At 41.8% G+C, this 144179-nt stretch overlaps 2 protein-coding genes across 3 annotated transcripts; one reads left to right on the forward strand and one right to left on the reverse strand.

The window, feature by feature from the left end:
• The first annotated feature begins 11455 nt into the window (after positions 1-11455).
• VAPA (VAMP associated protein A) lies at positions 11456-43606 on the forward strand. Its single transcript, XM_087756788.1, has 6 exons — positions 11456-12012; positions 30508-30660; positions 34680-34783; positions 36814-36894; positions 39797-39973; positions 40944-43606. Exons 1-6 carry the CDS (start codon positions 11937-11939, stop codon positions 41100-41102), a joined length of 750 nt encoding a protein of 249 aa, XP_087612914.1. The 5' UTR covers positions 11456-11936; the 3' UTR covers positions 41103-43606.
• Positions 43607-52769: 9163 nt separating this feature from the next.
• Positions 52770-86037, reverse strand: APCDD1 (APC down-regulated 1). 2 transcript variants are annotated; one of them, XM_087756800.1, is made up of 5 exons: positions 85913-86037; positions 75678-75861; positions 73810-74341; positions 59287-59608; positions 52770-57215 (listed from the first exon to the last, which is right to left on the reverse strand). In XM_087756800.1, exons 2-5 carry the CDS (start codon positions 75755-75757, stop codon positions 56764-56766), a joined length of 1386 nt encoding a protein of 461 aa, XP_087612926.1. In that variant the 5' UTR covers positions 75758-75861; positions 85913-86037; the 3' UTR covers positions 52770-56763. The 2 variants fall into 2 exon arrangements, with proteins under 2 accessions (XP_087612926.1, XP_009469019.2); XM_009470744.2 differs by lacking the exon at positions 85913-86037 and adding an exon at positions 85075-85220.
• Positions 86038-144179: the final 58142 nt, after the last annotated feature.

Here is a 144179-nt window from a genome sequence, read left to right on the forward strand (position 1 = left end):
ACTTAAGTACTTTCTGCTGGGAGTATAAAGGCTTTACAATAACAACATCCATCACTGAAAGATAAAATGGAGGGATTTTTATTTTATTTTTCCCAGGAGGAAACTGATGCCTTAGAAAATCCACAAGACTTGAGTCATCGAGTCATCACTGTCAGCAGGCATGTCTTTCAGACACCTCGCCTCATCTCACTGCAAATCACACACTGGTGAAAGATGCATACCATGGCAGAAAATTGCACCCTTCTTTGTGTGATAGACACAGCTTAAAAAATTACAGGGCCCGAAGCAACTACCAGATTAGAAGGAAAGCCTCCATCTGAGAAGCCTGTTTCGCATCACATTGGTGACAGCAAGGTGAGGATGTCTGGGAGCTACGGGTTTCAAAGCTCTGGGAAAGTGGTTACTTAGCAATTTGGCAAGATGACTCAGCTCATGTCTCTGGTAGTGCAGGAGAGCCTGAAGTTATTGAGGCTGCCTTATGACAGGTCTGCTTTTGAAGAAAGCTAGCTTTGTTGGTGAAACGGTGACAAAATTCCCATGAGAGGTCCCCATTTCCTGAGACGTTTGAGGAAAGATGTTGTGCTCCCTGCAATTTTCAACCAGCATTGGAAATTTTCCTTCCACTTAGCGGGAGCTTGAAGGCATAACTAAATCCTGGATGTTAGATAATTCCAATGTGTATTTTAAACCAGCCAGTCACAGGCAAGAAATTAGAGTTCAGGAACTTGTCATTTTCTTTTGGTATCTTCAGCTCATGCTGGAAATGTAAGCAAGCTGTGCTTCAAGCTAGGTGGCCTATCTGATTTCATACACAACCATGTCATAGAAAGTGTGTGATAAGGTGATACAAAGATTCTTTGTCAAATTTCACAGTCATCTGCAATTATAGAATCATAGAATAGAATCATAGAATGGTTTAGGTTGGAAAAGACCTTTAAGATCATCGAGTCCAACCGTTAACCTACCACTGCCAAGGCCACCACTAAACCATGTCCTCAAGCACCACGTCTACCCGTCTTTTAAATACCTCCAGGGATGGAGACTCAACCACTTCCCTGGGCAGCCTCTTCCAATGCCTGACTACCCTTTCAGTGAAGAAGTTTTTCCTAATATCCAACCTAAACCTCCGCTGGTGCAGCTTGAGCCCATTTCCTCTCGTCCTATCACTTGTTACTAGGGAGAAGAGACCGACCCCCACCTCGCTACAACCTCCTTTCAGGTGGCTGTAGAGAGCGATAAGGTCTCTCCTCAGCCTCCTCTTCTCCAAATTAAACAACCGCAGCTCCCTCAGCCGCTCCTCATAAGACTTGTGCTCTAGAGCCTTCACCAACTTCGTTGCCCTCCTCTGGACACGCTCCAGCACCTCGATGTCCTTCTTGGAGTGAGGGGCCCAAAACTGAACACAGGACTCGCGGTGTGGCCTCACCAGTGTCGAGTACAGGGGCACTATCACCTCCCTGGTCCTGCTGGCCACACTATTCCTGATACAAGCCAGGATGCCATTGGCCTTCTTGGCCACCTGAGCAGACTGCTGCCTCATGTTCAGGCAGCTGTCAGCCAACACCCCCAGGTCCTTTTCCACCGGGCAGCTCTCCAGCCACTCTTCCCCTAGCCTGTAGCGTTGCATGGGGTTGTTGTGACCCAAGTGCAGGACCCAGCACTGAGCCTTGTTGAATCTCATACAGTTAATTTTTAACAGTTAATTTTAAGCAGAACCATTAATATAATGTCACAGTTGTCATTTACCTACGTCTTTCATACTCAGAGCTGGTCTACAGAGAGTGAGATTTTTGACTGATTATGACCAAGTATAAATTGGCTCCCTTCTCCCACCAGGGTAAATGCCTCCAATTTAGGTATCCATCCTCTCTTCAACTGCCATCCTTCTGTGAGGCCATTGAATAAGAGCAATTTTGGGTCAGGGCTTCGAGGCTTGAGGCCTGAGGTTGCCTCGGTGTACGCTGAATTACCACACTGTCAGGCCTCCATGGCAACTCCATCACTTTCATCAGAACGGATCTCTGTATTGCCTCATACAAGAGTAGGCTTCATGAGTGTTTTTGAGCATTTCTAAGTTTTCCTGTGAGGCAACTGCAAATATTTCATTTCCTTACGATGTCGCCTGGTATCTGCTGATGACACAATGAAGGAAAGTGTTGAGTTTTATTAGCTACTCAACTCACACAAAGGCAACAAAGACAGTGAAAACTGAAAATGTGCAAAAGCCTGCTTAAGCCCATCTTGGGTAAACTCTACTGTTTTAGTTTCTAGAAAAGTAGTCAGATAATTGATAGATGTTGTTATGGTCATCCCATCAAGCGAATTACTTCTGCTTGTGTTTAAGAATTAATCCATCTATGTCATCCAGGCTGAAACAACCAGAAGTCGCGTCAGTCATAATGTGGCCAGAAGCCCTCCCATCCTGTCCAATCTTTTATAATGAGTTGTTACTGAAATTTGTTAGAATTGAGTCAGTGGCCCAAATGAGTCATTCAGAAACCTCTATCCAGTTCGCCGTCTAAGAGACAAACAGAAGATTTAAAACCTCATTTCACTTTTCAATAAATATAAAGGAAAAAAATTGTGAAGAAATATCATGCGTGATGTCACTGGAATACACAAACTTTCCCAAATGCATGACAGTTTTTCAGGAAAAGCCTAATTCTCAGATTTAAAATGTGACTTCTTAGTAAAAATGTAATGATGCAGTTCCTTGCTTTGCTGTCCATCAAAGCTATCCAGATCAAGCCTCCTAAGATTTGCTGCAGATTACATGCCAGACTTGGAACCTCAACTTAGAATGTGAAAATTGCCTGAAGAGTGATCTTTTTGGCTTAGCCATCCCTAAGATTGAACATCCAATATTTTGACTTGGTTAAATGTTTTGTTACTGATGCATAAGCCAAAATCCAGCTCAGCTGTTTCTGTCACAATCATATTGTCTCTGAATAGCTAACAAGAGCAAAATGCAGCCATTTCTTTCTTGCCTTTGATGTGAGTGAAACTGAATTCACCTGTGGACTAGTTACTGGATAAGAAAGCACAGTTTTTACTAAGCTACTTTGAAAAGCTGAATTTTTTCTGTTATAATAATGAAGTGATACGGAATTCTTTCCTTTTCACTGTATGTGTGAGAGAAAAATGTTCATCAGTGAAAGCAAAACACATTTAGATCTTCAGGGTTGAATGCTCTCAAGAGTATGAAAAAAATTGGTGGAGATACTCTTGGAGCCATTCGTATTCATTCTGAACAAATACTGGTGTACAGGGGAAATTTCAGATGACTGGTAAAAAGTGAACTTGGCACACTGTAAAGAATAAATGCGATGGGTTTGGATAATTACAAGCATTACAGAGACCCTGGACAAAATACTGATAAAGACAGATATGGGAAACAAATAGAAATTAATTCATAGGTAGTAGCTTATGTAATGTCAATCGATATATTTCTAATGGAAAACAGGTGCATTCAAGCAACAAGATGAGACTAAAATGCAGTTGCTTAAGGTAGATGTGTTGACCTAATACACATGGATTACTTTAAGTCATTTGATGTAGCCCTGCATGACAATCTGCTAAAAAAAAAAACAGTACTATACAAAATCAATTTACCTGTATCTAATGCTCTGCGAACCAATTAGCAGCTACATCAGCATGCTTCTACTCTCTTCTAATGGGTTGTTTAATGGCTTCAAAGGAGCCAACGCAGTTTAATGTCTTTATGAGTGATCTGGAAGAAAACATAAACTCTTTGCTGATAACTTTGCAAATGACACCAAAATTGCTGGAAAGGGAAGAACGAAGAGGACAAAACGACATAAGGGTATTTAACATAGTGTTTCAGATCTTAAGCCTTAAGACAGTAAAAATAGGATGAGTCTCAATGTGGAAGAGATACTACCCCCTATCTGTCTATGGTGGGACTCTCTGAAGCCTCTGGTGCTGGCCCAGAGAGGGAGGGTGGTGAATGAATACAAACTACTCTCTGATCCACTATAGATTCCCATTTTCCTCATTTGTATTATTTGCCTTACTCGGGGAAGGAAAAAATGCAAGGAAGGGCCAGGCACAGGAAAAAATCACATTCCAGGTTTGCAGCGGCTAACTCTGGTTTTCTATTAAATTGCTATTAATTTCTATGTAATTGGTTTTTCTCATACTAGGGACAAAGGAAGAGAAAAACCACCTGTCTCATTTGAAGGTGAGAGGAGGGGAAGCTTGCTGGCCAGCGGGAAGAGAGGAGCAGGAGCAACGTGGATTAGGAGAGATGGAAGGGAAAAAAAGCCAGCAAAATAGGACAGAAGTAGTTTTTGGGTGGTGGATTGGGAGCAGAAGGATCTCAATGCACTACAGTGTGTTTCTCTCTGAAAGGCAGAATTGAAACCAGGAAACTTGTGGAATTAAAATGGTGATTGCACAGTTAAAGTCTGTATTAAAAGGCACGCTCACAAAATATTTACAAACATTAATTTTATGAATTTAACAGTGAAACATCTATTTATGTATTTCTCTGCAACAGGTATGTAGGCACAGGACCAAAGTAGGGGGTGAGTGGGTGCACTCTCCTAACCTTCCCTGTTAGCGCTTGGTGCTGGGGAGGAAAATGGTGAATATTCATGGTTGTAGGTGGAGAGCCACGCACAGGGTTGCAGTGCCCATAGCGTAGGTGGGACCTGCTGAAAGGCAGAAGGGACTAGGTTGCCCACAGGGAAGGGGAGCATCAGGGAATTGTGCACAGCGTGATAGATCACTGGCCGATGGGTGCACATGGGTTGGGAGTGGAAAGGTCGCACATGGGGTAATCCAGGTCAGAGTATCTTTTGCTACATGGGGCTTTCTACAGGCCTTTTTACCCCTTGCAACTTCAGAAATGCTGTCGGGTATTCCAGCTTTGCCTCTGCAAAGTGTTCACACCTGTTTTAAGGCGACACACCGAAGTATCAGAACAAAGTCTGAAAGACATGTCCCTGTTTTTGTGCAGTGTATCAATTGCATATTGCAATCTAACAGGTCCTCATGGGTATCATTTGTACAATCAAGCTATAAATAATTCAGCATTTGGCAGTCACAGATTCCATCAATAATATTATGCAGACTTTTTTCCTTTTTTCTTCCCCGAATGCAAAGTAAATAAATATTTCATAAATGATCTCTCAGGTAGAGTGTGCAAGCTTGTGTGCAGACACAGAACACGCCTGCAACAAACCGGAGTGGGGAGATGATTCGAGAAACCTTGTGTCTTTACTCCTGGAGATAATGAATTAATCAAGAACAAAGATCTTCCATGTGTGTATTAGCCACGTATTAGTAACCTTAGCTTCTTGCATCTGTCAGGGGGGCATTTTGAGCACTTGCCTGTTTCCTGCCACTACACAAGGGTAACAGAGAAAGAATTTCCAGGAGATGTGCACAACCCACAAAAGCAGAGTGGCTGTAGATGCCCACAGGAGCTGTGATTTTGCAAATCTGCAAACTCTTAACTTTATGCATATTAGTATTCCTCCAGATCGCATAAACATGTGCAATTGCAGAGGCAGAGCTTTAGCTGGCATAAGTGCTTGTGATTTAATTGATGATTCAGAGTGGAGGAACATCTTTATGTTATTTGGTAACAGACTACAGGGGAATGGATCTTTCCTCGTCAGTCACTATGCGACCAATTGAATCCACTGACAGCCTGAATTTCTCCATGTCTCCCCTTCTTTTGCTCTGTCCATTTTCTGGCTCTCAGCTAATTGGATCTTTCAGCAGAGACACACATTTCATTCTCACATTCATGATACCTATTTACTTTTCAAGTGTTGTTAACATAGTTTTTGCTGTCTCTTTCTGTCTGGCCCTCCTTAACTGATGTAAAAAATAGCTGTCTAAAATGTTCTTCCTTGAGAAAAGTTGCTAATTTTTCCCCAGAGATCTTCTCCTTGCGTCTGTCTTCAGTCAATTCTACTCAATTTTGTAAGAAAAATCTAGCACTGCTTCTTCAGCGTGTGTTTACTTTCTCTTGCAACCCTTGCAAACTAATGTACCCTGGGAAAAGGAGTTGGATTCTTCTCATTTGCAAACACCATTAACAGAATTGTGGACCAAATTCCATACACAGCTCCAAATTACACACTCAATTAGGGCCTGATCCAATGCTTATTAAAGTCACTGGAAAAATTCCCCCTGATTTTAACAGACTGTAGCTCAGACCTTAGGGACTGGACGTTTCCACTGCGGATGATCAGTTTAGTCTTTGAGCATGCTGGAATTTACACAATGATAGACTCACAGGGCTGGAAGGGACTTCAGAGGTCACATCTCAAGGCAGGATCAGCTAAATTTATATCTCCCAACAGATGTCTAACCTGTTCTTAAAGGTCAGTGACTGGGACTCTATGGATTGCGTTTCCAGGCAATCTTTTTTGTTAATTATCCTTACTTTTAAAAAGTTCTTCATATCTGCTCTAAATCAGTTCTTGCTCTGATCTATGCCCATTACTTCCTGTCCTATTCAAATGAATCAGGAGCAGACTATTTTCTTTCTCTTTGCAACAGTTTTTTAAGGTATTTGAAGACTATTACCGAACCCGCGAGTCAATCTTGTCTTCCTTAGGCTAAGCAACCTCAGTTTTTCCATCTGTTCTCATGTTCCAATCTGTCTGTTTTCTGGACCTTAGTCATGACGGGTCCTCTCTTCCAGACTCCCTTCAGTTATCCCACATCTTTCCTGAAGGATAGTGCCCAAAACTGGACGCAGCACTTCAGCGCACCTCTTATCAGTGCTTAGTAGAGGGAAAGCGCTTCATGTGTCATGCACAGTCTCAGCACAATGCTTGTCTTTCACACATCGGTATGACATTAGTTGCTCCTATTTATCTTGTGACCCATTAGAACTGAACCTAGGCATAATGTGAAAATATAATTTGAGGGCTTCCTGGGACCGCTCAGGAGGTGCTGGGGGCAGAATTAGCGTTGCAGAGCTGCTGTGTGTGTTAACAGAGCAAACAAAAGGGGAAATTTGAATCCCAGTTGCCAGATGAGTTCTCCAAACTGAGTCTGTGAAAGACCGTGATGTTGTTTGCAAGAATATCTGATTGGAAAAGAGATGCAATGACCACATGCATCATCGTGCTGTTTCTGCAGAATTACTTCTCAGGTCAAGACTGCTATTTAAGACAGTTTTTCTCTTCTGGGGGTGAATTTCAACTACGTACTCATGTTTGTATACTTAGCTATGCATACTTGATTTTTGGCTACTTTTTAGCAAAGCGTTTGTGCATTTTTAGAAACGCAACACCAGCAAACAACCAACACATACACATTCCATATTTTGTACATTGAATTGTCTCCTTACATCTCTCATGAATGTATATAAACTGTAAGAACCAATTCTTGAAAACAGTATTCAAAAATCCATTTCCTTAATAACTTTGTCCTTTATCAAAGGACCAATGGCTTTTAGCACATTTGAAATTGGCTCAGGAATCTTTCAGTTCTTTAAACGCTACTTTAAACCACAGAGACAAGACAAAATTTTTGTCTTGTTCCTACATAAGCTAACGGCACAGGGCATTTTTGTGTTCAGCACAACAGAATCAGGTACAAAATATGAAAAGTACATAAAATTTTACACTGTAGCTATTAATCACAATGCTACTATGTGTTATTAGCTTCTTTCCACTTGAATATTCAATGGCATCGTATGTTTTTATAATAATGTCACTAGGTAAAGAAATACACTGTAGTTGAACAAACTTGAAGATACTCAACCAAGATCTACCTTTCCAGTCTGTGGCAACATTTGAATAATGCCATAAATCTTCAACAGTAACTGTGGACTGCAATTTTACCTTGATATACAAAATAAGTGGGCCTAAAATTATATATAGAACTCACAAGTAGTCAAGTAAATGATGACTAGAGCCTGCTGTATGAATAGTTTTGTATTTCAGAAGATAAACTGCAGTAACAAAAGGCCAGGAATTTCCTTAAAGAGAAATTAAAACATATTCTTACCTTTATACCTTTGGGTTTTGCAATATTCACTGACTTAGCAGTGCGGGATGTACGAGATACTTCACTGAGTGACATCGAGAATTTTCCCATTAACACTACAAGTAATGTGGCACTGGGTTGCTTTTTCTGACAGTCTTAATAAGACCAAGAAATTGTAAAGAAGGTTGTGATATTGTTTTATAGCAAGACATTTTCAAGTTCAGAACTGGTGAGACTGAATAAACTACCTGCATAATAAACAGTGGAAAATAGTATTACGAAACTGAATTTACTCTGCCACTTCTCAGGTATAGAGAGAGCTTACTTAATATTTAATAGCAAACAGTTTTGAAAAATGTCAAGCCACCTCCAAACTGAGATAACAATGATACTGAATTCCCAGTGTGAAAAACATCGAGATCTACAAAGACACAGTTCAAACGTTGACCTCAGATTAAGCAAATGTTATCCTTTTGCAAGCAGTGATGAATATACTGAAGACACTTGTGGAATGACATCATGATCTCACCAAAAGCAGCGAGAGGCCTTCTATTGACTGCAAGAGATTGAAGATTATTTCATTCCTGAACTGTGCTACGAGGTGTTAAAATGAAATGAATCAGATGTTGGAGAAGGTTGCCAGATATTGCTGAAGAACAGCACAGGTGTTGTTTAATATAAAAAATGACATCAGTCTGGATGAAATAAAAGCTTTAGATCAGAAATGATACTAAACGCAACAAAACAGATGAATGCATTATTAAGGTTCTCAAAGTGTTCAAACAATAACAAAGACTGCATTAGAAAAACATGTTCATGCATAATTACCATTAATCCACCCACTCGGTGTTTATGTACTAACTTTGCCATTACTATAACACAAAACGAGCAGATTGAAGCTGGGCAGGCAAGCACTGAGCCGGGCTGCCCCAGGGAGGCTGTGAAATCTCTGTCCTCGGAGGTTTAAATGACCCTACAGGACAAAGCCCTGAGTGACCTGGCCTGAATTCAGTTTTGACCCTGCTTTGAGTTGGAAATTGAACGACGGCCCTCCTGGGGTCCCCTCCAGCCTCAGTGATGCTGTGATGCTCCCTCTGTGAGCCACAGGTACTTGAGGCTGTGCCCTGTCTTCATTCACTGCCTCTCGATGTGCTGGTGATAAGGATTAACCCAGTTCTCCCCCAACCCATGCACATCCCCTGATGTCAGGTACATCTATCTCACAACCATGTCTAACAAGGTGTTTGCACTGAAAACCATGCATAGGAAAACCTGTAAGGCCTGTTGTCATATTAAGGAAGGATCTTAACTTCTGATTTCCCTCGGATTTTCTTATACAAGAGATGTATAAAAGAATTACAAACCAGAGGTATTTCTGTCTTCTAAATCTGCATAGACAGAGCTTCTTTTGAATTTGTACTCTTTACTGGTATTTTTTAAGCCCATTAAAAGGAGAAACGACAGAACCTTTTGTGGCATTTAGTGTTTTGCAGCAGTTCCCCACGTCTTGATTCTTTGCAAGCCAAGACCCAGAAGTTCTTCGGGTACATAATCACCAGGTAATTCTGGAGCTGAATTATCGTTTCTGACAAGTGGACACTGTGGCTTAATACTTGAGGATTCATGACCAGAAACAGAGAAAGAGTGGAGGTAATAGACTAAGTGTCCGTGGCAACAGAAGAAGAAAAAAAATGTCTGTCCGTCTAGGACAGAAAAAAAACCTCTATCTTCCAGTTTATCTTCCACATCCCAGGGGTAAGAATGCATAAACAGAGTGGAACATTGGTTTTGCTAACAAAGCCCAGCAGACCACCAGACAATAACTTTAAATATTGCACTGTAAATAAAGGATGTAATTTAAGATGCTGTTTTATGCACATCATAAACTAAGTCTGTAGCAGGAAAACTGCAGCCAGAATAGCTGCAGACCTCTAGCAACATTTTCACGTATATGTCACGTAACTCCACATACTGAAGCCAATTCCAATCAGGTAAAACAGCTCTGAAGTACTTTTCTACAGCTTTTCTTGCTTATTTGTTCTTCAGTCATTGATGGTATTAAAAGTCACATGGGTATTTGCTGTTGGCAAGAGAGGCATGGAGAAAAGTACTGAAGTAGGCAGGCGTGACGGTGGCAGGCCTGGAGGAGAGGCAGGCAGTTCGAAACGGAGGGCGAAGGCTCTGCTGGAGCCAAGGCAGAGCCTGAACCTAAATTACTCGGACGGTCTCCCCTGCTGAATGGCCTCAAAACTCTTTCTTCGTGGTTGGGGCTGAAGTAGAGGTATTCACCAAAGAACTTATGTGATCCACAAGTCTTACTATGATGAGCTGATTTTGAAGGTAAAGCATTTAAATCATTTCAATGTATTTATCATCAGGACACATCTCTCAAATGGGTTATGATGTTTCTGTTCATGTTCTTAGCATACCTACAACAGATTGCAAGAGAGGAAAAATAAATGCGTTAATCCTTCTGACTTCATTTCCATCACCTGTACTCCAGCCTCGCATGAATACAACCTTATGTATCTTACAGCCATATTCTTCACAAGTAGATTTAGGACATAGGAATCATCAAGGTTCAGATGGATTTGGCCGCCTATCTGTTTTTTCTTGTTTGGTTGTCACTGGTGTATTCAAAATATCCCAGGATGCACCGTCTGCTTGAAAATATGGTATTAATGAAAAGGCCTGCCATGAAAACACTGTGTCTGACAAAAAGTGCAAGTGAGAAGGGTGGCAAATACCCCTGGTTCCTGCCTACTAATAAATAACGGCTCTTATTTCTTATTCAGGTTTTGCAAGAGCTCAATCTCTCTCAACATCAACTCCCTGTTAAGATGCCTAAGCCTTCACCTAATGACAATCTTCCTACTCGAGGAGAGTTTCTGGCCATTTTCCAGGCCTGTTTGAAAGCCAGGCCCATCCACCTCGTCGCCCAGGTGCCGCCCAGCAGGGCGGCAGAGCTGCCTTTAGGCCGGGCTGCAGCCCCTCATGATGCGGGTACCTGACAGCAGCCGGGAGCTGGCTCCAACGCCTCAAGCCTCACCCGCGAGCAGCCCGGCCCCAAGCCAGAGCCGCCAGCGGCCACAGGGAGTTTGAAACTATTTGCCCAATTTGCCCCAATCCCTTTCCCAATTGCCCCGCAGGGACCCACCACCCAGGCTCGCCCTCCCTCCTCCGGCTTCGAGGGAAGGGACGGCCTCACCGCCCACTCGTGGGCCGTGAGGGCCGCGCTCCCCCACAGCCCCATGAAGCTGGAGGGGAGCGAGCCCGCCGCGGCATCCCGCAAAGACTACGACTCCCGGCAGGCCCCGCGCCCGCCCGGCCACCGCCTGCCGCACGGCGCGCCGGGAGCGGTAGTTTCCCCCCGTGGCGGCGCTGCGGCCGCCCAAAGCGCCGAGCCGGCGGCGCCCTTCCCCTTCCGGCGGTTCGCGGCGCACGCGTGCTGCTCCCGCCGCCTCTGCCGTGACGTTGTCTGTCTGTCTGTCTGTGTGTTTGGCGGCGGGGGCACCGCTTCTCCCCGCTCCGCTCCTGCGGCGGGGGCTGGTTGTGAGGGCCGGGCCGCGCCGCGCCGCGGGGGGTCTGGCTCCAACCGCCATCGCGGGAGGGAGCCGCTAGGCGCGAGCTGCGCGCGGGCGCATGCGCGCGAGGGGGCCCCGCCGCCTCCGCCGCCCTCGTGCCCGCGGAGGGGTGGCGTTGCCGGCCGGCCGTTGAGCCAGTCGCGCGGGAGAGGGCGAGCGGGGCTCGGGGCGGCAGCGCGCGCAGCGGCAGGCAGCAGCGCCCGCCCTCGGCCCGCGCCCCGCCGGCAGCGCCCGCAGCAGCGCGAGGCCACCGCCCGCCCGCCACCACCAGGGAGCGGCGCCGCCGCCGCCCGGCCTCCCGCTCCCGCCCCGCCTCCGCCTCCTCCCTCCTCCCTCCTCCCCCCACTCCGCCTCCCGCCGGAGCGAGCGAGCGAGATGGCGGCCGCCGGGGCTCTGGCAAAGCACGAGCAGATCCTGGTGCTCGATCCGCCCACCGACCTCAAATTCAAAGGTGAGGGGGAGCCGGGCGCGGGCGGGAGGAGGGCAGCGGGGCGGCCCGGCCCGGCCCGGCGGGGTGTCCCGTTTCGCCTCGGCGCTGGGTCGCCTCCAGGCGCCTCGGTTCCCCCACCCCGGGCCGCGGTGCCGGGCCCTGCCCGCCCGGGTCCGCCGGGGGGCGGGGTGGGGGGGGGGCGCCGCCGAGCCGGTGAACGGGCTCGGCCGCCGCCATCTTGGGATCCCGCGGGGATTGGAGAGCGTGTCCGCGGCTCCGGCGGCGCCGCGGCCCGGCCCCCGGCGGCTGCCCGCCCGCCTCCCGCTCTGCCGGCCGCGGCGCTCGGGGGCCGGCCGCCCCCCTCCCGCCCCCGCCGGTGCGCCAGTCCGCCCCCTGCCCCCGCGCGTCCCCCCGCTGCCGTGTCACCGCTCCGCTCCGCTCGGGAGGCCCGGCCCTGGGGTAGCGGGGCGCGGGAGTCGCTCTCCTGTCATTCCTGTGGCCGCGGGGGTCTGCGTGGCCGCCGGTCCCCCTCCGTGAGGTCTCCCTCTGGCTGTAGCGGGTAGCAGAGGCCGCGAAGCGGGCGAGCGAAGCCTTCCCGCCATGCGAGGGGAGCAGGGGGGAGGACTCGCTTCACCAGGCCACCTCGCGTCTGGCCTGTCCCCCCTCCCGCACCCTGGAGGGCCGCCTGTCTCCCAGCCCGGCCCTGGCCCCCGCGGCGGCCGGTGCGGTTTCGCACCATCGCTCCAGGGGTGGGCGGGTAGGCGATGTGCAGGCGCTGGCACCCTCTCCCCGGTGCAGCCTGGCCCGCTGGCCTGGCAAATGACTCCCCGCCCTTTCCCCCGAGTTGTCATGTTTCAGGCAGGTTCTCGGTACGTAAACAGGCGGCTCACTCCTTTCTTGGGAATGAGGGAAGGGAATGTGTGCGTTTTGGAAGTTTCTGTGTATTTGGGTATTGCGTGCCGACCGCATGACTGTGACCGGCAATGACACGCTTCTGTCAAAATAGGGCCCCATTAGTGTTGTTATCATGTGTGTGTGTGTGTGTGGGGGGGGGGTGTTTCCCTCCTAATAAATTATATAGTTGTGAAAAGGAAGGCTCTTCCAGAGATGAGTGAGCCTTGAAAGGTAAGGGCATAAGGAAAAGCATCATAGAATAAATAGTTTTCAGTAGTATCCTGTGATTATATTTTATACCCATAAGGGGCATTGAGAAAAATCTCAGGACGTTTCAGATTTAGAATCAGCAGTATTAGATTTTTTTTTTTTTTAAACCTGTTAATGTTATCTGAACGTACGTTTTAAATTTTGTGACTAGTGTCAGCACATGTGCTTGCCTAATCCTATATGCGTTTCTGTTTTATTTTCCGTTTTTAGTAGACTCCTTTTTCATTGTTTTAGAGGGACAGAGTGGAATTTATGATGTTGTAAAAATCTTTAAATGGTCAACTAGAACAAATCAATGTTTATATTAGAGAAGAACACTGTATTCCCCAAAAATACCTTTGGCTGGCCTGGCTTTTAGAAATAAAGCTTAAGTCTGGTTTATCAAAGAGATGTTTAACAAACTATGCTTGTTTTGTTGATTCATCAAATCAATTAAAACCCAAAATCTGTCTGATCACACATATTCATTTCTTGATAGCTTCAATTTTTAAAATTTTAAATTGCACGTTCATAGACAGAGTGAAAACCATAGGAACTATCTTTTTCACTTCTGTTTTTTGTTGTTAAAATGCTGCGCTTGGATTTCAATACACTGTATTCTTATTGCAGGAACAGGTTGAAGGAAAACGCATGATTTTTTCTTTTTTCAAGTTAAAAAGCTACTGTGTCTAATTCAAAGCTTTCAGTGTTAAGCTGTCTTCAAGCTGGAAGCTGTATTTATGTGATATGAAACAAAGTGTTCATACAGGGAATATAGAATAAATGCTAGATTAGAAATTCTGCCTGTATGAAGCCATTGTCAGTCAGTGATCTTTATTGTGCTGTGTGTTTACGTACTTAGAGCATGAAATGTGTATTCTTTAGGCATAAACTTTGGTTTCAGGCTAATGCATACATTAGGAAAATTTCTGTAGAGCAGACTAAGCAAAAACAAAATCTGAAGCATAATGAGACTGCAGTCTTAATACTCCATAGAAAGCACTCTCTATAACTGTATTATTACAGTAATACACTATAGAAAGAGCTATCTATTGAGAGAGCATCGAGTGCACTCTCAATAAATATTTTCTAACTGCTTATTATTCTGAGGTGTTTCAAAAGGTTTGTGGGCCACAAACTAATTCAGTTCTAAAGTACTGCATTGAAGAATACAATATTGGCAGAGGGGAATTCTGAGTGTTATCTTTTTAAAAGTAATTGGTTAGTAAGAGAATGTATGACTCAGAATAAGTGTAACTTAGTGTAGGAAAAATCATACAACTTTGTTTAAAAAAAAGTATATATTTTTTTCAGTGCAGCTGGTTATTCAAAGTTATTTTATTGGGACAATTACCTGTTATTATTATTGACTTAATACTGTTGATGTGTGTGTAACAGAGATCCAGTTTAAGTCTAAACATCTGAATTGGACAAATAATTCTATTGGCTTTCTTGTCTCAGGAACTTATAATGGATTTGCTGACCTTCAGGGTAATAGTGAAATGTGTTAGTATACCCCTATGGAAACAATGATTTAAATTAAAAAGCACATAGGACTTATCTTAAGATAAGTTGTTGACAAGGCTGTAAATTCATCATTGCCTGATGAAACTGTCTTTTTTTTTTCTTTTTTTTTAATCTACTTCACTTGATCAGCAAAAGTAAGGTCTGTAATACATTTATCCTGAATTTTATTCCTCACAATTCAGGGGGAGGTCTAAGGAACATGTCCCATGGTGGCTAGCACATCACATATTTCCCTTGTTGACTGAAAGATTAGAATCCTGTTTTTGTAGTACTTTGCATTCCTTGAAATTTCAGTCATTAATAGCGTTTTGGGTCATGACTAATTCCCTCTGCTTCTGCGATAGCTAGGTTTCTTTTGGATTCTGGAACCATCAGGAATACCTAAGGAAAACCACAGAACAAATAAGTACTTTTTAGAGTGTTGTGCAAACGTGACGGGGGAAATACTGTACTTAAAAGTGGTGAAACTAAGAGGCAGTTGATATACTACGTAATATTGCTTTCAGAGACTTAATATGATGCATTGAGAATTTGCCTCGTGGTTCCTGTATCCAGGTCTTCAGCCATATTACTCCTGTAGGTTAGCTTTCTTCTGTGTTTTAGTCTAATGTATTTTGTTTAGCTTCTTAAATCTGAAGTCGTTTGGATTTGTTTAGGACTGGATAGGAAGAATTGACACATGAGACACTTAAAAGCATCTGATTTGGAAGGTGGAACATCTTCTGCTTCTTATTGGGTCTTTCATGTGACTCATGCATATAATCATTGTCTGTATCTCTAGTTTAGTGAAGATTATGGTAATCTGGAATTGGTTCCTTGTGGCTAAATACATTTTTTTTAAATAATTTTTTTTTAACCAGTTGTGTAGTTAAATAGCAGCACTTGAAGTTTTCAGTTCAAAGATTTCTAGCATTTTTATGGAAACTTGGTCTCCCTTAAGTCAAAGAAGCCAGTTTTGCAATTAAAAGTAACGTGTATTTAAGTTGGTCTTGAGTGATGGTCCTTTTTTAAAAACCTTTGCCAGATCTTTAAATCAGTCATAAGACATGCTTCTGCAACGCCTAATTGAAAATCAACACTAGTTGATTTGATGAGCCTTGGAAGATTAGTAGACAGTGTTCAGAATTTGAATTTCATGTGATCCCGAGGTGTCTGACTAGCAATAGTCAGACATTATAAAGATGTCTGAATATTCTAAATTTATATCCTTTATTGAAGTTCTTGCTTACAAGTGTATGAAATCTATTTATGTTACCTTTGTAAACATCTCAAAATAATGAGGCACACTTTTCCCATTTTTTTTTTGTTATTACCTCAAGGCTAGAAATAAGTCAGCAAGTAAGCAGACTAAATCAACTTTTGAGCATGTCTGTGTGCAATAAATTTTCCCTTTGATGGTTTGAGTTACTGGGAGAAATCAGTATAACAGATTATGTTTAATTTCTGATTATTAATCTGATTCATAATCTAGGATTGTTAGTGTATAAAATCAGCTATCAGCTGGTATACGTTCAAATGACTCTTTACAGGTGAGGTAGAGAGCACTTCACTTAAGTATTACAGCTCATTCTGAAATGCAGATTTCAGTGACCTTTTAAATAATACAAAAATATTGCTGTAGATTATTTTGTAATCGTTACACTGCTATTGGTAACATTGAAAGCCACAGGCTATGTGTTGCTGCAAATCGAGAAGGTGGAATTTAAAGGTAAAAATAGCTCAATGTTAAATCCATCCCATGCCCTCAAGGTCTGTTGCCAGAATTGGCCCAGGATATCTTTTAGTGTAGGCAGGGTTTGAAGTCCTCAAATGTGATCTTGCTGCCTTATTTGTGTGTGTCTTGATTATGTCAAATTTTACACCTGTTTTCACTCTATTCAGAGTACCAGCAAATTTGTGATGTCCCAGCTTTCTAAGACAGGTTAAAAAAAAGGCAACTGGGATGTCAATTTTCCTGTCAATTCAAGAACATTTTTGAAACTTAACAATGGGAGTGCAGAGGGGAAAAACTGGTTGTAAGTGATTACTATCACAGTTGTGGCTTTTTGATACTTTGAAATGATTCCATTTAAGTTTTATATTTTTGCTGGCTGAGTATTGTGTAATGACAAGAACTGAACATCCGATAGAATGACTCAGTGTTCAACAAGTAGTATTTGACTTCTTTGTTTTTTTAAATCCAAGAAGGATTCCTGGAATTGTTTATTCTTCCTACATATCTCTACTTCTATCCATTGTTTCCTGGCTCAAATGTAATATTTGTTAGTATTTTAAAATTTTTTTAATGATAGGTTTTAATGAAAATTGAGACACAAAAGGATTGGTGGGAATGTATTGAGGAAGAGAAAGGAAGATAATTTTTTTTTACTGGGTGTTGCTTATGAGGTGATGATATGTTAATACAGAAGTCTCTACCACGGTGTTAGACTGCATTTAAAACTGACTAATAAAAAGGAGTTGTATTGATCTGTGAAGTCAGGCGTATTATAGGTGTTAGATTATGTTTTGGCAGGTCTAGTTGGCCATTTGTTTTAAGATTCAATAATGGAAGATTTCCTGTGATGATAGAGATATACAGCAGTGAAGACTTGAAACTTTTGTCCTTTACCTGCAATTTGTAGGACTCTCTTTTACTTTTTATTGCATCTTCACTAAACAGAAACACTGTCCAAACCTCACTGTCTTGTACTTCTAGTGTAGTCATTGGTATAAAAGCTTGATCTTTACATGTGACATGCCTACTCATTCTGCTTGTTGATAGCCTAAACAAGTGTTGTAAATCACTGCAATAAATCATTATTAATACTGTAAAAAATACAGTATTATGCATGAACACTGTACCATTGTTCAAGGCCAAGTTAAAAAGTAGAAACTTACCATGAACAAGAGGGGCTGTTTTATGCATCAGTTAATAGGTCTGAATATTTAGTGCACCGACTGCCCATTGTGGTATTATAAATTGTTCCTGTTTCGGCTTGACTGTGGTTTGTGAATATGTTTTACTGTCTGACCAACTTTGTCTTTGGGAGATTTTTGTTAACCAGGTCTTTGTGACTGTCAGTCATTAAGGGGTTATTACATGCTCAGCTTACAAGCCATAAATTCAAGTTGGAAAAGGCTGCTGGAGAGAACTTGCTGTGTGTAAAGCGGGGGGAAAAAAATCACTGACTAATTAGATAAGTATTACATTTTCCAGTGTGAAAGTTGTCAAATTACAAGGCTTTTATTGTCAGATGAGCCAGATAAGTGTGTATAAGCTAATTTCTTTAAAAAAAAAAAATCAGTAAAATGACTCTACTGATAATTTCTGGTGTGCTATTATGGAAAATAAAAATGCAGAAACACAAGTTAGAATTTTAGTAACTTTGTTTTCCTTAAGGTAGTAAGACTTTATCTGGTGCATAGTGATCTTAGCCTTTTTAGCTTCTCTTGCCTTTTAGTGGCTTTTTTTGGTATTGTATACAGTTATTTCATTGCATTGTAAAGTATTTGGCAATGTAGATGTCACATTTCATTTTATAGCTTGAAAGTATTTAGAAATACATGGTTATGTAAATTAAAATAAATATTTTCAGTTTATTTCTATATGAACAAGGTCTTGAGAGTTAAGACAGTTTTCTAGATATTATCCTGGTATAGGACTTAAGGTGTTTGGTTTTTAATAACATGAATAAGGAAGAAAAGAAAAAGAAAAATAATAGTTTGCCTGAATTTTAAAAAGACAGTCACATCAGAATTTTTCCCTCCTGTGTTTCTCAAAATGTGGTCTCATCTGGAGTAATTCTTAATTTGACACTCCAATGCTTGAATAGGTCTGACCTCGATAGTATGCAAAGCCTTAGAGGAAAGAATAATTAAAGACATGGAGATAAATGGAACGTGGAATAACCTGCAGCATGAGTGTCCTGGGTAGAATATGCCAGTCTGGTCTGAGACCTCCTTCTTTCTCTATCTGTGTCTCTTTTTTTCATCTCTTCTGTGTGCATCCCCCAGACAAAATCTAATCTTCCCACTGGATTTCCTGGATGCCATTACATTATTTCATAGAATCATAGAACGGTTTGGCTTGCAAGGGACCTTTAAAGATCACCTGGTCCAACTCCCCTCCTATGGGCAGGGACGTCTTTTGCTAGATCAGGTTGTGCAAGGCCCCATCCAACCCGACCTTGAACACTTCTGGGGATGTGGCATCCACCACTTCTCTGGGCAGCCTGTCCTAGTGTCTCACCACCCTCACCATAAAAAAATTTCTTCCTTATGTCCAATCTAAACCTACCCTCTTTCAGTTTAACTGCATTGCCCCTTGTCCTGTCACTACAGGCCCTGGTAAAGAGTCTTTCTCCATCTTTCTTATAAGCCCCTTTTATATATTGAATGGCCACAATAAGGTCTCCCTGGAGCCTTCTCTTCTCCAGGCTGAACAACACCAACTATCTTAGCCTTTCTTCACAGGAGAGGTGCTCCAGCCCTCTGACTATTTTTGTGGCCCTTCTCTGGACCCCACTCTAACAGTTCCATGTCTGTCTTGTACTGGGGGTCCCAGAGCTGCATGCAGTACTCCAGGTGGGGTGTCTCATGAGAGCAGAGTAGAGAGGCAGAATCACCTCCCTCGACTGATGGCCACTCTTCTATTTATGCAGCCCAGGATACGATTGGCTTTCTGGGCTGCAAGCGCACGTTGCCGGGTCATGTTCAGTTTTTCATCTACCGATATCCCCAAGTCCTTCTCCACAGGGCTGCTCTCAATCCATTTGTCCCCCAGTCTGTATTGATATTGGGGATTGCCCTGACCCAGGTGCAGGACCTTACACTTGGCCTTGTTGAACTTCATGAGGTTTGCATGGGCCCACCCTTCAAACCTGTCAAGGTCCCTCTGAATGACATCCCTTCCCTCAAGCAAATCAACATCACCACTCAGCTTGGTGTCATCTGGAAACTTGCTGAGGGTGCACTCAATCCCACTGTGTCATTGATGAAGACATTGAATAGTATTGGTCCTAGTATGGATCCTTGAGGGACACCACTCATTACTGGTTTCCACTTGGACATTGAGGCACTGACTGTAACTCTTTGGACATGATCAGCCAGCCAATTCCTTATTCATCTAACAGGCCATCCATCAAACCCATATCTCTCTAATTTAGAGGTAAGAATGTTGGGCGGGACAATATCAAAGGCCTTACAGAAGTCCAGATAGGTGACATCCGTAGCTCTTCCTTTGTCCACTGATGCAGTCACTCCATCGTAGAAGGCCACTACGTTAGTCAGGCACGATTTGCCCTCGGTGAAACCATGTTGGCTGTCTCTAATTAACGCCCCGTCCTCCATATGTTTCGCCATATCTTCCATGAGGGTCTGGTCCATGATCTGAATATTGATTATTTGACGCAGAGGTATCTGCAAAACTAATTATGAAGTTGCAGGAGCTTAGTGGGGAAATGTAAGGTGGAGAAGGGACAAGCTATAAAATAAACTGCAGCACAGCCATTGGGCTATTGGAGGCTTAACAAGGACATTTCTAAAGGATGGACCAGTGTCATGTTTGAACCTGGTTTAGTATCTTCATTAATGACCTTGGTATGGGTGGGACTGTGCTGGTAGAGCTCATTGGTAATGCAAAGTTAGGAGATCTGATGAACGCAAAAAAAAATTGTGCATTTGATGTGTGCTAATAATAGAGCTGCTGTTTTCTCATTTTAGTTGGAAGTGATGAAGAAGGAGTAAAACTAGAGACTAGTACTTAATCACAGGTTTATTGCGAGTGTGACTTGTCATGAAATGAGGCAAATATGAGACTGTAGTTTTGTAGTGAGGGAAGTATTACTGTCGAGGTTTATGGCATTGATGAAGCTTTATCTGAGTGCATCCCTGGCAATAGCTAGTCAAAGAAAATGAACCCACGTGGGAATGGTGCAAAGAAAAATGTATTAACACAAGTGAAGTAGAATAGCTTGGCTTGTTTATCTTAGCAAAATGAAGACTGAAAGGGGATCTGATTGCTATCTATAAATATATCAGAAGAGGTAAGCACTGGGGAAAAGAAAAGCTATGTAGGCTAAAGGGTAGGATTGGTACAAAAATGAGTTGGCATCAAGTGGCTATGAATGTATTTAGATCATTAGAAATGAGTTGAATTTCAAATCTGAATCATGTCAGTCTGAACCAACCTTCTAAAAATTATGTGGGCAAAAATACTTTTAAATTAATCAGATATCATCTTAGAAAATGGTTTGTTTCATATGGACTTTAGAAGGCTTCTCCTAGGTCATGAGGTTACAATGTTCTTGAAAGCTTGGTAGGACAATGGCAGTACCTAATTATGTACTTAAGCTAGAAGCTGGTACATCATGTTACATTCCAAGACATTAGAATAGCTTGACTGAGATACGTGTTTAATGTTGTTTTCTTTGTGAGAGGGGATGTTCATAAATTTAAAAATCATATGCGTAGAAGTAACTGCTCCATATGTGAAGTAAACTTAGTAATTATAATTCATAGGAGTATGATGTGGATTTAACATGTTAACAGTATGATGTTAATATGGCCACTAAGTCTAGTAGCCCCAATGAAAGCAAAAACTGTTTGGTTTTTGATTTGGATGTCTCCTAGACATCTAGTAGACATGTTCCATCTTACAGCTCAAGTTAGAACTCTAGCTGCTTCTATAGAAGTGAGCTGACTGGTCCTGGGAAGCGTGGCTGCATTAGCTCAGCTCAGTACTGTGATGTGAAGGGAATGAGGGAATGGAGTGAGTGACAAGACTGTGACAATGCAACTTTTATTTAAAGCAGGTATTTGTTTTCCTGAGTGACTGTAAGATATGCTGTACTTGACTTTCGGAGATTGGGGAGATGGAGACCTGTAGCCTGTGCTTCCAGAGAGTGAAAGGTCACCCTGAAACTGAAGCAAGCTGTTCATGCCTGGGAGGTAGTCCAGTGTTAGCTAGACCTGTCTGTAGGAAATTTTAATGTCTCCTATATAAGCCTGTTTAGACTGGGCTCTGTGTTATGTGCTGAGGTTGGACACATCTAACAGTCAAACACCTGAAACTGTTTGTGTTTTTTAAAAAGAACTTTCTGGGCTTTTGTCCACACTGGCAGAAGTGTGAAATCGATTTATTTTTAGAGTTACTTTGTAACACTGTGGCAATATTACTTGCAAGGAAAGTGGTGAGACCCACAAGAGCTTTGGTGTTGTATTTAATGTTTGAGTCTGGCCTCTGATACCCAGTTCTTGGAGCACTCTGGGAAAAGTACTAGGTAACAGCTTTTGGTCAGGTCTTCTGTGGAAAGACTGATTTTCTATGTGCCACTGCAGCTGTCATCTGAGATGATTACAAGTATTCTGATTACTGCTGTAGAGTTTGAAGAGTATTTTGTATGTTGCAATTCAGATCAGAAAGGTGTATCCAATTGGAAATTTCGTATTTGAGGATGCATATGTATTTTAAGCTGCTGAATATTTGAATATTTTAAACAGCATATCTGGGCTTTTCAGCATCACTAAAACCTTTTGTAAGCTATAGCAAGGTAAAATACAAAGCAAGGTTAAGTGGGAAAAGAAAGGGAAAAGTCACTTGTTTATTTAGTTCTGTTGTTCAAATCTGCTAGTATTCTTTGAAATCTAATAGCCTCTAATTATCAAATTCATTAGTTATCCTGCCTTATGCACGTAAAGAGAATAGCTGCTCCAGCAGGAAGGGTTTATAAGACAGCCCTTACTGAACTAAATTGTTAATATTGCATCTATACTGAAAGATTGCTTGTACATATTACTTAGTTGTTTCAGGACTTTGGGGATAATTTGATGGTTTAAATGTTCATGTTTAGTAGTAGTAAAATATTTCTACTGTTCTTGTTATTTGAATGTTGAGAGTGCTTTGGGATGAAAAATACTTTATCATTAGATTCTTAAGACTTTATCCCAGTAGAATTATGAGCTACCAGTTTTAGTATGCTCATAATGTGTATTTGGCAAGAATAACAATGTAACCAAATAAAGCTAAGTTGCAAGTAAGGAATTCACAATCATGTGGAGGTTAAGTTTAAGTAACAAACATGCCTTTGATCTTAGTTACATGACAGTTCTTTAGTAATGGCACTCTTTCAATAGGAAAAATATCAAGAATAGATACATATGACTGAATTGGACTTGGACTTCTAGATTTTAAATCTTAACCTAAATACAAGCATTGATATCTTTGGACGAAGTTATTCCATGTTATACCATCTTATTAATAGTGTTTTTTGTTGCTGTTGAGGTGAAAGAAGCCATTGTCCATATTTAATATTAAATGCAGGACGATCTCCTTTTAGTCTGTATTTTATCTAATATATAAAGTAGATAATGTTCTCTTTACCAGAATTGATGGTAATGATATGTGGCTGTACTTTACCCTTGAGATAGATGCTTATTGCATTTTTACTCTGTTTTTTGGTGACTAACAACTGTCAGTAACAAGCTGGAGTGAATGTGAAATTTTGATCCAGAAAGAAAATGTAAGAAAATAAAAATTGTTTGTTTTGTCTGCTTTGAAATGCCACTGTGTTGTATTCCTGTTTTTGCTCTGTCAGAATGGTAGGCAAAAGGCTTCAATTCCTATTTCTCTTACACCAGCCCCCAGTAAAGCATGCATGCCAGCACTGGCACAAGCACCTCTAGTAAGCTGTGTAGCCATATATAGGGTCTGCTTGCACCTTTGACAGAGGAAGATGAGCTCTTTTAGGATTAAAAAATGGACATTGTCTCAGCATTTTTTAGAAGGAATTCATGCCCCTGTACTCAGCACTGGTGAGGCCGCACCTCAAGTACTGTGTTCGGTTTGGGGCCCCTCACTCCAAGAAGGACATCGAGGTGCTGGAGCGCGTCCAAAGGAGGGCAACGAAGTTGGTGAAGGCTCTAGAGCACAAGTCTTACGAGGAGCAGCTGAGGGAGCTGGGGTTGTTTAGCCTAGAGAAGAGGAGGCTGAGGGGAGACCTTATTGCTCTCTACAACTACCTGAAAGGAGGTTGTAGCAAGGTGGGGGTCAGTCTCTTCTCCCAAGTAACAAGCGATAGGACAAGAGGAAATGGCCTCAAGTTGTGCCAGGGCAGGTTTAGGTTGGATGTTAGGAAAAATTTATTCACTGAAAGGGTAGTCAAGCACTGGAACAGGCTGCCCAGGGAAGTGGTTGAGTCCTTATCCCTGGAGGCATTTAAAAGACCTGTTGATGTGGTGCTTAGGGACATGGTTTAGTGGTGGCCTTGGCAGTGGTAGGTTAACGGTTGGACTTGATGATCTTAAAGGTCTTTTCCAACCTTGACGATTCTGTGATTCTATAATGTTGAAGTATTAATCCATGAAACCTAAGCTGTTATGCTTTGTAGGCCGTGAATAATTTTAACATAGGTGATTTGTTAGAGTTGGAATTTTTCTTCCAGTTGAAAAAGGTATTTGAATGGTCGTGGTTTTGGTATTTCAAGAGGAAGGAATTCTGTTCACTGGCAATGCATGCTATGGAATCTCTTCAGGTTGTTTTCACAGAGGTCTGAATATTAATTTCTTAAAACCAATTTATGGAAATAAAAAACATTCCTCTCGTGTCAACTGTGTCACCTATGCTTTTTTCAGAAAGTACTACAAAATTCCATTTGGAGCAGTTAAGTGCTTTGTGTATATTTTAGGATTAGTTTTCATATCTGACAGTCAAGGTAGTTATGACTTGCCTACATAACACTGGTCTTTCATTTTTAGACATCTTTCCTTCAGTATATTCAGAATATCACGTCAGGGATTACTTAAGTAAACTGGACATACCTAAGTCCATGGGCCCTGATGGAATGCACCTACGAGTGCTGAGGGAGCTGGCAAATGGAGAAACGGGCTGGCAGGAACCTCTTGGAAGTTCAGCAAGGAGAAGTGCAAAGTCCTGCACCTGGGGAGGAACAACCTCCCATGCACCAGTACAGACTGGGATCCGACTGGATGGAGAGCGGCTTTGCAGAAAAGGCCGTGGGGGTCCTGGTGGACACCAAGTTGACCATGAACCAGCAGTGTGCCCTTGCAGCAAAGAAGGCCAATGGCATCCTGGGCTGCATTAGGAGGAGTGTTGCCGGCAGGTTGAGGGAGGTGATCTTTCCCCTCTGCTCAGCACTGGTGAGGCCACAGCTGGAGTGCTGGGTCCCATTCTGGGCTCCTCACTACGAGAGAGACATGGACATACTGGAGAGAGTCCAGTGAAGGGCCAGGAAGATGATGAAGGGACTAGAGCATCTCTTCTGTGAGGAAAGGCTGAGAGAACTGGGACTGCTCAGCCTGGAGAAGAGAAGGCTCAGGCGGGATCTTATCAATGTGTACAAATACCTGAAGTGGGGCTGGAAAGAGGACAGAGCCAGGCTCTTTTCAGTGGTGCCAAGTGACAGGGCCTGAGGGAATGGGCACAACCTGAAACACAGGAGGTTCCCTCTGGACATCAGGAAACACTTTTTTTTTTTTTTTTTCACTGTGAGGGTGACCAAGCACTGGCACAGGTTGCCCAGGGAGGCTGTGGAGTCTCCATCCTTGGAGATACTCAAAAGCCATCTGGACACAGTCCTGGGCAGCTGGCTCTGGGTGTCACTGCTTGAGCAGGGAAGTTGGCCCAGATGACCTCCAGAGGTGCCTTCCAACCTCAACCATTCTGTGATTGCTATGTCAGTGATTGTGATTGCAATCCCAATGATGGGAAAGAAAACCAATTAAATTTTGGCCTAATTAAAAAATTCTTTATTACATCATATGAATGTAGATTACATGGGGCTGTGTTAATTTAACTTATTCTTTCTTTATTCCATTGTTACTTCTAATTCTGGCAGAATGAGTTGATGGAGATCTTACTTTGTTCCTGTCAGGTCTGTCATAAAAGTCAGTTAACTTGTTCTCAAAATTTGTCTTGCTGGCTTTATAATATTACTGCTAGTTTTTACCCTGCTGACCTTAACTCCTTTCTCATTTATCAGGGCTCGAATTGTCAAATGCAGTAAATGATTTTTCTTTGCCTGCCCAATGTGACTTTATTGTGTGCTGAAGGACAACTACGGTGCCTGAGTTTGTTTTGGTAAAGGTGCCTTGAAGTGTTCTGTATGTTTCAAGTGCGCTTGGAATTTCAAAGGTGGTGAAGCAGTTGTGAAAAAACAGCATCCCACTTAAAGCATATAATCCCAATAGTTGTTGAAGTTAACACTGTAACTTACACGTTTTAAGGAGTTTGGATTCGCTTTGCCAGTCTGTGTACTTTTTTGTGTACTTACATTGTTTTTAGATGTGGCTGAATATATCACTTTACTGTGCCAGTTTACAGCGTAAATAAACTTTAGTTTTATGCATGAAATAGAGTGCTTTCTGACAGAGTCAGCTTAGGTATTAGCTTTTGTAACAGCTACAGTTCAATGTCTTAAATCGAAGAGGACAATATACTTAACACTTAAGCTGTTTCATATAAAATGCTGTTGAATTTGTTTAATAATGCATGCTCATTTTTGTACAGCTCTACAAGTTATCTACCTTCTAATTATCAAAGATTTTATGTAATTTAATAAAATGATAATTTCTTATCCAATTTTAGGTAGAGGTGATATTCTATGGCAGGCTCTGTGTGTACATTATGACAGCCTTACTAATTTTGAATGGAGCTTCTTGATAACCAAACCAGTCCACTTCTCAGAAGTTCTTTGTCCGCTCTGTACTACCAACAGCTAGAGATACTGACAGTGATCTCTCGCCTTTCCCAGGGGTACCACAGGCTGAGGAGGTTTGTCTAAGCTCTTCCTTCCCACTCTAGAAAGGCATATTCATGTCGTCATTTTTTCCCTTATGTTTGACCATCCCAGATGGTAGAAGGATGACTTTTGGAGCTGAGGAACTGAAGGAGACCTGAATTTGAAGAGAAAATGACACCATTGATCAAAAAGATCTCTGTACAGGTCCTACTTGTACAGTAATACATAGTATTTCAGTTTTACTGCAGCGTAGCTGGCAAGCTTGTGGCAAGCCGGGAAACTTGGCACTGTGTTTCAGCAATGGAAACTGGCTCTGCAGAATCTGTGTCATTTCTTCCTGCCCACTAGCGGCTGTAGTCTGAGATGTGTAGTTGCCCGAGGCAACCCCAGCATTAATGTTGCGGTGGCTGCACTGTAAGATTGCTGGAATAGAAATTCAGTACATAATGATTTTGGAGATCTCTAGCATTTCTGAGTGTGATTAGGCAGGTGTCTGTCATTCCTTTCTAAGGCCCTCATAAGTCAAAAAGACAGGAAAAATCTCGGCATGGATTGTCACTAATCCATTCAAAACAGTTGGGATAACCTGGCACTCTCACAACTTTTATTCTAGGAAGATGCTGTAATTGGTGTCTTGAATTTACACTGCTAAGTGCGTTGCTGAACTCCCTGTCCCCTTTAAAGTAGCTGTGACTCCTAGAGGTTGTTAGATTGAAATTACAGATTTATGAAGCAATGGTCACTTGTCATTATACATCATAGTTACGTCAGTACAGCTTGAGGATTTTATTAGTTAAATTGCCACAGCTTCTGAAAACCCTACTTGCAGATCCAGAAGCCCATTGTCTTAAGTTGTACAAATATAAGATAAAAGATAGTCTTAAGCAGTTTACAATGAAAGTATTGGGCAAACAACAGTAGATGAGTACTCATGAGGTATTTTGTGTGGTGGGTACAGTTAGACATGAGCCTGTCTGAGGTTTAAGTGCTCAAATAAAAACCAGCTTTGGCCTGGGTGTCATGCAAGCAGCGAGACGCTCTTTTTGAGCGTATAATGCTATCCTAGTGTAGCTGTATGTTTTCTGAGATGAAGCTGGCATGCATTTGTCCATCTAGGTACAAGTGCAGAATGTCTGTATCCATCTTTGCCTGTTCTTTTCCTTGTTTAGATGCGGCCTGTGCAGTATGGCCTAAAATGTTTCTCCTTCCTCGTTCCCTCTCTCCCCCCAACTTTTGTTTTTCTCAAGGAACCGTCATGACTTAGACTTTTGCACTTAAGCTGTGCCAGCTTGTATTTTATTTCCCTGCTTCCCTAAGGGTAGAGGTATTCATGTTTGTGTGAATGGGAACTCCAGAATCCTCTTCTGCTCTTGCATGGTTTCTTTTTTGAAGGATATGTCATTCTAATCTAGATTGTGTGGCTCCTCTGAATGATAATAGATATTTTTTTCTGATTTACTATCCTTGTGTCTGCTCCTGCTTGTCCATGCTCAGATCAGTGCTGTCTGTTGGCATGCCACTAAACTGCCAAAATAGCTGGGTTCTGCAGGAACAGTGAAATTTAGTTGTCTTTTCCTCTTGTGCGCCAGTTTGTTACCAGCTATTTATTAAATCTGATGGTTGTGAGGCTTGAGAGGCTTTATACAGCTTTTTTTTTTTTCTTTAAAGCTTTTAGAAAGCAGGTGAAAGGTAAAGCTGTCAGAAGGGTGCTCTAGACCTTGAAAAAGATTTCAGTCCACTCTGAAAGAAATGTCTGATCCTAAAAAAATGTCCCTGAGCTAAAAGCTCTTTTTTGGGAAGTATCCAGGAAATGCAAAGGAGGTCACTGCATTCATGTACCTGGGGAACAAAAGCAGATTTTTTTTTTTTTTTTAAATTATCTGTAGTGTTAGAACTGACAGTAAGTATCACAATAATTTGAAGAGTATTTTGAATCCTATCTCATTATTATGCACTTTGAGAAGGCAGGCATGAGGGGACCTTTCATGTCTCAAAAGAAACAGAACATCTTTTTTTTTAAAGTTTAAAAAACAGTTTATCATCAGTTTATAAATACACTGCTGCTTTGTCCTGAAATAAGCTGTTTTTCAATAGTATAGCTCCTGTTCTTGATGACTGTGCCTTTCAAAATGAGCCTCTGAACTGAGCCTTTTTTTTTTCTTTGAGCAGAATTTCCTTAGTAATAGTAGTTGAGAAGATTGAGAAGCAGAGCTCCTCAGGTTGTCTAGAGTTAAAATTAAAAAAAAGCAGCCCACACCTTTGAAAGCTGGATTCAAAGTGCTGTATGCTGCTGGGCACTGCAAAGGCAATGCCTAGGTGGCTATTCATAAAACTCTCAGAATAACTTCCTCAAAAATGTTTGTGTAGCTCAAAAAAATGTATGTTTGGTCTTTTCTGAGTGTGTCACCAGTTTTAGATTTAGAGGAGTATTCAGCTGCCGGATTTTAGTTCAGCTTGTGGTATGCGTGATGGAAGTTATTTTTGGATCACGCTCTGTAAGTAAATGCAACTGGATCCTGCAGGAGCCATCAAGAGGCAAGTGGCAGGAAACTTCCAAGTAGTTCTGTAAATCATCTTCTTGGGGGCTGTGTCAAATTTACTTGGATTGAGAGGTCGACTGTTTTGTCCACCAAATAAAGCCAGATTAGAAATGAAATTTCAGACAAATAATACCAGTTCCTATTTTCTCAAGAGAGTCTCGTTGAATGTAAACCTAGCGCATGTGTATCTTCATCTACATGTCTGTATTCTGGTTCTCAGAATTCCCATTTTAGTCCTTTATTGATTTGTATCTCGGTGTCTGGTATCAAGACTCTGTTTAGCACTCTTTCAAAATCAAGGTTTTGGAATGAGAGAGTTACAGAAACAAAGCCATCTGTCAGATAGTGAGCCCTCTAGTGTAGTAACATGTTTGATAGTGGCCAGTACCATTTCCTTCAGAGTAGTCCAGACACCACTGTGGAATAAGGTGTTCAGAAAAGAATTGACTTCCTTTGTCTCATGCAATTAATGGTTTTGTTGTACCTTACCACTTGTTCATATCAAGTACATTTTTCATCCAATTTAATCTGAAGTTCGCTTTCTTTGTGTTTTTTTAATGGAAAAGTAGTTGTCATGTTTTCAATACTGATGAAAATTATTTTGTAGTAATTTGATGTGTAATTCTTAATGATAATGAAGGTTCTTAGAAGTTACTGTACACATGATACATTATTGAATAAACTTCATGTTCATATGAAATTCCATTTTCTAAGTTACATTCTTTTAGTGCCTTTGCAGTTTTGCTTTCAGATGACAGAAGCCTAAGAGATTAACACAGCTCAGAACAGTGTGAACCTTGCTTTTCGTGCTGTTACTGTACAGCATCACGTGGAGGTGATCTCTGTTGGGAGATGTGCTTTTGCAGCTTGATGTTGAAATTATCCCTCTTGTCCGATCCAGTCTTAGAGGCAATTCCTATCCTGATGGTTTAATATAAACACAGTTTAGAGAATACACTACATTGAATACGTAAATATGGCAACTACAGCTTCTTTTCTGTGTGTCAGTTAGAGTATATGCATAAACAGAGTATCATCTCTTGCCTATTTTGAGTTTAAAAGATGAGGTTGATGTCTGTTTCTGTCACATCTATAGGAGCTCAGAAGCACAACAGAAGTTGAAATCTCAAGAACAGTTAGTATGTTTCAGTATCACAGTGTTTTCTTTCTTTAAATACTTGAAAGGGTTCCAAAGTATGTGTTGCTTCTATTCCTAAAGAAAAATCCAGCAAAATTTACTTTTGCACATGAACATTACCGTCTAGGTATTTAAAATGTTAAGAATGATTTGGTAAAATTAACATATGTATATATTAACCTTTTGTGCCAGCAGTTTCAGTCTGTCATGCTATTTAAGAGTTATTTGTTCATTGCTGAATATATATTATTATAACTAAGGTGACAGAGCATGGTTTGCATATAACAGTATATGTGCTTCACAGTTGTATGATTTAACCTGCTTTTAGAAGTTTGTTGCCATCAAGTTATATTTTGAGAGTAATTTGTACTGTATAAACAGGTTTCTTTTCCAAAGATAAATGCATATTTAAAAAGAACAACCCTTTTTTCAGGTCCCTTTACAGATGTAGTAACTACAAATCTTAAACTACGAAATCCATCAGATAGAAAAGTATGCTTCAAAGTGAAGACCACAGCGCCTCGTCGATACTGTGTGAGGCCGAACAGTGGAATTATTGACCCAGGATCGTCTGTAATTGTTTCAGGTAAAAACAAATATATGCAGTTGTAGGGTAGGTATTTTTAGGCCTTTCATGAAGTTGTCTAATGCTTGATCTTAGAGGCTGTTTGAAGTATGTAAACTTTTTAAAAATATTTTTTTAAAATAAAACTGTTCCCCTTCATTAGTGCAATGTCAACTTGATGTAGAGCTGCAGTGATACATGAAAAATCCTCCATACAGAAATACTTGCCATTTGTCACATTTATCTGCAGTTCTCTGAAAGGAGGAAAAGAAAATTGGAAATGGGCAGTGACATTAACAGTACCTTTCCTTCAGACTACTGTATTCATGCTTATGTCTTGAAGTAGGGCATTGCTTGGCTGCTCTGATGTGTTTAAAGTTTAACATTTGACAGTTCATTGCATTTAAAAAAAACATTCATTCACAATTGTAGACTTAGTTGTTTTGACCATAGTATTGCTCCCTGAACTCTATTGTTTCGTAATTCTTCCATTTATGACAGTAGTATATGTTAAGTGGTGATCATTAAATTGCTTTTAAAAAATGGTATTTTCTGTTATTTTAGGTAAATGGAGCAGTTTGTAGCCGTTAAATTTGAAAAAAAAAAAAAAAAAAACTAGTACGTTTCACTGTAGAGACACTCTCTCCTTATTCTGTTTTTGGTTTTTGAGTGAGGGGATTAAAAAAAGAATCCTCACTTTTCAGCAGAGTGTGAGCCCTGAAGCCAGACAATATTTTATTTTTTTCCATGAAACTCCATGTAGGTTTGGCTTACATACTTCGTTCTGACAATCCGCAGAATTTTGATAGCTGGATGACATAATGGTCTAATCCTATACTGGACTGTACAATATCAAAAAGACCAGGTGTTAGTAGTCGTGGGAGTAGACATTCTCAAGAAAATGGGAAAAGACTAGGTATCAGTCTTCTGATTTGGTAAAAGATTTTTGTAGGTCATCCTCCTAATCATTTTGAGGTAGGAATCTCCAGAATAAAGGGGATTCTCAAACCTGTAGCTGCGAGAGGTGAGAAACTATTTCTCCGGACCTACTGTATTTCCCAACTTGGAGAGAGGGGAATCCCCATTTTATACGCTATGGTCTTACAGGTTGTAGAGATCACAGGCAATACAGGTGTGAGCTCCTAGATCTCCTAAGTCTAGAAAGCTGATTTTTGTAGAACCCTTGGAGAGCTGTAGCAAAGCAAAGGGAGCAATCTCAGAGCTTTTTAGATTCATATCGTTATACCCTTTGGGAAGTTTAAAAGAAGCTGGAGAACTAGCTTCAGGTGGTATGTTCAAATGTGGCAAGGAATAACTCAGGAAAACTTTATATTTATGATTGATTAAAACCTTAGAGTAACTCCTTGTAGGAGAGACACCAGTTTTCCAATCTAATATGATCGTAGAATGTGACTCTAAAACTTCAGTATTGCTTACCATGGACAGTCCAGCATCTTGTGGATGAAAGATGATTTTACTGAGAATTGGTTCAAGATTCAAGTAGTTGAAAACATACTTTATTTCCGTCTTCAACTTCAACTTACAGCCATTTTGTCTTAACTATGTGTTTGATCTGGTATTGGGGATCTTTCCCATTGGGTAGTCATACATTGCAATCAAGATATTGCTGGACTTCCTCTTCAGGGAACTGAATAGATTGAAGTATTTCATTTGCCTATTGTAAAGTGTATTTTCATAGTTACAAGTCATTCTTTTAACACTTTGAATATTTCGGTTTCTTAAATGAGGCAATACTGGAGCTGTAAACAATATTTCAGCTTCAGGTTCACCAGTAAAGGGAAACAGTATCATGCTGCTCGACTCTTTGGTTTGCATAGCAGGGAATCTTTGATATCCCTTTTTCTGTAGTACTGGATTCTCATGGAGTTATTCAGCTAGAGTGACCTGAAGATGCTTTCATGTGCAGCTGTTTAGTTACAGTGACTCCACACTGCTTTTCAGAACTAAGTTCTCTTCCCCAAAGTGTAGCTTCATCTTTTTGTTTTTAAGCATATAATTTCTTTTGGGTGACTTGGTAAGCCAAGTGCGCTGATAATTTTTCTAGTGACCCACTTTATCTCATCAATCTCTCAACTGAATGTTTTCAGTGCTGACTCATCTTTAATATACTTAAAAATAGATTTCTCTCTCATTGTTGTGCAGAGAGAAATCACTGTAGAATACTATGGGCTGAGACTCTCTGTTAAAGCTAAATGTTGAGATAGTGTTAGCTGTCTTCAGCCTGTATAATATGTCGTGCTGATTCAGAGTCAAGCCAGTTTTTAAATTCATTGTTGGAGGTGTGATTTAACAGTTTAAGGAAGTCCATGAGCATTTTGTTTATCATTCAGTTGTGAATCACTAGGTAACCTTCTTCCGCCATGTTTATACATTTTTTCCAAAAAATACTAATTTGGTAAGACCTATTTTTCTTTACTTTGATGCCCTAAATTAACTATTTATTGTCGTATCATGTATTGCTTGTTGTTGATTTTTCTTTTCAGAATATAGCGCGTTACTTTCTTCCTTCACAACTTGTTTCTGGTACTTGTTGCTGTTCTTCCTTCTGGTTTTCGGACCCCTTTAAGGTTTATTTTGTGGAGAGAAAGCCCTCCTGTGTAGAAAACCTATGCCTATTAACAAGAGGCTTGCTTTCATAACTATTTGTTGCAGTTCCCCTAGAAGTGATCTCTGGACTACTCAGGGATTCCAAGAAGATGTTGAAAACTGTGGCTTTGTATGTTCGTGAGATTTTCCGTGATTACTTAAAACCATGAAGAGCTTGAAGAGCATTTTGAATTTGTGGATTGTCTTTTTCTGCTCCTTTACAATTCAGTCAGATTTTCAGCTGTTACTGAGTGGTCAAAGAACATAAAGTTATTTAACTAGTTATCCAAGGATTCTGCCAGGATGTGAAGAAGTCCTCTGATGATGGAAAGCTGGCTTTGCCATCTTTCACATTACTTCATCTGTTCCCTTGGCTTTAGGAAACTGAAGTACCGCATGCTATTCAGTAGTCTCTTGATAGAACAATTCTTAGAGATAAGTTGCTATAGCATCCATACCTGGAAGAAGCATTTAGTTTCATCAGTTATGTTTTGGACCACAGTGAGACCAATGATTAAGGAAACCTGACTTTTAAACCTTTCCAGATAGGATTGTTTGAAAGCATGTCAAATACTGCAATTCCTTTATGTGCTTTATTTGTGAAATATATCTGATTCAGATTATTCACTTATCCTTTGATTATGCTGTATGCAACATTTCAGGAAAAAAAAATGAGATAACCATCCTGTAGCAAACACCTGAAACTTGTAACTAGTATTTAAGGCCTAAAGTTAGAGGGCAGTGTAATTAAATTTAGAAGTAACTTTTTTTGTAGGTACTAATGAGTTTGGAAAGGCCAAGTTAGTAATTTTGATGCTGTACTTACTATTTCATAAACTAATGAATGCAGTTCAGTCCTACAATGAAGAATTTACTCTGTGTGAAGGGAAGCATGTTGAACTATACATCCAATGAAGATTCAGAATTGTGGAAAATACAATTGAATTGTTGAAAACTGTAGCAGTATTGAAGTCTACAGACTGAATTGGTTTAGAATATATGGGAAGGTTGTTCAGAGCATACAATGTATGCTCCAAGTAACTATCACAATGTGTGCTACAGTTCTTTAATTTTGCATTCACTTAATCATAAAATGTGTTTATTCCAAAGAAAAGTCCTGTGGTGTTTGCTTGGGGTTTTTCTTGTCTGTCTTACACGATATGTTTTTTCATACTTCTATGTGAAATGTCTTTTAGCTATAGTAAGTTACAGAAATAATCATGTCAGCTACACCAGACAATGAAAAAACTTTTAACATCTTTTCTCTCAGTACCTATTTCTGCAGTGTCTCTCTGCTCTATTTTCAACACTGCCTTTGCATTTTAACTTTCAGTGTCTGTTCAGTGAGAAGCAAATCTAAAGTGGATAGCATGCTTGTTACAGTGATTAGCTGAAGAATCACAGCTTTATGCTTTATTTTTTCTTTTGAACAGTAATGCTGCAGCCTTTTGACTATGACCCAAATGAGAAGAGTAAACACAAGTTTATGGTACAAACAACCTATGCGCCACCAAATATTTCAGATATGGAGGCAGTGGTAAGTAAAAACAGGGTAACATGACTTGTATATTTTTTTTTTAAATACATGCTTCAGTGTAAAGGAATCATGTTTTTGCAATTTATTTTTAGAGAAGAATTGGGTTTTCTATGAACAAGTATGATTTCCATACATGATTCAGGGTTTTTAATATTAAACACAAGCTCAGTTCTTAGAACTCGCCAAGTGAACTGATTGAATGGAAATAGTAGTGAATCTAAGGTAAAGTCAGTTCAGTGTCAAAATATGGGCACGCTGTACCTTATGTGCAGCTAATCTGAAGGTCATAATCGGGTTGTATTTGAAGGAATCAAGAGTATATTTAAACAAGAAGCCTGAAGCTGTATGAAATGAGTGCGTTTGGTCTGAAAAGTGTTTAAGTGAAATGTTGAATGGGATTATAATGAATTAAAACATTTGGAAGACTAAGATATGTCTCTCTATAAGATACCAGGTGGCTAAACACAGCACAAATGATTGATTTATTTTCTGTTTTAATAGAACATGCTGTAGATTCAGTTCTTACGCAGGATTGGTCTGATGAAAGATCCAGAAAGAAGATATTTAGGTTTGTGCTTGTTAGTTCAGAAGTAAGGACACCTGTTTCTGACGTTACAAGCTGGCAGCAATGGGAAGGAAGCCTTCAGTTGTCAGAACATGCCCTTTAGGGTGTACGTGGACTCCCATAAACGTGTATATTAAGGTGGAGGGGAATGATGCACAGGCTTCTGTCTTTAGAGACTGTTTTAAGGAATGCCTGTGTTTACACAGGTAAGCTCAATGCTCACTCAAGGCAGAGGAGGAGAGGGGAAACAAAGGATAAAGATGAGGTTTTATAAATCACTGAAATCCACTAGACCCCTGCAGGTTTAGGCTCTGTCCTCTTATATGAAGGCAAAGGCTACTGTGGCATCACTCTTCACTGGAAACAGTGGAAAACCTTTTAGATTTTGCTAAGCTTTTGAGACATGTGGCTAGAAAGTTAACGTCTTTCTTCCTTGTTGGTCTGGTTTACCTTTTCTTAATATGCTCTGATAGCTCTTGGTTATGTGTGGTAAGTGAAGCATAACTATTTGGAGAGGATGTAAAAATCCACTTTAGAAATACCTTTCAAATAACTGCTTTCTCAGTGTGTTCAAGTATAGAATACTGAGAAACAGATCTTGCAGAAAATTGGTAATTGTAGTTATATGTTACTGTACAACTAATGCCACTGAAAAAAAGAACAAAAAAAAAAGGGAAGGATGTTATGAAAAGCCTGGATATTCTAGTCTGTAAGACCTGCAATTCTAAGATAAATTCAGGGGACCTATTGCTGGAAAAATGGCTGCAGACTTCAGATCAGTCTCTGAGCCTAAAGATTTAAGGCAACTGCATGAAGTGTATGCTTTGAAAGTTAATTGTCAGTTGAGCAGAGAGATTCCAGCATATTTCACGATCACTTAAATATATTGATAACCATTAGAATTTAAAATGTTTTTTCTAAACAGCTTTGAAAAATTCTCTAGGCCCAAATTGTAATGTATTATGCAGTAAAAGGAGGAAGTGGTTAAAAATCTAAAATATGAAGACCTAAAGAAATTTACTCTGGAACTAAATGTAGAGTCACTAAAAGGTGTCTTTCAATCTTTTGTTTAAAATTGGTGCTTCCAAAGTGGGACATAAGGAGTACATGTACCAAGGAGTGATAGGGCTAGAACTTCGTTCTTTAACTGACTCAGATGGTACTTGTTCCTCAGTGTGCTAAAGGAACCGCTGTATTGTCCCTTCCCTATCCCCTACAAACCTCTGGGTCCATCCTTGCATTCAATTTACTCATTTCCATTTCCAGACTTAATTAACCATTTCTAGCTTTCATTACTTCACAGTAGTCAAAGTGAACAAAAAAACATTGTTCAGAAGCAAGTCTGAAAATTGCAGCTAGATTAAGGACAGTACATAGGAGGCAGGTACTAAGAACAAGCTTATGCACTGTTCAGATGTTTGCATGAATCTGGCATGTTAAGTAACTATATTAATTGTTGTCTTAGTGGAAAGAAGCAAAACCTGATGAGTTAATGGACTCCAAATTGAGATGTGTGTTTGAAATGCCCAACGAAAATGATAAATTGGTAAGTAAGAAGAGAGTAAGAAACTGTCATACGCTGACTGGTAGGATCTCAAAAAAATTCAAAACAAATTTCTGTAAACCTATTCGATTTATTGATTAAATGGATTATAGGAATTTGCACTAAATTAGACAGGAGTGTTCAATGTATAACTTTTCAAGGATTCATAGAATCATAGAACAGCCCAGGTTGAAAGGGACCTTGAAATACCATCTGGTCCAACCTTTTGTCAGAAAGGGAGCACCCTGTCCAACTGCATCTTAAAAACCTCCAGCAATGGAGACTAGTGCCAAAAATTATCCTTTCATTATTTTTATTATTGATTTGCTTTAGCATTTTATTGCTGTCAGATAAAAAAGTCTTCAATACTGCATACAGTGAAAAGTGAATTGCATCATTTGCTTTTTAAAGCATTACATGCTTTTCAGTTTTAAAAATTCTGTTTCTAGTTCAGCTGAATTAGAAAAGGAAGTACTGATTAGAAATTAATGCATGCTTTGGGAATCCTAAATGCATTTTTGAAGGTAGTGGTAAAGACATAATCAGACCAAAAAAAAATAAATCACATTACCTCTTTCATTCTCTTGCCTTCAGACAAAATCTATTCCAATTGTATAGGAGGTGACAATTTCATTGTATATAGACTAAAGATGTCTGGTTTGTGTTGCCTGATATTTGGAATAATAGTTCACTGTCGATTACCTGGAAGTTTTGCAGAATATGACTAAATTCTTATGCATTAACATTTTTTTTTACCCTCATACTTGAAATTCTGATTTATGGAATCTTAATACTGTATATTCTGGGGTGTTTGGGTTTTTTGGGGGTTTGTTTGGGGGTTTTTTTGGTGCTGCTTTTATTACTGTGAATTAGAGTGCTAACGTAGGATTTCTGTAAACAACCTTATTCACTTTATGGCCTTGACTTTTCTTTTTAGTACTGTCCAGTTTTTACAGTAGTCTGTAAGACATGTTGCGGGAAAGTAGCATGAATCCACGCATGTAAAAACCATCTCATTATTTACATGCATAAAGGGTCTCAGTGAAGGCTGCTAGCTGGCCAGTAGCTGTCTTTGCAACCATTCTTTTAATACAGTTATTGGAGTATAATGTAAAGATATTTTTCAGATGCAATGTCAGTATAATGTTTTTGGTGGTTTTGTTTTGTGGTTTTTGTTGTGTTGTTTTGTTTTAGTGAAGGATAATTTATGAGATGCAGCCTTTTTTTATTCAGGTGTAAGCCACCTAAGTGTGTGTTAAATGCTAAAACTGTAAAGGTTAAGCATTTATTATCAAAGCACTTAGTTGACTACTTTCTGTGTTTTTCACCTTCTTATTAAATTACATCTTAGATATTAGAAAAGTTGTACTTGTCTTTAATTTTATAAAGCGTATAATGCAGTGAGAGAAATGTAGTGGACTATACAATGCTACCTCCTTCTGTACTTTTTTTAATGTGATATCTTCATGGTGTTGACTGCATATAACATTTGTATTTTTCCGAGTAGCAGCATAGGGTTGCAAAACCCTGCTGTAGCAGTTGATTTAGTCAGTCCCTTAAACCTGGCAATGAGAAATCTGCCAGATCCTGAGGGTAAGCCTCACCTGCCACCTCAGGATATACCTACACCAGGACACAAGTATTTCACTCCAGTCAGCAACAACTTTCTTCAGATGCCTACCAGTCATAGCCAGAAGATTGACATGAAGAAACCGGTCAGTGAGGTCAAACAGCAGAAGGAGGTTTGTTCCAGGGAGATAAATCTTAGGTCTCTAGTGAATTTCAGTGCTACTAATGGAATTCAGTTCAGCTGGCAAACCAATTAAAAAAGCAACAGATCCCGATCTGCTTACTCATGATATAAGTATGTTGGTCTTTTTAAATCCAGTTAGGAGTACCTGTGTGGAGTAGCAGGATCTGGCTCCTAGGCTATCTATGGCTGCATTTCAAAAAGTGTAAAATGAAAGTAGGTGCTGTAGACCAAATAACTACTACTTGCATAGGAACTAAAGAAATTCTTGCATTTTTTTTAGTTGCTTTATTATTACATAGATGTGTTTACCTTTTAATAGGTTTTCTGTTATATTTAGTACTTACCTTGGGCTTCTTTGGTTATGAAAGATGCAGTACGGTGGTAGTCTAAATGACAGCTGTGTAGCCAAGCTAGTAGAAATACAGAAGCCTGAATCTGAATATGAGCTGTTTCTGAGTGAATTGCCATATGAATGCTGTGTTTTTACACACGGTAACCTGGGCTGTACAGTTGAATCCATTGTATTATTAATGTGTACTAAAGATCATTGTATATTTTGGGCAGAGCTGTGGGAAACTAGATTTTTAATATTATTTTTGGCTTTTTCACAGCTTTTTATGTAACTTTTCACTTGTATTCAAAATTATAATGTGTATTTCAGAATGCTGTGAGACTTAAATTCTGTGTTTGTGCAATACTTTATTTTCCTTCAGTAAGAGGTGCTATAAGTACAAAATATTAGTGCCATACATACTTCATATTAGTTTGTGGCACAACCTGTTTTCTTTTTACTTTGTTTTGTTTCTTACTATTGCAGGATTACTTTCTTCCTTTTATTTTTCCTCTCAAGTTTGGATACTGTTTGGTGTATTTTATGCCATCTTTTGGATGCCTGCTGGGTCAGTGTTAAGCAGCTACAGTATTAATTTTTGTCTCAGTAGCATGTAGTACCAAATGTAAACAGTGCAATCTTCTCTTGCTTTTTAATATTTGAGCTAACCAGAATTAAACTGATAACAGAAGTCTTTGTTCAGATTACTGTAAATATAAACTTAATTGAACTATATTAGTAGCTGGATTGTTTCAATTTTAAGCTGTGGATGGTTTTTCTCTAGGTAAGTAAAATTCTCAAGTCATTCTTAATATTTGTAGAATGATATAGATGCAAGCAAACCCACTCCAGTACTGAATACATCTAAGCAGGATGGACCGATGCCAAAACCACATAGTGTTTCACTTAATGATACTGAAACAAGGAAGCTAGTGGAGGAGTGCAAAAGACTTCAAGCAGAGATTATGAAGCTGACAGATGAAAATCGGCACCTGAGAGTAAGTTCTACTTCCATGTTTATATTGAAGTGGCTTCCCTCTTCTTGATTGAAAGGTCTGGTTTGTAATTAGGCCAATAGATGTGTATTCCAGAAAGTAGATACAACTGTTAGAATGTCAAGATTGATTTGTAATACAATTTTACTGTCCTGTCTATACTGTATGTTTTGAACTTCTCAGTGACTGAGACTTCGATTGTCATGTATGAGATACTGAAGCTACGTAATTTTATTCTTAAATGAAATGGTCCTGTTTAAGGTGGTCTTATTACTTTAAGTCTAAATCAGAGATACCGAATTAGTAGCTTTTAATAAAAGTGCATTATTATTCATTAAGAATGAGTAAATGAGATCCAAAGCGGAAACATCCTGTATCACAGATTGATAGTGAACAAGAACAATTGTTTGGCCAGAGGAGGTAAGCAAACACTACTTTCCAGCACCTTTAGGTAAAGGTGCCATTTCAGTAACCTGTAACTAGCTAATACGTGTCTTTATGTGGCTTTTTTATATATTTGCTTTTGGGTATCTGACAATTTCATTGGCCATGGTAGCCTTTTAAAGAACCATGCAATAATGATGTTGCCACACTTGTAATTCTGATGACATTGGAACATTTGGAGAAACACTACACAAAGCAGATCTTTCTCCTTGACAATAAGGAATTACTGCTATTTAATTCTGACGCATAGTACGTAAAAGCAGGATTCTTCATTGTGCCTAGCGTGAATTTCAGAATCTTTCTTAACCAGAGCATGGAGAGAGAGCAGTGGATTACCTGTCCTTATTTGAAATCCTATGGTTTGCTATGTTCATATTTTGGATTTTGGTGTGGTGTAATGTTGTGGGTTTTTTTTTTTTAGCTTTATTTAAATGCTCACCAGTAAATTTGGCCTTTGAGTTCATTTTTTACAATTGTAGAGAAGATGTGTTCATAAATTTTTTTCCATCTGTGTGTTTCTCCCCCTCAGGATGAAGGCTTGAGGCTCAGAAAGGTAGCGCACTCGGATAAATCTGGATCACCCACAGCTTTGGCCCTCAGAGATAATGGCTCTAATTCTCTTCCTTCACTTCTTGTTGTAATTGCAGCCATTTTCATTGGATTCTTTCTAGGGAAGTTCATCTTGTAGAAAGGATGAGTGAGAGAAGCATGCAAAATGCAGCTTCCTTTTTTTTTTTTTTTTTTTTTCCTTCTTGGCCAGAAAAAGATTTGTTTACCTACCACTTCATTGGTAGTATGGCCCACGTGGCCATTTTTGTGTACAGCATCATAACAGGCTTTGCCTTTAATGATCTCGCACGGTTAGAAAACAATCTGAAAAGACAAACTGTTCGGCTACTGGACAAAATTGTACATTGTCATCAATAGCAGGTGTCAATTGCACAGTCAGTCCTTTATGAAAATTCATAAATAAAGAATTGTTCTTTCTTTCTGTGGTTTTAATAAGAATTCAAAAATTGTTCAGAGTCTTGTAAATGTTATTTTAATAATCCTTTAAAATTTTATCTGTTGCTGTTACCTCTTGAAAAATGATTTATTAGATTGCTAATCCCACTCATTCAGGAATATGACAAGAGGTATTCTGGGGGGAATGGTGCCTCTTACTGTGTAAATTTTCTCCTTACCTTACTTTGCTGATATCATGGCAGAATTTCTTTCTTATCCCTTGTGAGGCATTGTTGAGAGTTCTTCATCCTTACAATCCTGTCCCATAATATTTAACATTACAAAAGAAATAAAATTGTTAACAGATTTTTCTGCTGGGTAGCCTGTTTGTGTGTGTCGTACTTTTAGAAGGGATTCGTAACAAGTTCATTGTTCATGGTAATTTGCTACTTGTAACAAATGGCTATTTTGAAGTTTATTTGCTTACGTCTCTGGCTTAGACTGTTGTAATTGAAGCTTGGGGGGAAAAAAAAGCTTTCCATTCCATTTGTTTAAAAAAAAAATGAACTGTTTTCTGGCTGCTTTCAGCTACAGAGAGAGGATGGTTATCAAACTTGTTTTGGGACAGAATAATTTGGATATCCAGCAGGTACAAATACCAGACATGAATGTTTTCAATATATTAACAATTTGCTTGGATTGTGTGGGAGTGTAATCATCAACCTTCTGTTCCATCTTTGGATCTTCTGGGTGTCTTTCAGGAGTCAGCATTATTCTTTGATTTCATAAGGGTACTTAATTCACATATACTAACTTACTCAGTTTGTAATACTGTTTTAGAAGATATTCAAACCTGCAATTTGAATGATTCAGACACCCATAGTGAATTCCACGATGCAGAAGAGTTGATATTTGCTGAGTGAGCCTCAGTTGCTCGCCTTTTGAAAATTAAAATAATTTTTATGCAACTCTTGGCAAATCTACCTGTGTTGACCATGTATAGCTAAGTTTTAAAGAATGCATTTTTTGGGGGTCTGAAATGCTTCCCTGCACTTAATCTTATGTCTTGCCTCATCTCTGAATATGTCATAAAACCAAACAGTAGTATTGGAACAAAATGTTATCTGTACTTCTGACTAAACGTAATCTAATACAGGGAATTACTTGTAAACTGAAATATTGCGGAAGGAATATACTCCTGTAAGCAAAATTGTGTATGTTCTTGGACAGCTTGACTTGATGTGGTGCAGCTAAGTGTGTTAGACCTTGGTATATGCACACCTTACGTAGCTGAGAATAATGTTCTGGAGAAGATGTATGTTATCTTGGTTGCCTTTGATTTCTAGTGGTTTTTTTTCTTTTTTTTTTTTTAAGAAAACTATAATTACATCATGTTCTGTCATTGCTTTCTGTGATAAACTTTTTTATAAAATCTTGCATATGTGCAAGGAAGATGATGAAGAAAATGCAAATACTGCTTATCTTTTCACTTAAGCATGCAAGCACAGATGTTTCCAATTACTTGTTCCAGTGTCTGCATTCAAGTCTCCTTCCATCCCAGTGACTGGACAAACTATGTTAAGGTCTTGATTATTTTGGTTCCGCTGGTTCAGAATGGTGTAATTCTCCTGATTTCCCCCCCCCCCCCCTCTCTTACAGAACATTGCTGCATCAAACTTTCATAGCCTGTTCCAAACTGATTACATGGAAAATAACGAAAGCAATAGTGTGCAGGATGTAGTTTGCTTCAGGCAGAGCAGTCATTCCTGCATTGAAGGAAGGGGGAAAAGAAAAATCCTTTGGAAGATCTTAAAATGTTTACAGCATAGTGTACGGAGGCTTTCAAGGGTAGCTAGCACTTTTGGGACTTGAGAGCAGAAAAAGGAGTCATTGCTTAATGCAGCTGACTTGGTTTTGATGTCTGGCAGCAAAAATAATGTAAAAAATACCGATAAAATCAGATTGAAATAACTTTTTTCAGAATTAACAAAACAGGTGGTGGTAAAACTTGGTCATGGTTTAAGTAATGTCTTCAAAGTGAAAGCGTGCAGCGGTCTCATAACCAGTGTACTTACTAATGGTATAAGGAGACTGTCTTGGTTTCCAGTAATCCCTTCATAGCTGTATATAAAATGTAATGCTAAAACTATTTTGCTCTCAGGAGTCACTTTGGATGAGATCAACTGTATTCAGTGAATTATGTAATATGGATTAAATTGTTTGTCTTTGTTCCTGAAATGGTTAGAACTTCTTGCTTTGTCTGCCTGCTTACTTGTGTATGTAAGCACGGGGAAATACAGTCTCCACTGCTCCTAGTGTCATGATCAGACGATAATGCCCATAAAGTCATGTGAGGCTAAATGCGTAACTTCAGTTAAATGTGCATTGCAGGCTGCTCTTCTGATTTCTCAAAAGGGCAAGATGGAACAAGTATATGGTATCAAAGTAATATTTGGAAGTTTTTATGAATATAGCACTTTAAAAAAGGGTAGTATGATGGTTTGGGGGGTGGGAGCCTATGTAAATAGAAGATACAGCTTCTGTAGTAATTCTGGGCACTAAATTTAAGCCACTTAAAAAAAAAAAATATATATATATAAAAGAAGTTCATTTAAGAAAAAGTTATTTGTATCAATGCACAAGTTTATTTGTGCACTTCCACTCAGTCTCTAAAAGCTGTTGACAAACACTATTGCCCAGGCTTGCATGTTTCTGCTGCTGTGATTTGAAGCCAATTTACATGTAAGAAGCAAGCAAACACTAGCTTGAAACTTCATTATCCTCTTGGGAGGAGAGGGTGGAGGGAGGAGGTGGAAGGTGACATTTTGCCAAAGGGGAAAAGACAAAGTCAATAAGTAAAACCTATCTTTCAGGCCTTCTTCAAAGATATTAAAAGTTGAAGTGTTAATAAACCATTAAAAATGTAGTAGCGTCCTTTTTATTTTGGAACTTCTCCCTGACTATGTACATTCTGTAGACTGCTGATAGTGAACAGATGCACCTAGTCCACCTCACAGGCGGTGTAACTGCCCTGCTTCTAGGTACTGCAAGTAAATAGCATGAAGCTGGCGTGGATGAAGATTCAGTGGTGGAGTGAAGAGCAGGTGCCTGAATCCAGGCAACACTGAGGATGCTGATGGTTTGTCAGATTTATAGCAGTCGTCATGACAAAGAGTTTTTGCTCTTTGGGGTCCCTCGGTATTTATGCTTGAACTGACTTGCCAGGGCAAACACTTGCTTCCGTCTGTGGCAAAAGATGGAACGAGAGCTACACAGTTACAGAGCAACTCTAATAAACATTTGCTATAATATTGAAATGCCCTGCTCTTCATGTTTACAGGTGGGATGAAATTCTGTAGCTCATCCTTTTAGCCACGTTGCTGTGAAGGTAACAGTTCACCGCTTTTGCTTTTGATGCTGGTTCCTGGTGAATGAATGGCTTTGCGGGGTGCGTCCTGGAAGGCGCGTCTGTGTGTAGCACTGACTGCTGCTGCCGGGGAGGCTCTGTCTGCTGATCTTGAGCTTCTGTGGGCAGCTTTAGTCTGGTGGCATACTTTAATGCTGGACAAGAGGGGAGGCTAAATACAGGAGTCAGTTTTCACAAGGGTTTGAGCACCTGTAGGAAGGACTGAAACTGATGACCGTTAAATGAGACCGATTTCTTTATTTCCTGTCTGAACTTCTTTTCCAGGGGCATTCAAATAATGTAACCACATATATGATTGAAGTTGGTCTGTTGTGGTTTTCTTTTTGAATGCAGGTTGCGTATGTTTAAGAAAAATTCCTGATTCTGACAGGGCTGCGTAAGCAGAGGCAGTGATGGTGGTGTCACCTTTATTTATTTGGCCTCTAGGTGACAAATAGCTATGTAGACATGAGATCTTGCGCAAAAGCAAAGCAATTGATTCTTTTATCTGGCTTTCTCGTTACTGCTAGATGGTAAGGTCAGTGCCTCTTCCTCTTTTCCTGGGACAAGGGTTTATCTGTTTGCATGGTGAACTGGATCTAGGAACCGATTTGGATGAAATGTAATTTGTAGGGGATGAAAGATTTTAACTAAATAGTGGTATAAGCATCTTCACCCACGTTAAAGTGCTATTTTATTTAAAGCTTGGTACTGGTTTATCTAATGCTGATAACACTGACAGCAGGGTATTGAATCCCTGTTTATACAGTAGCTGCTTCTGTTGCTGGCAGTTGTGGAATGCTGCTCTTCTGTCTCTTCTTTAGAAAAGATTTAGAGGGTGTTACGGTATGCAGGCGCAGAGGCGTAAGACAGACAGCTATTATTATAGCTAAGCAGTCTGAGGTCAGACACTTGAAATAAAGAAAAATTAATTGAAAGGTGACTGAAATAGTTATTAATTCTTACCATTTAAACTTGTGTATAATAAAAAAGCATTGTGCGTGTGTTTTGGTTTGGTTTGTTTTGGTTTTTTTTTTAAGTTAGTCTCCTTATCATCCAAGTTCTGGGAAAAAAAAAATTGCTATAGTCTGATAATAATTATTTCAAGATGTTCTTGAAAGTTCTACTGCATTTCTACTAATGCTGGTGCAGGTTCACGTGCATAGGTGAATTCAGAGAGATTGTCACAGGTGATCAGCGTCTAGGCTGTTCTCGGAGTTGGTAGTAATTAAATAGCAATCTTTGTGAGTGCCTCAGTCTGCCTTGTAAGGATGGCTCGTCCTGGCTTCAGAGATGGGGAAATGGAGGCACAAGTGTTGGGACAAATGATTGGGAAGGGATGGTTTAGGCACAGCCCCTGTTCTTTAGCACACGCTCCATCCTGTTTCTCATCAAGCCTTCCTTGAGCCTTGTTCAAGTCTTTTTTTTTTTTGTTGGGTTTCCAAAATGCTGCTTCATGTTGCTTCCAAATATTTCATAGGCTTTTAAAACACCTTCCTAAAGACAGCTGTTGCCTTGTCTGTTCCTGAAGCCGTGTTAAACAGGCAGAAAATGTGGCCGTTAGAGAGGTGTTCAATGGTGGATTGTGCTCACTGGGATTATAATGCCTGACCTCTGCTAAAGACAGTAGGGGCGGGGGAATGGTAAACATTTGGGCATGTTGTGTTTGTAGTCTTACAACATAAAAGTGTGTCTGTGTAGCAAAAAATTTTTTGTGGAGCCAGTGCTGTTTGTACTTTTCAAGTAAAAGAAAACAAACAGTCCTAAATCTGTACACCTACCCGTTAATGATGGTATATATTACTCTACCCATGGGAGTGGCAAAATATTTTTCCATTGCTACTTTGACAGTCCAAATACAGATGATAGACAGCTATGTTCTGATTTTTGGAGGCACTTCTTCAGAAGAGCCAAGGATGACTTTTTAAAAACCTAAACATGTTTTTTGACTCCTGCAAACAAAGGTGCTCCAGCAGTAGTAGAGGCTAAATCCACTGATGTGTTTTCACTCAAAATTAGTAAACACTTTGCTGTTATTACCACTTTTCAGACTGCAGTACACCTCTGCACTGGTATGAGGGCTGGTTTGAGGAATATTAATAATGAGAATGTAGTAATTAGCTTAATTATAAAGATTGTGCCCTGTTTCTTACTGGTTGAGAAGCATTGCTTTAAATCATTATGTAGGACAGCCTAGTTTTTAGAACCATGTTTTGGAAAGGCTTAGGAGGAAAGTCCACAGAAAACAAAACTTGAACCCTGGGTCAAAGAGAGAGAGAGCCCTCTAGAGCCGTAATCAGAGGTACTAAAGAGTGCAGCTTTGATAATGAAGCGAGTCGTTCATAGAAGGTGGAAGCTCATGCAGTGGCTAATTTTCCTTGATTGCCTTAGTCACCTCAGGTTAGTTTAAAATTTTGGAATGATAAATGAGAGACACCTGTCCCACAGCTCACATGGGAACTGGAGGGCAGTTGGTATCAAGTGAAGAAAAAGGGAGTGTGGTAGGAAGAGGCAGTCATGGCACTTGGGGATATGGTTTAGTGGTGGACTTGGCAGTGTTAGGTTAGTGGTTGGACTTGATGATCTTGAGGGTCTTCTCAACCAACCTAAATGATTCTATGAGAGGAGCGATTCTATGCTCCAGAAGTGGTTTTGTTGATGGCTGTGTCTTCCCAGGACAGCTGGGCTGTTCGAAAGGTCTGTAGGTGCTGCCTTCTCCCCAGGCATGTGCTGGAAACTGCTGTGGCCTTCTCCAGGAACAGGGCTTTCTCTCCAAACTCGGGGTGTAAAGCCTCAAACACGGTGACCGGCCTTGCAAACAGGAGAATGTCAGGAGAAGGATTTTCATTATATTCACGCCCAGGATTGTGTAGCCTCGGATTTCCAATGCAGCCTTCAACTTCATGGCACTGCTTTCAGACGTCACTTTCTTGCATAATACCTTGAAATACTTTAGCCCTTGGGCCTCTCATTTCATGTCCCAGCTTCAAGAAAATCAGAACAGATTGCTTCCCTGATCAGGTGAAATTATCTCTTCATCCTGCCTCCACAGGAACCAGATTACAATGGCAAAGGAAGGTCAGTGTATTTGTAGAAAAACATAACTTCTTAAAGAGACAAGGTTTACATGATTGCAGCATCTTTGTGCTGCTTCTCCCCGTGTGAATTTGAAATCTAATTCAAGACACATTTGATAGAGAGGTTGATGTTTCACAGATACCAACTACCTCCAATTACAGGAGAATTAGAGCTGAGATGAAAGACAGTCAAATTGGTGCTCCCATCCCGGGCAAGCCTGCACAGTGAGCTGGAAAGATACCTGTCCTGCTTGCCGCTGTTTGGCCAGTTACCGCTGGCGTGCTTGCCACGTTGTCAGTGGGGGCATAGATCAAACGGCCCGGCAGCTGCCGGCAGTAGCCCAGCGCTCGTCAGCAACGTGAGGGAGAGAGGGGCGCGTTGCAAGGGAGCAGGTTAGCAGGCGTGGCGGGAGAAAACTCGAGCTGTCACCGGAGTAAGCTCGTGGAGGGGGTGCGGAGTGGGACAGGAGCTTGATTTACCTGGGGGCAGGAAGGAGGCGATGTGAGAAAATGCTAAATAACGGGGCGAGAAGTGCTAAAAGTTGGAAGAAAGTATAACCCTGCATGTATGCATCCTCACTTCTCCAACCTGCTCTGCTCGGGCACTTCGGAAACACTAATGGTTTAATGATTGCAAGTGGGTGGGAGAAGGAATCTGATCTTCAGAGGAGCTGTAACTGACCTCAAAGCTTCTCTTAGACCAGTAATTTGAAAAAATAAGCTAATTGTGGTTTTGTGAGTCCCCTTCTAGAGCTATGTAGAAGTTGCATTTGTGGAACTAGAGGTGTAGAAATGAAGCAGCTAATCCAAAGCAAACATTTCCAGCAACGTAACCAGCAGCATATGGACGGGGGCCTCCCGATCTCCTTGGCTACCGCTCTGAGAGCGCGGTGGGGAAAGAACGACGCGTGACCCGAGCCCTCTGGCCCTCTGCGCATGCAGCGCGGCTCGTTAGGTGAGCCACACAAATATTAATTCCCCTATGGGCAGGCATAATAATAGGGTTATGCAAAACTTGTGCATGTCTGTGTACCTTCATATTTACGTCTGATCCGTGAACAGAAATCTTTCTGGCGTGCCTGTATGCAAACTGGTGGTTACAGCGGACTGGGTTACTATAGGACTTTGTTGTATCATATGTTTGTAACTGCTTCAGTTGCCTCTACTAATCCTTGTTCCTCATTTAACTGTCCTAATTTTTGAGCTACTTTAAAATTGCTGATTTTCAGAGTGACCGGGTGCAGTAACACTTCATTCTTGGCAAACGGGAGCCGTCTTGTCCAAAACCCTCTCCCAAATGCACTCTGAGCCTCTGCGAGTATTAATGAGACCTTCAAAGAGAAACGGGAGGCTTAAGCAGGAGGATGCTGACACAAGGTGAATTTCTAACATCCAGAAGCATTTGCTACTGCTTTTGTGAAGTGCAAAGATAGCTGTCAATGCAAAAGCATTTTTAGATTTAAAGAAATGAAACTATCTTTATAGGAAATCCTTCCCAGTCTCATGCCTGATGGCCCCTAAGGCCTGTATGCTCCCTTTCAAGTAGCTATACGTTGATAGTTATCTCCTAGTCCTCGTTGGAATTGTGGAAGCTAAAGCACTTGCTCTTATAATAGGGTGAGCCAATAATAGTCTAAGATTTAAAATTAGACTGTCTGTCAAAATGTAGTAGTATTTTTTTTTTAGCCTATATAGTGTATTTGAGAGTGTATGTAGTGCTCAGAACAGTTTTAGTGAATGTGTGATACTACTAATTATTCATGGAATTACCAAAATTTTTGAAGTTCTTACATATGAGCTGTGTGTATATATCTATCTATCTATCTCATTATGTTTTCTAGTTGCCATTTATATATACATTTTTGGACAGGTGGGAATATGTTGAAGCAATGCAAATTTTACAGTTTAGTAACAGTATTTTCCTCCTAGTATTAATTTAAAACGAAACCTGCAGAAATGGTTGGTACAGCTTAGACCATGGAGTCGTTTCCCCAGCATCCCTTACGGGGTGTGGAGAAGAGATTCTTTTAGTGTGTATTGTATAGGTTCAAAAAGTTTTGCCCTGATCGTATGGCACTAGGCATGCAGAAGGGGCTGCAGGGGCGAAGCTTCATTTTGTCTTTTCTTAACTCTTGAAAGCGTAACTTCAGATTTCTTCTGCGTGTAGCTCCTGTAATTCCTTTTATCGCTACTGCTCCCATGGATGGTGTGCTCCTCTGGTAGGGAGAGAGCATCATGTGGAATGAAATTGTAGTATTAGTCTGACCCTCAGGGAAGACTTGTAAAATATCTTGAAAAGATGTGTGTATGCTTTATTTTCGGTACGCTAAAATCATGGGCTGAGTAGAGGAACCGGCTTCAGGACCACTACAGGTTTCCTGTTAATTTGCCCAGTTACCCAGGCCCTGATGAGAGGTGATGGTGTCACCCTCTTACCTCGCTGGCACTCCTCTCCTCTGTAGTTACTACCCTTCCCTCTCAAGTGGTCTAAATTAATTGCTGTAATCAGACCAAGGGAAAGCGTGCCTAGCCTCTGCTTAACTCCAGCCCTGCTGCTTATTGTTCTCCGTGAAGGGGACTGAACCTTCAAGCCTGGCTGGCGTTGGTCTCCCCGCTGCCCTAACCGTATTACTGTTGTTTTTTGGGGGGGAAGCTGGCGGGAGAGCTAACGCTGCGCAGGTTTTAGCCGCCAGATGGCAATGTCTCCCCGGCCCTGAGCGCTGCCGCCCGGCCCCGGCCCCGGGGCCCGCCGCTGCCCGGCCCCGGCCCCGGCCCGCCCGCCGCTGGGCTGGAGCCGTCGGTCGGGGAGTCGATCTACAGGTCGTCTTTGTGGCAGGATATCTGGGGGGCTGGGCCTCTCTTGTTTATGGCAATGAAAGTTTTAATCGTGTTTGCTTATACGCCTGTTTCCAGCAAGGCCTTATAGGATAGTAGGTAAAGCAGGTGTCTATATATTGTTTTGATTATCTTTGGGGGTCTTCGGGCTGCTGTTTGGGGCTAAGAGAAAAGTGATCCAGTAGTTGGGCATTTATTGAAAGAAATTCATAATGCATGTGCCTGTCTAGAAAGCATCTGTTGTCTGGATGAAGATATGTAGGTCTGATCCCGGGCTTTTTCTGTGGGTGGGATTGCAGCATTCAGCAGAGTTATTCTAGATCTAATTCCCCAAAACTCCAAGCATAAACTCTTTTCCCAAACTTTTTTCATTTCTTTCTTTGAAGACAGCACTATCCTGCACAGCTTGCTTTCTCATTTTCCAATAGATTGTCTTGGAAGTGGCAGTGGGCAAGGACTGATGTGGTTCCCGTGGGAAAAGGATGTTGGGAATCGTGTCTGCCTGCTTTGAGGCGGCGATCACGCGCAGTTCCCGTTACTGGAAGACACGTAGGAATTAATTACTGCCCTCGGGGCTTGGTAGCACCATAGCTAGAATCCATCCCATGGACTGGTCCTATACCCTGGAGCAGGCGTGTGAGGAAGAAGGGGTGGGGAGAAGGTGCCTGATAAATAATTGCTCAGGCCAACAGCGCTGTTTCCTTAGCTACTGAGGGTACTCATGGTTTGATTCCTCACAGCCATGTTTGTTTCTGCCTGATTCAGCAGTGGAGTGGAAATTTTGTTTCTTCGTTTCCTTATCATTATTTATTGCTGTCAGCAAATAGTAATTAAAAAATCAGCAGTTGATTGCACTAAAGAGGAGAAGACTAGAAGGAAAAAATTCGTGCCAAATACTTTTAGTAAGAGGGGAAAATTACAGAAAACTAATGAAATTATAAAATTCAGAATGAGGGGTGCTGGGTTTTATCACCTAGCCTTCCCTGTTGTGTCAGGAGTGAGTAAATTATGCCACGTAGAATCTGTTTATGCCTGAATTCGTCTGTACCCACCACTTTGCGTGGAGGGGAGGCCACTTCTTCACAGGCTGTGGCTACTGCATTCAGAGTGCCTTGTAATTTAGAGCATGCTTCCCGAAAATGGAGCTCATCTTTCAGGGATCTCCTGAGTCACTTCTGAAAACGCAGAAACTGGTCAACTCCAAAGCTTTTGATGGTGGCGGTGGAAGTCTCACTGACTCCATTTCACCTCCCCTTTCTTTGTGCAAGTGAGGCAGGAGTGAAACTGTGCAGCACTGAGGAAAGATGCCTTTGTTATCCTCTGGCTTGCTTTCTGTTCTCAGTTAATTTCAGATTTTTCTTCCTCTTTAAGAAAAGTGTCCTTTCTAATCCCTCCTGGCTCCCCCTCTAGGTTGTAGCCCTTAAAGCAAGTGAGATGGAATAGAATCACAGAATGCTTTGGGATGGAAGGGACCTTTGAAAGTCATCTAGTCCATCCTCCCTGCAATTGGCAGGAACATCTACAACTAGGTCAGGTTGCTCAGAGCCCCATCCAGCCTGGCCTTGAATGTTTCCAAGGATGGGGCATCTGCCACCTCTCTGGGCAACCTGTTCCAGTGTTTCACTACCCTCATTGTAAAAAATTTCTTCCTTATATCCGGTCTGAATCTACCCTCTTTTAGTTTAAAAGAGAGCAGTAATGCTGTTTTGTTTGCTTACAGCTCATCTATGAAAAATATTTTGTTTCTGTTGAACCACACCCTTTGTCCTGACGCAGCTGCTCTGACCGTACTCCCCTTGCAAGCCAATGCCGTCGTTACTCGCTGGGCTCTTCCAGCCCCCATTTTATTTAGAGAACCTGAAGATGTGCTGTGAAACCCAAATCATCCCAGCTGTATCCATCAGAGCTGTTTCTAGTGACGAGTTCTCAAGCAAAAAATGTTTTCTTGTGTATATAGTAAGAAACGAGTTTTACTGTGCGCAAGTTACTCAACAGAGGGATTTTTGGTTATTGCTTTCCGAGACATCGATCATTTTTTACAGGTAGAAAGTCAACAGAACAGAAAGCTAACGTACAGGAGGCAAAGAAATCCTTAATTTTTCAGTTAGGCTTTTTTATTTCAATCAATAGTTTAACAAGTGCTTAAACTTCCCTGGCAGTTTAATCTGGAACATAGTTGAGAAGAAAAATATCTTCTATAACTTTACAAAAATAAAAAGATTTTTTTTTTTTAAATCCTGCACTTCAAGCAAGCACACTCCAACTCAAGCGAGACAGACATTATATCTTATTTTTATGAACAGGAGTCCATATTATGACATTCTACCCCAGGGCAGCAGGCAGTATATGTAAACGGTATAGAAACAGAGTAAGAACACTTGTTTTGATTTTTTTCTGATCCCTTTTGTCCTTTTTCTTAAATAGAACCTGTTACAAAAATTGTCCAAGAACTTCTTCAGGTTACCATTTCTTCTGTCAGGTGGCTCCTTGAGTAGGATATTACTGAGGGAAAAACTTTCAGCTGTCCTGGCAACATTGGCAGTTACTGAAGATACCAACATAAATTGTTTCATTTTTCAAAGCTTCTGCATTTTGGTATGGGACAAATCACTCAGTTTGTAGGTCTTCCACTGCTAAACCACTTGTGGCTTAACTTCTTTAGCAGCCAGGGGTGCCAGCACATGAGGTCAGGTTGGAGAAATAAAATGAATGGAATATATTGTCTCACAAATGCATACAGTGCTGTGCAGCAGTTAATTTAGTGCATGATGAAACCAAAAGATCAAGGAAGCTTAGCTCCTAGTTCTGTAGCCTAGGAGAAGCGTTGCAGAGAATGTGGATTGGCAAATAAACTGCACTCTGAAGACTTACTTACATCTTTGTCCAACTTGGCTTCTATTGGCTAATAGAAAAATAAAGAAAAAAAATATATAGGCACAAGGAGGGAAGCTGGTGCAGCGTATGCTAAGAACCCAGATCATAAAATTATGTTTATGGTCAACACTACAAATAAACTAGAGGAGCCCAAGTCAGATTTCTGGCAATGTACTACAAAGGCTTTTTTCAAGTGCTTCCTTTTTAACTATCTCTAGGTGACAGAGAAAAAAAATGCAGTTGTACAATTTGTACATTCTGTCATGTTTGCATTTAGTGTAATGGTAAGCCTGGGAAAACCTAGACCTTTGCAAGTCTGTGATTCAAAACACAGTTGAGACGTGAATGTGCTTTTTAGAGGCAAGAACTAGACAGGCCTTTCTCTTGAAACTGTTGTAATATTTCTGACATTAAGCAATTTACAGAGGAGCCATGAGGCACTAATAAACCATAGATCATTGGCCTGATGAGTACAGAATGTCGTGCTGTGGAGCAGTGCCTTTGCTTTTGGCTTCAATCCTGCATCACAAGCGTGTGCAGATTTCAGCTGGGACCGAGCTGTGTGTGGCACTTGCATAGGGAAGGAACAGGGTCTGACAACTCCTAGCCATTGATGTTTTTTCCAGAGTTGAGGCCACCTAACGTGGAAATGGTCGATGGTGGTGGAAGAAGCTTGTCTCATGTCATCTGAAGAACATCGTGCCATACCCACCTCATAAATAAATGAATTTACTCATGCCACTGTGTCTCGAATGGAAGTCAGAAACAAAGCTAGTATTTGAAAGGACTTGTTTAACTATCTTGTAATAGCTCAGTAGCTCAGTTGGAGATATGCTGGTGTAAATCTGCTGAATAAAAAAACTCGAGTCTAGCTAGAAAAAATCAAACTCTTTCCTGGTTCCTAGCTTCTCTTTCAGAGGCATCATGTCTCCTTAACCCTCTAGTTAAAACTGTGCTCCTGATGCCTCCCTACGACCAACTGATCCAGAACTGACTCTTCAAGTAGGTTTGGCTGTGTGGAGCAGAAAGCCATCAAGAAATACTGATCAGAGTAGCTGTTGTTCATAGGGCTCGATCCATCATGGGGAGTTGGCATTCAGCCTATTCCAGCAGGCTGAAGGAGGATCTGGTATCAGATGGATGGATGAATGCTTTCTCTGGTGACTACTGAGCCATCCTGAGCTCCATTCCTGACTCATATGAGTTTTCTGTGACTTTTCATCTTTCTGAGGAAAAAATGTGAAAGATGTGATCTGACCCGGCAGTGAGTCTATGATACTGTTCCTTCTCCCCTTCCTCCTGCTGTCTCAAAACGAGGTGAATCTGAGGAAATTCACATCCAAGTCCGATATCAGCTTGGAAAAACTGTCAAGGAGGCACGGACTGTGAGGACGTAGGGAGCCTGAGCATAGCCTTTTGCTGCTTGAATGGATTTTTCCTGCTCTTTTTGTTAGCAAGGTCCATGCTGTCACTATGTTTTCAAAGAATGCTTTTGCTATAGCAGACAGTATGGAGACTCACCTATGTAAAGCTGAAAGACCCTCATTCAAGACATGCTTTTCCTACAATGCTGAAAATAATATATTAAAGACTTTTTTCTCCCATAGTACCGGACTGGGCAGCTAGAAGCTACTGACACTGATGAAGAAACGCAATGACCTTACTCCATATGTTTCTTACACAGGTTCCTGCTCCTCCTGCGAGCTGAAACCCATGTGTATATCACTAAAAGTCACAGCCCAAATGCTACAAGGTTAAGCCATGCCTTCAGCTCGCTCCCCATTAAAGCAGGGGAGCATGGTTCATCTATGAACTTGTGCCCCCTTGCTGGCCTTAAATATCTCCCCTACTGCCTCCAGAGTCTGCTCTGATTCGCATCAGTGCACACAAGGCTGTATTTGCCACTGGGGGAAACCTGAGGGTTTCCAGGGCAGGCTCTTGTTGAAGAATGCTTTGAGGGGCTGTGCTTATCCACCTTCCCAGCAGTGTCTCCCCAAACCAAGGCTGATTTAAGCTTGGTGAAACCGTGATATGTGTTGGGGCAGTCCAGCAAGGAGAAAAGGGAGGGGGCAGCTGCACTTGTGCAGCTCTTGCTCCTCCCTCTGGTACGACTGCTCCAGTCTCTCTCCCAGATGGATGCAGGTCTGCTTCTGTCTGCTTTCTTGCTCTACTACGGGCCGTGGTGTGCTTGCTGCTGAAACCCTTTACTTGTTCCTGCATAAGATCACATCACTAAAAATACGTTGCTAAATAGGGTTGCAGAACATGTTAGAGCCCACTTGCTTCTTTCCTTTGTCCACCTGGCTGAGACAAAATCCAAGGCACAAATACTGCATGCGGAGTATGCAAGGCCTCAGGAATACAAAACCAGAAGTAGTCCCTGCAGCCTTGTATCGGCCACTTACCTGTACTCTGTGCATCCGACAGAAAAATGCTGCTTCTGTCTGGCTTTAAGGGGGCTTGGTTGTAACTATTTGCTAGATACAAAGGGAGGCCTCGAAGCAATTACGTAGGTAAGAAAATTGAATGAGAAAATATTAAACCACTGGTTATTTTTACACCTTAATGATTGTAAAAATAGCTTAAATTACTTGCAATATATTTTGTTAATTAGAGGTATCAACCATTTAGCACTATCTGAATGGAGGGCTGTTGATTTGCTGTTTCTTTTTGTGTTAGGAGCTGTGAGATAATGACAAGATAAATCTTTGTGGATTTCCTCCTTATATACATATCTACATCAGAGCTGTGAAGTCAGGGGGGGAAGCCGCTATCACAGTACTGGCAAGTCACCGAGCCCTTCCCCAGAGATAAATTCTGATGAGAAACCGGGCGTTGAGGAGAAGAGTACCACAGCGGTAAGATGGCAGAGACTACTGAAGCAGGATCATAATGTTCGCCCCAGCAGTTAAAAAAAAAAATATAAAAGGAGACCCCTTCCCTCCCCCCAGAAGTCTGCAGTCCTAAAGTGCAATTACTTTTGTGCAGTCATGTCAGGCCAGGGATCAGACTGGATGAAGTTCAAAGCACAAACATCAAACGAGTGCTGTTCGGGATTCAAGGAGGAGGGGGGAAGTAAGGAAAAGAACAACAGTTCTCAGGCATTCAAGTGCATCAAAAAAATAAATGTCCCTTTTTTTCAGAAGAAAAACAACCCCCAGTCTGGTGGAATCCTGGCTTTGTAGTCATGAAAAATAAGGTTTTTTTTACTTCTAGCTGAGAATGTCCCAATATGACACAGTACAAATAAACACCACCAAAGCAAGAGCTGGGGCGCTGGGATATTTTTCCGGTGCCCTGCTGCTATACAGCCTTATTTTATTCTCCTCTGGTGACTCTTCAGATCTGGGCACTGACGAAGCGCACTGAATTAAAGGCATCTGGTAGGAAGTGGCTCTCTTCTCTGGTCGGTCGGGGCTGGACCCATCGCTCGGTCTCTGGCCGTTGTACAGCAAGTACCTGCCCCGGGCATCCTGCTCCATTTTGAAGATTTCGTACTCGGTGTGAGGTAGGCGGATGCCGAGCGCGATGCAGCCGTTCGTGTGGGTGACGTCTTGCTGAACCCCAACTTGCCAGGACCCCTGTGCTCCGCACTCATTCCCGTTGAAGACGTTGAGCAGAGAGGCTGTGGATATATCCATGGGAGTGACCTTCATGTGATTCACTGCGAGAGGAAGAGAGGAGCTATCAGCAGAGGGATGAAAACAAAAGCAAAGGCAACGTGTGGATTGGGGTGTACCTGTGAAATCAAAATTGTCTCTCCTTGTTCATTCTGAAATCAATTTTTTACATTGCAGGTGTGGCCAGCAAATCTATTTGTATCATTTTATGTCTTTGACATAATTGCCTCTCGCACAGAACACGCACACACACAAACTCAGTTGAAGAAAACCTGATGGCCACATATCTCAGTCAGAGATTAAGCAGAGCTTTTCATAAATTCCAGACAATCCTTTACAGATAAAGCCTGGTTGGTTATATTAGGAGATAGCTGAAAGAGGAAGCAATAAAACTTGACTCATGTTTTATTACCATCCATATTAATCCATAAGTAAGGCTGTTTATAATGTATTTTTCATCATTTTTTTAGTACGTTACCCTGTAAAGCTAATGAAATAATTAGTCCCAATTGGAAAATTTGGAAAGTACCACAGCTGCATTATCTTCCGATTATTACCTGTCCTTTTTCATGTGAATTATGAAGTATTGCTGAACTACAGAGAGATGCTTTTTCTCATATCTAAACACTGGCTGCAGCTTGCAGTATCAAATACAGAAATGCTGTAGCTTCTGCAGTTCCAAGCTGCCTGTATTTCAAAGGAGCTGAAGGCACATAAAGTTTTATTTTTCAGCCAAGTTTAAAGTTGGGAAAAGCCAAATTGAATGAGCCTATGGAAGCTGAATAGAGATTATTCCTGGTGTGCATTTGACACTATATATCAAGAAAAGGGGGTCTGAATGGATCATGCTGACTGAAACAGAAGCAAATAACCAGCCCCCGTGCCTCCCAACACACCAAAATCCCAAATTCTCTTGCAGGTCATTAACAGTGTATATGTCTTTTTATAGTAAGATGTGTTGGGAGTTTTATTCTGAGTTTTTATAAAGATATCCGACTCAATGGCTGTACAGTTCACATTATTTGTTAGCTGGTGTAAAAGGTCTATTGAAAATGTAAAAGATCTAGAGAAAGTAAACCTAAAAGTTTTACTAAAACCAAGTTAGTGACCTCGTAGTGAGGTAACTTGGCATACCAAAAACCAGAAATTCGAGCAAAATCTGGATTTGACCCCAGGAGCTGAGCTGGGACATGCATGCAGCTGTAAAGAGCAAAAGCCCCGATGGGCAAGGGTATCACCTGCCTCCTAGGAAAATCACAGATTAGTAAATTATTTCTTATAGTTAGATGCTTTCCTAAATTGAAGCCATGCAAGAAACTATATGTTTCTCACATGGTAACTGAAATCAAGGAGGAGAAGAGCCCACAGAGTGCTTGGAGGCTTCCAGAGGCTCCACTGGGGCTGGCACCATGGCGGGCCATCGTGTTTTGGAGATGTTTGCTTGTGTGAGTGGTTAAAGCTACTGAGCTACTGAGCTCTTTCTAAGCAGGGCACTATGGGGCTGTTTGCACAGGAAGGCTTCTTGGTGGCAGGGACCCGGGTGGCGTCACCACCGAGCACTGCTTCCCAAAGTACTCGAGGGGGTTTTGGTTAGATACATCTAGTCGTCACTGTGGTGGGATTAATCAGAGCTGTCTTTAGGGACATCCTTACTTGCTCTAGGGCCCCTTGGAAGCTGATGAAAAGACACATGCTGCTGCTGTATCTGTCTTCACCAGAAAATGATTCATACCACATATGACCTGAAATGCCTTCTGAAGGTGCTTTTTTCTCTCTACTGAAGGAGCCCTAGGACACAGATCTAATCTCAGATACTTTGCTTAGATGCTTGAAGTCTGCCACTGGACTCCAAGACTTAGTGATGCAAGATCTTATTTTCTTGTGCTGTACTTAAAGATCTCTGCCTCAAATGAGTATTGCTTCAGTGGTGCGAAATACTGTGCAGCTGTATAGTTTGGCTGGGCATTCACACAGTGCCTGAGAACTTCCCAAGAAATGACTAACTCCTGAAAATGACAGAATGAAATCATCAGCAACCAAATCGTTATGAGTGAACTCTGCTCTGGTCCGTAACTACGTGACCACCTCTGCCCCCAGTGTAGCAAGCCACTCTACCTTTGAACACAAACTCCGTGCCGCCCATCACTTTGGATGAGTGCACTCCCCGGCTGTAGCGTCCCTTGGCGTAGATGGTGAAGGTGGGGTGCTTGCAGATGGGGTCGGAGTAGTGGTAGTAGTGACCTTCCCAGGTGTTGTTGTTGTCGTGGAAGATGAAGTGCCGAGTGAGGAAGAGGACCTCCGGTCGCACCTCGCAGCGCTGGCTCACCCACTCTCCGTGTAGCCCTATAGTCAGATCTGCCTTGGGGGGTAAGATGGGAGGATGGTGCTCGTCCGACCGGTAGATGATTCTGCACACGATGCACGTGCGGTCGTGGTTCTGAAATGAGGCAGAGAGAAACCCTCGTTAAGCATTATCCGTGACAGAAGGCAATGAATCAGGCTGGCTGTTTCATGTTGAAATGACACCAGCTCAACATTTTAAGGAATACGTTGTTATTTCTTATCTTTTTAATGTTCTCTTGCAGATTCTCACCCTTCAAAGCACCTGAAACATGGCACCATTTGGTTTTGTATGTATAAGACTGCACAGCAGGAGCGGAGTTAGGAGATTAATTCCCTCATCTGCATTTCTCTGAAATGAACATTTTAGTGCAGCTTTTCATTGGATCTAGAAAAGGCTGACTATCCTTCAGATCATATAAGAAGCGGGCAGATGGTAATTTACCATGGTAGGGACTTGGCAACTTGTGTTAGAAATTAGTACGTTTACTGAGCTCTTACTTTGCATCTGTCTTCCTTTTAGTTGTTAACTTTGGGTACCGTAGATGGACATGGGTGTCCTAAGTACATTTTTCAGTTGGGTAGCAGCCTGGGAGAACACTAACCAGTGATTTTAAACTTTTTCAGCTTTTCGGAGCCTTAATGCAAGCTTGTGAAATGTATGATATGGCCGGCTGCTGCCAGACACGGTGGACGGGGTCCGTGGTGCCTGCCGGGCTCCGAGGCGGCTCAGGGCTGTGAGCCAAGCACCAGCCTGGAGCAGCTGGGTATCCCCAGCCCCGTCCATGAGTGCCAGGGCTGTCTTATGAGGGGCGTGCAGGCTCCGAGTCCATGGCAGGAGGGGAGGGAATTTCACGCTGAGAGTTCCACCTCCTGACATCAGAAACTGAAACTACAGAAACCTGTACGTTGTTCCTAAGGCTAACTCTTTCTGCCTCTTGTTGGCAAAAGAGCTTGGCCTAGCTATTCTCTTTTTCAAACTGTATTTTGCGCTTTCTCAATGGCAAGAGAGAAGGCAGCATTAGCATTTGTCTCTGCTCTGCTAAACCTTGAAGTAAATTTTATGGACCAATAAAGGATTACAACACTAATTTTTTAGCTCACTTCATTTATGACAAATAATTAGATCAAGAAGAATAAATGCCGCCCCGCAAGGCAAAAGCAGTGTTTTCTGTTTTACAAGTGCCTGTTTTGGGTTGGCAATGTGCTGTTTGTTTACATCTCGGGATCTCTAGTCGGCTGGTGACATGCGGAGGTGCTGTGATCTGAGCTGTAAGCAGGCTTATGCTCAGAGTGAAAGGCAAGGACCACACAGACGGCTTGTCCTTTCATCTTTCAAGGACACTTGATCCTTCCTGGAGAGAGTGGGATGCACTGGGCGGGTTACTCACATCCACCTTGTTCAAGCTGCAAGGTGTTTTCCCGAGGTGCAGTTCACAGTGCACCGAGTTAAGAGCTGAAGCTCCCCACGTAGCCATCGGGGAGACAGATTTATACAAATACTTCTTCTTTGCGCCTCTTTCCAGCCCTCTTTTCTGAGATCTCTCTGAGCTCCCTCCATAATGTAAATGCTGATATTCATCGCTCGTACTTTAAAGTCCACATGAGCTGTTATGGAGTCAGCATTTCTCCACTCACTGCCTTCAGCTCATGGCACACTTTAGAGGCGGCATTTACACAACCTTCATTAGTGCCCTGAGTTTCTCCAATAATATGACCGTAGGTAGCTTCAGAGAATCAACATACAACTCCCACAATATATCCCTTTTACACATATTAAGATGGGTTTATATTTGCCCCCACTCCAGACCAGATAGACACCAGAAGTCAGTGAAATCAATCAAAAGTTTGTTGTTCTACATCCCTGGGATGTAGAATAATGGTGTATGTGCAAAATAACTACAAATTATGTCACTCAGGCTGATCTGAACCGGTGCTGGCCAACAGCCCCGCTTTGAGGAGGAAGGAGGTTGGACCTGGTGACCTCCAGAGGGTCTTTCCACCCCGGAACACATGGTCTTCTGGGAACCACGTGTCAGCATACTGTCAAAGTGGATGCAGTTCTTTCCCACTGTGGAGCTTGTTAACTAATTTTAAGGTACATTTTTCAGCTAAATTCTGCAAGCAGGTGCAAGGGCCATTAGTATCTTAGTGGAAATACAAAGAACATTTAATTGAGTAATTTAACTGCAACTGGTGAAGTTAGCACTGATTTGTGCCATAGTAACTGACAGCAGAGGCTGGTGCAAAACATCTGGTTCTCCTGAACACTGAAAGCACAGATAACAAATAAGGACTGTGAAACTGAGCCGTTTTCTGAAATTGCAAGTTTCAGTTTGGATTTTCTGATGGTCAAGAGAGGAACCAAGATCCAGTTATGTTTCCTATTTTGCTCTAGATTTCTTGCGTGACCTTCCTGTGTGATTTAACCTCATTTCATAGAAATACAGACAATTACAGCTCTTCTGTTTGGGACAGGACTGGTAGGAGGCTAAATAAAGACACTGAGTTGTCAGAAAGCAGACAGAAATTTCGGGGACCTGGATATGATTAAAAATAAAATAATAATAATTATTATAAAATATGTGTGTAGCTCTATTCCTGGAACAAACCTTCAAATACAACCTGACAGAAGTCCAGTGTCCACCTTCCCCTTGCCTGCAATAAAATCTCACCAGGTTTCATTTGCAAGCTTGTTTGGGACTTACTAAACCGGGCTGTTGAATCCCTAGCTCTCTTCAGAGGACCTCAGTCATTTTCTCCGGAAAGCGGTCTGGGTTGCTGGGTGGTTTGCGGCTCAGGCTTGCTGGGAGGGCTGATGACTTATAAATGGCTAGGAAATGAGTTGGTTCTTGGGAAAGGTGGAGACTGTCTTTGCATGTCTTGGGCAGCAGCAGAGCCACCGCGTTTCCCTTGAGCTCCAGCCGTGAATGGGGATGCCAGAAGCTGTGTCCACCCTGTCCCGGGCAGTGCTGCTGGTGCTGCAAGAAAACTGTTAGGTGAGGTGTGCAATTCCATTCACTGCCAACCAAAGCACCGAAGAAACACACATTTTTGAAGTGTAATAGAAATAACACTTTGTCTTCTTGGAGATCAACATCCAAAAGATGTTGCTACTGCCTTGCACGGACACCTGCAGTGATCCAGGCCAAGGGGTTGCGCTGTGGAAGATGCTGGTGTCTATCAAGCACTCATTTCTCCAGCGTGGTTGTCCCGTCACGGGGCAGACTGGCGTCACTAACACTTTAAGGGCTCATAAACTGCACTGATGACAGTAACCTTATTGCTGTGATTGCCCCACTCGCATAAAGTGAAACAAGAAAGCGAGGAAAAGACAGTGTTATAAAACTAAACATAGCCTATATAAGCTGAATTGGTCAATAGTAGGAGACAATTTCTGCTACAGTCCCTTTTCTATTGAAGTGAAGTTGAAAGCTCTTATGATCTCCCAGAGGAGACCCTGGCAGAGTAGCAGGGGCCAGCCAGGGTGGTTTGGTTTATATTCACATTTCCCTCTCAGGAGCCTGTCCTCCACAATCAGTTTGTGAGCCAAGGCAATCTGACCTGGGAACCAGTGGTTTCTGTTGCCCTTGTTCAAAATCTGAAGAAAACCAAACAGAAACCCAGCCTGTTGTCTTCTTGGTCACTCTTGGCTGTTTGTGGGATTCCTCTGTTGTTTCTCAGGTCTAGTGAATGGACAAGAAGGAGACCTGGAATCAGTTCTATTTGTAGCAACTTGGTTTTTTTTTTTACTTTTTTTTGACCAGGAAGGACTATCAAGCATAAATGTTCTTTTTGGCATTTTTCTAGCAGTAGTTTTAGGTTTCTTCTCTCCTCTACAACATTAAAAACCATGGGTATTATGAGTCAAGGCTCTGATGCTGGGCAGGGAGTATTATCATTGTTTGATGTCTTCTCCATCATACCAGGAGTGTAGAAGGTGCAGACTGGTCACACCTGGGGCTGCTTAGTCCCTTGGCTGTGGCCAGCAGCAGAGTGGGCAGAAGAAGGTCCATGGAGCTCCATGGCGGAAAAAAATTCATAACTACAAGCAGCCCCTTTCTCCTTATCAGAGGTGGGTTCACGTCTTGAGGCACAAGGAGGAGTTACTTCCCAAAACTTATAAAACTCATGCTGTGCGACTACACTGGCTGCCATTACACTGTGAGTGGAGGCGACTCCTTGGGCAAACTGAAGGAAGGTCCAAGTTAACTCACAGAAATCGGAGTGAAGTTCAGAGTATAAACACTTGTCTGGAGCTCATCTGGTTCTTTGACCTCTGTGGTCCGTATCTTGAGCCGCTGTAACGCTGTGTAGCCCTTCTAATTCCAGAGGCTTTGCACCAGCTCTGAAGGTCGGGCCAGTTGCACTGCTAAGAAATGTCCAGCCTGCCTGCCTTCTAATTACTGACGATGTGCCCAGATGAAGGGGCTAAGGTGAACGGGCACTTTCTGCAACTAGCAGGGTGTGGGACAGGGAGAGGTTAGGGTGGTGAGGAGGGAAGCAGGAGTATCCCTTTCACAGGCTGGCTCAAGTACCTCATACGGACATACCCTGAACGCATCACTTCCCTGAGACCAGCACTTGAATCTAAGCCTACTTAAACCTTTTTTTTTGCTGTGATGCTATCTTTCACAGAGTTATGAACTTCTTAGCGGAAGGATATGCCACAGGTAAACTCCCTTTTGTCCAAGTAATGGACGAGAGAAAGATCTAGTTTTGTTATGAGGCAATTGGACTTAATTATGGAGTAATTTATTTTTAACAATTGACTGTATTTTTCACTGTTGCTTTTTCAGGTCGGCTGCTCTTGGCTCTTAATTACACTCGCTAAGGTCTTGCAAATCACTCCCTTTCCATGTGTGTCAGGGAAAGATTATTTTCTAAAAACAGACGTTCAAAGAAAATAGGGAACAGAAGCAGAGGACATTCGAGTCCAAACACGATTAAGTACTCTCTAATAAAAAGCTCATTTGGGCATGACATAAACCAAAAAGCAATAGAAAGAGCAGTGGACAGGATGAACATCTGTTCTGTGTTTTGATTATCTTAGGTGTACAATGCAATATTTTTAATAGTGGGGTCTTGCTAGAAGGACCAGCCCATGAAATGGCTGCTGCCCAATGACTGGAAAATCCCTTCCCATGAAGACTGCCTCCTTGCAGCTCTGCAATGCTAAATTGATGGTGCCCCAACTCCTCGCCCTCCCGGGTGTTTCTTCAAAGCCAATTTCTGAATTAATCCATGAGGCCATGTGGGCTGGAATAAGCCTGAATCTCTGGCTGGAAACTCAGTTCGTGTAGTCAGGGAAAAAACAGTTTGTGATCTGAACATTTCCACCAACATTTTTCCTTATCCCTCCCTCCTGCTGCCTCAGCTGAAGTGGTAACAGGGCCAGAGAGCTCTTGAAGCCAAGCAGGGAGGTTTCTAATAAAAAAAGCAAACAAGGATGAGGTTCCTTGATCTTTTTCCCAATTGCTGTGGATAGTCAGAAACATAAACCCTCTTAGCATAGTTTAATTTTCTCTTAAGTTCTACAGGATTCTATGGCTGCCTAGGACTAATTTGCCTCTAATCAATTCATAGTGTTTTTTATGGCCCAGGCCAAAAAAATACCACGCAACTGGGATGCTCTCTGAGCAGTGGTGAAATGAGCTTTGAACAACACGTAGAAAGATCTTTCTGGAAGGTGTTCTAGTTTTCTTTGAACACCTTTGTATTTCGATGCTGTTGTTAAACAATAAGACATCTATGGACCAAACCCTTTTCAAAATGTACAGAAAATCTACCCTTTCCTTATGGTTCAAGCAGAAGCTGAAATCAATGCTTAATACCAAAGAGAGGACCTGCAGGATATACTGAAAGTTGTATTTAGGGACAAAACAAACAAGCACTAATAGTAAAGAGGAGGCTGAAAATATCGTTATTTTCAACTAAACACCTTGTTCAAACATATTTGCTCTCTCCTGTATCTATCTATTCATTCCTTATATCCTGAAAACGTGTCTGTATCTCAATCCAAAAATTTTAAACCACTATTTGTCTGAAACAGCTCAAATTGTAACTCAGCCCTTCTCTTGTAGAATTACAATAGATGACTGGTCTGATATTTGGCTATTTACATAACGGAAAATTAACATTATCTCAACTATAACTTACTGTTTTTTAAGGAAAGATTCATTGCTCAGACTACTTAAGAGTCTGAAAGATGCAGTGCATTCTTAGCAGAACAGACTGAAAAATTAATATGTGATATTTTTCATTAGATTATTATTTTAAACAGGACACGGGAAAATATCTCATTGAGTATACACAGTCTGGAGGAACAGAGATACAAAGCAAAATTTTGTTTTCTGGTATTAAATTTTTCTCTGAAAAGCAAATGTTTCTCTTCAAAAAATGAAAAAAGCATTTTTAGGGGATTTTTTGGTATCTTTAATGGAAAATTTTGACCATTTTCTGACAGGCTTTCTCTGTTGTCTTTTATAGTTGCAAATAGTTGGTATTTTACTAGACCAGACACATTAAGAAGACAAAAGCATAGAAGGCAGCAATGTGTAGTAAGCTCTTAAACCATCCAAAAATATGGCAGCTCCTGTTATAGGAGGCCTGGTGTTGGGGCAGACGTGGGACTGGTGCTGTTTGGAGCTGATCCGGGCTAAGGAAAAGCAGCGGACAATTCTGAGAAGTAGTGAACCCGATTAGTTTTCTCAGTAGCAGTTCGTTTTACACCTGCAAGTTCTTTCGACTTACATGAAATTACACAGCAGTTTCCCAAAGTAATCTGGGAAATCATCTCTCCTTCTCTTTTTATCTGGAGCCACTGCACAATGGAGGCATCCTTCCTGTACCTTAACTTGGTTAAGAGATTCAAGTATCAGCTCTGCCTCAGCAAGACGGAAAAGCACACGCTCTTGCGATCGGCTGTGCCACTTTTGGACTCCTCCTCGCTCTCCTCTTCTCGCCCCCCCAGCAATGCCAGCATCAAACCAAACCCCAAGCCCAAACCCTTGGCAGAGCATTGGCTTCTTTCTCTAATGCCTCCCTTGGGGCTCAGACCTTTAAACTTTCACCTTTTATTCAAACCCAGATATTCAGTGTGGCTACTCTAAGTACACCCTTCCCTCCCTGTCCCCCACACCATTGCCAGCTGGGCCTGGTCTCTCCTCAAGGGCTGCTGCCACCACCACCCCGCTCAGTTACAATAACCCTGTGCTGGTGAAGTCACTTATTTCAAATTTCTGTAGCAATATCCTGCCTTACCAAGTTATGTACTGACATGAATAATATTTCTACAACACTCTACTTCTGCTGCCTGAGCTCCCAGGTCTGTGCTGGTGGCTGCAGTGTGGGGAGCTTGTTTGGAAGAACCAGGATCTCAGCTGATATAAAACCACCTTTGACCAGTCCCAATCTGCACTGGTTACCGATGCGTGGCAAGAAGCAGGTCTGGTTTGCGGTTGGAAAAAGAGGACAGGTTGCATTTATATGGTATTGCAATAGCAAGGGCTAGCACCCAGCATAGCCTTGCTGCAGGAAGGTGTGCGGTGAGGGACCAGGTGCCAGGTGTCCTCAAGTGCAGGCTCAGGCCCCGAACTATGTGTGCAGTACAGCCCTAAGCGGTGGCCCGGGATCTTGCAGGGTCTGATAGTCACAAAAGCTGGGGTAGGAAAGCACATATTACCATGAGGGAAAGCACTGAAGAAGAGGGGAAAGAAAAGACGTGCTTAGCAATGATCTCTCACACCCACCTGAATACCGTGTGTCACGGGCAGGGCAAGATGGGATTGCAATGAGGCATGCCTGGTCAGGATGCTTTAAACCTCACCACCCGAGAAAACGAGGTCCCAGGTTTTAGTGTTAGTAACTGTGTGCTCCCAGGATGCATACAAATGGAACTCGTGCGAGAATTTCAATTCAAGGAAATGCTTCCAACTCAACAAAAAAAGTTGGATGGCTTTGCCTCACATTGCCAAGGAGCCACGTCCACAGAAAGGACACCTTTATGAATTGCTCACTATAGTATCAAGCTCCGCTCCTCCACCACTCTAGGTAACTGCAGACCAAGACAACGCTTTAACAAATGGCTACAATCTCTCCCCACCACAAAAGTGATAATTTCCAGGCTTTCCATGACCTCATATGAAGCTGAGTTGGCTAATGTGCATTAGGCTAGCTCTGGGGAGTTGACAAGCACGGCTGACACAGTTATAATTCAGCCTGCCAAAGGGAATGAAGAATAACAAAGATTTAGAACTTTAATTAAAAAATCTTGAAGCAAATGAAATGCTGGAGAGAGTGGTAACTCCTTTGCAGGGTTGTCAGTTTGGGATTTCTTTTGGTAGGGAACAGAGGAGCTGCAAGCAGGAAGGAGGGTGGAGGTAGGTTCAGATTTATCTACAAATGCGTACCATATATTTTAAGATATTGCGGAACGGTTTTTAATAACTGCTCCCATGAAGGGAAAGATAGTGAAGGAATCCAAATGCACTACCATTACACAACTGCCTGATCTACGATGTTGATTCTGTTGCACAACCCTGCATAAAACTGAAATAAACACAACCGACTTGAAATGCAAAAGTCTTCTGGTTGTTCTTTTTTGATATAAACTACTTTAGCCTGGGCAAAAGACAAGAACAAAGAGAAGACCGGCCTTTTTCTCAGATGAATGTGCTTGCATGTCATCTGTCCCATTAAAATGATACTAATTTATGGTGACGTGAATATTTTGGGAAGTATCAACAAAAAAATTCCTGGAAAACCCAAAGGGACAGCTTGAATGTCCATCTTGAGGAACAGAGTATTCCAAAACAAAGCTGCCTTATATGTTTATTAGGCCTTTAAAAAGCAACCTATATAGCCCTCTGAACCATGTAGCAATATTACTAGCGAGTCCTCCCTCCCGTCTTATGAAGCAATTCCGGTTAGATGCCAACAACAAGGAAGGTGTCAGTAGTTTAGATACATATGTTGAGTTGATCTGAAGGTCCATGTTTTATTTTGCTAGGCTAAATAGTTAATTTTGATCTGTGGTACTGTATTTGTGTTGAGGCAGGCTTTTACTGCAGTTGCAGAACAGTGATAGTCAAGAAAGATGAATAAGGTTTTAAAAGCAATGCTTAGCTTTTGACCATTCACACAGAGAGTGAAAAGCAACCTTTTGCTTTAGCCCTTGCCTAGCACTAGTGCTGGTGTAGGCAGCAAGTGCAGAGTGGCACCTTCAAAGGAGCACTCTTCGGCATGGCCACCGCCAACAGCGCTGCTGAGCACGGCAAGGACCAGCCTCAGCTAGAAGCTGTTTGCTTTCTCTTATCTCTGCAGTGCATCACACGCACCGTTATTGTTCATAAACCTGGAATTAACCTATCTGAACATTCCTCTGAATGTTCTTTCTTTGCTCCTCCCGTAGTTTCCCTAACCAAGAGTCTTTTGCAAATAATAATGAACAAAAGAACCCCCTCAAGTGTTGGCTTAATCTAGAAGTCTAGTGGCGCTACTCTGGCAAACAAAGGAGTTTTGTCCTCCAAAATTACACTTTTTGGTTGAGATAATGTTTTGCATATTTCTCTGAGGCGGTTCACATGTTTAACATCTATTTATTAACTTACACTTGCATTTCCCTGTGAGCTCCTCAAGTACATAGCATTCCCCTATAGATGAAGTCACTGAGTTTCAAAGAGATGAAGACTCCAATGTTGAAAAAGCACAAAAAACTTGGCACACTTTGTTCTTTCACTGCCTGGCTAAAGGAAAGCCCAAGCACCAGTCTCCATATGTGGAATCTGTATTAGCTGCAAATGCCAGGTGCTGCTGGAAGTCAGCTCCCAGCAGCAAATAAACTTGTAATAGAGAATCAACCCATTGGAATTGCATTTTCAAGGGAAAATGTCTTACTGAAAGTGTGTGGCCAGCAAATGTCTGAGCATGGCAAAGGCAGAAGGAAGGTTATCCTAGCACATTTTAGGCTTCTTGTGACGTTCCAGACCACTCCAGCCTTATTCCTAAATAATGATCTAACTAGAATGACTGGTCATCACAGCCCCACTCTGATCTTTCCCGTTACTCTGTCAGACGATAAAATAGCACAAGGAGTTCTTTGTTTATAAAGCACTATTGCTGAGACAATTACATGCAAAATAAGTATCCCAGTATTGCTGTTGTACCCATTTCCTGTAGTTTTAGAGCAGATATCTCTGAAAACATCTTCTGTCCTTCTGCATAGCGAACGAATACTGCATTCAAGCCTTCCTTCACACTACAAGTCCCTGTATGCATTTGTAAATAAGGTGTGATTTTATGACCAATCAGTCAGGCTCCTTGGTTCTAATCAGGAATATTTTGTATAATACGCGCGATGATGGCCAAGCAGTTCCCCTGTCCTGCCCTTTCCACCCATGTGCTCTCTCATGCTGGCTAAAGAAGCTGCATGTGCAATAGCTTGAATCCCTTGATAAACTCGCAATGTCAAGAGACATGAAAGGCGTTCAGCCCTGTTCATCAGCAAGTCCTAATTGGTATCTTGAGCAAGGCTAGAGGACTGCTAAGATAAATCTATACAGTGACCTATTCATGAGCTGCACTCAGGAACTCCCACGTATTTTACAGGAGGAATTTATTTAAGGTATGCTCTTATCTGAGAGAATCCGTAAAGCCTTAAGAGATGACATATTATATATTTTTAAAAGCTCCCTGATTTTATATGAACACTTGAGATACAGTAATCTGTGAATTTATTCAGATTTGTAGCTCAGCATAAAGCTGTCTGGTTTTTGGACAGACCTTTTGATTTACCATCCTGTGGTGAAATCGCTGCAGGAATCTGGAGAAGGTCCAATTCTATTTGTTTAAAGTCCTGATCATGTGGCTTTGGCATTCCTAACATATCCAGCAATCATTTGCTTTTAATTACCATTCATTTCAACCACATAAGTAATGAATGTGGCTACCACATCCAACTTACAGGCTGTGTAAACTCTTGAGCTGGGTGGAACGTTCTTCTATATAGAGGCTTAACTATAAATTTAACTCAAAATGTGAATCCTCTTAACTTATTTTAGGCAGGCTTTTATAAGTTTAAAATAAAAATAAATAAAAAGGAAATGAAAAAAGCCTTTAATTAAAAGATTCCACACAATACACCTGATTCACTTCAGAAGCAATTTCCTGGCCTCCCCAATCTCTTGGTATGACTGTAGAAACCTTAAAAAAACAAGTTGATTTAACGTTTCTATTTATTCATGGTGTCCAGTTTCCAGAGGAGTCTGTGACTTGTAGTTTTAAACTCAATTTAGCATTTAAACTCATTTTCAGCTGGGTCCCAGTGGAGCAACAATTAGAAAAGGAAAAGAGTTCAAAGAAGAAGGGTTATAACCTTTCAGCGGTATGTTTGCCTGGACTTAAAAAAAAAAAAAAAAAAGCATCTCTGTTACTATTCTTCCTACATTTGGCAAACACTAGGTCAGACAGCTGGGTTGCAAACCTGTTGGTATAGAGAACTTCACGGTTAGGTACAAACCAACACCCAGAAGTCTTTCATGGCAGCTGCCGCAAAGGTTCATTTTTTAGGGGTACTGTTATTTGTATCATGCTGAAAGCCTAGTATCAGCAGGTCCAACTTCCCTTGAGAAAAAAGAAATCTCACATCAAATCTGAGCAAGAGGAACCTACCAAAAAACACAAATAGAAGCTGCGCTGTTGCACACTTTAAACTTGTGTTAAACCTATGCATCTTTTGGCGTTGAAGGCTTCAGCTAAGACTGGTGTCCCAGCAATCCACATGCTGTGTATATATACACACACACATTGTGGGAGCCAAGCAGGCCTTGCAGGCAATGGCTGGAGGAGAAACAGACGTATTGTAACTCTCCAGAAGACATAACTGTCCCAACTGGGAGTCGAGCAGTGGCCTGCAAGTCAGGACCTGGGGTCCCCATTTATTAAACTATAGTGGTTTAACCACTGGAATCTGCACATAAACTGGAATCTGCACATATTTTGGTGTACTCAGAGTTAACCTGTGCTTTCTCTAGTAACAGCACTTTCTGTAGCCAACAGTACTCTTATGAATGGGCTTCCAGTGCCATAAATTCAGCCTCGAGATTCAGCCTCTGCCAAGACCTGGCTACCAAAAATCTTATTTGGAAGCACTGTACTTCACGAATACCAGTGGATAAGTAGCTGGCTTGTTTGCTTTCCCCCTCCCCCAGTTCTTGTAAATATATGATATGGAAGCCTCCCCTGGGAGCCACGCCGCAGGCTCTCCCCAGTCGGAGCGCGCGGGTACCCCCGGGCAGGACGTGGCTGTCCGGACAGGTGGGATTGCGGGATAACAGTGTGCAGGGTGACCCAGGCAGGCAGGCTGAGGCTGCTCTTATCTTCCACATAGAGATGTCACCCACTCAGGTCAGAATGGATCGGATCATGCCTGAGATAATGGACTTTGTGAACGTAAATGAGAGCTTTCAGTGCTCCCACATTTTATTTAGCTAACGTGGCTCAAGAAAGAGACCTCTTATGCACAATTCGATCCCTTAAATTTGAGCATTATATTTCAGAGGCATTATAGTTTAGAGGGGAAAAGTGATGCTACAGTAGCAGAAGACCAGCAGGAAAATCATTACCAGTGTGTCCTAAAATTACAGCAAACCTGGACAAAAATCTTATTTGTATAAAGTTGGTTGACAATACATCTGATCATTCTGACTGTCATGAAATCACTACAAGGTGGAAGTGTAAGCATTTACTATGTTATCTATCAGCCCATAATAAGATAGCTAGATTTGACCAGAAAAAAGAATCAGCTAGAGTGAATTAAATCAAGATTTTGTCTCTGTTTCATGTGGTCAGAAAAAGATCTACCATATTTTCTAGAACAGATACAACAGAGAGCTGGTGTCAGATAATTTGTACCTACAGATACCTGCAAGGAAGAGATTTAGGAAAGAACTCTCACTCCCAAATAAGCAAAGAGAAAGTCAATATGCTTGTTTGAATAAATTAAAGAAAAGTAAAATTTTGATGAGCGTGCTGTCGTTCACCTCCTGCTGCTGAAACTCTCTGTTTTGGGAAGACATGTTTTAAAAGAAAACGCAAATTTGCCCCTGGTCACTTGAAGAGAGCATAAGAATGACAGAAATGACAGCAGCTTTCACACAGAGACACAGTTGACTGTAGATTAAAATTATTCCTGGGCCAGGCTATTAAAACGATTAAAGGCAGATCACAAAGTCCTGAACCATTGAAATTTGATGTTCACAGGAGGCAGACGCAACCCAGGGCGGACGGTTTCGAATGGAAGGGAAAGCCAAGGCTTTCTCATCAAAACTCTCCCTTCCCCTGTCATTGCTTCCTGCTATTGCTGATAAGCTGTAGCTGATTTTTGAATCGGTTGCAACGAGATGATTAAGAATGGTGATAACCCATTAGCTGGACGTGATGGTGCGGCAGTGCTCAGCTGGAGCACAGCGGCGGCAGCGGCAGCAGGCAATGTGGTTCCAATCGCCGCCTGCCTTTGAAATGTCACCGGGAAAGATCTATCGACAGCCCTCCTGCTACAGGCCATCAGTGTCTACGCTTCCTGTTTGACTTTCGTTTAACTTACTACGGGGTTGATCAGTTCCCAATGAAGCTGAGGGCACTTTGAGGCCCCTTTGAAAACTGAATTATCAAATGGAATTAGAGCCCCATTCAAAATTCACCTGTTTTTCATTTCATTAATGTGTGTGCCTGCGTCTGGATCCATGACCTGCACAGCCCATCAGTTTTTTTCCCTTCATGCTGCCCCTTTCATGTGTCTACCTTCCAAATTCCCTTTTTTCTCTTCAGGTTATGGATCACCCCACTTCTATATGCTGATACAATTTCATTTCCTCTCTCCCTGGCACTCCCACAGCTACACAAGCATCCACTGATGCCTGTTTCTCTTGTCCTTTTTCAGTCCTGTATCAAACTTTCTCTCTTCTCATCTGCTAGCCTATAGCCGTGGTCCCAGCCAGCCACTTCCATCTTTGCATGCAAGCCTTTGCTTCCATCTTCACAGTGGCCTATATTGACCTTAGTTCATCAGACTACTTTTTGCACATTTGATGCAGTCTCATAAACCACAGAAGAGTTACTATTCTCACGCAATATGCTCTGTGACCTTTTTTTAATTGGCTGCATCATCTGTACTGGTGCAATCCACCTCTTATTTTAGAACCACATCTACATTTTCGGTTACACTAGTGCACTGACTCAGAAAAGCTGAGGGCTTTGTCACTCATATCTTAAAAAGAGGGCATATATATGCACACATACCTTGGCATTTTGAAGAGGAGGTTGGTAACTAGAGGGCCGATAGTACCTCCTCTGAGTAGCATCGGTATGAATGTCTCCGAGAAATAGCTCCTCCACAAGGTGGTCTAAATTGTGGTGCAGGTACTGCTTCTCCATGCGGATCAGCTGGAGTTCGTGCATGGCAAAATTCAGAGCTTTGGTGCATTCACAGCCGTTCTCTTCTCTCAGCAAATCGTAGCTCACATCCTGCTCCCAGGGACTATCTTCTGGTATAAATCCAGGACACGTATGGTTCACCAACTCACTTAATTTTTTGGCCACTGCTTCGTTGTGGCATATGATCTGTATGTTGCGTAGCTGGTAATCAGCTTCAGTACCCCCTCGGATGATCCAGGATGCTTGTCGAAGACGTATTTTGCCACGTATAACTAATGTGTAGATAGGGTTTGTGCAGCGATTGCCACCGTAATAAAACTGATAGGCCTTAAATGTATTATTGTGGTAGAACCTGTAAGATCTTGTGATGAACTCTGGGCCTGCTCTAACTTCACAGCTGTGGGAAGACAGAAAGTGATGGAAACAAAATTTTAGCAAGGTGGCACATCACGTACACTACGGGTAACAAGACCGAGCAAACCTGCATGGGTCCACAGAGACACTTGGATGCTAACATCCTTCTGGCATAAATGGGGGTAAATAGGAACTTGGCATCTGTGGCCTGCCAATTAACCAACGATTGCCCCTGCTGTTACGCTGTTATTAATATACTGCTTCATGGTGATCATATCTAACTAAGGGCTTTATCTTTGTAGGTTTAAATACTTTGAGTCATGTTTTGCTTTTCCTTTTTGTCTAGGGATCTCCATGTGGCTCAGTTCTTCTCTGAAAAAAAGTAGGAGCTTATTAAACATCTATTCTTCTCTTTTGCATGGTACATTTAGCAAAAGGACTGATAACATCAGAAAGCGAAATGCCAAACATCCACAGAACAGTACAAAGAACTGGCTTCTATGCTGCTGTAGAAGCTTCTCAGCGGAGCTCCACCAGCTCTGGTCTGCAGAGGACGTGCAGGATCATGTCCTCAGCTTTTCCACTCCAACTTCAACAGGGGTGGCAGTTAATGCAAACTTCTGACCGTTAATGCAAAACTTCTATTTGGCTTGAATTTGGACCATGCGATATTCAGGTTTTGTGTTTTTTCTTTTTTTTTTTTTTTTCCCCCCTGAAGGTGTAAATGGCAGTTAAATTCCACTTCCTGTAGAAAGTCCTTTTGTGCCTTCAAACCTGTCCCCCTTGTCACATCCACACTGCTTAACATAAATACCCCAGTCTTTCCTACTACAAGTCACTTCAAATAAGCATGTGAATATTGCCTGCTGAGACACAGAAAGCAAAAAAGCTCTTTGAATTACAAGTCATCATGTATAGAGAGTAATAGACCTGGTGAAATACAGCTTCTTAATTTCTTTTGCTAATAAAACCTGTGGTAGACACATGCTCTGAAAACAAGGACCCATTCAATGGATCTAATGCATGTAGTCAAAGACAGCACAATGTTATGTTTGAATAAGCATCCATTTTGGCAACTTGGGCTCCTTCCTATTCAAAGAGAGATTTAAAGATATTTCACAACATGCTGTTTAAAATCCAGACTATAAATCGATTCATCAAGACAGCTTTATAGCATGCTATTCTTCTGTACATAACACTGCTCCTTCTCCTTTTATGCATAAACATATAGAAAGCATCTGGAATTCAAAGCATCACCATATTAAAGAAAATATTTCCCCTGCTGCTTGAAGTGGGAATATTCATCCTTCCCTCTCTGCTTCCTTCCCCTCTTCTCTTCCACATATATCACTCAAACATCTTGTTTTATCTTTCCTTACCCAGTAGAGACCCAGTGTCCCTCAATATTGGGAGGCATCTGCACAGTGATCCGGGCTCCATTGTGAAGGTGTTTCAGCATATGATGGCACTGTGACTCCTTGAAAGCCCTCCATGCACTCTTCTCCAAGGACCGAGGATGGGATCTGCTGTCCGGGTGAAGAAGAGCAGAACCTTCTCCCAGCCCTGTGACAGAAATTTGTAAATTATCATGAGACCCTGCTGAGAAGGGCTTCAACACGATAAAGGAGGTTGTGAACATCTTGTGTTGAATGACACTTGTTCGCAATGTTATGTGTCTAGGAAAGTACTGTTTACATTTCTTTTCTCATATGAGAAAAAAATAAATATGGGAAGCTCTTTCTCTCCTTCAGCCCACTAATCATCCACTAAACAAATTTGCTTTACAAAATACACTGGGGAGAAGGGCTTGAACCAAAGTGTTGCATTTCCACGCCCAAGAGATGTGGCTCTGAACCTGAATTTTATAGACACCTCTGTAATCTCTGGTCAGGACAATCAAAAACCTGGACCGTGGAACTTTTAGAAAGTTGCATCCAGATCCGGACATAAACTCTGCGGTTTCAGCCCACCTCTAATTTGAACGCTTCTATAATAAACTTGCAAATAAAGACTACTTTTTAAAGCCAAGGGAAAACAGATATTAAAAGCAAAGCCTCTGCACACAGGAAGCCTCTGTGATGACTGAGGTGGTCAATTAAAGGCAGATTCTGCTATTTTTATTTTAAAGTGGAAAAGGAATTTCAGAAGCTAATTTTATCTCCAGCACACAGTAATTTTGGTTTCTAGTAATGTATACATACAAAACCCACCAGCGCCCTCTCTACACAATATTAATTGAACAAAATGAATACGTAGCTTCAGAAGGAATGCGTCTTTACTCTTTTAGGCACAGCCTGCTCTTAGATACGTTGGAAAACATGGATCAAAAGAAAAAAACACATCTAGAGGTTAAGAGGTGAAAAACATGAACCTTACATAATGGGTTGGAAACTGTATTACTTTGCCAGAAGGAATTTAAGAACCAGCGGGCTAGAAAACGAATATGGGGTGGGGTGGAGGGGCTGGTTGCGTGCCTGGGAAGTCGGGGCGGCTATCTCGGGAGAGGGATGTCTTGCTAACACACGCACCCAGGGCCAGCATCTAGGATTCACCCCTATCTTTTCTGGTGCTCTCCTGGCTGCCCTGGCTCAGGAACTGGGCTGTTTGGGATCACCGGGGCGTGCTGCAACTCTACACCCTGCCGAACCGTCTAACGCAGGATCCTATGTCTTCTTCCCCAGGCCCCACCTACCGCTTAGGCACGTGCTTGAGCGATGTGCAGCATCGCTACAGAAATTACAAGAAAATCAGTATTATTTGTTTTTAGGTAGACACTGTTTCAAACCTTTGCCATTTCCTATTGCAAAAAAAGAAAATGGTGTCAGTGATTCACTATCTTGCCTAGGTCTTAGATCTTCCAGAAGAAACTTGGGTAACACCTGGGAAAATGGCATTGCTAAAAATATAAATACACGTCAGCCATTTGGAAATAGCAATTCCTAAGCTAAACAAAGGCAAGGACTTATCCAGTAGGCAGGGTAAAGAATGATCAGAAAGAATACAATAAATACTCGAATGTAAACAGTGCTCACCACTGAATGATCTCAAGATTTAATGAGATTAATGAATAGAACCTCACAAAGTCTCTCCTGGAAAATCTGGTAGCTTTGTTGCTGGTTACAAATAATTCTTCCATCTGAATGAGAATTTACAGCCTTACTTTCTAAAGGGTAATAAATACTAGGGATGCTTTGATATTTGAGCACACCATCTGAGATGCCCTTAAAGGAGCCTGATTTTCAGAGGGTCAATACTTCTCCCTTTCTGGAAGTCAAGGTTTCTCACTCCATTGGTGAGCAGAGTCACTCATGTTAGTGACAAACAACTCCCACTCTACAGGCAGAAACAGTACAGCTGCTTCAGAAATGGTACAGCCATGGCAGGGTGACTCTCTGCTTGAGCTGACTACATCTTTGGAGAGGCAGAATTTACTAGATAGGGTCAGTGCTTCATGTATGCAGCGGTGCAGCCTCCTGGGCTGAAGCCAGCATCTCTGCACAGCAGCTCTGTGCTGTGCCATGTCTGCAGCCCACCTCACCTGGAGCAGCACTTGACACTCTCAAAAACTTGGGCTTATTTGGTTTATCTGACACCTTGTGGGTATGGGGAGGATATCACAGGCCTTCACACTGCCAGAAGAACAAGTTCAGCCAGGTACAGGTAAGCTTACCAGTATATTTATTTTTGTCATTACGAATCACAGCTAGTGACTGAGAGCTTGCCTTCTAACACCCATCTCTACCTCTAAGTCTCCACATGCTCAAAAAGCCCACATTACTTCAGCACCTCATTCTGAAATGGAATGAGCGCTCCTGTCCATGGGCTCAGAGCATCTTTTGGGTCAGAAGCGACACCTCCTGCAAGGTAGCTGGTAGAGGCTGTAGCTATCAGTACTAACTTTCAACAGAAACATAGCTGTCAGGATGTCTCCTGATGACAAATTATCTCACACTGAAAAAGTCTTTGAAAATTTACATCTCCACTTGAAGCTGTTAAGCATTTGAAATCTGCCATCAAGAGGAGGTTTTGAAATGGTTCAAGTGACTATTTCCAAGGCGTATTTATTATGCCATTTTCTTCTAAGAAGTTGTATTTTGCCTAGCTCATGTCATATGATTCATTAATACAGACACACTTAAAAATGAATGATTTATTCATTTAAACATACTTGGGCATTTAATTTCTCCAAGCAAAAATCCTTCTGTGGGAGGATACCACCTTGCATGTGCACATATCAAAGGAGAAAATGCAGTAACCACATTATACATTCCCAATAGTTCCCTGGAGGAAATAATGAAAAGAAGGGGGTTTTGAAAAAGAGTCAAACTTTATGTGGTATTATACAGTGCCTTTTCTCTGATACAGCTCAAAAGCAAGGGGGTCCCGGCTCTCCCTGTCACATGTATGTAGTTCTGTCTGCAACTTGCAAACGATAAACTGTAACCAGTGGACAGAAGGGAGAATTGCATCAATAGCCCGAGAGATCTGTGCCTGCAGAGAGGGTGTTTGTTTGGGACTCTATCCATCCAACCGTGGCAAATGAGGGCAGGAACAAGTTTGTTTAACCAAGACAGGCATAAGAATGTAACAAAGGCTGCAGAGACAGAGAAAGGGATGTAGAAAACACACACATGCTAGGCAACATCACACAAATAGGATGTGAATATCAGAATATGAATTATGGTATAAAATTCAGTGATGGGACCTTTACCTATGTTTGTGTTGCTGGCGCCAGGAAATAATTTAGCAGAGTCTCTTTCCTTACTGAGTAATCGTTTCAATGCTTTTATATTTACTGACATATGCCTGTAGATATGACTACCATACAAAGGCACCATAACTTCCCCTAGTTCCGTCTTAAGATCAAACACAAGACCGGTGATACGCTTCCCACACAGGGCATTAAACCGGACACCGTCTTCCCGTGTCTTTCCTCGCAGCAGGTGCTCAGAGGCAGCGCGGCGTCCCCCTCCTCCACCCCTGGCCGCGCACAACGAGGTGTTCTGCAAAGCCGAGGTCCTGCAGGGATGACAGCGCTAATTTTAAAAGATCCATTTGGCCATGTTAAATGGGACATCGTTGGAAGGCTCAAGGTTAAAATGTGCTTTCATGAAACTGGGAAAAGAATTTCATGGCTTTTTAAAAGCCCACTTTGGAGCATAGACAGAGTTGCAACATAGTTGGAGCCACTACTTTCATTCAAAGGGATCCAAGTCTGCTGTTCTCTACAGCACAGACAGACGGTAGGCTTCAGTACCTCCTTGACAAGCCATGTAAGTATCTCAGACTCAACTGAGAGTATCTCAGACTCTGGCTGACTGACTTCTAAATTTTTGTGTGTTATAAAGGAATCTTATCCACTTGTTAAAAAAAAAATAAATAAAAAATATACCATGTTATCACTCAAAACTGTGACAGACTTCAAACAAAAAACAATCTTTGCATGAGACTAATAGCAATAATCCTGTGAAGCCTCTGGATGGCTTTCACTTTAGTCACACCACAACCAGAAGTCATAAGATTGTACCACCCACCCCATGGTGGCTGTTTATGCAAAGGAGCAAGTCCAAAAGGAAAATTCCAGAATCCATCAGAAATGCCAGCTAGAAAAACAAAGCAAAACAAATGGATTTTCTGATGAGTTGATATCCAACTTATCTTTCATAATCAAGCCGTGGCAGTGTAGATCACAGCTTCAGCATCAAACTAACTGAAAATAGTATAAGAGGTGCTACAGCTAGCTGGTGATCCCTGCCCGGGCCCCCCCCTTGACAGGGGCAGATACAACGTCCATCTGAGCGGGAAAGTGGAGGTCTGCACAGCTACCACTCCAGTAAGATGTGGATAGGAGCACGCACCACACCAGACAGAGGACTTCAGGCTCTCAGGTTCACCTATAAACCTGTATCTGATGTGGGAACAACCATTCAAGATAAAAATAATTGTTAAGGGAAGATAGGTTACTTTCAAGTTCTTCGAAGACTTCTGCACATAGCTGCGAGTAAAATACAAATCTTAAAAGGGCAATCTGTTGGCAGCCTGTTACCCAAACATGTTTCTAAAATGGCTATGACAAAGCTCTCCACCAACATTTCTGCAAAAAACCGCCAGCTGCTAGAATAAATGTTTCGGTTTTCTGAAAAATAGTATGCAAATAATGTACAATCGCAACACAGATAATAAGTAGAGTTGTGCTTGAACACAAATTCTTATAATTTAATTCGTGCCTAAACACCCTGGCCAAATTCTGTTCACAACTATGCCAGATCGCAAAAGTATAACTCAAATAATCTTAAACTGTTTAGATTTAATCAGTTTAATGAACACCTCTACCAGAATCTAAACCATAGCTTCAAACACGTCCAAGTGTAGTGCTTCAAACCAGACTCAAAGCTACTCGGCATTCAGCAGGTTCACCCTTTGCTAAATGGGAGAATAAATGTTACCTAAAAATAGGATTCAAAACTGGATTTAGACTGGGATTGCTCAGCAGGAACCACTTCACTTTTTCTTTCATTTATAGCAATGTAAATCCAGAAGAGCACTGTTTTATTACAAATTAAAACAACCTTGAGTGATAGTACAAGTTCAAAATATGTGATGGCTTCATCTCTGATAGAAACATTTTAACATGCATGCTTTATTTCTGCAGCAAAATCTTTTCAAGTTAGAACTTGTTTGAAACTCAAAAAACCTTACAACAGATGAAGAATAATTGGCTGGATTAATTTTATAGCTCTCCTTATCTGGGCAGTTGCCCTACACAATTAAATAAAGAGACATTTGGATTACGCTCTTTCTTGATGTGGGATAGCGTTAGATAATGCCCATGACAGGCTTCTAGCTACAGCGCAAACTTACGTAATTGCCATGGAGAATATCATGTCCTGTTACCAAGCCGCCGTCTGTGTTTACCAGTGTTTTCCCTGCACTTGAAACTTCAAAGAGTCCTCGCAGGACTGGGCCCTAAATTAGCTACTACAAACAAAAGGGTCGGGAAAGGAAAGCTGGGGTTTATGGCCATGGAAGCAGACAGGACAATGATTTCCTTTCACATGTATCTGTTGCCTTCCTTGTGCATACAGAGTTTCCCCGGTACAGCTTTGAAAGAGGCATGAAATGAATGTTTCAGAGCTTGGGAGATCCTGAAGAGAGATCTAAAGTATGTTTAGATAGGACAGCTAAAAAGAAACTCCTCCAAGGCTGACTGGCCCAGCATTGAGATCCTCTGTTATTCTACAGCTCGGTCCTTACTCAATGTCCCATCTTGGAAGAGGTCAGAGAACCAAGCACCGAGCAGTTAGACAGCTGATAACCTCTCCTAAAGTGAAGTTTGGCTCTTTCTTAATTGGGATGACTGCTGCTACCCATGCAAGGTGAAACACTGCTGCCTGCAGCAGGGGCTTCTTTATGAAGCCCTGAAGGTTTAAAGCCCACCTTCCTTCAGGGCAGCAGGAACTCCGCCACTGGCATGAGTGGGTGTAGCACTGGGCCATAAGTGGAATTCAACATTGACGGTAGTTTGGTCTTGCCCTCTCTGAAGGAAACATCTGCTCTCCGTCAGAGACATCTGCCGTGCAGCCTGCAGACCTGTCCTCCACCCACACCTTGGCACCAGGATTTATTCAGGTGGAACTGCCCCGAAAACTGATGGGACTTGTGTCTGGATAAAGACAAGGCTAAACAAGCTCACTACGTATAATCCTACCCTCTATCAGCCCTGCTTAAAGTGTCTCGTCTAATAAAATACTAGCCTTGCCTTGAATAGCTGAGGGTATTTGCCTTCAGCATGGTTGAGGCTAGCTTAGGCCTTCAGCACCTGGCAGCCCACCTCTACAGAGGGCAAAAATTGCCCTTACTGTTCATGACACCTACATCGCACCACTGTTAGCCCACAGTCAAGCTACTGAGATGAGTGAAACTGAATTTACACTGGTGAAGTTGTGAATAAAATTGAGCTCATCTTCTAACTCTCCCTGCAAATTCTACAAGTCTTACACTAAGCAGTGTGTCTTCCCCTCTTTCTCTCTTTATTGTCTTCCAGATTTGCAAGTGCAGTATTTTATGAGGGAACAGATCACATCTGCCTCTAGCATGGAGCACAATATTTGTCCATTTTATGGATACGGGTAATTATATCTTCTGATACATTTACTTATTATTTTCCTGAACAGGTCTTGAAATAAAACACTTCTACGTAACTAATTTAAGCAATATTGCCAGAGGACTTTTGAAAGCATAAACAGTTTTGCTCTGAAAAGCCTAGCAGTCCGGTCTTCATCATCTTTATTAGTACTATTTCCATGATGTTATCAACAAATCATTTTACTTAAGTTTCTAATTCATTACTCTAACAGTAACATAATCAGAAATACACTATAGTTTCTTCTTAGCATCTGTATTTGTAAAAAAAGAGTTTACATTTACAAAATAAATTAGCCAAATTTGTTTTGAATCCACTTGAACGTAGCTTTTATTAATCAGGTTTTCTGGAGCTGAATGATCTTAGCATTTGACATCTGAAACTTCTGTGGCTTTTTGTCTAAGCAAAGAAAACAGTGATAATGGACAACTTCCAGCTGCAAACCTTTTTTTTCTTTTTTTTTTTTTTGACATTGTACAGGTTTTATTTTGATTAATGAAGACTAGTTTTTCCAAACTTCAATTCAGTGATGTTAAATAGGCATTTCTTAATGTAATGAAAGCAGAAGCTTCAGCCTTACAGGACATTTCAACTTGTGTTATAAAGCTTTAAGCCCTAAAAATCCTCCACACCCACCCACCCTCACTCGCTTTTAACCCTTAAATTGCCATGTGCAATAGAAATGCAAAAGAAAACATCACGTGCTGTAAAGAGGCTTAACACTGCGATCCCCTGGGATTCCTGGTTATTCTTACATATTACCAATTCAGGCTAGCCATTGACCGAAGGATGTTCCTAGTGACTCTATGGCACAGAGGGAAAAGCTCTAGGCCAAGCTAAAGCTAACAGGGTAAACAGATTTAGACAGGCTACGTTTCAGTGCATTATATGCCACTGATGTCATTTTGAAGTTTGCAAGAGGGCAACAGTTTCCCAATGCTTGAAGCTCAGATCCAAACCGTGCACTGCTACATAACCGAGGTGTATATCTTTGTATACAAAGCGCTGAGTTATATCTTTCTACAAGAACTTAGGTTTATGTTATTTGGTGAAATATAACTGCAGATGGAAGAAATAGATGATTTTCCTCCTTCATCCTCTTTTGGCAGCTGCTGTTTTGATCTGATCACTGGCCCTGATTGGTTTCCTGCTCCAGCCAGGGTTCAGCTCTGCTCTGTAATTCCAAGCAGATGAGCCGGGGAGTCCAACCCTGTAATTACACCTCCTCTCTTTACCCTCTAACTTCAAACCTCCCATTTCAACTTTCACATCTCAGATCACAGAGTTTTAAAGAACACCTCTGACGTTCCGGCAGGTCTGGCTCAACTAAAGACATTTCTACGCTCTCCGGATTTCATAGCGGAGCTGCCAGAAGGATACAAAACCCCCTCCTGGGGAACAAGGTCTCTTGCTCTTTCGTTCTCAAAACAAAATACACAATCAGAAGCCCATGCTCTTTATTATTTATTGAATACCATCTGTGTGCTTAGCACTTGTACAAACACGGAGAGAGACAATCCCTGCTCCACAAAATCAACCCCAGGAACAGCTTTGAAATCCTTACCCCAGCTCACATATCTCACACTGAATCCATGTAGGTCACTTGCATTGTAACAGTTAAAATAAATTCCTCTTTTTACAAGTAAGCTCAGGGTCCCGAGAAATTTAACTGAAGAAGGCTGGATGCTACAAAGTACTTCAGAATGAGGAACACTCTTCCAAACGATGCTGTAACCGAGTAGGCTCTTTCAGAACAATACCGCGCCCGGATTTTTCAAATCTGGCTGCCAAATGTTAGACATACCTAAGCAGCTCATTAAACAGCCTCCTTTTCAGAAGTTGCTCTTGAAGAACACTGGCTTTCTGGAAGGATGGGCTATCTGTTTAAGTGCCTAAATACGGATTTACAGGCTGAACTTGTAAGTTTAAGTTTAAATATGCTGGCTTTTCTCACTAAAATTTTGCCTACTGTGCAGTTTCAGAGCAACGTCAGCCCAGGGCTAAGCTGAGAGAGTGTCAAAGCAGGACTCTGTGTAATGACACCCAGAGCCTCTGTGCTCTGCAGCAAAAAACACTTTTAGTTGGGTATGAGACCCAGTGCTGGCAAACTCTGCTGCCTAAGGCTTCGCAGAGAATACCTCTAAGTCAAAAACCTCTTCTTCGCCTGCAGGTGAAACATGGGTCCCAGGGAAGATCTCGGACAAGCTGCCGGAGTTTGGTAGAGCCGGCCCTTTGCCCAGCGGTGAGTAAAGCACCTTTGTGTGTGGAGCCCGGACCAGCTGCTCCATCCAAGCAGGTAGAGGCGCGCAGCGGTAACACCGCCGACACAAACTTCGGAGCGGGGCACTTTCTCCGTGATTTTACCTACACCGGCTGGCTGCCACCCTGCACCGCACCCACACATTTTGCGAAGGGGTGCCGCTAACGAGGGGGTTCAGGCAGTGCGAACAAGGTCGCTGCCCGTTTCGGCATCCATACGGACCCTTCCTCTGCCAGACCCCCCGGCCCGAGCAGCCGGGACTCAACGCCCACGACGGGCCAGCGCACCCACCCGCGACCCTCTCCCCCCACCAGCGAGGTTACGGGGCCCGCTCGCAACCAAGACGACCCGGTCCCCCGTCCCCACCACTCACCATGCAGCAGCAGGGCTGGGAACAGGTATCTCATCAGGCTGCCGTACGGGGTGGACATCTCCCCGCCTGCAGCGTCCCCTTCCCCGCGCCTTCGCTCCGGCCGCCGCCGCCGCCGCCGCCACCTCCCGCCGCGCCGCCCGCGCCTCAGCGCCGCCGCGGGCAGCCCACGGCCCGGCGCTGGGGGGCAGGCGGCTGGCGGGGCCGGGGACCGCCGGGCACCCTCCGGGGCCGGGGGCCGCCGCCGCCGCTGCCGCTCCTCAGGGCTCCCGCCCCGCACGCTGCCGCCCCGGCTCGGCCGCCGCCGCTCGCTGCCCGAAGATGCCCGCTCCTCCGCCACCGTCGCGTCGTCCGCCGTCTCCGCGGAGCGAAGCGGCGGCTCCGCTTCATATTTCCCCTTCCAGCAGGAGGAGGAGGAGGGGTCGGGAGGTGGGGACTCCTCCCGGGGCGGGGAGGGGGGCGGCCCCGCCGGACACCGCTCCCACGACGGGGGAAGGGGCTGCCCGGGGCACGGCGGGAGCCTCCGCAGGGCGCGGATGCGGGGGGGGGGGGACGGGACAGGAGGCGGCGAGCACCGGGCTGTGGGGGACGGCGGGCAGCCCGGGGGTTGTGAGATCGGGGGAGGGGGACGTGCCCGTGGCGGGGCTGGAGCACGCGTGGGAGAGGGTGCGGGGGTGGTGGGACCTTCCTCGGCTGCGGGGACAGCGGCCCGAGCAGGGGCGGGCGGTGCCGGCAGGGCTGCGGCTCCCGGTGCCCGCATCCCGCCGCCCGGGGGCTCCGAGCGGGCGCCCGCCGCTGCGCCCCTAAGCCGGAGAGAAAGAAAGTTGGCGTGCGCCCTTACCTCGAAAAGAAACCTTTGTGCGGTTGCGGCTTTCCACGTAAATCGGGCATTTTAAAAGCTAAAACCAGATGCCTAGGTTGCCTTCTTTGGTGCTGCGCTCTCCTGCACGCTTTTCCCCGTGTCTGTGGTAGTCTTGCTTTTTATTCTAGTCTTAGGCCTTGGTCATCCAAACACTTTACGCATGTGCTCAATGTTGTACACGTGAGCGACCCATGTGCCTGAGCTTAAGCAGGAGGCTTTCGTTTGTCATGTCCTCTGGACAGGGACATCACGTTTTCTAGTTTGTGTTTGGGCTCGTGGGCTCAGCTGTACATGGCAAAGAATGTGTAACAAATTGGAGGGAATTTTGAGAAAATCAACGTAACCGCGTTTTGAACATCTTAACTGCCCCAAAGTGTTTACACGCTGCATGCTTAAAAAGAAATACAAACGATGATTCCTTCCAACTCCCTTGAGAGGGGAGAATAAATTTAATCTTCCTCACTTATAGAGGGAGGAAACTGAGACAGAAACAAGTAAGTGGTGAGTCAGAATTAGAGCTCCGGTGCTTTGGATTCTCAGGGTTACGTTTGCGCCTTCACAGAAACGTTTTTCAAGCCAGAAAGGATGGTTTCCAGAGCACTTGGTGGCGGTCTGTACAAGCCTGTAGCGGTCAGATATCCTCTCAGTGACCTGGAGGGAGAGGCACAGGGAAAAGCAACATCCTTTGAGAAACAAGTGTCCATGAACATGAGCAAGTAACACTGGGTAAGGCTGTAAAAATGCACTTGCCCAATGTTGCTTGCTCATCTTCAGCCTGTTCCTGTAGTTGCCACAGAGGTGTTTGTCAGGTATGTGTGTGAAGGGAGGTGATTCTTGCTGTAGATGCAGTGCATGTGGAAAAAGCCTTGTGTACCCACTTGGCTGTTTTCAGGGCAAAATTCTGATTTCACCACTTGTAACAATCCTCCAGCGGCAGAGACACCCAAGTAGCTTTTCTTTACCTGCAGGTTCAGTAAGTGAAACAAATCCAGTGAGCAAGGAAAACAACAATGTTCGCTTAAATACAGTACCAGCGTCTGCATTTCTGAGCCCTGGGGACCCGTGATGTACTTCAGATCTGCGTGCGATGGTTGCCTCTCCTCAGAGAAGCTCCTGCCAGGGTGATCAGTGAGGTAGCGCCGGGCCGGCAAACAGGTGGTGTAAGGAGAAGTGAAAGGCAGCGTATGTGGGAAAGCGAATTGCCCTGTTGTTGGCCATGAGCAGCAGGTTATTACGAAGGGGTCCTGCCTGAGGGAAGAAGCCAGCTTGAAGAGTCTCACGTGTTTGGCAGGTGCACAGATAATACGGCATGTAGGAAGGCTCTTAATGTAAGTCATCTGCTATTTACCTGAGCGTAAAATGTAGGCCAGCATCACAGCAGTCATGAAGGACTAGCAGTTTTGAAGTATAATTGTATAAAAGCAGCAGCATCCAAAAGGAGAGGCTTTTTCTATAGACACAACCTGCTTTACTGTCCCCAGATCAAGCAACATAATTATCTGCAAAAAGATGAGACTGAGGATCGCCTGCAACAAGTCGTTTATCCCCGAAGTCAATTATGCCAGAAGCTCACGGTTTCTCTCCGGGGAAGAGTTAGCATTACTAACAGCTTTTCATAAGAGGAAGGGAGAACAATTTTACTGCTCCATTGGCCAACTTGGTAAATGAGGCTCCGCTTGTGATTTACTATCAGTGCAGCTTCAGACGTGGTAATGAAATAAAAGGAAATCAATACCCAATGGGTTCAGACATGGGAGAACTTGCCAAAAACAACACAGACTATACTTTGTCTTTTACTCATCTTTTTTATTTTGTGTTATTTTAAGGATATGGGGTTTTTCAGCCTGATGCACAATATTTTTTTTTAAATATACCCAGTCCTACTTGTTTCATTACTGTGCCCCTGTTCAGAATGTGCTGTAATGGGAAGCAGTGACAAATAACAGCTCTTTGCACTTTGATCTAAGCAGCATGTCACATCAGCGCTCATTAAAAATTGTATTAACCAACCCAACCATGGCTTTCTGAACTTGGGCTCCTGGGGCAGGGTATATACCTAATGTAGGTATAATGTAAAATCATCTCAGCCATTCTCAACAATCTTGTAGTGGTCAAAGCATTTCAAAAAGGAAGTTGTCAGCAGAAGTTTCCACAGAAAGGAGCTGTTTTGAACAAAAAAAAAAAAAAAAAAAAGATGGGAAATGTACTTTGTGGCTGGGGCCCTGTGCAAAAAGTATTAAAATAGGAAGAAAACTAACTTGTTGGACTTGTTGCGTGACACTTCAAAGATCTAGGCATATCAGCATAGCACTAGCTAAAGTGCCGGTTAGTTGGCTGGCTGCCAATGCCAATCTGGTGGTGAAAGATACTGAAAAGAGAGAGAGGATGGGAAAGAATGGAGGGAGCGAGCACGTGGGACGCTTTATGCTATGGAGAAGAATGGGATGCGGCAGCAGTCTTCGACTCGGTAATGCTTTGACAGTGCCACAACTATGATTTGCTAATGGCTGTATTATGTTTTTAAAAAGACAATATGCTCTCTTGAATAAGTCAAAGGAGCAGGACGTAAAGATTTATTAGAAAGGAGTGGAGTGACTAATTCGCAAAGAATCAAACGCCTGTCAGATTTCTATTTGTGAATTGTCTGTGACAAATTCATCAAAATAAGTGAAGATTTGGAGAGAAGTTTTCCTACATGTCCAGCTTGAGTTAGAATCTTCAAGACGAGCCTGCAGCCTGTCTGATACGTAGAAATACGCACTGTGTGACTTCTTATTTCGGCTTCAGCTGTTTGAGGGAGAAGTTAAACTGTTTTATGTTGTAAAACAAATGTCAATCGGTTTGTTTCTCTTTTCAATTTGGATTGAAAACGCTATAGTTTATGTGGTATAGCAGGGTTTATCAGTTACTGCATCTATCATTTTTATATTTTTAGAATAAGGTGTTTAAGCTGCTGATGTTTTTCTTATTCTTTTTTTAAAAAAGTAACTGAAAGAGCCTTTGGCAATATTTTCTAAATGTTCGGCTCCCAAATTGTGCAGAATATTTCACCTTCCCCTACCAGAAACTTGAGCTTCAATGCAGCCACTGAAGCCAGTGGAATTTTATGATTATTTTAAGGGATGCTGAATCTGGGGTTAGTTTTCTCAAGCATGTACCTGTGGTAATGCTCACCTGCAAACTGTGGCTGCGCAGGTTACCCCAGAAGTCTATCCTTTATTGCTCTTCCTTGTTTAGGTAGCTAACTAGTCTGAGAAGTATATTTTGGAAACAAATTTATTTTAGTCATCTAAGACACAATGCACATGTTGAAGGTCTGCTACCTGGTTAACAGGCATAGAAAATATAGACCAAACATAGTAAAAATGAAGGTCTTGTGGCCATTGTCAAGATAGGTTCTTTTCCCTTTTTTTTTTTCAGATACATGCAGAGCCATGCATGCACACACACACACAACCCATCTGCTAGAATAGCCTTGCTGGTTTCACAAAAACGTAGTTATCTGAAGTAGGTTTTTTAGTTTTCCTAGAATGGTTTGAAAACTAGGTGGGCATAAAGGTATAAAATGACATGAAGAGTAGACCCTGCAGACCTCAGGCCATCCCAGGCAAAGAAATCAAAGAAAGACGTAAAGAACTCAAACAAAGCAAATGGCTTTCCATAAAATAAGCTCTCTCCTTCTTGTTTCTCCACTTGGTTCTGGCATTTGAAATGTGCTTGTGATTTGATTGCCCAGAGCCAAAGAGGAACTTCTCTGTGTAGAATTACTTTACTATGAGCACGGACAATTTCACGGTGCTGTTGCTGCAACCAGAGCTTTAGGGCTGGGTCCAGCTCCCAGTGAGCTCAGCGGGGGTCTTGCCATTGACTATAGCGAGGGCTGGATCAGGCCCTGGATGAGGCTGTTGGAAAGGCCAGCTGGAACAGCGAGTGCTTGTTGTATGCTGACAGCATTCATCTGGAAGCACGGCAAACAGGGGCCAAAGGTATTTCTTCATCCAGCGTACGTACGAGCAGCCATCCTAACCCTCTCCAGCGCTGCTGCTTTCATTCATTCATGGCACTCAAATACCATGAATATGAATGTGGTAAAAATGACTTCCTAAGTGTTGTTTATGCCTTCTATTGTTTGCACAGTGGCTTTCTGATGTTGTGACTTAAAAAAAACCAACAGCCCCACACAGCCAAACCAGCAGATTGAAAATCTGTTGTAGTCTGGGCAAAAATGCCCTCCATACATCTTCTTGCTCTGCAGTGTTGTGCAACTGGTTGGAGTAATGACAGTTTCCATTGCTGCAGACAAAAGAAAACTTCTGGAAAAATTTAAGCACATGTATGGTGTTGTTCATTGCTGCTTGTATTTTCTCAGAGTGAAATTAAACTTTTATTTTGATTAATTTCTCAGAGAAAATGGAAGTTCTGGCAATTTTTAATAAACTATCCAAAGAAGCAGGTTTAATTTCCAAACTGAAAAATGGATTAATGTGACCTGCCAAGCTTGTGTGAGAGTCTCAAGTAGCAGCTAATGCACCTGGGAGCTACTTTCCTAGTTTATGTTCTTCTTGTAGTCCCTTTGGGGCTAATGCTTCTCCAGGTTAATAACATCCTTGGGGAAACGGGATTTTCATCCCTTGCAGAGCACTGCCCGTAGTCTTCCTTCCACTTGGCAAACTTCTGCAGCAGGGGAAACACACATGGGAGAGACAGAGTGGGAAACTGAACCTATTCCAGGCAGCCCTCTTAAAGAGGGAGCTGTTCCTCAGCAAGGAGAGGAGGAAGCCCTCCTGCCCTTCTGCCCATAGCTGACCCAAGTGGTCAGTTGGACTGGGTGGACCTTCAGTGTTGCCTTGAGGGAGCAGGTGGGAAATTTTCTTCCATGGTTTTGTTCACTGTTTGTATTCAGTGATGGGTCTCTTGTAATGTGCCTTAGCTACACAAATGGCCAAACACAAGTTGAAAGCATGACCCTGTCTCACAGTGCCCCTGGCTTTTTGTAATGGCCCTTTGGCCGGCTTGTATCCAGTCTCATTCTCGTGCTAAGGTTGATTATTTCTCAGTGTGATATTACAGCAGCCACTTTCAGTCTTGGTCTCGAATCGCAGGTATCACAGTCTGGAAGGTCTGCAGATATGTCAAACATATTCATGTGCAGGCATTTTTTTCTTCTTTCATTACAAAGCTGACTCTTGTTCAAAGCATTCACTGAATTTTAGACTCAGGGTCCTGGCTCTCAAAATCACTTGTATGTTCAAGCACAAGTGTGTTTTATCAAAACTCCTTCCCAAAGGGGGCTAACCAGCATCTTTCAGCAAAAGAATACCGCTTCCATGCACTTTCAAACAATGACATAATCACGGTGTCATCATGGCCACTGAGGGCACAGCTGGCTCCAAAAAAACATAGAAGCATATGTTTTCCCAAGTAGTTTGAAAATAAGGAGAAGGAAAATAATTAAGCAACAAGAAGTCTTGGAGAGTTACCCTTTCTAGTCTCAGCAGCTGGGGTGGAATGGAGGCCAGGGGCAAGCCTTGGCTCTGGCTTGTTGTGCAAGGCTAGTGCACATCATTTGGTTTCTCAGGGCTTCAGTTTTCTCAGCAGTGGGAAAAAGGTACAAATCTGTGGATAACTTCGTGGACTAAAAGCAATGCATGTACACTATGAATGGTAACTTAGGGTGGGAGTTCACCCATGGATAGAATGGCATTAATATGTCTTTAAATAAGATATGTCACAGAATCACAAAATTATTGAGGTTGGAAGGGACGTCTGGAGGTCATCTGGTCCAACCCCCCTGCTCAAGCAGGGCCACCCAGAGCCAATTGCTCAAGACCGTGTCCAGATGGCTTTTGAATATCTCCAAGGTGGGAGATTTCACAGCCTATCCAGGGCAACCTGTATATACATCATTTCAGGGTATTCCCAATCATCTGCAGTAAGTTTTGAATTCCTTCCATCATTTCCATCTATTTACCAATGCAAAATGTATGTTATATAGATATATTTGTATAGGTGGTGTGTGTACATATACGGTATGCATATATGTATAAAAGATGTCTGTTTTCTATACGCATAAAGTCTTTGAAACATCTGGATAGTGCATTATCCAAGCACATGCTTTTCAAGTCCATATGCAGCCAGCCAGCTTGCTGACTGCCTGAATTAAACTGCCATCTTCCCAGACAATTCTGTCTGCAGCTGTAAGGTGTTCTCTAGGCTACTTAAAAGCTGCCAGGTTCTGTAGGAAAACTGCTTATCTGCTGAGAAAATATTACCCGCAGCTTCTTGGAGAGAAGCTCCAAGTTTCTCAGAGCAGTGGCTAAATTACAGTTGTAAGTAATAAAAAGAGAAGAGAAGAAGGAAAGAAAAGACACCGGCTGAATTCTGGCTCATTTCTTTCCTCTCCCATTTTTGTGCTTGGTGCAAGAACTAGGGGCGTAACAGCCGGGGTGGTGTAAGACATCTCTGTGTTTTCTGAGGCCGATGCTATTTAGGCTCTGGAAAATAGCTCGTGAGTAACTGCCCAGAGTAAGAGAGAGCTGCTCTGTCCCCTTTTGTGTCTTTGTCCATTACAGACAACTGCGCAGAGCAGTCGCATGGTCGCAGTGTCCGGAGGATACCTCACACCTCCTCTCCTGCCTTTTATTTTTGGTCTGGACAAAGTTACAATTAACTTGTATCAAACAGCCCTTAGAGGTACCTTCTCTTCCTGCTGTGGGAGGAATTAATAGCAGCACAGAAGCCCTTTATCCCTATCCCATCCACTGGCTGTGACCCCAGGAGCTCTGGCAGCCCCTTCCCCAGCCCTCCTCTCAGCCCCTTCCCTTCACACCGCTGCCTAGCCTCACACCAGCAAAGAACACGTACCCGTGGAGGACTACAACAAACACCTGGCCAAAGGGACATACTCGAACCTCTGTTGCCTTGTGCGGTAAGGCGCTGTGTGCGCATGGGATGCTTAAGGAGGAAAACAGAGAGCAGAGATGTGGACCATGGAGAAGGCAGCCAAGGCGTGCTGACCCTCGCACCGCTCTTCCTCTGTTGGATGCACACACACACAAATAAACACCCCATGTACAGGCAATCCGTGAAACTGTTTTTCCCATTGGAATAATCTCAGCTACTCCATTTATAACCACACGTGTGTGCGGCTTGCTCCTGGCAGATCATTCAGTGATCTCAAAGCTATCAAGTTACTAAAAATATCCCCTTCAGCCCACTCTTTAATTACTGAACTGTTCCCCATCATGTTACAGAAAGAAAAAGTACATTTGGTAGTAATTGTCTGACATGAAGGAGTCTACACACAGAGCTCTCTGGTCGTCATGCAAGTGTCGTAAACTCCCAGCTATATTTTAAAGAAGCGTTTTGCAGAGGTTGCCTCCATTGTGAATCAAGGGGCAGAGAGCTGCTGCTGCTTTCACTCTGGTCTCCGCTCTCCCGGATCTGGAGGAAGCTAATGTGGTCAGAGTGAGCGGCCGGTCGGTGACTCTGCGTTGACGCACACGTGGGGAGCAGAATTTTCTTCTGAGGATCATTGTGTGTGAAATGGGAGCAAGCTGCCTGTGATGAATGGAGCTGTTTGGAAGGAAAAGGAAGGGGTGAAGTTAATACAAATTCCTCAGGTCATACCAGATATGCCCCATGGATTTTCATTGGGGGGCACAGAGAGACCCAAGCAGTGGATAGAAGCTAACATTTCACTTAAAGAGTGTAAAACAGAGTGCCTTTCTGTAGCTATTGTCTATTCTTATTGCTGTATATTATGAATATAGACAGCAGCACGGCTACGAAGTCTTCTGATGGTGCCATCACAACAGGGTCTACAGACCAGAGTAGCCTATGGGCTACCACCTCCAAGGACTACAGGGAAGAGGATTAAGGACGGCTGGGTGCAAAGGGCCCACTGCAACACGCTCCACCACTCACAGACTCTCTCCTCCTTTGAACATCAAGATTGGGAAATCAGGAACTCAAGAGAAGTGCAATTTAATTGCTCACATGCTCTCATGGTCGGCCATTACCAAACTGTTATTACTCATCTCATTCCTGTCTGACATGAGTTTCTGGCTATTTATGAGCTCTTCAAACTTACTTTTACTTGCTTATACTTGGTTTTGGGCACCTTGACAGTACAGAAGTTTGCTCTGAAGAGCTATGTATTCCTTATTCGCTGGTGAAGGGTCCTAGATGTAAGCACTGGGAATGCTTTACAGCATAATAGGCAGGATAACTTGTATCCCAGGAAGAGAGATGCACAGCGGTCCTTAAATAAAGGATGGCAATTAGCCTGCCTTTTACCAACCCTGATGATGATGATGATGAAAATATTTATCCCTTTACTTGCTTTTTCAATTTGCAAGCACACCTCTACCACCAAGTATGTTGTTCCAGGTTTTGTCCAGGTTTATACAATTCAGTAGTGTCCTATTGCAGTCCGTGGGAGTTTCACCTTTGGTTTCAACAGAAGTGGGATAGGTTGTAGGGCTAGTGACAAATCCTTTATAGTTCAGTTTGAAAGCAAGTGCAAACAACTAAAAGAAATGTCTTAATAAAGATAATTTGCATGTTGAAACTTACATTGCGTAAATGTGCCATTAATATCATTAATATCTTCCTGGAGATAAGATGCAATGAACTTCTTTGAAGATGAATTGCTCAACTCACCACTGGCATGACTTCAGTGGAATCTCACCCACTTCTGCAGTGATTTATTTCGTCTGGAGCATTTTCCTCTGGGAGTCCAAGATGTCTATCTTTTCAAATCCATACAATCTAACATCAGAGAACGCAGAAGCAGGACTCTCAAGTTCCAGTACTAGCTCAGCCATGAACTAGCATTATGCTGGTTATCTCATTTAATTTCTGTGGGCCTTGGCTTAATCATAAATCTCAGAGGTATTCTTATTTCTTGCAAAACTTTTCAGAATCTCACTTTGAAAGATGTACTCATGAAAAATTTAAATTACCACAAATTAAGTGCTTCTAAAATCATTTTAAAGTAGAGGAGATTCATTCCCACTAAAAAGAAAAGAGGAAATGTTCCCTGAGGCTGTTGTAGAAATTTTTGATCGTGCCTAATATGGTGGAATAGCAAACAAATATTATTGGGGTGTTTGTTTGCAACAGAGAGAGGCCTTGTCCTCAACTTTCTCTGTTGTTATATTGGTGTTTGTTTGTGTATTCAAAAGTTTAAAGTGTTTACTTCTATTGTAGGAGAAGTGGCAATGGTTCAGGCTTGAGCATGAGTTGTGATGGGCTGCCTTTAAAATTTGTCACATTTGACATGGAACAAAAAATTGTCTGTACAAATGTTAGTTTAAGAAAAAAATGCCAACATTTTAATCCTTTATGATAAGTGAACAGTTGGATTTCTTTAACCCACTTTTATGCCTCCTTGATGTTGGCTAGGAGCTGTTTTGGGTCTGAAATGGCTTTAAGTGTTCATTTTCAAAGAAGTCCTACGTTTGAATAAGAAGGGTGGGAATGGAGTCACATTTCCGCAGTCTAAGTTCCAAGGAAATTTACCTGTATTGCAGCAATGCAACATGGACGTTAAGAGTGGATGGAGCCCTTAATGGTCCTCTGCTTTTTTACCTCCACTCTTTTTTTCATACCTTGACTTTATGTTATGAGAGCTCAGGGTCCTTTTTCTCTCCTGAAGAGAGGGGTTGTGATGATAACACCGAGGGACCCCTGGTCCAGCCTGACCTCTTCCATAACAGAAGGTTTTTAATTAGTAGCGCAGTCACTTGCTGCTGAAGTCAAAGAAACCACAGTTTAGCTAAACAGTCTCAGACACTTGGACAGAGCAGAGATGATTCAAAACACTCATAGGCAAAATATATTTTCTTAAAACGACATAGGGAAGTAACACCCTCAGAGATATGGTGACAGTTAACACTTAGAGAGGCGTGCTAACAAGTAAAGTTTTATAAGCTTTTTTGTAAAGAAATATTTGTCTGCTGCTGAAGGACACTTGGTAAATAATAGTTGCAGCTGAAGAAACACTAAGCAGAATGGGGTACAGTTTATTATGCCAACTACATTATATTCTCCTCTTACTATTTGTCTTCTGCATATGAATATTAGTGTTAAAATACTTAAGCTATATCTTAAGTATGTGTCTGTTCATATATGTGTTTATATATATACACACATATATGCCAAATCCTTTTATGTCTAAACTGTAGATTGTGTCACAAGATTAAACAGCATGGTTTTGTAAAACTAAAATAAAACATCTGTTTGGAAAGGCCATGGCATTGTTAAGAAATTTTTGCAGGCTGTATCTGCATTCAATGAACATTAGCCCACATAGGTTTTTATAATTATTTCAACTCAAATAATCTCATCGCATACATTCGGAAACTGAAGCTGAAGGATCTGTTGAACTTAAGCAAATGCTTCTCCTGAATTTCAGTCATTAAGTTTGCATAATGTTCTCTATGGTAGTCTGTTGTTTTCACTGGCTCGTAATTTTCTGAGCTGTATTAGTCGAGTCCCTACTTTAAGGTGAAATACATTTTTCAAAGATTTCAGCAAGAAATAATTAATTTTTCACCACTTCTGTGAAAGGCAAGAGAAAAAGGTCACCTTACCTGTCAGAAAATGCCCTCTGCGAACCTAGTGAAGAGACCTCAGGCTAAAACAGGGGATCTGGGGATCAGAGTCCTTCTTGTACAAGGAAATGATGCATCTTTAAAAAATCTATTAAACATACGGAAAAAGATTACTCCATCTGAGGCATCCAAAATTAGTGGGAATTTAAGAAATAATCTACATGATTTATCCCAGGCCTTACAGTCAGGTCTTGGTACCCAGCTTTCTGAGATGCACAGCAGCGTTTTGTCTACAAGACATCGTTGCTTCTCAGATGGAAATGATTCCAGATTCTGTTCAGTCATGTTTCCTGGTGCGCAGAGGATATATTTACCAATCTGGGACAATCACTTTATGATCTACCAGGGAAAAACACTTTGTAATTGCCATACTTTCTTACTGCTGTTGATACAGATTGGCTGCCTGATGTACTGATCAGCAGTAATTGAATAGGGCAGTGGGTGGAGGTCTGCTTCTCCTCTGGAAATCAGATCACTTCATGTTACGCTATAATTTCTTAGTCCTTTCTGGATTCCCCTCAGGTAACATAGCTCAGATTTGAACACTTGTTCTGAGAGCGGGGGAGGACAAAGAAAACTGTTGTCTTTTCAACAACGTACCAAAATCTGTGTCAGAGCAAAGAAATGTGGGGCCTGAAAAGGAGTTCTTTCTCTCTATCTGCCTGAGTAGAAATGAAAGCAGGAAAATAGCAAATTGCTGTTGTGAAAAATTTCACATTTTTCCAGCTATAATTGTCCTTTAGTAAAATGCACAAACTGGGAAGTGTGACAGATCCAGTTCTGAGTGGAGCAGGCTGGGTGGCGATGCAGTGTGCCTTTTGCCTTTTGCAGATGGGCTCAGTCAGGCTGAGGGACTCTCGTAGCTATTTCTACTCTGTGCGAGTCATTTTGCACACTCTTTGTTGCACCCTACCTTTGGGCCTTGGAAAGATGATAATTTATAAGCAGCTCTGAGCTCTTAGTGAAGCTTCTAGGAGTAAGGCTATTCAGTCCTCCCCACGAGGCTCTGGATGGAATGACATTGGACCAGGTCCTGGACCTTTTGGATGTACAGATGTAGAGGAAACAAAAATGAATAGAAGTTTTTAGAAGAGTAGGAACCTAAATGTATACCACATCCGTCTACATGTGCAGCTGGGGGTCCTTTAACATCATTACACATCCAAATAATTGCACTAGGCTTCCAATTCTTGCCCTCTTATCCCTATGCTCATGTCCCCTCAACCACGCAGACTAAACAATCAAAGTACAGAATTGCTGTTTTTTAATTTTAGGACCCCTTCTTTCCCATATGCTTCGTGTTTTGGCTAGGCAACTGGCTAAGACTTTAGAGACTGCTTATTAGTGTCCATGTGGATGTAATTTAACTGTCTTTTATTCCAGTCATGCTTTTATTTGAAATTTTAAAAGATAGTGGTACAATACTAAAAAGAAACAAAGAAAAAAATTTATCACGTGATTCCTTTCAGAAAAGACATTATTCTATGAAATGGTGGACCACTGTGCAAACTAAATCAGGCTATTAAAGAATAAGAATTAAAAAGGAGAACCAATAAATAATACCAAGTATCAGTGTCCAGCGAATACAAACGTATTGGCTAGGCACCACAGACAAAGTTTAGGCTCCATTCTTGCATGTGCTTATGTTCTTGAATAATCTTATATATATGGGGAGCATCTATACCTGTGTCTGGAGGACATGGCTCTGTATGAACAACCCTGCTATGTGGAATGAACTGATGCATCGATTTCATTGTTAGAGCTGTAGGTAAGTGGCACTAAAGCATTGAATTAAATTCAATCAGATTAAAACGTTCATGTAATAACCTTAATGAGTAGGTGAGCATTATCATGTACATACAGGAAAAGATGAGGGACACTGTGTATTTTCATGCGTGTACTCTGTAGGTCAGGCAGCTAAATTAATTTTGACTGAGGTCTATTTCCTGTCTTTGTTAAGTGTATTGGATCCAACAGTGTAATATACGTGCTTTTTATGTGGAATGAAGCAAGATCCCATATCCACATAGTTTATTTCTGACAAAATCTCATCTTATATATTTGTAAACATTACTATTCTTTTCTGGAAGCTCTTAACATTGTGCATAATTTCATCAGTTTCTAGCATAATCATTTCTGACATAACGCGTACTTGGGCATGCAGCACACGCACACGGAACATTTAATGAGGCCAGCATCAGCTGCGCTCTCACGGAAAGGTGGGTTTGCCTTTACTTACAGGGCTTTTGGGCTACGGGGAAGCCAGCATGCTATGTGATGGTGGAAAGAGCAGAGCTGTGCCTGTCCATGGGGGACAGGCAGTTCCCCCAGGGCATCCTCCTGGGGAGCCCTGCCAGGGGCTGCCTGTCCCCCGTGCGCGGCCACTGGCATCCCTGGGGCCAGGACCAACCTGCCCTGGCGGTGAGAGCCGGGAAGTTCAGCCCAGCCTTCCTGGAGTCTGTAAAACCAGGCACTGAAAGAACTGAGCTGGATTTTGTGCTTTTGGGTGCTTGTTCCCATCTGGGAGAGCAGCTGTTTCTTCTGGCCGGCAAGAACTGCTCTCTGGTCAGCCGGTGACCCTGACTGATTGGCCCAAAACATAACCACTGCTCAGCCCAGTCACTTTTTAGCATGAGGAGATCATGCCTACGCCAGTGCCAGGAGCGTTAGGAAGCCCTGGAAGTATTCAAAAAACGTGTGGATGTGGTGCTTAGGGACATGGTTTAGAGGTGGACCAGGCAGTTACGTTAACAGGTTGGACTCGATGATCTCAGAGGTCCTTTCCAACCTGAATGATTCTATGATTCGATGATTCTATGAAGGATTGGCTAAGGGTTAGGTTGTATCCCAAGGGGCACACCCCTTGGAAACAGGTATGACGGATGCAGAGCACCATGAGTCTGGGACTGTGGGGAGGTCCAGGTGAAATGGACTTACAGCTGAGGCCAGGGTTGTTGTTTGACTGTTTCTGCTCTAGGACATTGTATGTATGACGGGTGAAGTGAGACAGATTTAGGTTCAGTACTTTGCCTGTTTACATGGAAAAAATGTACATAATTTAAGTTGCATTTTAAACAATTTTTGGTTGACATCTTTGTTCTCTCATTAGTTTTCCAGAGATGAGTATAGAAAGATAAAAATATTGATTGTATTTTTTATCTTTTTTTATGACCTTTTTCTTTCCAGTGCAAAGAAAAACTTGAACAAAGGTAACAGAGGGAAGATCGGGAGTTTTCTTGTGCTTTTAAAGTAGCAAATGTCAAAGCTTTTGAAAAATAATAAAAAAAGAAATCAGTTGGGACTGTTTAAAAAACACAAACATCAAAACTCTATGTTTACAAAAATCACATTTTTTAATAGAAGAAAACCCTCTTTAATTGAAAAAATGCCTGCCATCCTGCTGACTGAATTATACAATGGTTTGGCGACAGTTCCAGAAATGAAACCCAGAAAATTTAGTTCTTCGTGTCAAGCAGGCCACATAGCCCCATTCTTTTCCCAAGTGGAACTAATTCTTAGTGCAGGGTATCTCACTAGTGTGGAAGGCCTATTTTGAGAGTCTTCTGAAAAGTTAAAGTTTGGGATGAGTCCAAGATAAGTGCTACTGACCCTTTTTAGACTGAATAATTTTTAAGCAAGCCCAGAGGATTTTTTGCTTGACCCTGTCAAATTTAGCAACCAGGATTGTTGTTGGATGTTCTGTTGTTGATGTATTAGTGTTTATGCTTTCAGTGTGTATAAATACGTTAAAAAATATAAATGGGGGAATGTTTGCATGTCAGTAAACAAGACAAAAAGTTCACAGGCCCTGAATTTTTAATTACAGTTAGACAAGCTTGAAAATAATATAGTTCCTCCTGACAATCAAATATATTTACCCATTTCCTCCATAACATCTGAAGTTTTCTCTGTAAGGAGGTTTTTTTTTTTTTTTTAATTACTTTTCTTTACCCTAGAGGACAAGACAATCCAATGTACCTCTTGAAATATCATACAGGCATTTATACAGGTCATCAGTAAAGTAGGATTATTTTCTGTTGGTTTTTTTTTGTTTTTTTGTTTTTTTTTTAATTGAAATAGTTCTCTTTAGCTTTAAACTTACAGGTTGGATTCAGCCCAACGTATCCTTTGGTCATTCTGCTCTGACATATCAAGCTGATTAAGTGTCCAAATCATGGGAAATCAGGTATTCTGTGGATTAATTTATCCATTTTTACACACCTTCTGTACATTGCAGTGTAAATACCAAAGACTGTCATCAAGCATGTGCAGTTCCCCTTGACTTCAATATGGCTGCAGTTCCCTGTCAATGGCTGGGACATTCCTCAGATGACTCCACAGAAGACTTATCTCCAGGAAGGTCCTGTTCTGTGGTAAAGACGAAGGACAGAAGTGTTGGAAGAAGGGTGTCTAAAGCAAGCTGTTGTTCTCACAAGAAGAGGGTTGGCAGGTAGCTTGGATATGAGATGGTTGAGATGCTAATAAAAATCTGTCACTGAAAGTAGTTTTCAGCATCAGAGACAGGAATGTAGGAATGACAGTGCTGGTCAGACCAGGCACCCATCTAACCTAGGGTCGTTTCTCTAATGTTGGCAAGCCATGGATGTCTAGGTAGAAGAAGAACAGGGCTTAGCGCTTGGTGAGTGGTACTTGCCTGGTATGCTCTCCTGCCAGCCAGCGATTCAGGGCTCAAGCCGCCCCTGAGCTGGAAGTTGCATCTATAAAATGCATCAGTCCTCTGCGAACCTTTGTTTTGTGAATTTGTCTGGTTGCTTTTTGAAACCACTGGTATCCACAACATCCCGAGGCAAAGTACTCCAGAGCTTAATAACACATTGTGTGGAGAGCCGCTGCCTTTCCTTTGTTTTCAGCCTGCCACCTTCTCGCTTCACGCTGTGCCCCCAGTTCCTGCCTGGAGGGGACAGTGCTCCCATTGTGCCCAGCTTGCTCCCCCCGTGACACACGCGTGTGATTTATGGACCTCTGTCGTATCCCCACTCAGTCATTTCATTACCAGCCTATTCTGTTTAGTGATTCCTGGTTGGGAAGCTGTTCCACACCTTTGATCATCCTTGTGACCTTTCCCTGAACCTTCCCCAGTTCAAATATATCCTTTCTGAGGATGGAGGAACAAAACTGCATAGGATATTCGAGGTGCAGGCACATGAGAAATACACGCAGTGGCGTAATAATAACAACTTGTTTTGGTCTTTTCTTTAAACGCCTCACTCTTTGATTTTCCTTACTGATGGCTTCTTGATACCAAACCTGCAATTATGTGAAAATGTCCACATAAAGGATTGTACTCTAGAGGAGTAATCGGCTTAGAGGCCATTGTTTTAGACTAGACCAGCCTAGCTGAACAGTACTAATAAAAAAAAAGAAGTTTGTTTTAAAAACAAGATAGGATGATTTTTTTAAAAATCCAGAATGAAAATAAACATTTGTAGGGCAATTCACCCAAATTTTCTTTTCACACTTTTGTTTGAAAAAGTTTTGTGTGAATGTTTTCTTTATGTTTCTTTCTTTATTTTTTTAAGAAATATTACATTGGATTAGAGATGATTGAGGAAGTTTCAGGCCATGAACCTTACATTCAGACCTTGCAAAAGATGTTGAAATAGTGAAACAAAGTGAATCTGGAAGTTCATAATGGATCTTTGCAGTGGGAGATTGTGCTGGGCAAATTCTTGGACTTTTTTGAGTATGTCAATGAAGTGGTCAGTGGATGAAGAAAAATGAGCTGCTGAAATTTATTTAGACTTTGAAAGACCTCTGACAGCAGCTATTAAAAAATTAAGTAGTCACTGGCTAAACATCAAAGAGTTCTTATTACTGAAAAAGCAGGAAGGAATCAATTTCCATGAGTGATCAGTTTTCATTATTGCAAAATCCTAAGAGCAGGGTCTGACAGGTTTCCATATTAGGGCCAATGTTTACTGTATACAGTAATAACTTGGAAATGACGGTGAGCCCAGAGGCAGTAAGTCAGCAGATCTCCCCCAAATAATTCAGGTTAGTCAAGGTGAAAGAAGTAGCTAGGAAGACAAAAGACTGGGAAAGATTTGGTGAACCTTAAGAAATCTAGATAAATGAACTACTCGTAGCAAATGAAGTTCAGTATTGCTAAATGCAATTTATAAATGCAGTAACTTATAAAAACAATGAATAATGCAGTGCAAATGTACAGAAGTGCTCTGGACACTGTAGACAGTTCTACGTTAGAGGAATTAAAGAAAAAATGTGAAAAATCTCTACTCAGCATGCAACTACTAAGCTGCTGGAAGTAGCATATGCAGTAGGGAAAGTCCTACGCACACAAGAAACAGAAACTATTCAGGTAGTCAAATCACTCCTTTTTAGTTTAAGAAGTCCCTGAACCACACAGCTTTGAAAGACAAAACATTCATAAAGCACATAATTTTGAAAGTGCTTCTTCCCTTTGCAAAATTATAGTCTTGGTAACTGCTAGAAAAGTTCTCTCACTGGCCAAAACCCCCACTTTGACTAAATTAGGTTAATTATCATTATAAGTCATTTGAAGATTATAAAGATAACTATCTTTTGGTGTACCAATACTACTAGCAAGTTTGAGAATGTTCTCACATCACAGGCTTAGTTTACTTAAGATTCATGGAATTGTTTCTATTTTGTGACTGACCAGTGTAGTAATATAATCCTGCTTCTTGTAGAGTTAGGGGATAAAGCACATTTAAAATTTGTTTTTCCTCAATATGCAACCTTGTGTATTTCTGCCTTCTACAAACATTTGAGCTAGTAAAACCCGATATCATAAATGTCCAGAAAAAGCAAATATAAAAGAGCAAAAAACAGCTGGGAAACATTTGTTTAGAAAGTTGATCAAATACTTGCAACTTTTTTTTTTCTTTTTTTTTTTTTTTTCCCAGTATTCACTCGCCTGTGTAGGCACAGAGGTAGCTTTACTTCTTTATGTAGGCAATACTTTTCTCCTAGAGAATTCCAACCTCTTTTACAATGAGTGATAAATAAACTTCAACTCAGTACTACATTGCTGTCATCTGATCTGCACTTGCCCATGGTGTGAAGTAGGCAGGCCGTACCAATTCGAAGCAACCTCCCTTAGTTTTGATAGTGCGCCCATATTGTATCAAAGGGGCAAAATAAATGCTAGAAATGGAATTTGACCAGCAGACTTGAATCAACACTTTCATTGCAATGAAGAACATCCTGGGTCTTTTTGTGACTGCAAATGGCCAGGGGCAGCATTTCAGCTGAGTGATTCGCTGGGTCAGGGAGGGGATGGGGAGAAGGTGCAGAGGGCTGCAGCGTTTGGATCGTACAGACCCCTTCCAGCTGTTTTTAATGTGGGAGGAGGCGTGTAAGGCATCAGAGAGTAGTCACCGTGGATTGTGCACGGGGCACTCAGTGAACTGTTGTCTGTCTCTCTTTTCTTTCTTTCTTTTTCTTTCTTCTGCTCAGGTAGATTTGCCACAGCTTGAATCAAATGGATTCCATTTGTCAGTTTTCAGGGTTGATGCAGTATCTTGCCTTACATCTTGATTGACTGTTCACTCTGTGCTTTTTGCTCTGCAGCTGCTCACAATTCTTTACTGTAAGTTGTCACAGATGTAGACTTTGACTCACATGCTTGCAAAGTGAATCAGTGGCAACATCTGTTCCCCCAGAGGGATGGGTGCACCAGCCTCAAACCACCCACAGCGGCAGTGCCTATGGAAGTTGGTATTTCCTGGCTTGCATTCTGGCAAGCAAGTTTGTTAAGGGGGAAAATAAAAATCAATCCATGCTTCTGTGCTTTTGTGCCTAGGTCTCAAGATCTCCCCTATATTCAAAAAGGCAGGCTCAGAGAGAGGCAGTCATGTGGCATTACTACTAACACACATCTGAAAGTTGTAGTTCAACCCAAGGTTCCCTATATGGTTATTGCAGTCAGGGATGGCATTTTTTGTGTGTGGCAGATGTTCCAACACCTTTTAAGGAAATATTTGTTATTAAAACCAAAATAATTTTGTAGGATGCATTTTCTCCTCTGTTGCTTTAGCGGACCTGCACACACGTACCTAAAGCTGACCTGTATGGGTAGTCCATGCAGAACTGAACGTGGATCCTGGTGAGGTTCTACCAATCTGCAGTGGCATCTGCAGTCTGACAAGTGAAACATAGTTGGATTTCGGGCAGTTCAGAAGAGGAGAGCATACGTGAGGCTGATTAGGCATCGGTTTCAGTCCTAAATCGTGACCCAACCCTGTAGTTCTTCTGCAATTAGCTGTGTATTCTCCTTTAAAGACTGCCTCTGAAAAAGATCATACGGTTGAAAAATCTCCAACTTCAGTGGTAAAATGGAGGGAAGCCAGAGATGAATGGCCACAGAGTCAGGAGCAGAGGAACTGATTTATGAGGAAGGATTAAGAATGAAGGGAGGTTTACCAGGGTGGCTTAGTTTCCCCTACCCCCTATTAGAGACACAAGGAACATTGCAAATTGTGGGTGAAGTGATTGTGAAAGAGTCATGGCAAGGTGTGGTTTCACATCCTCTTTGTGGCTGCACTCAGCCCCGCAGCATCCTACGTGGAGGTCTGGGGGGTCAGCAGAAATGTCCTCTTGATTCTGAGCAATCACAGGCCATGGGTGCAGGCTGGCCAGGTGGAGACTGTGTGGGCATCTCAGCCCACATGCATTTTGAGGGTTTAAACATCTTATTTCTATATTTTTAGGACAGGGGTACATAATGTCAGGACCGTTGTTCTCCAAGACAAAAATCTTGGCTGGAAATATCTTCATCCCTGGTGTGAGCAAAAACAGTATATGAGCAGGCAGCCTGAGACCTCCGTAGTTTGCTGGCAGCAGCTGTGCTCGGGGAATCACAAGGGAGTTACCTCCTTACCAGACCCTTAGGACACCGGTTTACAAACAAGAGGTACTTAAAAGGTGGCTTGATCGGAACTTGACTGCAGGAGTAGGGCTTGCAATCAGAAGTGGGGTGATAAGCCTGGAAGTGCACTGGGAAGTGAGGTCATGAGTGGAAAAATTTGAGAAACTGTTTAGTGCACACTCGCCCTTGGCCTCTCTTAAATGCTCCCATTGCTGTGTCCTTAACGCTTCTACAGAGGATTAAAAAACCTCTTCCTGATCCATGAGAATATTCACTTGAATCCCATTTCTTTGGTACAGTTCAAAACACTTGCCAGCAGGCTAATGACAATCTCCTTTGTCAACATGAGGAAAAACCTGGGAACTTTGTGATCAAGGACTACTCCTCATTTTCATGAAAGCAACAGGAAAAGGTTGAGCCACAGGGGAGACATTTAGAGTCAAAGAATAGAACTTGCCTCAGCAAAGCTGTAATGCATATACACACACCAACCAGTGGAGCTTAGAAATCAGTCTTGTGCACCAGACGAGCTTCTCTGTGAGAATGATCATGCATAAGAAATGAGACTTAATAGCTATTTGTAATTAAAAAAGGCTATTTGTTTATACGCGCCGTTCTCATGAATCCAGAAGAATGCTAGTTTTTCTCAGTCTAAATAAAGAGAAAGTCAAATGATCTCTCATATTTTCCTTTGGAATTGTGTTAATAGGGAAATTAATGTAAAGCATGTAAAAAAGGTGGTGAGATGTTTAATTAAAATTAAAACGTTAGAAAGGCAGATGGTGCATTTTCTTTGTTCTATGCAAGCAATATAATAATTTTATACGATAGTCGGTCCTTTTACTGCACAATATTTATGGCCATATAGTTTATGTTTTATTAGGAACTTTTTCCTGAATGTGCAGTAAGATCCTTATCTGTACATATTAACAATGTCCCCTTATAAGGAGGCCTTAGAGAGGGTTTTGTGATCTTCAGGGGAGGCGAGATGCAGGATTTCCTTAGAACTGCATCTGATCTATAAACAAAGTTCCTCTCCATATCTCTGAAAGTTTAAATATCACCTCTTAAGCAAGAAACAATAGGAGTATCTCAGAGTTTGCCAGTTTTGAATAATTATTTTAATTGAAAGTGTTGGGTTGTGTTTCCATTCCTACACCAAAATGTCTTGCAGGCACAGAGAAGAGGAATTATTTGTGGAATGCAGCATCAGCCAAGTCTCAACACACACGCTGGGAGGAATTGGCGTAGGCTCACCTGGTTTTTCATGCAGAGGAGTGTTGAAGTGTAGGAGTTTGGACTGGTTTTTCTTTTTAGTTCTTTTCATTAATGTTAAAGAACAGCAGATCCAAATTGCCCATTACTTGCTTGTTTTTCACATTTCTCTAAGTCAGAATAACTATGGCTGTCAATGGAACTTACGTTGTTGCAGACAGCATCGGACAATTTCTCTTCTCTTCTCTTCTCTTCTCTTCTCTTCTCTTCTCTTCTCTTCTCTTCTCTTCTCTTCTCTTCTCTTCTCTTCTCTTCTCTTCTCTTCTCTTCTCTTCTCTTCTCTTCTCTTCTCTTCTCTTCTCTTCTCTTCTCTTCTCTTCTCTTCTCTTCTCTTCTTCTTTTCTCTTCTCTCTTCCCCCATTTTCCCTTTCCCTTTTTCACCTGTCTTACAATAATCATATTGTCTTCTACTTAGACGTGCTTGGCACACCTTTTCCTGTTTCAGCAATTTGGTTTTGTAGCCTGGAGTTCTTACAGCAGCTGAGCAAGTGAGATCTAGCGATTGCAATTGATTGAATGTATCATTAAGGCTATGTGAAGAATTGATTTTTTTTCTCTGGTGACTGGGTTAAAAAAAAAAAATCAAGATTTTGGTTTGGATTAAAATGAATCTAGACTTTTTTCCATTTTTTTTTCCCCAAGGAAGGATGAAAACTCCCAAAATTACATTTTATGTTGAATGAAACATTCTGTTCAACCCAAAATGAAACATTTTGTTTTCCAAGCATTTGCAAGACAAGCAAAGGAAATGAAGGGCTAGATTCACAAAACTGGAAAATGAAAAGGAGGAGTCAGACACTTTTAACCTATTGCCAGAGAACTCTTCTGTTTTGTCACTTTTCAACTTTGTATAAATATTTATTGGAACACAGAAACGAGCCCAGAAGAGTGTTCCAACTTGCAGGCTACCTACGCCTTCTCCTGTATCTATTTCCCTTGAAGATTTTAAAAAATATTTAACAAAAAGTAGACTAGAAGGCAGCACCTTCACTCCAATCCCTGTTCAGGTAACGACGAAGGGTGAGTTTACACATGCCTTCTTTGCACAGTGTAGCCTTTAACCGCTTCTGACATGTACAGCTCAATTTTCCTATGCTACCAAGCCCCTGAATTAGAAAGTAGTGAATTTTAAGTCAGATGTCTGTAGTAAACATTCAAACCGTCAGGTTTTAGTGGGGCTCCCTCAGCCACTTCTGTTGAAGCTCTTCTACCCTGTCTGGGATTTCTAGAAACTGAGACAACTACAGCAAATGAATGGGACTCCCTACCTCGATGAGTAGGATGCTCAGCTGAAAGGTGGGAAACCTGCAGTTTAGTAATTTCTTAAGTTATTTAATTACTAATGAAACTAGTTAACACGGCAGATTGAGACAGATACTCTGCCCTGAATATGAAAAGGGTTGATATTACAGGTGAATTTCTGGGAGGTGAGAGCTATTGGTTACATCTCTTCTGGCAGAGGAAGGAAACTGGTGTTTTCTCACATCCACCTGAGTTCTCAGGCTGCTATAATACTAGTTAAAAGTGCTTTCCTGAGTCTGCCTTTTAAACTTTTCTTCAAGCCAAAACGATTCGGTGAATTTGACCAGTCTGCCCTTTGCTGCATGTATTACATGGCAGATATTCCACTAAATAAAAAATGTCCTTGAACATGTGTGAATTTACAGTACGAGTCCAGAGTAAACAGTGGGCTGAATGAAGCCTTTAAGGTGAAATTCACCTTTTTTTTCAGAAAGCTCTAGAAGTCAAGACTATACATGACATTTCTCTCAACACAAATAGAGCTATAGCAGAGTGGTCTATAGGCAGCAAAGGACTTTGAATTGTAGATTTCATAGGGTAGATACCATATCCTCTAGGTATAGTTTTGTACTTGGTCTGAGACCTTGACTGAATAAGCTATATTGAAGTTGCTTTTGGGATTTGTCTGTCTATGGAGAGAGTATTAAAGAATAAGAGCAAACAGCCACTTCAAACTACTCTACTGATGAGGATGAGCTGAGAGAGGCCTGGTTTAGGACTGAATGGATTTTCCAGAATTGTACCTCTCTGTGGTGGCATCTTCATGAACATGGAAACTTCTCGTGTTTTCCTGATGCAAAGAAAAAGGCTGAGACCAAGCCAATTGCTCTGCATGGAAGTAAGTTACTCATCCTTTAAACTGTGGAGGCTTACAAGCTATTTCCAATTCAGTTTTAAGAGTTCATTCTTGAGAAGAACTCTTATTGCGTTTTTGTAGAAAATGGTACAAATGTTTTTGTATATGCAGATGGAGAACTTCTGTTGGCAATCTCAACTTATGCTCAGAAAGTCTAATGTAAGTTGAGCAAGCTGCATTAATAGCAGTCAAGTATTAGCATTCATAGCTTGAGGGTAAGCAAAGGGAGAGAGCGAGAAATGAGATTTTTCCATTCCAGTTTTTTGCTAGAGCTAGAAGATGAAAAGCAATTTTGGAAAAGTGAAAAAGTTTCATTTTGTCCATAAAAATTCAGAAAATTTAGACAAAAGTGAAAAGGGAGAAGCAAGCCTTGACTCAAGTGTTCCATACAAGATCTCCACTGAATTTTCAGTTTGGTAGCTGAATTGAGGACACTGGAATAGACTCTTGTTATAGTGGTGACCCTAAGTGAAATTTTTTTCCTGTTTTCACAAGGACTCAACCTGAGGACTTTCTTCTGGCATTAAAATACAGAATTTTAGTGTATTTCAGAACAGGTAAAGAAGAAAATGCTCTTCTCCACACTTTACCACTGTGGCTGAGTAAGCAGATACACATAATTTACTTTATGTTTGATATAACTGTATATGTTTACAAAATGTTAATATTCATGCTAAAAGCCACATACCCACATGTAATTATACTATAAATCCAAAAATAACTTAAGATTGATCAAAACCTTTCATTTGACTCAAAGTCAAATATTCAGTTTCCTTTGTGGGATTTTAAACTCTTTTAAAACCTGTTTAATTGAACAATTTTAAAATAAAAAAAACCAAAGATTTTGAAATAAGAAAGGGAAAGAATACTGAAAATATCAAATGAAACACTTTGCTCTGTTGCTTGTCTTTCTGAGATCTCACTGCCAAAACTATTAATTAAATTTAACCTATCCTTCCCCTGCCCCCTTGCAAAAAGTGTTTTTCAGCAAGTAAAATACTCACTGAGAATAAATAACCTAATCTACCCTAGAGTCCTTACGCTTCACCCCTTTCTCAAGTTCACACGTGTTGTATTTGCTATTATTTGCATGCTCAAATAACTGCCCTGATATTCAGTTACCCCTTGAGTTGTGCACAGAAATGTATAAGACACACTCTTCAAATGTTTAAACAGAAAAATCTAAGATAAAAATATACTATGACTGCTGCAGAATCTGAATGGCTGTCCTAATAAATTTCCAAAAGTGCAGTGAGCAATGTTAATTTAACTGCTGATAATGCCATGCTATCCTACCTTCAGTGTCCTGCCTCCGATGGGTCTTTCTTTTCTGCCTCCTTATGGACAACCATGCTGGTTCTGCTGAACTTCAAGGTTAGGTCTGCAGGCTTGCAAAGGAAATCGGATTATTTTTTGCACATTTTTATGCTTGTTTTGTTTTCTTCTGTCAGAAACATTTTTTACCTGAGAAAAAAGGCGTTAATAAAAATAGGCTTTCTGTTCTTGAAATGTCAGCCACAGCTTCTCATCACCCCATGAAAAGCCCTCTTGTTTCCTTGCTCAGCTCCTCCTGAACTTCAAACAGTCCTATAATCCCTTTGACCTTAGAAGGTCAAAGATATATAAAAAGTATCATTCTTTGTGTAAAAGAACATTAATCATTCTTACCTAGCCCTTTATTCTCTTTTGAGGGCCCTGTGATATTTTAATTCAAGAACCATGTTCTAGCATTAACATACATAATTTCAACTCTTTTCTTAAGCAGGTAAAAGAGAAGAAATCCTTTCTGTCACTGCTTTTGCTGACTCCCTGAGTACAGGCATCTAATTTATTTTCATAATTCATTTAACTGCATAATTTAAAATATTAATATTCACTCAAAAAACACATACGTATGTCCAACTGTACTATAAATATTGTTTAATTAAAATACTTTAATGAGTGGAGGTAGATTTTTAAGCATGTGGCTCTCCATTTCTATGAATTTGGCAGGACTTGAAAGTCCTAAGACTAAATTCTTATGTCAATGTAAACCTGGAGTTTAATTTAGGTCAATAAAAAAAACCTCTGGACTTTCACCTGAAGACAGAATTCATCTCCCTTGAAGAGCTGTATCCTGCAGTGGAGGGAGAAAGGGAATAGGCAAAATGGAAACCCCGCTAGAAAAGAAGCAACTTACAGCCAAACTTAATTAACTGTGTGGAGCCTGTCAAAGGTCAGGGCGAGAGCACCGCAGGAAATGCAAGTGCAAGACTGAAACAACATTGGCAGCTGGAGAGCGAGGGCAAAGGCAGAAATGAGCCTTTCAGGCAGGCACGGCTTCATGCTGGAGAGGCAAACCAGCTCACCGGTGAGGTTAGCGTGCCTGCGAGGGAAGAGCTCTGCCTCCTTGGGTCCTGCCTGCGACAAGCAACTCAATGTATCAATGCCAATGGGCAGTAACCAGCTTCTCATTAAGCACGTGCTCAGTACACTGCTGCATCAGGCCCTAAATTCAGAGCAGGTGGTGGAACGAGCTGCCCCAAGGAAGTTGGTGAGAAACGGGCAGGCAGTGAAGTTGTTTTGAGCCTGACTTGTGCTTTCCATACTTTCCATACCACAAGCTACCCATACTTGATGCTTTTGGAGGAGTAGCTTTTTTGAACTGAAATGCCTGTGCACTGGTACTCTCGTTTTCTTTTTTTTTCTTTTTTTTAAGTAGGGTTGTTTGCCAGTGGATTGGCAGGAGAGTTTTTAACTCTAGTTTCATGAACAATGTTGAGACTAGTATGTTTGCATATTTGAAGGATGTCTGCGACGAGATGCTTGGAAAGGGAATGCGCAGAAGCCTTTCTGAACGGCATGGTTCAAAGGAAAACCACAGGCTGCAGAACCGCATCAAAGCGTCACAGCTGGGGGAAAAACCCCAAGGTGATTTATTCTACCTTTTGTATTGATTTTATTTTTTCCGTATAAACAGCCTTGCACTAAGAATATAAGTAGCGTCCCATTGCTGTGTTGATGTGCCAGGGAGGTTATACTGATGTGTCTAGACCTCTCCACCTTTTTCTGTGTCTGCTTTTTTAGGACTGGAAACCAGTTCTGGGGACACATGGGGGCAACAACACTGCCCTGAAATCTGGGTATCTGACACAGCTGTTCTCAGCTTCCTTCAGCCTTCCTGGCATTATTCCAAGCCAGGCATAAAGCGCTCACTGACGTCCTTAAATCTTTGGAGCAGGACAGTGAGATGATGAGAAAAGGACCACTTAAAATACATGAAAAATCCAGGGAAAAATGTCCATTTTTAATGTGTTCTTTCTCCAGTGGGGGAGGCAAAATGCCTCTCACTGATTGTTGTCTCCCACTGGCTACGGAAAGGCTGTTTCTGACAGTTGTATGGTTCCTTGGTATTTTTATCTTCCCTTCTCTCTTCCCCTTGCCAGGAAGCAAGGGGAGCTGCAGCAGCTCTAACTTTTCACCAGTAAATTCTGTATGCTGAAAAGGAACCAAAATTATGGGCTGATGGCAGGAGGGCTAGGGTGCACTACAGATACATTTTTATCTCAGCTGATAGCATGAACTGACAAGCCGTTGGGCTGCTCATGCCGCGGGAGGGCACATTGTAAGCCAGAGGACTGGACGGAGAATAGGAGGAAATATTCTTGTACCTGCAAGAGAGTTACATGACTGAAGTTCTCCTGCTCCTTAACATGGGATCCTCCTGTCAAATTTACCTCAGACCATCAGCCCACGACCCCGTCACACACTTGTCTTCTCAGTCCTTTGGCACTGCCACTCTTGCAGCATGGCAGCTTTCTTGAGCTGTTAGTGATCGATGCCCTAAGCTCAGACCCACAGCTCCTTTTTCTCTTGAGCTTCTCTGTTAGCCCTTCCTTCCCCGTAATGTGGTGAGGGCCAGCCTCCTTTCTGCAGCAACTGCCTCTTCTCTTTTCCCAGTATCAAAACTCAAAATTCCCACCAACACCACCCACCAGGATAAATACCACAAAGGGCTCTTTCCCTGGGTCCTCACAAGGGTGCAGTGCTGTGCCCCTGGGCTATCTCTACAGGTATTTTTATCTTCTTTCTTCTGAAGCTTCAGCTACTTTTGTCCTGAAAAAGTTCAGGCATCTCTCTGCCCCCCAGGGATGTGATCCATTTTAACCTCCTACCTTCTGCACTAAACCTGGCTTTTATCTACCCCCGTTACACACTGTTTTGGCCACTGAGCCAACTGACTCTACAGGAGGGGCTTTTTCCAGTCTTTTTCTCATATATGAGGACTCAAAATCACATCACAGAAGCTGTGTATTTGCTGTCAACAGCTATTCCTTTGTCCAAGCTGTGCGTGGCTTGGTGTCCTAATCCTACTAAAGGTACCATCTGAGCTGGCCCAGCCGTTATGAATCCCCACCTGGCTCAGACATCTGATATTGGGCATGAATTTCTCTAACTTACCTCCCAGAATTTGAAAGAGGTGGGTCAATAGTTCAAGCCTGATGTGTGATTCCAGCCCAGCTTGGAAAACCATTGAAATCAAACCCTCCCTTAAGGCAGAGAGGACAGAACTCTCCTCCAGAGACTTGTTGAGAAAAATATGTAGTTGCCTGCAGGTTTATTGGAGGGAAAAAAAAGCATAAAAATTAACCTGGGAACTGTCAGGCCAGGTGCTTTACCTGGTGTTGTGGGTTTCAGGGTATTGGCAAGCTCCGATGTTGTTAATGGACGTCCCAGGTTTCCTGCTGGGACACAGAGAATCAGGGCATTTATATTTTAGTGAAGAGCATTTCCAGATATATGTGTGAAGGAAAGAATTGAAATTGCAAGGGCTTGTATGAAAGTTAAAGAATCTCTTGTTTATATCTTTGGGATCAATGCACAGTTTATTCTGGGTACTCTGATGTGCAGGAAGGGTCCTGTCTAAGCCCCCTTGCTTCGGTGGAATCTCCAACACACTGTCTGCTTTCTCCTTGCTCAAATCTTTCCCAAATCCAAGAAGCATGAACACAGCCTGTGACGCGTGCCACATACTGAGCTCCTACCTGTTTCTGGTGAATATGAGGAGGAGTTCAAGGGAGGGATTTGAGGCACGCTCCTCATCCAACCCCTTTGCTTTCTTTTCACTCGCCTTTTATAGCTGGAGCAAAGCTAATAAGCCTGCCTATGAGAAAGGCTTTTCATGTGTTACAAAGAAGCTGGCTGGAGGAAGTTGACAGTTCATTGGTATCCAGGAAGAGGTTGATTTCCTCCTTTATAAACATCTCAGAATAAGGCTATAGAAGTAATAAAATATTAAACCTCCACCTATTTAGTTTCTTGTGCAGCCCGTCAGGAGAGAAGTGAGGGAGAAAGTCAAAGAATTATCAATGTGCCAGTGCATACAGATTGGGTTATTTCCCCAGAAAGGAAAGAAAAAGTCAGTCTGTGAATATCTTTTGTGGGTAAGGAGGAAAAACACAACTTCTTGCTGTTAGATTCACAAACATCCACCCAGACCTACTTCCTTTACTGGAGTGGCCAACAGCTTTCTGGATCACACTGCTTCACAGATATTAAGAGATGATTAAAGAAAGGATCTAGTACAGGCTCTAGAACTTATTAAAAGTTGCCTGCGACTTTGAGAAGGTATATCTTTGTGCAGCCTGGCAAAGAACCTGTACATAGTATCTGCCTTGTTCTTACTGGGTTTCCTAATATTAGTCAGAATCATTTTACACCTATTTTTGAATACCCTGTGTATGGGAAACTTATTCTGAATAGTCAGGACTTTACCAACAGCAGCTAAAGCTAATTTTGCTTGAGTAGTTTTGAGCTGATTCTGAGTTTGGTGGTATGGAAGAGGACAATGCTTTTCCACCAGTCCCATTCCCAGTTTACAATGTTGTCTAATTTAAGCTGTTTGGGTGTGTTGTAGCACCCAGACTTCCAAAGAGCTTGGGCATGCAGACAGGAAGCATCCCACCTTCTCCACCCAATGCCACTGGAAAGAGCCAGCAGATCCAGCCAGGGTGTGGACAGGGGAGCTGCATTCGTCAATGGGGCTGGGCTTCTCTTGCTCAAGAAGGAGTGGTTCAGGTGGAGAACAGGTCACCTTCAGTTCAGGAGAGGAAGACAAAAGGAAGAGCAATGCCCTTGTGGCTTCTTGGTGTCCAGCCATGCTGTGACATTGCCAAATGTTCAGTTGTGTGACAAGGACCATATGCTGTGCAAGATGGGACCAATAACCTCATAAGAATCCTCTCTTGGTCAACACAGTTGTTGGACTATGAAGATCAGGATGGAAGTGAGAAGGAGAAGTAAGGTAACACAGGAGAGTATCCAAAAGATGTGATGAGACTGGAAGGGTAACATGAGAATTGGACATTTGAATGGTTAGCACTGCCTTGGGCTGATGCTGTCCATTGCCAGAGGGGGAAATGCTTTTTGTAACAAAATGTAGAAAAAGACATCTTTTGCTCAGTGTGCAAGGTGGGTCCAGGATATCTACTGATAGTTCAGGGCCTCTACTGGATTCAAATGCTTAAGTACAGAAATGTGAAAAGAAATGCAGACAATTTCAACCCAAAAAATCTTCCCAAAAGGGGGAGAATTTTTGATGTGGAAGAGATGGGGTGGCTTAGCCATGAATGTAGGCTGCATATTGGTAGTCATCACAGATGACTCAGGACCTACTCTGCCATGTTCCTCTGCCCTGTGAGGTAAAATGCACACAGTAGGGTACAGGTAATCAGGCCCCTTGACAAGAGTCAAACTGGAATCAGGTTTGGAGATGGGATGAAGGTACTGTGGTCAGTTAGAATCTGGGAAATAGGCTGCACTTAGACAGAAGGTCTGGTCAAGAAGGTCCTCAGAGGCTTAACCACAAGATTAGGGACTAAACTGCAGCGCAGATTCTGGGATAGCAGATGAGATAAGGTTTAAGCAATGTAAGACAAGCAGGTCAGGATTAGGAGGAAGAAAATTAGCAAAGGTCAAATCAGAAGTCTGTGAAGAAGGGTCAAGAGCTAAGATGGGAATTACAAGTGAGGTTCAAAGGCCAAAGCAAAGACTGAGCAGAGAAGGAGCACTGTATGCTGAAAACATACATATCCCCCATGGCAGAGCCTACCTGTACTGGATTAACTATGACCAGAAACTCTGATTTTGTGCCGGGTATCAAATTCTTACAGAGACCAAACTTGGAGGCAGCCCTTGTCTTTTTTCAAAGAAGGGAGATTTATTTATCGCAGACAGAATCCTCTGAGATTCTCCTTTTTTTGCCTCTGTGAAGATAACTAGCTTTACAAAGAAAAAGATCTGAGGCACATGATGGTCGTTTTTTCTCCTTGCTTGAGGCAAATATTAAAAATAATTTCTGGTGTCCAAACCCTTCTAATCTAGACCTTCCAAGGCACCCAAGGGTTGTGGTCTGACTGCAGGAATTGCTGAATGGCTTCCGTGGTCTGCATGCCATAGGCCGTGATCACAACAGTCCCTCTTGTCACCAAGTGTCAGGATGCTTTGGAGAGCGTCACACCTTACGGTACCCGCAAAGGGCTCCTTACCCATTGCTGTTGCTTATTCTAGTTAGTCTTCTCTTTCATCTGTGTTAAAAACTGGCAAGCAGAGAAAAGAGGGTAAAGTCATTGCCATTTTTCTTGGCCTCAACAGGCTACAGACCCATATTATCAACTGCAATAAAATGATGCTGGAAAGGAATTGAATATTTTGGTGCAGAGTATTTGAATAAGCTTCAAAATCCTGTGTGTTCCAGCTGAAAGACCAACATCATTTTGGTTTGAAAATGCTGACGCTGCTCTGGAGGGCTGCTGCCGTTATGACTTCATTAGCGTGGTGCAGATTCTCGTCTCCTTTGCCCTGGTTTTACGCTGAAGTAGCTCTGTCAACTCACTGGAGGTATGTCTGACTTAATTCAATATAGCTGAGAGGAGAATCAGGCCACAAATGTCCTAGGCCTAACTCTTTCAGACAGGAAGGAACTTCTGGTTTGGATCCCTTTGGGTTAAGAGAAAAAAAAAAAAGAAATAAATGCTTTTAAAACCTCAAAACCAAACATAACCTTTCTTTCCCCTCAGCAGCAGGTTTTGCTTATGAAGTGATAGTATATGATTCTATTTAGCGTGCTGGAGCTGCCCCACAATGATACAGTACGTTTTCTGTTTTCCTTCTGGGAAAGAGCCAGCTCCCCAGCAATGACGTGTGGACACAGTTCGGTTAGCTGTTGAACCAGGGAACAGTGGGTTTGCAGAGCTGACGCACTTTGGCTGCCTCTGCCATCTTCCATCCTCTGATGGCATAGACAAAGTTCAAGGCAGACATGACCTAGAAGGATGTTTATGCAATAAAACAATGAAGTATTTGTTTCAGGCAGCTCTGATGACACTGAAATGATATCACTAGAAAAGCATCTTTTCTGATGGTAATTGCAGACTACTGCTAGATCTAGATCTTGACAGAATTTTATTAGTCTTACTGCCTACATGACCCAATGTGGGTGTAGTGCGAAACATCAAGCTAAAGCAGAGACAATGAGAATGGCAGAGCGTTGACATGGCATGGGTAAGGTCCTACTGCAGAGCAATGGCAGAGCTGGGAGTTTGTTCTGGGTTTCCTAAGTCACAGCACCTGAGGTCTCCTTTGTACATGAAAATGTGATTACAGCATGGTGGTTTGCCAGAGGAAGACAGAATATATCAGTTCTTTTCCAGTGTGAACTCTCTGCTTGTGGGTGCAGCTGAAGATGTTGACACAGATTTCTGTGCAACAACCTGACACAAAGGCTATTAGATTCAAAGATTTTTGATTCCTTACACAGGTTGGAGGAAGACCTTTTGAACTGCTACTTGTCTTGCCAAGACAAGTGAGATGAGTGGATTGTTAGTATAAACAGTGGATTATTAGTATTAACTGATTATGATCAACTAATGGTAAACCTACTAATTGTAGATACCAACCAATTATTCTTAAGAAAAACTACTATCTCTGCAACTTTTTGTCTCCATTGACCTAGGAGAATTTGAGGCTACTGATCTTCATGAGATGGTACAAGGCTCAAGTCACTCCCAGACTTCTGTCTGATGAATGGGAGTTGTTGCCTGGATGTTGGTTTTATTCATTAGTTTGGTTTAAACTAATCTATGACATTGCCTATAGACACTCAGAGGCTTTAGTAGTAGAGGCATCTACAAACCAGTCAGTATACTACTTGGCAGCCTGTGCTATAGCTTATGCAAGCCAGCACTTTACTACACAACACAATAGGCTGGATTCATCAAAGTGATAGCAAGGTCAAAAGGGTAGAGTTGCCAAGACATAACTCACTGTAGTTTAGAGGTAATTTTAGTTTTATTTCCTTTTTGATTAATGTTTAAACTTTGATTAAGAGTTTCCAGGGGAGAACAATAGAGCTGTGGGATAGATGTTTAAGTCCAAACTGATAATGCAAAACAATTTAAAAAAAAGTCCCCCTAAACCTCTCAGCAGAACTTTTTCCAAGAGAAGTCCTTCATGTCAAAACTAAACAGGCTGTTCCACTTCCATCTCTGTTGTTCTGTGAATAAGGACTGTCTGTAAATAAAACTAACATGTTGCCCATCTGTTATGCACAGCTAAAGGAAATTTAAAGACAATACTACTAGAACTCCCAAAGATACCGTCTAACCCCATAAATAATTTATTTTCACAGCTCAGATCAAAGAGCTCATGGATACTGGACTCAGTCCATCGGTGGCATGTCCTTTGGAAGAAATTCCCACAATCATGTGATTGTTTTGCCACTGCCCTGTGAAAAAGTCCTCAGGCTCAGAAGTTCCCTTGGCTCCATTTCCCTCTCCTGTCCCCTGGGTTATGTTTCACATCACTCATGCTGTGGCCGTTCACACCATCCTCTCTAGGTGAACAGAGGTTTTACTTTTCCTGGATGGTGCTGAGATCCCCTGTTGCCCCGAGGAGAGTGTTGGGTCACAGTGTGAGTGGTGAACTGTCAGAAGCACCTTGAACCTGAAGAAGGAATTTTTCACCCCAAAGTGGGGCTGTGTTTCTTGCCTTTAGTCTTACAGAAGTGGCTGCTGATCTGTGCATAACGCTGCTGAGACGGCTCACCAGTAACCTTGTCTAGGTCTACCAGCTTTGGGAGGTTTTATAAAAATTCTGGTACCATTCATACTTCTAGATAAAGGGAGGAGGGCTTAGGCTTTCTCTTTGGCCCATGCCATGGCCCAAGTGATCAGCTCTTGTGTAGTGGATTAGGTGTGATGGCATGATGTTACCACACATGGGAGACTTGCACCTGTTGCAATGTTTTTAAGGCTGGCCAGAGCATACAGGGTTAAGTGTTATATTGGGTTATGTGTCAGGTGCAAAAATGTGGAAAACAGGCTGCTTGGAGGGACAGACAAGTGTCAGCTCAGACATACTCATGATGGTCCAAGGCCAGTGCAGTATAAGCAACCAAGAAATTGGCTTTCCAGCGGTAACTGGGAGCTCTGTGGCTGCTCTGTATCGATGGACAACTCAGGGTTCACAACCAGATGCAGATTAATGCAGAGGAGCCACACAAAAGCAGTCTTCTTTCTGGTTAAATGGTCACTACTGATTTTCCTCATGAAATGAGGTATATTGCTTCATCTATACAGCAACCTTGTATAATGGCTGTCATACTGCTCCCAAGGAGTATTTTTCGGAAACTGGTCCTTTAAATTTGGCAGAGGAAAACGTCTGTGGTTCTAGCACAGGCATTTTGTGATTTGACTATCAGCTGGTAAGCTTTCTCAAGTCCTTTTTTTTTTTTCCTTCTTTTTCTTTAAAGCATTGCTGAGAAAACTTTATGATTTTAATACAATGCCTGTGATAACTTTAATAAAATAATGTCTGTAGCAGTTTTGAGTCCTCTGAGAAGCAGATTGCACACCCATCACAGACAGCTTGCAGAGCTCTGACAAATAGGAAAGTATGGCCATGGCCTGAGATGTACGGTAAAACAAACTATGTTTCGTGTAGCCTGTTAAAGCAGGAGAGGTTGAGGAGAATGGCCACACTCAGATGTATTTTGGCAGCTACTTAAGTTTCCCTATTCTTAGCCACTTTTAATGCTCTGAGGATTGAGGACTTGATTTGGTGGACTGGGAAAATCTGTTTTGAATTGCCATACAATGTATGTATGCCTAAACAGTGAGATGAACAGTAGGGCTGTTTGTAGTGCAGGTTGGCATACATTATGCTAGCTCTCAAAATGCCAGAAATGGGACTACTTATTTTTGAAAAAGCTCTGCTATACCCTCATCTACATCCTATATATTTACACATATACAGGAACAGAGCAGTTTCTTGACATTATATGCTTAAGGCAGTAGCTAAGTATCTAAAGATCTCACTACTTTAAAATTCTTATTGCTTTAATTTACCTGCTTTAATTTATTTACTGTGTTGGATCTGTGTCTTTTAAAAGGGCAAGAGGCAATATGAGTAATTATAGAGCAGCAACATCTGCATTGAGTGATTCTTCTTGCTCAAAAAGAACATTGAAAATGAAATAAAAGATTAAGACTATCATGATATACTTGACTGTAACTGGCACGGCTTTTGCAGTCTATTAATAAACTTAAACTGGGTCATAATAAAATAACAGATAAAGGAAAGTTAGTTGATCCTTTTAATTTAATTGTTCATCTTGGTAAAAAGCCTCTACAAAAGGTTTAGACAGTCATGGTTTTGAGAAACAAAGTGTTTTGAGAAAACAGGAATGTCAACACCCCTACCCACCCCACCAAACCCGAAGAATATTATAGCAAAATATTTACAAAAAGGGAGCTGAATTCATATCTTGGGATAGCAGTTACCTTATTTGCTAATGATATGCAAAAAGAGATGAAAAAAAGCCACGTAACAGCACAAAATTATTGCAATGAATGGGACTGGGGAGAACGTCAGATGGACTTATCTGACTTGAGTGAATGACAGATAAAATTCAAGGAAAGCTATTTTGGAAGAAATATTTAGAACTCTGAATTGACCCCATCACCACAGAAAAAGATCTTAAATTAAAGCCAACCAGCAGCGATAAGGAAGATCTCCAGCATGGGAGGAGGGAAGATCAACTCAGTTACTTGCTGTAGGTCTCATGTGTCTTCCACTGAGTCACCTAGACATCATTAGAAACAGGACTGCAGACTGAAACTTTGACTCTTACCCAGTATGGCAGTTTTTATATCCCAAAAATTAGTATTTGGGTGTCATTGTGAAAGCTTTGAGTTCAACATATAAAAAAAGAACTCAAAATCAAACTTATTGGTCAAATGCCTAAGAGATAGGATGTCAAACAATTAAACACTCTGATGTCTTCACAGTGATGTGGCCTCATCGGAAACACTGTGTTCAGTTCAGTCATCCGATCTTAAGACTGGTTTTAGAGTTTATTCTAGAAAAGAGATAAATGCCTCTGGAGATGCTGATATGGACAGCTCTTGGAGATAAGGCCATGGACTAGCTGGGGCGATTCCTCTGATTTGGTTCAACAGTGGTGTGTTTCCTTTGTCTCTAGCATGTTAAATATTTAGGCAATGATTGTTTCATTTCCTGAACTTACATTCATCTTGTTTAAAGATGCACTTAACTGATGTTTAATAAAATATCATGGATAGTCTTGAATTTAATGAGTTGCCATGTCAGATTTCATTTAAATCCTTTGATTTTTGTCTTAGGTTTATAGCCTAAAGCTCTGTGTTTCATTTTGACCAGAATTATTGCTCTAGCTATTGGCGCTGGATTGCCTGTATTTACATACCTACAAAATAGAGATTGAGCCAAACTAAATTAAAACTTAATAATAATAAAAATCCCTCAGAAAACGAAAACAACAACTGAGCTCCGTACTTCACCTCCTCAGAAATCCTAAACCACAACACATCAGCAAAAAGTACCTTTTTTGCTTTATTACTCAAGGCATGTTTATGTATTTTGGGCCTGAAATGAATGGGCCCTTCTTAAATACGACATCTGGGTATTTTAAAGCAAGCTAAACCTTTCTGTGGGGATTATGCTAAATTGACACCCACGGAGATTACAGACTCGTCTTTTCATGTGGAGAGGATGTCACCCCACATGTTTGTTTTTGTATGCGTGTGTAACCCGTGCTCCTGCAGTGCCTAAAATAGCTGGTTGGCTGGGGTGGATTGAGGGATAACGCAGCCCGTGTTGCTGTAGCTCCAAGTCTGCTGGTATTTGCATGCATGCCTTTGCACGTAACCAGTCACGGACATATGTGCGTTACACGCCATATGTATATGCAGCCCTGGTGTTGTGATGTGTGACTGCAAGTATCCTGTGGCTACATCCACATGTGAACTGGAGTGCCATAGTTGTGCATATAAAAAGCAAGCGCAGGGCTGTGTTACTCCGCTAGAAGCCATGAGGCCTTTTGATAAGACAGAGCAAAACAGAAGGAGGTATGTGCTGCCCTTGCTGCTAAAGGATCAGTCACGGAATAAAACTTCTCTTTTTCTGTCTGACTGACATTTTCTTCTAAAAACTGTTTCTACTTGAACAGAATTTTTGCAACCGAGAATAAGGTTTTAAAAATGTTTGAGATGATTACTTTCATTTTCACTAGAGAAATTCTTGGATGCGTTGTGGTGTTTCGGGTTTCTGGGGCGGAGAAACTTGTGGTTCTGACCTTAGAATTACGCTTTTATTCTGTTTGGTAACGTCCTTATTTTGCAGCTCTGTACACACAGGTATGTAAACAGAGTGGTCACCCGTACGCATGCAGAATGGCACAGATGAGCAGAAACTCCAGAGTTCACAATGTGAAATTCCAGTCCCCAAGACTACTCTTCATTTTATGTTATACGGTATTATCTGAGAAACAGAAGCAGGCATGTCATTAGATATAGCTGTGACAACAATGAGCAGTCCATTCAATCGAACCTTGTGGAGACTAAGCTTTGGCATTTCAAATTCTCATATTTGCCCTTATCCTTAAATCATAAACCTGGATCTTCTCCTAAATTAAATTTCTAATGAGAAAGGTGTTTACAAGCTTGATGCTGATTTAACAAAGTGACTTTGTGAGTGAATTTTTCATCCCCTGTATGAGACCTTTCAAAGTACTGTTTGACAGGCAAACAGCAGCTACTGCAACCATATTCTGAAGAAGTAGATGCTCAGGTGTGCTCTGGTCAGATAGAAGCAGCCTGTGGAGTTAATTGGTGCTTGTAGCTATTCGTGCCATAGTCATTGTAAGATATATTAGCTGCTCTTTTCTTTATCTTTGATGTAATCTCTTGAGAAAAAAGATCTGCTGGAGGCAATGGTACTACAAATTCTCATGGCTAAATCAAGAGCCATGTTAAAGTTGTAATCAAGCTTTTCCCCCCACCCCAGACTGTTTAACTAAGTAGTTTATTCTCCTTTTATAGTGAGTTCAAGTGGGACAAAGCATTTATGTGGCAAAGGATTAGGAGGAAAAGACCAAGGTAGTCTTTCTAGCATTGTATCCCTCTCTATACCGAAAACCAAAATGGTATATAAAATACTTCCCTTCTTGCACTTCAGTAAATCATGAAGTTATTTTCCCAGTTTTCCTTTGCTTCAGCATAGGTCATTTTACTTTCAAAGCAGAAAATGTTATTAATATACTTCTGTATTTCCCCCCTTTTCCTTTAAAGTTTTTCCAAGGATTACAAAATAAGCAAACCCCACAAAAGTAGTTTGAGAAAGTGCACTAAACTTCCCCTTGTTAATGAAGGAGAGGTGATTGAAATGAAACATAGATGTGTCTGGGGCTTACTCTTTCAGGGCTGATAATGAGATTAAAAAAAAGAAAAGATAAGTAAATGGTCCTTAATTAGGCACCTGTTATGTTCCATCGTGATCAGGGCTGTATGGGACAAAAATGCCAAATGACAGTGACATTTTGCACACTTTTGAAAAGAGACCATTTCTCCTCACCCTTTGCTTAAGACACAATGAAGCTGGCTTTGGTTTGCTAATAGATATTTTAAAATCAGTTTGGGGAAAATTATTCCATGAGGTAAAGATCCTGTTTGAAGTCAAAGCTGTTCATCTGAAGAAACATCTGTCACAAGACATGAAAAGAATGATTTCTTTGTGACTGGGAAATCAATGAGACATCTGTTTTAATGTACAGCCCAGAAATAACGCAGCTAGTTCAAAAGGGAATCATAAAGAAGGCTGCTTTTTGTCTCTTGTCTCCAGAGTGTATAGGATGGGATTCAGCAAGGTATTTTGCATGAGCAGGACTTTTTGAGTTTGTGTCCTTAACTATGTGGTTGAGGTGGATCTTTTCAGGACGCTGACTTTTAGGGCTAGATGAGCTATGGGGATTCATGTTTACTGGCCTCATAAAAGAACCCCCTTTGGGGCTGGATTTTGCCCCTGTTTTCCAGGCACAGATTGCTCGTACGGCTGATCCTGCCCCATTCTCGGTGGGGAGCAGGAGCTGGAGGCTGTGCAGCTGCTGGGATGCCTGGCAGGAGGTCAAAGCGCCAGTTCACCATGGGCTTGCTCTTCCTGGAAATACTGTGCCTGGGCTGCAGGTTCCCCATCTGGAGAGGCAGAGGACCATGTGTGGACATCTCTGCACGTGGTATGATTGCGTCTGTTTGTCCTACTTGCTTCCTTTCTCTCCTCTGGAGCCCCTGGAAACCTTGCTGTGTCCCTGTCTCTGGTCTTTCAAGTGCATATGCAATGAATTTAGGTTTTCCCTTGCAGGCTGTTCTTTGCAGTCTCTTTAGCTTTCCTGAACGCTAATGGTCTGGGAAGCAGCAGAAAGAGGTTTAGTAACAGTAGACATTTCATTATACTGGAAAGACCCTCCCCACAAAACCTAGATACCCTGAAAGAGAGCTAACGCCTTATTTGCAAGGTTTTTTGAGGACAAGAAGAAATTAAACATCAAGGACCCAATTACCTCAAGGCACATTGGATTGGTAGTGTTTTATAGCTCCCTGGTGCATACGTACTGTGTAAAATAGAAGACCAAGAAGAACCCCCAGGCATTAGGTAATAGGCTTGGTAGAGCCCCACTGGTGTGTGTAGTATGCAGACTCCTTACAGCAAAATTGGGCTCACAGGCATCTTCTTCCAAAAGGAAGAGAGAATAGCAAGAGGATACGCAGCTCTGGCAATGTTTGAAATCTGAGATCAATGGTCGCCCTGGAAACAGCATGTTGAAAGTCTGAAAAAACCTCCTGGCAGTGCGTGGGTGGAGTAAAAACAATCCTTGGGGTTGTGTGTGCAATTCCAACAAGTTGTGCTCGGCAGGAGGGAAGACAGCTACTGAGGGGACACACGCACGCGTTCTCCAGGGAGCCGTCTTATCTCCCCTTCACACAGAAAGCTGCTGAAAATGATTTTGTTTAGGACATGCTTTCCCTTGGGAAGTGTCAGTGAAATGAATGCATGTTTGTTCCTGTCAGCACGGTCCTGTGCAAAAAAGTCTGTGGAGAGATGCACAGAGCGATAAAGCAAATAGTCAAAGGTGGGAGAGCTGTACCCTACCAAAGGCAGCAAAAAAACCTTGCTGTTCCCACTGAATAAGATGTTGGCATTGCAAATTCCAGCCTGGCTGGTGACAGAACAGGGTCCCAAACCTCTCTATGCCCTGATATCATATTTGCCTGTATTGGGGAATATTGCAATCCAGCATTTATGGATTGATTGTTGAATAAGACCCATGGGAGACCATGAGCAGGAGCCGTACAGCCGTTCCTCATGTACACATACCTCAATGGTCTGACTTCAGTGCTAGCTGCTATCCACCGGGCAGCTTGTAATGATACTTCCCTGGTGCACTATTCAAGTTTCAGTGAGACATAGTTCAGGGGTTTCCTGAGCCAGTGATGGGTGTCTCGACATCTGACAGCTCATGAAAGATTTTTCTTCCATGAGTTGGTCTAATTGTGTCTTTTAACAATGTAAACTTTGGCATCCACAACTGTCTGACAATGATTCCCGAGCTTAAGCATATGATGCTTTAAAAGATAACCTCCCTTTCTCTCCTTTGAAACTACCACCTGATAACTTCTTTTGATGCCTTTATTTCCTATCGTATGGGATATAATGAAGTCTTTGCTCATATCCTTCTTTGCACTTGTAATTTCATCATTTGTCTCTTTTTCGAGATGAACAGTCCTACTCTTTTAAATCACTTTTTGTACGGATGTTGCTTCATGCTTTTTTGTCATCCTTATTGGGTTTTGGGGGGCCTTTTCTAGCTTTGTTATGTCCATTTTGTGATGGTGGGATGAAAACTATATTCAGTATTCAACATGGAGATGCACATAGACTCATACAGTTGTATAACAATATATTTTGCTTTGATGTCTACTCCTTACCTAACAAATCCTGGCATTTGATTTGCTTTTTTGATGGCTGTCAGGGGCAGTCAGGTGAATGGAATGATCTAGTATGATCCTAAAATCTTTTCCTTAAGTGGCAATAGTAAAGGTTAAGTTAGGATTTGTTTTGCCCATGTGCATTTGTTTACATTGAATTTCATTTGCTGTTCTGTCACTCAGCCAATTTTATGAAACCCTTGTGCAGCTCCTCACTGTCAGCCTCGTCTTTGCTCTGAATATCTTTGAAACTGCAGTAGTCTCATCCCCTTTTACAGGGACATGAATATGCTGGTGGATATGCTGAACAGCATAGACAGAGCCTCTGGAAGGACACTGAGAAACTGGTAGTTTATTCCTACCTTGTGCTTCTTGCCTTTGAATCAGTTACTTCTCCATGGGACTATGTCTTTTCTTACCTTACTTATCCAGTCCAGATACTTAATGTTTTTAAGAGCCTTTGGTGAGAGACTTTTTGGAAATCCAAACTGACCAGGTCCGTTTGATCTCCCCTGATCCACGCTTGTTGAGTCCTTCCAGGAGCTACATCAGCATAGTGATGTGACTTCCTTCTACAAAAGCTGCATGGACTCTTCCCAGCATATTGTGTTTATATCTGTGCCCCCCTAATTCTATTATTTAGAATAATTTTTACCAATTTGCATGTGCAGCTGTGCAAAGGAAATCCCACAGCATTAAAATTTAGTGACTTTCCTTTCGAGCACTGGTAACAGGAAGCTCTATGGATGACATAGGGGAAATCACATTATTATGCAAAGGAAGCCGGTGTATTTCTATGTGTGTAAAGCAAATCACATTCTTCCACCTTTTAGTCTTCATTCACCATACATATTAGATAGGATATGGGTGGACAATACTATGATATTCCTGTTTTCATTGTATTGGTTCTTCAGCAGCCTTGCTCGAGTTAAGAACTAAAGCACTGAAGACTGGAGTCCTGTGTGAGTTGTGAATACATCCCATCGAGTCTTTCTTTTTCCTTTTTTTTTTTTTTTGGTGAAACATGTAAATATTCTTTAGGCTTTAACAGAAGTAAAGACTGGTAATGAGGCCAGTGCTGAAATATTAGCTGAGAAATGCAAGACTTGAGGGGAGATTTAAGTCTTGCAGAACGAACTTGCAATTTCTAATGCTCGCTGGGTTGTTTCCTGCAGAGACTTCCTAAACAAATAGAAAAAACTCTGCAAAATTAAAAACAGTTACTGTTTCTTGTTTCACTGTTTCCATACCCTGTGATGATTAAAAAGTAGCATCTTGCCTCGATTTGCCATCTTTTTGGAAAAAAAAAAGTTTAACCAAAGTAAATAGAATTTCTCCAGACTTATGGACTCCCTTAAAACATAATCTTTATTTTGCTTTGCTTTTTCTGTGGACCTGGGTAAAATATAGACTACACTAAGAAGAGTCTGTTTATTTGATACCTCAGAGACTTCCTTGACATGTGTGAAAATGCTCTCTGTGCCAAGGATGCACAAGCCTATGTGGAGATGAAATAAGCAGAAAAAAAGTAAGCTGAGTGCTTTAAGCTAGTGAGAAAGAATGATGTGTGTAGGAACATTAGCACTGTATTTGATATATCAACTTGTGCTCTGAACATTACAGATAGGTGCGATGCAATTTATTTTCTTGCTATTGGTCCTTTATTGCTTGGTGAATCTGTCAGCTAGGAAAGATAGAATAAATCTGACACTAAATTTACAATGCCTGGAAAACACCTTGCTTTCACACTTTATGGAAAAATACGTATCAAGCCTTTCTTTTATTTAAGCACACAACTAATCCCACTGAATTCAAAATACCTCATGTGAGTAAAGCTATATATATGTATGCACATTTGCAGAGTCCAGACTTAAGTGCTGACTTTGTTCTGTGGAACCTAATATTTTTGTGTGTGTCCTGTTTGTGTTGTTTCTTTTTTTTAACAAATCATAATCTATGATTTATATTCTGCTAGAGACTATATTTGCATTCCCCCACAGCACATTTTATTGACTACAGTGATTGCTTTAAGGAAAGCCTATGTTCCCTTAGTTTTCAGTGGAATTTGGCTTAGATGGAGCATCTAGTTTTCACGGAAGCTGTCTTCCTACCTGGTTTTCCAGCTGAGCTGACCGAGGTGTAAAAAAGTTAAAAGTTGGGCCCAAAATCATGCAATGGGTCAGAGGCTCAAAGAGGATTAAAGCTATGGGCCTTTTGACCCTGGAGTCCTTTGTTTAAGACTTAGTGGGCAAAATGTATCTGAAACCCTTCAAACAGAGGGGAATCTGAAGTACAGATTTGAGCATAGGTCTGGGTGACTTTGATTAGCGCGCTATAACAGTCTCTAAGCCAGTAGATTCTGCTCCCTGCTGTGAATGAGGGTGACTTATCTGTATCTAGTTCAAACGTGCCACTTCTGCAAGCACTGGGTTTTACTTTAGAACCAAAACACCCATGGGAAAAAGTAAAGGTAAATTTTAGCTTGCCTTTTCTCAGGGCTTCTTGGCAGAGACCTCAGAAAGCAATTCTTTCTAGCGAATTGTTCTCACCTGCCTCCCTAATTTATAGGGTTAATAGGTTGTATTAACTCTTTGTGGAGAGTACGAGATCTTTGTATTTGCTGATGGGTTGTTTCACTAGGGTAATGTTGGTATCCTTTTACAGGCAAAACTAGAACTCTTTATTCAATAGGAAAGATCTAGAGAACGAAATAGCAGTTAAACTAGTAGGATTCTGCTGAAATATTTTTTTCCATTTACATTTAGAAAAAAGTGACAAAAAAATCCCTCTAACTGTAAAAAACAAAGACATGAAAACAACTTACAGTAAGACTCACTTTCTGGATTAATATTCATAGGCTTCTAGAGTCATTGAGCACCCTTTACTTTTTAGTAGTAGAAATTCAATTTTCTGATATAATCTGTGGAAGTGTATGCAACTTCTTAGTTTTGAAACCTGAATGTTTCAGCTGAACACTTACAGAATCATAAAATCATAGAATGGTTTGCGTCGGAAAGGACGTTTAAAGACCACCTGATCCACCCCCCCCTGCTGTGGGCAGGAACACCTTTCACCAGATCAGGTTGCTCAAAGCCCCATCTAACCTGTCCTTGAACACTTCCAGGGATCGGGCATCTGCAGCTTCTCTGAGCAATGTCTTCCAGGGTCTCACCACCCTCATAGTAAAGAATTTCTTCCTAATAGCTAATCTATCCTCTTTTAGTTTTAAAACTGTTATCCCTTGTCCTGTCATTACAGGCCCTGGTAAAAAGTCCTTCTCCATCTTTCTTATAAACCCCTTTAAGTACTGAAAGGCTGCAATAGTTGGTTCCTGTCTAGTCATATCCGAACTTCCCACAGGCATTTACAATCTTTGCCTCTGTGGTAGTAGCTGTTCTCCCTGATGCAGACTTCGCTGTCACAAATGCTATATAAGCAATGAGGTATGGTGCCATGTGCTCCATAAACACTAAAAAAGCAATAAGGTACGTTGCCCTCCACTAGTTGTCGTCTCTTGTTGGATGTCAGCGTGTGCACGTAACATGACAGCACTTTCCAAGTTCTTAAATGAACCCTTGTATATGGGTTCATTGTCAGCCCATGTGTTTATTTGTAGGAGTGGGGCCTTCTAAGGAGCTTGCTAGTAATTGCTTTTGGCCTTTGCTGGATAGGAAAACATTTGCAACAAATGAACTTTTATTCTTGGAAAACATATACTTTGCCATCTTCAGTCTGTCCTATTCTTGCATTGTACAGCCCTCTGACTCTATAGGGAAGATGTCTTTTGGGTTGATGGAAAAGAATATTAATAAATGAATGATCTATAAATAAACAAATAGAGACTGCTGAAAGAGGAGTGAGGTTGTTTAAATGAATAGGACACCAAAGTAGGATAATTGTTTCCGGGAATAATCTCCTATTACAAAACACTTAATTTTTTCCACATTTCAACTTCTGGATACAATTGTCCTTTAACACAAATTTTAGTTCAGAATACAACATGAACTCATGTGGCTTCATCTAAAGTGCTGTGGAATTCAATTGCTTCATGATTTTTCTTTTTGCAAATTGTTATTTATTACCATGTGGACACTATAGAAATGCATTTTGAATTTATTTATTCAAACTGAAATTAAAAAGTGGAAAATTCCTCTTAGCACAGCCTAGCACTGGGGCTTCACAGAGAGAGTCTTGATCATGTTGAATCAATGTCTTGTGGATTTTTTTAAAACAAATTCAGGTGGCTGACCTCATATGCATCTAGGTCTGACTGAAGTTAGTCACTTTGAAAGATTAGTGATTATATAGTCAAGTCTGAAAGTCTTAAGAAAAATTCTTGGCAAGAAGTGCAGAAAGCCAGCTTTATAGATTACATGTCTCCCTTACACATACTGTACCACATAAGAAAAAATCAATTCTGTCCATATTAATTTGGCCTGAGGTAGGCCTCAGTTTGGCAGCTTACTTGATCTAATTTGCCAACTTTATAACAGACTGGGTTTACTTATCTTTTTCTCAGCGCATAGGAGGCTAGGATGACTATTTATTCGGAAGAATACAAAAGTACTGGACTAGAATGGACTTTCTGAGCTACTGAGTGCATCTTGCAATGAATTATTATAGGTTTGAGGTTAGGGTCAGAATACTGTTTCTCTATTTTTTAGAAAAATACTTTTAATCTACAGCTTAGATGCACTCATGATTATTTGATACCTTTTGCTCTTATGCTGATCTTGTCTTGCAGCTTAAGTAACTTTTATCAGTATCTGCATTTGATGTTCCCTGCTGTTTTTCACATATAGCATGTACATCTGCTTTCAACCTCCTTATTGCAGGGTGAATAAGTCAAATTGTCTTAGCCTCCTCCAGCCCAGCAATCCACACCTGTTCTGGAATGTGTTTTCATGCATGACTGGGACTGTATGATATTACAGAGGTGGTTTCATAAAAGTTTTGTATAATGAAATCTGTATTCCTGCTGGATAGGGAAAAAAAATTGCCTCCGTATATATCAGGACCACATTTTTCTTTCACAGTGACATCATAGGTGTGGTTCTTGCTCCTCCTGTTACTGATTGACTCATTCTTTTTTCTGCTCCTCATCAAACTAATGAAATCCCAGCCTACGACAAAAAAATCTTAGGGATTTCTAACTGCCTGGCCTTATGCTTGGCACTGCTGAAGGCTAACTGATTTCCAGAGCTCTGTGCTTCAGGGTCATCTGGTTCTTCTCAATGTCCAGACAGAGAAACTAGGAACTGCCTTCCCCTGTCCCCTGCCACCAAAAAGTGCCAGCAGCTTCAGTAGTAGTGGTGGGTAACCTACCATTACAGTCATTGGCAGCTTCTAGCAGCATGCCAAGCCACACATTATCTACTGAAATATGTACATCGCAGGTGGTGCACAACACACTTTTTAGGCACCCCACTCTTTGACACTCTGGCTGTCCTCTTGATTAATAGGTCCATGCTTCTGACTTTGATTTTTAAGCCAGAGGCATGAACGAAAATATATAGTTTCTTGAAGAACTCCAAGACAACCTCCCCCCCCAACCAATTGTTTTGCTGTCAGCACATCCTTCCCTGTAGTTAGTTTCTTACCATCTTACAATTGTTGAATTCAATTCCCATTTTCTTCAGCATAGTCTTTTCCCATACGGCACTGTAGAAAGAACTTTAATGAAGTCCAGATATACGAAAACTGTTCATTTCTTTCATTTGAAAATCTATTATTCTGAAAAGTTCAGCCTTTGGTAAACCCATCTTACTTTATACTCCTAATTTTCCACGTTCTTCCATGTCTTTAATTTCTTTCTTTCCTTCAAAGTGTATCCTAAAATCGTGGATGAGGTTTTACAGTTCAAAGGCCTTTAACTGTCCAAATCATTTTCCCTCTTTTCTTACAGGCAAGGTTTTCTGTTTGGTATTTGCCAAAAAAAGTAGAATTAGTGTGTCTTATTTTGAATTAAATGGCAAATAGAATAAAAATGCAAAATAATCACAGAATCACAAAGCAGAATAATGCCCCAGTCCAGGAACCAGGAATAGACAAGCTCATTCTGATCTTAGGAGGGGACTTAGAGAGGCTCACATCATCAAATATTCCTATAATAATCAATATGCACACATATATTTATTAAATTAAGGTCTAACAACTCTCTAAATCTGTGCAAACCTCACATGATAAAGAAAACAAAGACTGAGTAGGAAGACATTGATTGTGGAGCATGGGAGATGACATCCTTCAGCAAACTTCTTGCTGATATCAATGCAGTTGAGGTTGCTGCAGCTCAGAAAGCACTCATCCAACCCAAGTAATTGTTATCTGTACAATCTGGAGATATGTATGTCCTCTTTTATGTTCCCTTAATATTCCCACCCTCTTTTGAACATGTTGGCCAGTTTCAACCAAACTTGACAAGTCAGTAATAACCAGAAAGCTTTTACATTTCTGGAAGTTTGGAAGATGGAGGAGAGAGAAATGTTAGCATTGATACTTAGGGAGAGGACAGAGCATAAGTACTGGTACCATAGGTAAATACGCCTTGAAATCCCCAATGATGAGAAGAGTTTCAAGTGGACCTTGCATCTGTATTGGGCAATGAGGACTCAAAAGATGAGACTGTGTATCACTAGTCTTTCTGCCCATGAAACAACTAATTTAAAACTGCTGACGGGGCCTGACTTTTGCTTTTAGCTTTGGGCATTCCCTATACTGCACAAATATGTCTTGTCAAGTGACCATGTTTGAGAAAGGCCCTATTCAGAGTCATAGGATTGTAGGCTTTTGCCTAGTAAGTGTCTCAAGGTTTTCTGACATGGCTGATAGTACCACAAGGTTTTCCAGATGGTAGCTGAGCAATGATAAAAAAAAGATCCTCTTATGGCTTTCAGATCTTAGGTTCCTCTGTCTTTCTTTGACATTGTCTGGAACATTCATCTGGATAATTTAATTCTGCTGTTCCTTCATGCGCAGCTATGCGGTAGACGAGTTGTCTCAGGAATAAACAAAATCATGCATGCCTTTGTCTTTATCAGATGCCAGGTTATTCCTCCATGCTTGAGTGATCATATTGGCAAGAAGTTATGGGGTTAAATTGTTTGGTTTTTATTGCTTCATGATTAGAATATGCAAGACATTTAGAAAAAAACCTCCTTTTTCTTCATTGTAATCTGGAGATGGGATTTTTCTCTTCTTATTCTTCCCGGAGAGGGATAGGTTTTCCACCCCTGTAGTCCATGCCGATGGCACTTATTCTTGAGCATTTAATATCTTGTTTCCTTACCTAGCATGCCACGTTCCATGTTATCAGACATTTGGCAGGAGTGTGGGTCTGTGAAAAAGGCCAGCTACTCATAAGTTTCTTATCTTCCTTCTCATTCATTTTTTTTCATTTGTATTTGTCTTAAATTTTTCCTTATTGTAGTCAAAAACTCCATAATAACTGTGATTTGTGGCTAGGAGATCCCTGCCATTACTTTTGAATGAATAAGCCTGCAGAACAGTTTTTCTGATTGGAGGTAGGAATGTAAAAGAGTGATTGGGTTAACCAAGGGGATGCTTGGAGAATGGGCTTAGAGAAATGGCGTGAGGGAATGGGATTGAATTAATTATCTTCGAATTCAGTAGTATAGTAGTAGTTGCTATTATAAATCCAGGGTAGTATAGTTAAGCATGAGCTACACAAACAGGATAAGAACAACTGGTTAGATAGCAGTTCTTGCAGAAAAGTATCTAAATGTTGTTTTGTGTCACAATTTGAATAGAAAGTCGTGATTGCCATGTTTTTTCAGAAAAGATGGACTTCATACCTTGATTTGTAAACTAGTTTTTGCCTGCAAGGTGTGTGAAGAAAGTTCCTGCTCTGTTCCAGAATGGTTAGGATTCAGCTGGAGTACTGCCTCTGGCTTTGGACATTTCACCTAAACAAAAATGACAGGGGTTCAGAAAAAAAGGAAAAAAATGACTGAATTAAAAAAATTACTATAAGAACTAAAAAAATGTTCAAACACTTAGCTTAAAGAAATTGAGGTTGAGAGGATATAGGATTACAGTTTTGAAGTGTTTAAGGGACTAGTGCAAAAGAGAAAGGAATAACTTTTTCTCCAGGTCTCTGGTGAATAGGGGCAAGCTACACAAGGTTTAAAACTGCAGCAACAAAGATGTAGGCTAGATATTAGAAAAACTTTCTAACAGAAAGGACAGTGAAGTACTAGAATTAATTGCCAGGGGAGCACTCGAATAAAGTCTGGAGCAAGACTAGCTCAGACAAATGTCAGTCAGGAATGACACCGAGAGGGTCTCAGGGAGAGAAGGTGAAACCGATTATGTCCTGAGGTCCCTTTTGGGACTGTTTTCTCAGTCATTGTGGCTCTGCTGTCTTAGAAACCATTACTAGCTTTTAACATAGCCCTCTATTACTGCACTGAAATATCTGTTGCTGGAGTTAAATAGGTATTTTAAGAACACAGCTGGTTTAGTTAAATATGCATCAATTCTAGCTTAAAAGTTGTTGGAGTTCAGAGAAAGAGTATAATCTTGAAAAGCATGATGAGCCAAGTACAAAATGCATTTTGATGTTGAAGCACGCATAAGAATTTTGTGGCATCTTCTGACTGATCTGTACATGACGTACAGTATTTGCGATTTGGTTACAGATAAAGGCATTGTTTTCGGCTTTTTGAGCAGCTGAAGAAAGCCCCAGAGAATACCACTCCTGGTTCCCCCAAGACTGCAAGCAGCGTTGGGGGGCTAGCAATACTTTGGTTGCTGATTGATGTTAAACAATAGAGTTGACAGAAGAATCCTCTAATATTTGCCTTTTATTCAGGGACTTCTGACTAGCTCAAGATTTAGTATCAACACTCAGGCAAATATTTTTTTCCTTCTCCAGATATGGGGATATTGCATAAGAAAAAACCAGCAGACTCTAACTTTGACCTTGAGATCCAGTTGAAGTTTCTCTCTCTGATATATTTTTGTTCTGTCTCAATTAGATTTGTGTTTAGAGAAACACTGCTATATTCGTCTTTTTTATTTTAAGAGTCATCAGGCATAATTGCTTATATTGCTTCTGTCTGATGAGGATCTGACTCCAAATCTACATTTATTAACAGAATCAATAAATACTGTAGAACAGCTACACGAATGTAGTACTATTCCTACATGGCAGAAGGAATCAGCTTTCAGTAGCTTAAAAAGCGCTGCCCTTGCTGCGTTAGATTTCCAGTGTGCATAGATATTTTCTCCCTGTTGCGAGAATTGCCATTGTCCTGTGTGCGAACAAAAGCCTCTCATCTTGAGTCAGCTCTAATTTGCCCTGGGGTAGGCGAAACTGATTACACTTCACAAAACGAAGCTGAAAGGGGATAGGCAAAGCCATTGCTGCTTGCTTCTGAATATGAGTAACTTGTCGGAGCTCACATGCCATTTGACAGGGTACAATTGTTGGAAGGGAGAGCGTGTTAGTGGATGGTTTGTTTATATGGGTTTTAGTGGAAAAGCATTTGTTTACAGCAGCCTCACTATAAACTCTGGAGGAACTTTGGCTGCAGCAATCAGCCAGACCCAGCAGCGAGTTGCCAGGTTGTGGTAGAACAATTTCACAAAGCTGGCTAGTAGGAGAATGGTCCTTTCCATCTTCCCATTCCCCATCCGTGCACTGGTATATGCTATTTCTCTTCTAGCCCCTTATAGATTTGTTTTACACTTTCTGGGTTATTTGTGTGCTGAAGGGCATTGCAGGCACTGCCAGCACCTCTGTGAGTTATTTGCTTCCTGTTGTGCTCTCTTCTTAACATCTCATGACACATTCATTCAGTAAATCCTTTGATCCCCTTTCACCCTCCCTTTATAGTGATGTATCTATTAAGACTTCCTAAGGCTCTTTTTTCCCTAGTAAAAAAGACCATAACCCCTTTTCTAATGGAGTCAGCAGTTTTATTTCCATAGGGCTGAAACAGTCCACATATGGTGCAGGCACATCTGGAGGGACACACTGTGAACTGCCTAAAGCTGTCAGGTGGGACCCCAGAGAAACACTGGTGACTTGGGCTGTGGGCCACCACTTTGGGAGAAAAGTCCAACACGCATTTAGCATAACACATCGCCTTGTGGTACATTTGGCAAGGACTTGCCCGGGCTTGGGTGGGGATGCTCTCTCTTCTCTGTCTGCATGGCCTGGAGAGGTCTTCAACTCACTGTCGATTAGCTGAGTTACGTACAGGCTGGAAGTGGTTGTGGGGTGGGCTGGTTTCCTTGCAAGGTCATAAAAAGCAGGTACTAGTAGGAAAGGATTAGTGATGTTCTGAACTGGGGTTTAGGGAAGCAGGTAGGAGCAGAGTGGAGATTTAGGGTTGGAGGAGAGCAGGAAGAGTAGATGAAAGTGTATAAAACAAACTGCAAGCTTATGAGCAAAACCAAAGCCTCAAGTTAATGGCTTTAGAAAGAAATGCATGCAAACTGGTACGGGTGTTTTTAATAGTACTTTACGAAACCTGTTAACTTTAGTACAAAGTAGCAGCCAAAATGCTTTATAACCAGATGTTTGCCATTAGAGAGGGAGTCCTTGGGCTAAAGGGTGGGGTGAGCTTGCACACACCACTCGATTTTAGTAAGATGGAAAGTAGCTTTGGAGCTTTAGGGAAACCATGATGGGCCATGGGGTGGGTGGGTCCCTGCTGTGAGGGTTATTATTTTTTTTCAGAGAAGACACATCTTCGTTTTGAGTTGTGATGTGAACAGAAGCCTAAAGCCGGCTGGGAGACGTAGAGAAGGCAGAGTCTGACAGATCTGTATGAAGGGTGCTTATCTGTCTATAAAATGGGTGGGTTGCTTGTTACTGCAGGACTGTTTTTAGGAAAAAAAAAAAAAAGGTTGCTTTCACTTTATTCTTTTGAAATCTTCTACTGCATCCCTACCTCTCATGCTGACCTTCTTGTCCGTGAGAATCGCTGAATGACCTTCTCCTCACAGTAAGCACGTGCTCCTGGCCATTAGGTCAAAGCACCTTGTGACTTAGCAGTGCTCTGCCTGTCACTGCCATGTGTTTAGCTCTCCCACAGTCCCAAAAAAAGAACTCAAACCCCATTTTAGCTCTGCCAAAGGGCCAGCTTCCATTTTCTGCATTTTCTTACACTTCAAGCATACTTTGCCCATTATGCTTCGCAAGAGGAGCAAATCTGTCAGTCTGCAGCTCTTCCTTTACCTTGAACATGTAATCCTGAGCAAGGCTGAAAGGTGCTTGAAGCAGACCTCTATCACAGAGTCATTGGCTTTGAGCACATTTCATTGGTGACTTGTACTCTGCCGTTCTCCCCTGTGAGGCCGGCTCTCCACCAGCAGCCGGTTCTCAGGAGGGCACTATGGGACCTGCAATGTTTTCCTGTAGTCTGCCTTGGTCTAATGTGTCAGGCAGCAGCGTTCAGGGAGCACACCTGCCCTGCAGGTTAAGCCCAGCTGTTACATCCTAAGTGGTGTCATCTAGAAGGGTCTAGGTAATTGGAAAGTGAAAATCTGTCCGTCTCACTGTGCTTTAAAAATGCTTCTGCGCTCCCACTCCATTTATTCTGTGTTTTGGTTGTCTTGTTATAAACCTGGATCGTGAGTTCTTTACTCTAGGAAATACACTCTTATCCTGTGGTTGGAGATGCATTTCCCTGCTCATTTTGTTCTTGAGTGGGGTGCGCAGTTATCACTTTTTTGCACAAAAATGATACTGAGGCAGCAGTGGTTAAAAAGAGAGGAAAATTTGCTATCAATCAAGTAGAAGGTGGACCAGGATTGCTAATTTAATATCTGCTGTTGTGATCCTTGGATATCTGCCTGTTCTTATTTCCTGACACAATTATGAAGATGTTTGAAATTCTCCTCTGCCTGATAGGAACTAGACTGTCAATATGTAAGGAACCAAGACTTTTATGTATTTTCCAGTGTCACAGTGGGAGCAGCTGAGCCATAAATGTTCTTGAAAATCTCATCCTGTTTGGAGACTTTATTGCAAAACGTGGCAGACAAGTGAAATGGCGTTTCCCATGTGATCAACCTTTTGTGGACGAAGACTCATTTAAGCAATGCTATGTTCCTATCAACTAGCAGACCTGCGTTGTGTTATGCAATGCCACAAACATTTCTTTTCATGATCCTAATTCTATAGGTAGAGCTTCCTCAGAAATGGTCTCATGCAAGCACTTATGCAGAGAAAGAAGAGCTTGTCTGTGTGACTGAGTAATCTGCCCTTGCTCGCTTCCTTGACAAATTTGCACCTGATTCATATTCTTAAGCCCTCCATCATCATCGGCCCCCCGATCCTCTGCCTCTGTGGGGAGAGGCAGGGCATGCATTCAGTGATCATTTTGAAGATGAATGTGTTGGATAATTTTGATTACTAATTTGCTATTTTAAGTCCACATTGTGCTTTGATGGCTCTTACGGGATTTTTCTCTCACAGTAAGGGACAAAGATCTAAGGGGTGCCTGTTTAGTTTTTCTCATCCTGTAACAATATAAACTGTCATCTTGGCCTAAGTAGATACACATGTCACCAGCCCCATGGCAGTGTACTGAATAAAAACATTACCCTTCATACAAATACTTGAATATTTAAGTGGACTGAAGGGAAGGGAACCAATAAATGAAATCCTTCTAGAATACATAAGTAGTCTGCTATTGCCTCATGCTTAGTTTAAAAGTAAAAACCTCTTAAACTGTCTCCTTTTAATTTTTTAATTCTTATTTTTAAGCTCAGAACACTTAAGAGATTCTCATTTGCAGGCTGGCATATTTGACAGGTTTATAGCAAAAGGTCAATTATATGTCATCTTAAATCCAAGTATTTTTCACACTAATCCAATTAGTTTTTCATTAGATGTCTTAATCTAAATGCAATATCTAATTCTGAATTCAATTATTTTAACTGTTTCCTGCTCCCACTGTAAGGTATTCTTGGTTTTTACTTGCCTCTGCTCTTGTCTAGAACATAAGCTTGCGGAGATGGGAACTATTCATTGTTCTGTATTTAAGGTACTACCATGCTATTAAACTCAATACCTTTTTGCTTGTTGTTTATTAAAATGATCTGTATTAAAAATGATGATTTGTAATAATACTTCATATTTACATGGAAAACACTTACTTTGAAGCTAGGTCCTACCACTCCCAAGCTGAGAAGTACTTTATTCTGTATGTAGCCTCTATGCAGTATTTGTTCACTAAAAACCTTGTCCAATGTAAAAATTAAGTCTGTGGTTTGCTTTAATGGAATCAAGACTATTTGAAGTCTTGAAGTTATGTATGCACTTATATGCTTGCTGAATAAGTGCCAAGGACACTACTTGGTAATCTTACATCTTAGCTGTAAGGGTGTCTATATCCAGTCCTAAACTGATGCTTCTGTTGCCTTGCTCCTGTGGTCCGTCTTACAACTCTGACTAGTCTAGCTGAAGCTAGCACATTACTTAGGTTGTCAGTACTTGGAGGATGACTCTCTGATGGCCCCAATCCTTTCAACACTTCTGCATGCACTTAATTTGGAATTACTGATGAGTTTACAATGAAGCGCATATGTAATAGCTGGCAGGATTTGATGTTCTTAATTTGTTGCTACTAAAAGAGATTTCTTAATATACCTATTGTATTTTAATTTAAGATGATTTTTTTCAGTAATCAAGACATGTTTGCTACAATCAGTGAATATTTGCTGGGACCAGGACACTCCATATTAGCAGAAACCAATATGCCTGCAAGAGCTGCTACTATTTGTTTTCCTACAACCAACATATATTTCAAGAACCCCCACCATCCTGCAGGTTTCAGCTCAAGCTAGTGCACCAGGATGAACCTCACCTGCACAATTTAAGAGGCAGAGCAAGTGTATATCCCACGAGCTGTACTTTATTATCCCACTTAACATGAACCATTCCTGAAAACAGCTCTTTGACCATCTCGATGCAGTTTGATTAGCTTGGTGTGTGTCCTTATTTACCTAATACTTGCTAACTGCTGACTTAAATAGAGAAACAGCCTGGTGTATTTTGGATTCCAACAAAGTTTGAATTTAGAGGCATTAATGCTTCAGCCTTTTTAGGATGAACGGGGGAGTCTGTGCTATTGTTTTCTTATGTTGCTTTTCATTTTGACAGGTGTAGCCACATACTATTTCTCCAATTGTCTACCTTGTAAAGCCATCACCTTTACCAGATGAAGGCCTGTATCTTTACATGGCACCCACTTTGCAGAAACATTGAGAAACGTATAGCTGAGAAATCTCTTGAATTCATATTTTATTTTAAAAACAGCCATGTAACTTTTACAGATGGTGATGTTGGGCAGAATTCTACCCTACTGTGTTTCTTCTGTAGTTGCTGCAACGAAGTCTGAGTAATTCATCCTCGTGTCATGGGTTATATCCCACACTGCCAGAATGAGTGGCGATGACACAATGATTGTGGTATGTGATTAAATGGGGTGTGTGATGATCATCATGATTTATAAAAAAAAAAAAAAGAAGAGAGAGAAAAAGCACAACTGATTTAGATGGAGGATGCTAATGATGTGTTGTGTTGGGAGATCTGTATAGCAGTCATATTGGTTGGGGTTTTTTGGTTCTGAAAAAGGCATTGATTGTGTGGGCTTTTCTTCTTTTTTTCATTCCTTTTAATTCTTACTTTTACTGTGTGGTCCCATGCAGATCCCACCATCAAGCCTGAAGCTCCTTTCCTGGTGGAGCAGCTTTGTAGGGAAGCCGGTGTCTGACACAGTTTGGTTCCTACTGTCGTCTGATTTGTAGCCTTGGAGCGATGGGAGGGATGGGAGCACTGTGGTGCCTGTGCCGGCTGCTGCTCTCCTGCAGCCCTGTCCTGCCATGCCAGCTCACTGCTGCTCTGCTGTGGGCTGTACTTTCCACCTGCCTGGGGATGGTTGTGCTGAGCTAGTAGAGACCCAGGTGTTTTTACAAACCAGAGCTAAGAGAGCCTGAATGTCTTAGTGAAAGGATTCCCTGCACTCCATCTTCCCTGGCTTTCAATAAAATAATTCATTTTTTCTCTACAAAAATTTCACTTACAAACTTTTTTTTGTATGTTCAGCCATCTCAGTGAGAATTTCTTTTTGCTTCTCTGCCTTTTTTTTTCCCTAGAAGTGTACTTAGTGAAAATTGCTGGATTCACAAAGGTGGAGAAAAAAGTTCACTGGGAAAAAAGCACCATAGGAAAAAAAATGTAATCTCCAGGTAGTATGGTTTGGCACCTGGGGTCCCAAATCTCCTTAGTTCCTTACACAGCCCTTCATACAGGCCATAAGGTCTGGTGCTTTGCATCCATTAGTGTATCTGCTCTCACAGTAGCTGTGAAAAGAGGTAAGCATTACTGTGAATTTACAGACAGGAAACAGACCTCATGGCATGCCTACAGAAGCTGTTAAGCCTAGCCTGACCTATGGCAAGGGGAAGGGTATAACAAATGAGGGTCATATAGCTCAGCCTTCTAGAGGTGGCTGCTGCAGCCATGTGGGAAAGGCGGTGTGGAGAGAAGGCAACATCCAAACGCCCCACTATGGCTCAGTTTGTGCTTTCCACCCACTACTGGGCAGGGATTATGTGTGTGAGCATCTCAGGGTGCAGGCAGGGGAGCTGCAGGTGAATAGGCTTAGTCTGGAGGCACTATAGGGTAGCCTTGAATATGTCCTGCTGTACAGATGAGCTGCTTTGGGCCTCTGCTGATTTGGGGATACATTTCACAATGTAGACATGTCCTAAATGTGATTTTGTCACTCTAGAAATCTGCAACAGAACAGACTTGAATTTTTAGCCTGGAGTCTCCCAAGTTCTAGTCTGATGGTTTTGTTAGTTGACTACTGCTAAATCACCAACACCCACTAAATCAATGCATACTCCACTAAAAAGTGCTGATTTTGGCAATGAAGATATTTTAAAAACAAAAAAGATGTTTAGAAAAGATGCCACTGCATGTCTCCTCAAGAATGACTTGTAAGTGTTGGAGGGAATTAGTTACAGTTTCTTCAAAGCAGATCCATGTGTTGATCCACACTGCACCATCCTTTTAAACATCCTTAGCTTTACTCACACATTTGTGCTGTGGAGGGTTTTTGAAATAACCTTTGGGTTATTTCAAAGGTTACCTGATATTTTCTGTTTATAAAATCTACCTACTGAATCACAAAAACTGGTTGTTTGCTTCAGGCTGATCAGATCCAGGAATTACTACCTTATAAATATGATGAAGAGATGTTTCAGCGTGGCCCCTGGCCTTTGGGTTTGATGTATGCTCATACCATCCCTTCTGGAAGAGCTAGGGACAACCTAATTCTTGCTTTACAGTGTGCTTCATTTGTTTAGAGGTGATGCAATGGGTAGAATTTCAAATCGTAGAAAAAATAAACCAAAGCAAACTTCCATGAAAGGAGAGCTTGAAAAACACATGCAAAAATGCTTTGATTATTTCTTTCTGAGTACTTCAAGGTAGATGCTGGTGAAGAGTGTGTCCAGTTGCTAGCATGAATGCCTTTTTTATTGCTTGCCTATGTATTAAAGGTTTTAAAAGTCATGCATATATGACTTAGTAATATCTCTACTATTTAGTGAAATCTCTACCCTTTGTTTTCAAAAGGGTAGAGATGACCCTGAAATAATGGCTCTATGATCATCTGTGATCTAGTTTTTCCAGACTGAAACTTCAGCCTCCACGATAAGGGCCTGTGTGGCCACTGAATTTCATAGAATCATAGAATTATAGAATCATTAAGGTTGGAAAAGACCCTTAAGATCATCGAGTCCAACCGTTAACCTAGCACTGCCAAGTCCACCACTAAACCATGTCCTCAAGCACCATGTCTACATGTCTTTTACATACCTCCAGGGATGGAGACTCAACCACTTCCCTGGGCAGCCTCTTCCAATGCCTGACTACCCTTTTGGTGAAGAAGTTTTTCCTAATATCCAACCTAAACTTCCCCTGGCGCAGCTTGAGCCCATTTCCTCTTGTCCTATTGCTTGTTACTAGGGAGAAGAGACCGACCCCCACCTCGTTACAACCTCCTTTCAGGTAGTTGTAGAGAGCAATAAGGTCTCCCCTCAGCCTCCTCTTCTCCAGACTAAACAACCCCAGTTCCCTCAGCCACTCCTCATAAGACTTGTGCTCTGGACCCTTCACCAACTTCATTGCCCTTCTTTGGACACGCTCCAGCACCTCGATGTCCTTCTTGGAGTGAGGGACCCCAAACTGAACACAGTACTTGAGGTGCGGCCTCACCAGTGCCAAGTACAGGGGCACTATCACCTCCCTGGTCCTGCTGGCCACACTATTCCTGATACAAGCCAGGTTGCCATTGGCCTTCTTGGCCACCTGAGCAGACTTCTGCCTCATGTTCAGGTGGCTGTCAGCCAACACCCCCAGGTCCTTTTCCACCAGACAGCTCTCCAGCCACTCCTCCCCAAGCCTGTAGCGTTGCATGGGGTTGTTGTGACCCAAGTGCAGGACCCAGCACTTAGCCTTGTTGAATCTCATGCAGTTGGCCCCGGCCCAATGATCCAGCCTGGCCAGGTCCCTCTGTAGGGCCTTCCTACCCTCCAGCAGATCAACATTTCCACCCAACTTGGTGTCATCTGCAAACTTACTGAGGGTGCACTCGATCCCCTCATCCAGATCATCAATGAAGATATTGAACAGGACCGGCCCCAACACTGAGCCCTGGGGAACACCACTCGTGACCGGCCGCCAACTGGATTTGACTCCATTCACCACCACTCTCTGGGCTCGGCCATCCAGCCAGTTTTTAACCCAGTGCAGAGTGCACTTATCCAAGCCGTGAGCAGCCGGCTTCTCCAGGAGAATGCTGTGGGAGACAGCGTCAAAGGCCTTACTAAAGGCCAAGTAGACAACATCCACAGCCTTCCCCTCATCCACTAAGTGGGTCACCTTGTCATAGAAGGAGATCAGGTTAGTGAAGCAGGACGTCCCCTTCATAAACCCATG

Source organism: Nipponia nippon, unplaced genomic scaffold, assembly GCF_047370975.1.
Source record: "Nipponia nippon isolate SJK-2023a ecotype South Korea unplaced genomic scaffold, ASM4737097v1 scaffold_1, whole genome shotgun sequence".
Classification (NCBI taxonomy): Eukaryota; Metazoa; Chordata; class Aves; order Pelecaniformes; family Threskiornithidae; genus Nipponia; species Nipponia nippon.

Bases quoted from the DNA above. Each gene is read 5' to 3' on its own strand.
- VAPA (XM_087756788.1), top strand. From the start codon at position 11,937: ATGGCGGCCGCCGGGGCTCTGGCAAAGCACGAGCAGATCCTGGTGCTC. The intron at 12,013-30,507 runs GTGAGGGGGAGC...CCCTTTTTTCAG, and splicing joins CACCGACCTCAAATTCAAAG to GTCCCTTTACAGATGTAGTA. The intron at 39,974-40,943 runs GTAAGTTCTACT...TCTCCCCCTCAG, and splicing joins ATGAAAATCGGCACCTGAGA to GATGAAGGCTTGAGGCTCAG.
- APCDD1 (XM_009470744.2), bottom strand. From the start codon at position 85,132: ATGTCCACCCCGTACGGCAGCCTGATGAGATACCTGTTCCCAGCCCTG. The intron at 74,342-75,677 runs GTAAGGAAAGAT...GTCTTCCCACAG, and splicing joins GGACACTGGGTCTCTACTGG to CTGTGAAGTTAGAGCAGGCC. The intron at 59,609-73,809 runs GTATGTGTGCAT...GCCTCATTTCAG, and splicing joins CTCCTCTTCAAAATGCCAAG to AACCACGACCGCACGTGCAT.